At 41.4% G+C, this 144,179-nt stretch overlaps 1 protein-coding gene across 1 annotated transcript; it reads right to left on the bottom strand.

Annotated features, from left to right (window-relative positions):
• Positions 1–50,565: 50,565 nt before the first annotated feature.
• Positions 50,566–106,876, bottom strand: LOC126346048 (uncharacterized). The gene is made up of 5 exons (XM_050002157.1): positions 106,712–106,876; positions 101,802–101,948; positions 82,778–82,927; positions 55,566–55,697; positions 50,566–50,715 (listed from the first exon to the last, which is right to left on the bottom strand). The coding sequence occupies exons 1-5, from the start codon at positions 106,874–106,876 to the stop codon at positions 50,566–50,568; spliced, it is 744 nt and encodes a 247-aa protein (XP_049858114.1).
• Positions 106,877–144,179: the final 37,303 nt, after the last annotated feature.

Here is a 144,179-nt window from a genome sequence, read left to right as displayed (position 1 = left end):
GATATGAATGAGTCATTCCATATGGCTACGATAATTCCGTTTTGGGGCTAGGAGTTCAGATTTTCCAGGAACAGCAGGTCAGAGATTAAGAAATTCAAACAGAATTATTCAGCATCAGCAAAGGAGGCATAAGCTACTGTCCGGTGATGTAGAAAATTTAAAGGCTATTGGTGGTGGCTAACTTTCAGTTCAATAGTGAGATCTTTCAACAAAAAGACGGGTTAGCCATGGGATGTTGCTTATCAGGGACACTATCTAACATATTTTTGAATCATATTGAAAGTGTGGCCTTTACGCAGCACCCAGAGCTAACTGAATTAATCCTTTACTAGTTTCGATACGTAGACGACACTATCATATTATACAACGAAACGAATAGTGGGTTAGATAAACTCTTAAGTATTTTCAATAACCTCCAACATAAAATAGCCTTCACATATGAGCAACAAACTGAGGACAGAATAGAATTTCTAGATATAACTCTAAAAAATATGAATGGCAGGCATTGTTTCGACATTTTTAGAAAATCTACAACTTCTGATGTTATTATACCCATCAGTCCTATGCATTTTAATAGGTACAAAACATCCTTCTTGTACAGCATGGTTAGCCGAATGAGCGAAATCTCGCTAGCACACGCCTAAATCGAAAAAGAAAAGAGCATACTAAAAGATATAGCGGTAAAAAATGGATAAAAATCTGAGATTATTGATAAGATTCATAGTAAAGTTCTCAAAAATAAATCCAATTTACTGCACGAAATTAGTCTATCCCGGAATAAAGCCAATAAAAAGATACGTTCTAGCATGGAAATCTTAGGTCCTATCTCTTACAGAGTTACGCAAACGTTCCGTAAAAAAATATAGAATTAGGCTTTACCAGTAAAAACACATTAGCAAACACACTCACTCATTCTATAGAAAAACACGACCCCCTTATGAGATCTGGAGTCTACAAAATTAAATGTAGTGACTGCGACCGAATATGTGTTGGTCAGACTGGAAGGACATTTAAAGAAAGGTTCCGTGAACACACAGCTTTGCATACTATTAAGCACTCCACCTAAAAAGAACATTTGCGAAAAACGAAACATACGATCACAAATATTCATGATAATTTAGAAATACTACGTATTGCCGATAAAGGAGGGACGATGGGTATGCTTAAAGAGTTAGAAATTTACATCCATGCAAAGCAAGAGGAATCTAAGAATTATTTCTTTTTAGAAATTTTTCATGACCTATTACCCTGATATTAAGAACATTTAACAGTCACTGGATACGTTAGCGTCCCCATATTTTGATTTGTAATGCATTTTCCTCACAAGAGTTCCACTAGAAACAACTGTAATGTTATCGATTCTTACCAGCAACGTTTCCCATGACCTTTGACTCTGTGGTTTCATCTTTGACCACAATCTATGTTTTACTTAGATGCTATTTCGATATTTGCCAATATAAGGCACTTATGGTCGATACTACATTTTTCCCCTCGTATGAAAGTTGTCCACTGCCATAATTTACAAATGTGTCCAACATCATTTTCTAACGCTTTGGTTACTGTACTGTTCAACTATCGTTGCGCTCTTGAGTTGCCACTTAAACAGTTTTATACTTGATGCAACATTGCATTTCCTGACACTCAACTAATGGGTATAAGTCCGTTATTGTCTGACTTTAACTAGTCAAATACTTTGACCAGTTTTTAGATACTGGACATTTGGCCCCATCCAGATAGTTTCTGACTCATTAAGGTCATTAGACAGAATATGATAACACGGGATGATGTACTTAGGATCCGGATAGTCGTCTCATACGCTACTACACCTGCCCTTAATACAACCTCAGAATAATTTGACATAGTTATACGTCACACCCTTAGTCTTAGAGATTGTATACATTTCAGTTTGAGATTTATCTTCATACATATAGGCAGCCTTCTATATTTCTCTTTTCCTTTTATTCAATCGATTCCACTTGGTATAATTCTGCATAAGTGTATAGGACTTATGTAGGGAGACAGACATTTCTTGATATACAGAGACTGAGAAACTTCTTTGTAACCATGACTACACGAGGCAGCTACCGGCATTGCATTAATCCACTCAGCACAATGTGGGGTTGTTCTACATAAGGGTTCTAATGAAGTGTCTACGATGACCAGGTGTTTGATGATTTTATAGTACGATTGCATTGGTTTACTTCAGGAATGCAAACTCTTTTATGCTTTTATCATTAATATTTTGGCAGCTGTTTGTCGTACCACACATAATACGACCTAGACCACGCATAAGTAACTATGTATTCGCACATGGTTGCCACATTTTCTTATATTTATTTTATTGTTATTTATATTAGTTAATTTTTATTGAAAATAAATTCTTCCACCGTTCCACTTGACATACGAATGTAAGCAGTACATCTGATGTGTTGCATGGCATATTACAACTGTCTGTTACTCTTTTATGAATAATGTTTATATATCATGCGTTATTTGAGTAAAACAGGGAAAACTATTAACAACAACATGACATAGGCAGAAGGATATGTGCCCTAATGTTACATATAGTTTTAATGATATACAATATATCTCTTTGAGTCACTTACATAGTTAACATGTTAACGCAAGTTCTATATTTTTTTAAATTTTTTTATATTAGTACATTTCTTATACTAATTGTCCAGGGGCCTGAAGATGGCATCAATATAATGCCGAAACTGATAACACGCAGAAGTTCATAAAATAAAATAAACTTCTACAAATCATACGGCTGTTGGTAAATTATTGCATCAAGAAGTTCATGCCAGCCGTCGTCCGACCATCCATAATGGATCAACGAAGATCAAACACACTCATGTTTCCACCAACGCAAATAGTGACAAAGGCAAGACATTCAGTTTTTTCAGTTAAGTAACTTTGTTAATGAATTATCAGTCACAACAGGCCAAAGGGAAAGGAGCTATAGTTTACGAGTAACAGTAATTATACTTTTATTCGGTTATTCCATCACTGTTTGAACCTCAGTACTTTGTCAATTATTACAGACAGTAGCTTGTGTGAAAATTACCATGTTTAGAATCGTAATAATATTTTGAAAGACTGTTTTATTTCTAATAATGATATTCATTATGCAATTCACCTAAAGTGCAATTTTAAGTAGATTGCCTTTTCTATTCCACTTGTTGATGTACATTTTGCTAGTGGGAGTTCAAAACCCAGTCGATAAATTTCAATAACTAGTTATGTAAAACTGTTCAAAGATGGCTACCTGATAATGGCACTAGGATCAGTTTTGATTGATTCCATCTTAAGATTTTCATTAGTAAGCATAGTTAACAACTGTACTTTTAAATTCACAGTAAATTTCAGAATTAATTAAAATGAAATTAGCTTCTTCGGAGCTTGATCACTTTAAGAATCTAAACTAATATTCCTTTCAGGGAGTTTAATAAGGTGAGACACGATAATCTGATATACTGCAACTGTAACTTAATCTCTTCAGTGGATGGATATATTTACACTATCAAAACGATCCTGAAGGTAGGCAGTGCTACGATTAAGGCAGTGCTCTTGTAGCAGGGAGAGAATTTTACCATCAAGACTTGCACCCATCAGTTATTCCAGAATCAGTAGTCAATCACCTTAATTACATCTTGGGTTGGCGGGTATTCTTACAGATATCAGCGTCGTACCTGCACGATATTTTGGTAATGCAGCTCGTAGCCTTCATCAGGTGTGTCCTCAGACTGCTCCTCGAGTGTATTTCTTTTCGTTTTTCTTTTGCGCTTTTCATTCCCATCCATGAAAGGGATGGGCGTGCTGTTTGAGGGCTTGCATTACTCTTTTCAGCATTTTGTTGTACAGGTTCATTTCATTTCTTTATTAGTTCAAATTTCTTGCAAAAGTGCAATTAATTATTTTGACAATACACAATTTTTAAGTCATATTGAAATACAGTATAGTTGCTATAAAATATATTACATCGCAATTATTCTATATATCATACTCGGATTCATGAAGGTACAATAAGGTAAATAGGATATAACAGGATAAAATGTGATATATTGTAATTTTTTTTACAAATATGTACTAGAATGGATTTTATAGGAGTAGGATTATTGATTACAGTTTGTGTGTTGCTATAATGATACAGTCAAAAGTTGGTTGTCACGCTTTTTTATTACAGTGACTTTACATAGTTAAGGTTATAGTTTACACTCTGAGGTGACAGTTGCGTGTACTTTGGCTCGGTTTTTGTGGTGTTGCTTCACTTTGTGTGTATGTGCGTGCTGATGGTGTTATTTTATGCTACTTCTTATACTGTTTATTTATTATATACTCATATGCACTCCTGGAAATTGAAATAAGAACACCGTGAATTCATTGTCCCAGGAAGGGGAAACTTTATTGACACATTCCTGGGGTCAGATACATCACATGATCACACTGACAGAACCACAGGCACATAGACACAGGCAACAGAGCATGCACAATGTCGGTACTAGTACAGTGTATATCCACCTTTCGCAGCAATGCAGGCTGCTATTCTCCCATGGAGACGATCGTAGAGATGCTGGATGTAGTCCTGTGGAACGGCTTGCCATGCCATTTCCACCTGGCGCCTCAGTTGGACCAGCGTTCGTGCTGGACGTACAGACCGCGTGAGACGACGCTTCATCCAGTCCCAAACATGCTCAATGGGGGACAGATCAGGAGATCTTTCTGGCCAGGGTAGTTGACTTACACCTTCTAGAGCACGTTGGGTGGCACGGGATACATGCGGACGTGCATTGTCCTGTTGGAATAGCAAGTTCCCTTGCCAGTCTAGGAATGGTAGAACGATGGGTTCGATGACGGTTTGGATGTACCGTGCACTATTCAGTGTCCCCTCGACGATCACCAGAGGTGTACGGCCAGTGTAGGAAATCGCTCCCCACACCATGATGCCGGGTGTTGGCCCTGTGTGCCTCGGTCGTATGCAGTCCTGATTGTGGCGCTCACCTGCACGGTGCCAAACACGCATACGACCATCATTGGCACCAAGGCAGAAGCGACTCTCATCGCTGAAGACGACACGTCTCCTTTCGTCCCTCCATTCACGCCTGTCGCGACACCATTGGAGGCGGGCTGCACGATGTTGGGGCGTGAGCGGGAGACGGCCTAACGGTGTGCGGGACCGTAGCCCAGCTTCATGGAGACGGTGTCGAATGGTCCTCGCCGATACCCCAGGAGCAACAGTGTCCCTAATTTGCTGGGAAGTGGCGGTGCGGTCCCCTGCGGCACTGCGTAGGATCCTACGGTCTTGGCGTGCATCCGTGCGTCGCTGCGGTGCGGTCCCAGGTCGACGGGCACGTGCACCTTCCGCCGACCACTGGCGACAACATCGATGTACTGTGGAGACCTCACGCCCCACGTGTTGAGCAATTCGGCGGTACGTCCACCCGGCCTCCTGCATGCCCACTATACGCCCTCGCTCAAAGTCCGTCAGCTGCACATACGGTTCACGTCCACGCTGTCGCGGCATGCTACCAGTGTTAAAGACTGCGATGGAGCTCCGTATGCCATGGCAAACTGGCTGACACTGACGGCGGCGGTGCACAAATGCTGCGCAGCTGGCGCCATTCGACGGCCAACACGGCGGTTCCTGGTGTGTTCGCTGTGCCGTGCGTGTGATCATTGCTTGTACAGCCCTCTCGCAGTGTCCGGAGCAAGTATGGTGGGTCTGACACACCGGTGTCAATGTATTCTTTTTTCCATTTCCAGGAGTGTATATTGATAGTGCTAGTCTTCTTTACAGTATCCGCTATTAGTGGCACCAGTGTCTTAATTATCACCTTCCGCAGTGGCAGAGCGGTTCCATGCGCTTCAGTCTGGAACCGCGCGTCCGCTACGGTCGCAGGTTCGAATCCTGCCTCGGGCATGGATGTATGCGATGTCCTTAGGTTAGTTAGGTTTAAGTAGTTCTAAGTTCTAGGGGACTGATGACCCATAGTGCTCAGAGCCATTTGAACCGTTAGTCTTAATTACCCAACTTTTCTGCACAGGGCGGTGACAGATGCTGACCTGCAGTTATAAATCAGTGAGTGTAGGTTTTCGATACACACTGTGGCCAGTTGATCCATCTGATTTTCTTTTGACTAGTACATCCAGAAATGGCAGCTGGCCATTCTTTTCTAGTTGTGTGGTGAACTTTATATTTGGATGGCATGAATTAAGATGTTCAAGTAACTCATTGAACCTTTCCCTCCGATGGATCCAGATCACGAAGGTGTCATCCACATACCCGAAGAAGCATGTTGGTTTATGTTTGGCTGTCTCTAATGCCCTCTTCTCATATCCCTCCATAAACGTATTAGTAACCACAGGAGACCGTGAGCTGCCCATAGCTACGCCTTCAGTTTCCTCGTAATATTGGTTTCCATACCGGAAGTATGTGGATGTCAGTGTGTGTCACCACAGGTCCAACAGAGCATCGTCAAATTTCCCTACAATCAATTCTAATGAGTCTTTCGGTGGTACCCTAGTGAACAGAGATACCACATCAAAAGCAACCATGATGTGATGAGTAGTTGCTTCAGGCGTTACAGGAAGTCTTCTGAGTTTAGATGTTTTAAACACATTTCCCCGTGTACAGAGACAGCAGATTTTTCTAATACTTGGCTGTTGGGTACGTAGGCGTCCCAATATTACTGAAAATTGAACGGAGGGGCACGCACTCCTTGTGTATTTTAGGCAGACCATATAGTCTAGGTAGCACTGGCACATCTGCCCATAGTTGTCTGATGATCTTATCAGGCATCCCTGTTTTCTTCAGGAGAGCCCTAGTCTTCTTGTCCACCTTGTCAGTGCGGTCACACTCCAAAGTTCTGTATGCAGGGTCCTTCAAAAGTTCTCGTAGTTTCTCAGCATAATCAACCCGTTGTAAAATGACTGTAGAGGTCCCTTTGTTTGCTAGCAGTACTGCAATACTGTTGTTCTTGAGTGCAAGCCTCTCATCACTTGTGATGTTCGGTTTTGGAGGCCTGGCGTTGGCGACTGAACTGCAAGTCTCTCGGCGGATTTCCTCTGCCACATTAGGCCTGATGAAGGTTACAAGCTTCGTTACCGAAATATCGCGCAAGGACGACGCTGATATCTTGCTGAACAACCGACAAATCAAGATGTCATTACTCGTCGGGAATGTCTGAAGAGTTAAATCGTCTTAATTATTTCGCAACAATCTATGTGGCATGCACATAGTCCGGATCATAAAGAAAGGTGGTAATAATATCGTTACTTGCCCAAATAAATACAATGAAATTAGTCCAGCGAGTAGTAGGGCGAATCTTTTGAGTACAATGGTAACTAAAATTACGATCTCTGGTACATCCACGGTCATGTACCCCGGTTATGCAGACGATGGTTAAGTGTCCTATTTCGTATGCACCAGCCTTTTATAAAACGGTACAAGAATTTTGACTATCGTTAGTGCATATAAACGCTAAGAACATGTGCCACAACCAGTTGCAAAATACCAGTTTTGTAATAGCTGTTAAATAAGAAACTCAAAGTAACTGTATGAAGTTTGTCGTCAAAATTCACATCAGGAAAGATGTGTGTGAGTTAGCATGTCCCCTGACTTCAAAAAACGAAAACAGTGTTTTTTCCAAAAGTAGTGATTCAATAGGTGAGTTTATTTCACGTTTAATCTGAATTATGGTGTGTGAATATCTAATGTCTTCAACTTCCTTCTTTGAAGGTTTATTAGTAAATAACGCCTCCAAAATTTATTTGCAGGGTGGCACGAAAAGCATTCGTCACACCACAGTTCATCAAGAACAACTGAAATCGTTATCTCTATAAATCAAAGCCACTGTATATTCAGAGTTACTAAATGAATGTCTTACAGGAAATGTCTTACAGGAATTGTACATCTAGTGAGAATCAAGTGACCTAAAAAAAGTCAAAACATTGGTCTTGCACATAATGCTAAATTACTCACAGGTCGGTGGTCGTCCAAATTCTTAATTGGATTTGTGTGGACATTTTGTAACATATCTGGGTGGGACTCTGAGAGTTTCGTGGCATGTAGTTCCTGAAAGAATGCATCAGTGTCAATAACATCTTAGTGAAATCTAATTACATTCAGTTTTGAGAAACATAATTTTTGTGTCTTTGCTTAAATTGCGGGTTGTTAATAAAAATTAACAACAATTCAGGAAATTTGTTTTCCGTTTACTTTTTATGGTGAGAATAAATACATTTTTCCTCGCCCCGCTTGGTAGTCCACACTGTGAAAAATGCGTTGGTATTGCTAAGGTTAATACTATATGGTAAGAGCACAAGACTGATAAGTAATACTCTAGAATAAACTGAATTAGTGCTTTGTGAGCAACTTATTTGGTGGACAAAATAGATAGAATTCTTTCACTGAATCTCAGTGACACATATGCTTTTCCAATAATTGGTTTGATGTAGCCGTTCCACTCTAAGACGTGCTACACGGATGATCATTGATATTTAAGGTTTGTTGTTGTAGCAAATATTTACTAACAAAATTTAACCAAACGAAAATGTATCCGTCCACGTAGGTAAGCCCAAACACTATTTTTATTTTTATGGACAGTTATCTGCCAATCCCTGCACCATGCGTCCATTCGATATACAGTTTCCATGAACATATCCGTGGAACTTTATACGTTAGTCAAGACTACTGGTCTTTCCAATGGAATGCAGCTTAGTTCGACACATACATGTCTATAGCATACTGTACAATATTTATAAATAGAATCTGTCGATATTACCCATTCCATCCTCAGACGTGACTATTTGATGTAAGGTACCCAGCAGATAACCTACACTAATCTTGTTTCACACTTCCTAATATAGGGTGCTTTAGCTCAAAGACTTTAGAAATGCCTTATATATTAGCGTACCCTGTGCAAATATCTTCATCGCTGCAAAACTTCGGCAACCTACATTCATTTGCACCTGCTTACTATAGTCATCCACTGGTCTACCTTGATTATTTTTAGTCCAACGCGTCTCCAAATTACAAAATTGGCGGGAAGAGACTGAAGACTCCATGTTATAGGTTGCGTGGGGTGCAGAACAATGACAGGACATCATTAGGGACAGCACTGCTCTATTGTAGCAATGGAACACGAAGGTTTCAGCGAAAGTTTTGCCACATGTCGGTGAGCGGCGCTGTGCAATCTTAGGACTTAACTTCGTAGATAAGTATCAGGTAAACGTTGACCTTTTGAGTCATACAATCTAGCCCAGAGGGACATCGTTTCCACTCAGCATGATTACTGTAAGCACTAAATCGCTGCAAGGTTCGCCAGTAATGATGGTGGTGCCAAATATACAACTGACATGTGCACTATGATCAACTTACATGAAGTACCGAGAGGTACATGGTACATCGTCGTGTGGGAACTGATTTGCCAAGCGGAATATTATGTGCTCTAGAGCCGATGGAATGGAACGACAAGCTAGATAAGTCACATTGTTTTGTATTTTGAAGTATCGTATGCATACAGGAAATAGACCGTGACTTTATGGTTATAGAGAGGAGAAATAATTTTGACAAGGGATGAGATATGTCTACCAAAGGGTTGCTACCTTGTATATCCTAGAAGAGGCCGATCAGGATAGATCAGGTTTATAGTAGTATACGGTAGGAAGGTGTTGGGACCATTTGACTTAGCAAAGGCTAAATTGTGAAAAATTGGATTCGGTTAAGCCATTGTGAAGATGCTGCATAATGTTTGGCAGAAACTGCCAAAAGTAAATATGAAAATACTCGAGTGACAAGAACTGATGAAACGACATGTCAATAAATTACATAAATGTGGGGTTTTACTGGTAAATCCATACACACCTAAGGACAAGACACAGAAATTCCTGAACTGGTATCAAGGACCTTAACAGTTCATAGCGATGATATCTCCTGCCAATTTCAAGCTGCAGCTACCAACGAAAACCTTTCTTGTGCATGTCGGACATACCAAGACAGTGAAAAGAGCTTAAATGTTCTACCACAATTACCAGTGCCATCATCAGTGCAGATTGTTAAGTTCTAGAAGAAATGAAAGAGACTGATAGTCATTGACCACGGAACGCAAAACATGGTGTATGCGCTTAGATCACATCAACAACAGCTGAATGACATAGGTCTGCGAAATGTTTTGTTCATAATATGTGAAGTAATTTATTTTGCGTGACACTGTTCTGATCTATTCAGGTTACTCCATGTTTCTTTATTATTATGTAATGTTATGTGTTGGGAACGTTTTCTTTTTTTTCTTTCTTAATTTTGCTATAAGTTATAACGATAAAATGTAGGATTTTGTCAAGCTCTATGACTGTATTATTATTAGAACTGGCACACTTGCAAATACCTGCCTCTCGTTTGGATTACACTATCAACGCTTTACGGTATATTCTCATCCAGCGAAATGGAAAGCTATGGGAAAATGACCGCAGGTAAAGACACAAGAAGTACTGTTGGTATCAGAACACAAATGAACTTATATGATAAACTCAGTGGAGGAATTACAGGGTTGCTAAAGAGAGAGTCTTATGGTCTATCTGACTGGAATGTTTCAGACTAAAGTGCAGGTGTTTGAAGTAAAACTGCTTCAAAGTAAGGCAGAAGCAGCCAAGTTTCAGCGGTAAGTGTCGTCACCATACTCGACTTCACAGTGTGGCCATGCATTTGGTTTGTTTGCTATTTACTCCAGAATTGGTGACCATAAAGTGTTATGAACAAGGGAAGCCAGAGATATGACAACAATGAAATTACAAGTTAACAGACTGCTAATCAAGGGCATGATATATGACACAGCGATTACAGCAATCCGTCTTCCAACTATTGTCAATGGAACGGCTGTGGTGTCACCGCCAGACACCACACTTGCTAGGTGGTAGCCTTTAAATCGGCCGCGGTCCGGTAGTATACGTCGGACCCGCGTGTCGCCACTATCAGTGAATGCAGACCGAGCGCCGCCACACGGCAGGTCTAGAGAGACTTCCTAGCACTCGCCCCAGTTGTACAGCCGACTTTGCTAGCGATGGTTCACTGACAAAATACGCTCTCATTTGCCGAGACGATAGTTAGCATAGCCTTCAGCTACGTTATTGGCTACGACCTAAAAACAAGGCGCCATTATCAGTTATTATTGATATTGAGAATCATATACCGTCCAGACCGACGTTCGTCATGAATGGATTAAAGTTAAGTATTCCATCAGCTACGTCCGTTTTTCTAAATTCTAATTTCCTTGTCCTGTTCCAGACCTCACGCCAGCCTGCGTGAGCTAAAACGCGTGCCTTTTGGCCTCCTCTAGTAACACGGTGTTGACTCTCCTGCCAACCACAACAACGACTTCCTGCAAATCTGACAAAACCTATGTTGTATTGGCTGAAGCAGTTGCTAAATGTGTTGTCAGCCCGGAACCCAATCTTTCTAAACGAGTTCTTAAAACTAGACAGCCTAGATTCCATAGACGGCTTCACATCACCGTTTAATGGACGGATCACTTCAGAGCAGATGATTCTACAATAAAACAGTATCGTGGGAAGCACAGCTTCTAGCGCTGCGCTGGTTCTGGTGATGCTTTGGAGGGCGAAACACGCACTTGACATACTCCGAATATATAATGTCAAGTGCGTGTTTCGCCCTCCATCTAAAAAGGAAACATTATTACGATCAATCAAGGACGACTTACGACTCCGGAAACCGGGAGTTTACAGCATCCCTTGCCAGTGCGGGAAAATGTATATAGGCCAGACCATCCGTACGGTACAAGAGAGATGTAGTGAACATAAACGCCACACAGACAACGCACAGCCGACCAAATCCGCCGTGGCAGAGCACTGCGTCTCACATGGACATGACATGAACTACGATGGCACAAAGGTGTTACAGCAATCGAAGGTCTTCTGGGATTGTCTCCTCAAAGAGGTAGTGGAGATCCGGTTGCATGAGGAACTAATAAATAAATATAGCGGTTTCCAGTTAAGCAAAGCCTGGGATCCAGCTTTAACCATGATTAAAACACAACGACAGTCTACACGGAAATCCGCTCCTGTCAGAACACCTGAAGAAGAAGAAGCAATGTCTCCACGACGACAGTGTTTCGCAAGCGGCTGTAGTCGCGGAAGGATTGCGGGGTCCCGGCGGAGGTTCGAGTCCTCCCTCGGCCATGGGTGTGTCTGTTTGTCCTTAGGATAATTTAGATTAAGTAATGTGTAAGCTTAGGGACTGATGACCTTAGCAGCTAAGTCCCATAAGATTTCACACACATTTGAAGAGTTTTTGAAGGAGTGCGGCCCATGATCTGTCGCGGGGCGACGCGCTTCCCCGACCACCCAGCGCCGCCCTTCCCCCGCCATCGGCCGAGGACCGCTCGGAAGCGCCCAGACGGTGGCTGCGGTAGAGGGGTGGAAAAAATATAAAGTCGGCATCCACCAGAGATCAATCAGACACCAAAAACGCCTGAAGATGGCAAGTTGTCTGCTTGCCGAAATATCGCGCCTTTTGGACGACGCTACCTGGCCGAATACCCGAGAAATTTCCAAGATTTCTGCACGCCGGGAAACCTCAGATTACAAACCATTGTACTGACATTTGGCGCAAATGTGGTTCAGGAGGGGGTACAGTTTTTCCCTTGTGACTTATATAGACAACACGAAGCATAACGAGAACCAGCTCAGGGTACTGTTTTATATATATAACACGGAAACAAATTCACGTACGAATAACCAACCAACTTATTAGCATTAACGTCCTGAGTATGGGGTGCATGATTTCCAAGCGTCACAGTGCCACTTTCCAGTTCCAATATGGTCATCAAGTGCCGTTATCTCTCATCGTGATTCATAATGCTCCAGCTGCACTTGGAGAAAATCGCCGGCTAAAGGATTGCGGAAGGGTCCTCTTTCGCCAGCTGCTGTGCGGAGCATGATGAAGAAGGTAGAATTAACTGGAGAACAGGGCGTCGCTCCGGGAAGTGGTGGAGGACCACAGGTGGTTCATGAAATCGCTGTTGCTGTGGCAGACAGCGCTGCGTGCAATTCCCGATCGTGAGGCAGTACAAGTGCTGTGTCAGGACAGTTGAGCACTGCATGGTTTACTGTATAGAAGGTACTTCGAATCTTTCTCAGATGGTATCCACACAAGACTCATATCGTATAGCAGCTTACGCCACTGGACGCACAAGGACGTGTTGACTTCGCTCTCCACTTTCTTGCAAGGACTGAAGTTGACGATAGCTGGCCTTGGACCGTCCTATGGACAGACAAAGTTCATTTTCTCTGATGGGTGAGGTGAACACACAGAACTGGCGAGTGTGGGGATGTTTACCTCCAGTCAATGTACATGAAGTCCCTCTGTAGGGTGAATATGTGGCTTCACAGCTACGTTCATCACTGGCCCATTCTTTTTTGGACACTTTGGCGCTCAAGGACCAAAGACGTCCAGTGTGACTGACCAGCGTTACAGCGATACGCTTCGTCAGCGCGTCATACCCGCCCTACGGGACATAGACATATTGAACTCAACAGTTTACATCCAAGATGGGGCCCCACTGCACATGGCTGGTGAAGTTCACCTGCTTCTCCGAAACACATCTGGAAACTATCGAATTATCAGCCGATCGTTCCCAAATGCTTGGCTGGCACGATCATCTGATCTCACTCCCTACAATTTCTGGTTGTGGTGTACCCGAAGGATGGGGCTTACAGGGGAACATTCACACATTTGCTGATCTAAAGCGCAGCTTATCTAGAGAGGTAGCCAGCATAGCTACACAAACGCTTCGTTCTGCTGTGGAGAATGTTAACCCTGCACTTTCAGACGCTGTTGGGCTCCACACGGAGCCCATTTTGTAGCAGTAATGGTACCGATATGTAAAGGTATGACGTACTGTAGCAGCGCTTTAAAATTATTTCAATCGAACTGATACTGCATTATTTCTCATCCCATGTCCTTGGCATTAATGCTACCAAGTTTGGTCCTCATATGGTGATTATTTTTCCGTATTATAACGTGTTAAATATGGAAGAGTTTAATTATAACCATCCGGTACAAAATATAGGTGAATGTTAATGAAACTGACAAACTGCAGGGGCGGGTTCCTGACTGACAATGCTAAAAATAGAGGAAAAAGGTACTATGAAACTCCACATTGTCACGGTAGATGGTTCTGACGAATGAAAGTTCCTAAGACCACGTGCCGAGCATTCCTTGTGCCTTACAGGCTGTGTGATTAACGCAGCGTATTTAAATAGCAGAATGGTCCGTTATCCGTGTTGGGAACAAGCCGAGATGGTTTTTGTGTACAGCTTGAAGATAGAAACGGTTGATATGCAGCTCGGCTTTACCAAAACAAATATCTTCACAGACACTAACCACAATACACAATATTTCAAGCCCTTTTTCTGCGTTTGTGCGATCATGGGTCCTCTTAGACAGATGAACTTGCAGGGAGGCGGCATACTATGCGTACACCAGATTTGAAGGACCTGGTTCTGTGGGATATTGAGATGAACCCTAGTACAAGCTCCAGGCAACTGGCCCACCAACTTGGTGTAAACCGCAGTACGATTTAGTGTATCCTGCGTGACAGCGAGTGCAAGGATTACACTAGTCGGCATTTTAATTTTTGTAAGATGATTTGTTGAAAGTAGGTGTTCTTCAATAAATTTTTTATGCTGTTTCTAGAAATAACTTCCGTTTTTGTCTATCACGTCAGGTTTTTATAGAAAATAAGAAGTAACTTTTGGACGATTTCAACTTCTGAACCCACAACATATATTCAAACACCATTTCACTCATGGTGAGTTTGTAATCAAAACACATCTCAAAAATAATATATACAGGGTGCATCAAAAAAATGTATACACATCTTGAACTGTCATAGACAATTTATTTCCCGTTCTACAAGGTTAAATATCTGTGAGAAAGTAATGTTACGTTCCTTCAACAGGTGGCAGCAGTGGCAAGGAAATAACTGCAACATGGCGGAAGTGCGCTTGAGCTTTGAAACGCGGAAGTAGATAATTAAGTGGTACTGGAAGTCTGAGAATGTAGCTGCGGTTCGAAGATAGTGGAGAAGTGAGTATGGTACAGAACCACCTTCAAGGTTAACAATTACACGTCTACGAGACAAATTCTAAATCCGTGAAACAGTGTGTGATGCGCATAAAGGTCGATCAGGGCGATCTCGTACAGCTACAAGTGATGATTCCAAAACTGCGGTTCTGGAACTCTTTCAGCGTTCGCCTCAAAAATCGTCCAAGTAAGCGGCACTTGAGCTTAATGTAAGTGCTAGTAGTGTGCTACGCATTCTGCAGAAAGCCAAGTTTCGTGTGTACATTCCAAGGCTGGAGCAACAGCTAAGTGACGACGATCCAGATCGAAGGTTAGAATTTTGTGAATGGGTTCAGGACATGGTGAGATGTGAACCGGCATGTATGGGTAGCACACAATTGTGTGTACTGGGCTGAAGATAATCCTCACGTTACAGTTGAAAAGGCTGTGAATTTGCCCAGTGTAAATGTGTGGCGTGGTTTGTGTGCTAGGGGACTCATTGGGTCTTTCCACTTTGAAGGTACTGTCACTGGAGAAACGTACCTAACAATGCTTGCTGACTCCATATTCCCTGGCATTCGTGCATTATACGGTAATGATGAGTTTTATTTCCAACAAGATGGCGCCCCGCCGCACTATCATAGGGACGTACGAGCGTACCTGGATCACAATGTGCCAGGCCAGTGGATAGGACGCAGGGGACCAATCGAGTTTCCTGCACGCTTTCCAGACATCACCGCACTGGGTTTCTTCTTATGGGGCACAGTAAAAGATGAGGTGCACAGACGTAAACCACGTAACCAGGACACACTTTGGAATGAGATTCAGGCGGTGTGCACAGAAATCTCATTGGACACTTTCGTATGATGTACAAAATCAGTGGTGACTCATATTCAGAAATGTATTGATGCTGAAGGCCACCAGTTTGAACATTAATCACATTTGAAAATTACATTTATTTTTCCATTTGGACTTTAAGCTTTCCATTTCCAGAAATTTAACATTGTAGAACGGGAAATAAATTTTCTATGACGCTTCAAAGTCTGTATACATTTTTTGAAGCATCCTGTTTTTAGTAAAATACTCTACGAGGCTCCCCTAATTTATTTCATGCCTTTCTTGTGTAAAAACAAGATGTCATCATTGCAGCATTAATTTATAAATTTAGTCTTCTTCGACTTCCTTGCAGATCCTTGTATATGATGACTGTCCCTCTTCAGCATATAAAAGTATGTTGCTACTCTCCACATCCTTAGTATCTTGACGAAAACGTTCACCCTGTTCTTGACTGTAATGTCCCAAAACTTCACGAAAGTGGCCGATATTTAAACGCAGGGAGTGGACTTTCACATTCATGTTACAACCCATCTTCTTGAAATTTTGCAACAGTTTTTCAACGATGTCTTGTAATTAGGATCTTTGTTATTCCCTTGAAAGTTCTCTGTAACTGATCGCAAAAGGTCTTGTGTCATTTTTGTCTTTTTCATAGTCTTATCAGAATCTTCATCCTTCATCAATTTATTTATTTGAGGACCAACAAAAATTACCTCTTTCAGTTTGTCAAATTTCTTGGAAAGGCACTTGAAGCAAGGTCGACCGTGTTGTAGAGCATTTACAGATTGATTCATCGAGCGCAATTTTATGTGTAGTGCTGGGAGCAAGATTTCTTGTTCTACAAGCGGTCCATACAGAAAAATTCCTCCACTCTGGCCAAACTTCTACACTCCAACGTCTTTGCCTTGCCCGACTGTCCCATTCTCATAGAAGAGAAGCATTTTCGTGAACTCATCTTGTTGTCCTAATAGTATTCCGATAACCGTGAAGTTACTGCAGATAAGCCATTTGTGTTTCTCATATTGAATACTTGTTAAGAGTATCTTCATTTTCACATAAGCCTCTTTCATTCGAACTGAATGGGGCACTGGATTGAATCCATAGACTTTCTCATAATGTAGTAACACGTCTTTCGGGCCCCTTGTTTATGAGTCTAGATAAAGTCTCTATTGAATCGGAATATGTTTAATGTCATAGAAGTGCGTTAAATTGTTTTCTCTATTGCAGTAAGGTAAGAATTCGTTCGTGAATAATGTGTTATTAGATTCAGAAGATTCTTACTTCTTAACCGGATGCCAAGTAGTTCCGCCGATTCCACAGGCAAATTCAAATCTCGTACGAGATCATTAATTTCACTCTGAGAGGACGGTTGTGGAGTGAAGTCGTATTCGGGCTCTTACACATCACTATAGTCTTCGGTAATTACATCAGCTTCATTTTCATCATCGCCTTCTTCCATACTCTGTAAATCAACTGAAGGAAGAGGAGCAATCAAATGGTTGAATCAATACGTGGATACACATTTTGTTTCTTATTTTTCGAATTGTACCCCTGAACATTAACTAAGCAGAGGACAGTAATGAAGGTGATTTTTGGACTCCTCCACACCATCGCAAACGGCATGGATGATTTTTTCCCTTTTGTCCACAATCTTAACCTTCCAACTTAACAGCGGCAAACTGTCTTTGGCACCCCTCCCTTGTCCTCGTAACCAAGTTTCATTTTAAAACAAGCATGGTAAGCTTTTTTACAGTCTGCTATTTCTGCTACAGCACTGTATAATTTCTACAAATATAACAGAAAACATTTTAGCTGTTCAGACGCTTGCGTGAAGACATTGTAGTTAACTACAAAAATTTGGTGAAATGTTTTACTAACTTTGTCTTAAATATATAGCATTATAACAATATAGCACTGGTAATGCAAGCCTGTGTGATAAACAACACTTTCCAGGTCACAGTAACAAGAAGTAACAGCCTGAAAATATACAGAGCCGTATCGAGAAATTTCCCTCCACCAATAGGCATAACCTACAGGCACTGCAACATACAATTGAACTGAAACTGTTGCAAAGTTGTATGTGAGAGGAAAAAACTGAAAACAGATTTGTGATCAACATAAAAATTTGATGTAGTATCGCATTTTAATTTTCAGTCATCTGACACCATGTAGACTTGTGTTATCACCAGCGAATTTCCCTCTACGGGAAGGATTTTGTCGATGGTTTTTGCGCTAGACCATCACAAATAAGGGATATCTGTAATCAGTCCCCTTTACCGGCGAAGCAATCTTTACCAGAACTGGCATCATTAGCCTGCATATTCGACATCCGTGGGCTACAGACAAGCCACGTGGTCAGAGGAACTTGCATTCGTCAGGGCCATCTACCGTGGAAACGATGCATTTTCGGACGGACGTTCAAAGGACCTTTTTATCCTCCACTTTCAGTCAGGAGTCCGTCCCCGCAGGTTGTCGGTTTCATTAATGCTCACCCTATAACTAGAATTAAGTTTATGTTATTAAGAAAATATCTATCTGCATATTTTATCAACATCATAATCGATAGGTTACATTTAGTTTGTAGCTATGCTCTGAGAAATCCACAGCTGTGTCATAACCAAACCTGTGCTTTCATCCTCTCACTCCATTCACCCTCTGTATGTCAATCCTTTCATACGCACACACATACACACACACACACAGATGCTACCAATCTAATGTAGTTTATTAACAGAAAACAAAACGTTGTTTATTTACGAATTTTGCATTTGTTGGCAAAGTAATTATTACACTTAATGTTTCTCACGCGTCTTACTGTTTGCTTAAATGTGCATGAAGCGTTGAGTTATGTATGCTTGACAGAAATGAGTCTGTGACCAGTGGAGATATTTCATCTATACAGCCAAAAATTTCTACACGGCTTTGAGTATTGTTCCAGAGCAGTGTTTTGTTCTACTACACGTTCTTTGTACTTATAGGACTGTAGTCGCCATCTTTGCTTCCTTTAGCATTCAAAAAGTGTGATGGTGAATGTGTTGCATACTCGGTTCGCTAGACAAACAATCAAACAACTCCCATTAATGAGTTTTATCACAACAAGGCCAATATAAATACTTAACTTTGAACTGAGATTCTTGTAGTCCTTTACACATGATCATTCACAAGTGGAGTGACACAGACGTGTCGCAAGCAAAGGTCAACATACGACACAATCAAGCTTCTTCAGAATAGGCAAACACAAGTAATACTTCTGGTCGTAATCACTGCGACTAACATAACTCTGTCAACTGAACAGCAGTGACTGCTGATCTCTAACTGTGCTACGTGGAGATGGCTAATGACGAGGCTACGATGCGTCGGTTGACGAAGTGCCTGACGTTGAAGCTGCTATCGAAGTGCTCCCCCCTTCCCCCCCCCCCCCCCCACCCCAGTCGGGCGCCTCGCTTATGACGTCTTCACCTAGGGGCCGATGCTGTCGTGTTTCATCCTGGAGGGAGGTCGGTCATTGTGCGATAGGCTGACCCCTTCTAACAGCCATCTCTTCTCTCTAGGTCCCGACTGGCGTGCCGGACCTGATTTTATGCGTAACAAAATGCGATGTAACACGACAGGATTAGTAGCTTTTATTTCTCTCTTTCCTTTTACTTTATTATTATATTTGCGTTCATCCTTCTAGTCAAAGACCTCTACAAAACTGTGATCCATATTGCGGTATCGTCCATGGAGTAAGGTGCCATGCTTAAGTTAGTACCTCACAACAGAGCCACAAGCTTGAGGACAGCCTTGTCAAACACAACCACGAATGAGAGGTGTCGACCAAGACAAGCCCTCAACAAGTTCTATAAGCCCCCACTGAGGATGTCTGTTAACGGCAGAAGGCAGCAGCACTAATCCCATTTTGAAGCCAAATCTGATAAGCGACACTGGTATCGGCCTCATTATATTTCAGATCCGGAAACTCGTTAGTTTCAACAGTATACCAAAGTTCATATTTAAATGTAAAGTTATATTTGACTGTTATTCAGTACAATAACTAAAAACAGTTTTACAGTACTAATTTTCAGAGTAATAAACCGTTAGTGCCGGGGTCTGCTACTGATCATATGTATATTACCCCACATAGTGACATGGATATTATCCCAAGTTAAGTATTCTGTATTACAGTGTTTCACTGAAACTGAACTAACTGTTCATAATATGTTGTAGCATCGATTCGACTGCCTCCAGAAGTTAATCCCACTGACCTGCTGAGTAGGCCTGCTACAACATATGAAATGGCTAGGAGTCTGGTTCTCACATGTGTTCAAGAGCGTTCTTTCGTCTGCCATACATAAATATGGCGAAAAGTAAATTTTGACTTGATTTTCACCATTGCCTGCGTGTTTAATCCTGCTTGGTGTACCGCTTGTCAAGTGGTCATAATTTTTCTTTCTTACGTATCTAGTTTCAAGCGTTTGGCCACGTCGGAGGCCCCATGTGACCTGTCACTAAAGGGAATTATTCAGTGCCAGTCGCAGCAGACTGAATGATTGCAGCTCAGCGTTCAACAGATGAAAAACTCACTATCACAACAAGCAACACGACAGCCGGTTGCTGCACCCAAGTTTGTCCAATTAATTACAAAGGAAAGAACTGGTTGGAATATCGCAATCAAGTGGAAGTAAGGGAGATCGGGGCACGTTGGCCATGGTTCAGTCTAGTTAATTCATATAATAGACGCCAGATCGTGCTAGAAATTAATCAGCAGGTTGGTAGCACTGTCACCCTCTCTCTACACGACAAACATGGCCGGAGGAGCAGTTTCGGACAAGTTATGGTGATTAATTGCTATTGTGCGTGTTTCAGTAAAATTAGTCGGTTAAATGGGTACTATTTAACTTTTGCTTACATTAACCGCAACAGATGAGTAGTATCATTAAATTTCGTAGTTCAAGTATTATTTCTATACGGCGTATAATGTAAAATGCCTCGGTGGGTTTTGTAACGAACAGAATTTATGGTAAACATGGCGATGGAGCAGGTTGGCACAGAGACGACGGGACACGATAGCCATCCAGGCCAACCTGCTTCGTCCTATATGTGTTTTAAATTCGATGAAATGTTTGTTATTTTCAAAGATAGTAATATTTATAATTCGTCTAGTGTATTAGATTATTAACATAATTTTCCAAGTTAAACGTATTTTGATATGTTTAAGAGGTGAAAAGATCATCATACTCACGAGGTGAAAAGCGTTTTAAAAGAAAACACCAGCCTGTAAATTTTGTTATAATCTTAAAAAGCGATGTGAATAGTCGAAATCTGGTTAATTTCCTTATTTTTAGATCATATCACTCACGGCCTTGTTTTAGGCCATTCTTTTATTTGTAGGAACATAAAACATGGTCCGAAAATATAAAACAAAAAGTGAAAGAGGAATGATTTCTGAAGATACGATGCTAACAGCAGTTTTAGAAGTAAAAGGAAATATCTGTAAGGGCTGTTAGCGAGGAATTTAGGATTCCAAGAAAAACTTTGGGAAGCTACAGTGCTAAGTACAAACAGGCCTCATGTCAGCCTACACAGTCAATTGGATCTCAGGAGACTGAACCTCAACTCATGTCATTGGACCAAAACTCTCAGCCTGGAGGAGTCCTACAAATACTTAACGCCGAAAAGAGGCCTTGGGATAAATTTGGCTACGATAAAAGATTTTAGATACTAAATATTGTTAATCAAAATTATTTTTATTTGCAGAGCTATTTTTCAATTCCTAAGTTGGTTCTCTATCCCTGATATTGTCATTATGTGTATCTCTATGTCTTATTGTGCACTGTACTGATTCGTGTCTTTCTCTTTCTCTCTCTTTGTCTCTGTCTGTCTGTCTGTCTGTCTGTCTCTCTCTCTCTCTCTCTCACACACACACTCTCTCTCCTTCTAACTCTCCCTCTTCCTCTCTTTCTCAGACGGAAATGGCGGAAAGCGATTGGTCCACAGGATTCTTGAAGAGGCATCCTCAATTCTCCATTGGGACTCCTTAAGCAACTAGTTTGGCACCGTATACCAGTTTCAACAAGTATAATGAAGAACTGTTTTTTAACAATCTCGACTTTTTTTAAAAAAATATTAAAGGTGCCCTCTGCGGAAATCTGGAGCGTTGACAAAACTGGAGTAGCTACCGTTCAGCATCCTGATCGTGTAATCGCTCGAAGAAGTTTTCGTCAAATAGGGCGAGTGACTTCGGCTGAGAGAGGGTCACTTGTTACGATCACTTTTGTAGTTTTTGCGTTGGGTAATAGTGTGTCTCCATTATTTATCTACCCGAGGATCAAATTCAAGCCTCATTTTATCCGTGACGGCCCGATTGGGTATGATGGAGCAGCTTATCTTTCGGGACAGATGACGGAGAGAAACATTGCAAAATATATGAAACATTTTGTCCTACACGATTGCTCCTCAAAAGAATGCCATTACTTGGTTTTGACTGATAACCACAGTTCGCCTCTGGACTCGGAAGTTCTTGACTATTGTAAAGACAATGGGATTACGTTTCTAACTTTTCTGGCGCATTGGAGCTTTAAGCTACAACCCTTAGACATAAGTGTTTACGGAACTTTTAACAAGTTCGTGACCTCAGCATGTGATGCATGGTCTACTAATATAAACGGCCTGTGACTATTTACGACGTCCCGTCTATAGTGCGAATATCACTTCCAAATGCTGCAACTCCCGATAACAACCAGTGGATTCAAGGTCACTGGCATCAACTCCTTTACAAAAATATTTTTACTGACAGTTATTTTATGCCTTCTAAAACTTCGAACAGGCCAGATCCAAACGCTGAAAGCAGCCAATAAACTCGAGTTGAAATAAAAGCTATGCCCACCTCTTCACAGCATCTCCTGGCTTTTCCTTCAACGTCAAAAGAAGGGTTACCATCAGAGGAAATTTCACAAGCACCAGAAAACGAAAGATTATTTCCAACTCCAGAAGCGGTAAGATCTTTTGAGAAAGGAGAGCCCAGAGAAGGTTTGGGAGCAGGCAAAATTAGAAGAGTTTCTGCCGGAGTGACTGACACTCCAGTAAAATACCTTTGAGGAAGGACAAAAATGTGCAAAAGAAAAGAAGGCGAAAGTACTGGAAAGAAAAAATTAAATCACAGGCTAAAAAAAACTTTTTCAAAAAGTGTAGAACGCAATTAACTGAATCAACTGCGGTAGGCCTACAACGCTAGAGAAAACCAAGGCAAGACGACGATGATGAGGTTGATGACGATGAAGACGATGAGGAAGATGATGATTCACTGTGCCTAACGCGGCTCAAGCCTTTTTCAGACAGTCAACCTGGAGCGCAATGGATTTAGTTCACAAATTGCCAGCGTTGGGCTCATCAAACATGCGTGAAGAATGAAATCCGAGGATTATTTTGTGAATTTCATAACTGTGCTGATCTTTTGGATTTGCACAGTGATTAAAGTTCGCTGGTTTCTACTAAGACACTATAAATCCTAATAAATCCAAGCTCTCCGGTTGTCATAATAAAATGTTAAGCATTTAACTCAGTATTTATTTAATGTACATTAAAGTACGTTTCTTGATAACTATCAGCTTTATTTTCATTTCCTAAAGTTATACTAGTTTAACTTATCAAAAGATCACATGATCCTCTGTGCCAACTAATCCCGAGGTAAGGGCAGATTGAACCTCTTGACATATGTCCAGTAATTAATTTATCTTTTAATTTTTGAACTCATATTTTCAAGTTTAATGATTGCCATCCAGATTCAGTAAGAATGCTCTAAAATTTAACAATAGATTCATAAATTTAATTATGTAAAAAATTAATACAAAAAATATGGCCAACTTGCTCTGTTCCACCTACCTTTCCCAGCCTACAGCATTAAAGGCATAGCCCACGCTGCATCCTTTGTGTCCACTTGAGGCATAGCGCCTTGTATCGCGGCTGTGTAAGTTGGACAGTAGCAGTCTGATAGATATGGATATGATTCATGGTTCCAGCAAAACAGATGAGAGATCTGATCCAGCAGTAGTTTCAAGTAGATACAGCTGTGGCCGAAATGTGTCAGCCTCTTACGGAGTATGAAATCCAATAGTCAAAACAATTTATTTTGGAAATAACACATTATCTTTTATGAGTGTTATGTCTTCTATTGATCACTGATGATTTAGTATGTTTAGTTATTTGTGTGAATGAATATACGTATTCGAAAGAATATAATAAGTGAATATTACCATGTCTGATAACTGTGTCTGTGTTAGTGTAAGAACTGTGGATGTACAGAGAGAGTGAACCATACCCTCAGGGGAAATTTGTAAAGTGTACCTAGCAAGTTTACGGTCCTGGTAACTCAAGAAATAATTTACGATAGTTAAGTTCCTTAAAGAGGAAGTTATTTTGATATTTGTGGATTACCTAAACTTGTTCATTTAATAAAGTCCTTATAAAGGCTCCTAGGTTGTCATTGGTCAAATCTAAAAGACTTGAAATCGTGCAGTTCAGTACTAACATCGGGTTGGCTATGATGTGTATCAGCCAATCAGAGGACAGTATGTTTATGCATACGTTGTGGACTAAGATAATTGCTTTCTAATGTTTAGGTAAAGTTCGGATCTCAGCCTTGATCATGTTCGGACGCGGTTGTAAGTAGCTCTGAATAGATGTGATGATTTTGTGGAATAATGAGTTAAAATTGACTGTGGTGTACCACAAAATGATTGCAAACGAATTTGAAATACGAAAAAGCGAAATTACGTTTTTTATAAGTAAACTGTGACTTTTAAATCAACCAAAATCCGCCTAGTGTACCGCGCAAGCCGAAACATGAACTGAATGTTCAAAGGGATCGAGTTGTGGAGTATTTACACAAGCATTCTGTCACAGACAATAAGTTTTAATATTGTTTTGATTACAGTTTCAGTTACTTACCGTAAGCTTGCTATTAGCAATGACTGTGATTGCGTGTGAGTGTCTACACTATAACTACAAGTTAGCACGGGCTTTGCAGTGTTTGCATCAAACGAAAGAGAATATATTGACATTTTTCACTCACAAATTACCTTTCAACAAACCGTTCAGTTAACCTGATACTAAGAAAACGTTTGATACAACTTATAGAGATGTGTAGTACGGGAAATTTCCGCAACAGCTTTCTCTAGCCAACGGGCATTACTCGTTTTCTAATAGTTTTTCTAACTGTCTGTATGTCAGTCCTACATGAAAGTACATTGTGTTTTGAGATTCTTTTTTCAGAACATAGCAAAATTATGTGCTGCATTCCTTATGGAAGCTGTGATTGGTATATTTACGAATTGTGAATTTATCTCAGCCATACGATCGTTGTGTCACAGCAGGACATATTGCAGGAATTTTTGCCAAATTTGACCATGGTGTAGTTTTTATCTGTTCTGCATTAGGATATCGAAAGAACGTTTGGGCAAACATAGGCACAACTTATAGTGACTTGGTTGTGCCACCATTGCCACAGTTGCCTGGTCTCGTTATTTCTTGTAATTTTTGTCAGATTTATGGTCATAATTACCATTCTATTCTCCAAATGATGTTTTTAATTTTGAAAATGACGACAAAGTTCGTTGAAACCGGTAATGTAATCCTTTTTTTGACTTCGGCCATTTATATACCTTAGTTCAAAATTTGAACCGATTCGTACAGTTGCAGGGTGGAAGTGACGAGCTTCAAAAACCTCGTATTTTTTGCTACTAAGTGCGCGTAAAATCGGAACGTGCACATACAAAAGGCTCCAATAAACTAAACTCCTCCCTAAGAGACCATGAAGGTACAATGGTACCGATCAGCCACCATCTCGTCGTCAGCCCATATGCGTCACTGGATGCGGATATGAAGAGGGATGTGGCCAGCACACCACTCTCCCAGCCGTATGTCGGTTTCCGAGACCGAAGCCTCTACGTCTCAATCAAGTAGCTCCCCAGTTTGCCTCACAAGGGCTGAGTGCACCCCGCTTGCCAGCAGTGCTCGGCCGACCGGATGGTCACCCATTTAAGTGCGAGCCCAGTCCGACAGCGCTTAACTTCGGTGATCTGACGGTAAGCGGTGTTACCACTGCGGCAAGGCCATTGACAAAGTCGCCGTTATCTGAGCATTAATTTTAGACCAATTACCATTGTTATGCAAAATGAATTAATCGATTTGCTCAATTTGTCTCGGCTCCATTTCGTCGTTCAATTCTTGCTCAGTACGCATTGTGTTGTATGAGGGCCCGATATCTGTTCGTGGGAGGAGGTCCAAGTCTGTTGCACTTGGTCGGTCAATGATGTACGTGGATATCTCTGGAGTTGCTGTCCGATGATGTCGCATATGCGGTCGATTGGAGACAGATCTGGTGATTGAACAGGCCAAGCCAACATGTTGCCACTGTAAAGCACGTTGAATTACAAAAGCGGTATGCGGGCGAGCGTTATCCTGTTGAAAAACACACCATGGAATGACGTTCATGAATTGCAGCGCAGCACATCGAATCACCAGATTGGCGTACAGATTTGCAGTCTGGGTGCGTGAGATAACGACGAGAGCACTCCTGCTGTCATCCAAGACTCATACTAGACCATAGCCCCCACGTTTAGGTCCAGTGTATCTAACTAGCAGACAGATTCGTTGCAGGCCCTTAATTGGCCTCCTCCTAACCGACACAAGGTCGTCATTGGCACCGACGCAGTACCAGCCTTCATTACAAACTACAGGTCTACCTCCTGCCCTTCAACGAGCTCTCGCTTGACACCAGTGAAGTCGCAAATGGTGGTGGTTTCGTGTCACTAGAATGGCCGTTGCAGGTAGTATGGCTCGGAGCTGTCCTTGAGGTAGCGGATTTGTAACAGTTCGTTGTCTCACTGTGGTGCCAATTGCTGCTAAAATTGCTACTGCAGACGCAGTACGAGTCATATGCCGAACGCAATGTTCTTCCCCCTCGATAACGCCACGTGGCCGTCCGGAGACCGGTCTTCTTGCGACGGTACATTCTCGTGATCGCAGCGGCCAGCAGTTATGTTTCTACATCCCTGCCAAGTCTTTCTGCAATATCGCACAAGGAACATGCAGCTTCTCGTAGCCCTATTACACGAACTTGTTCAAACTCAGGAAGATGTTGACAACGGCATCTTCGTCGTTTTAAAGGTGGTCTTATTTAACATCAGCTCACCAAGTCCAATCACAAAGGTAATTAATGATCATCACCGTTAAAGCTTGCACTTAAAGCGAACTCATAGTGGTGCCACTAGGGCCTCTCTTTTGCCCCTGGCGCGAAATTTGAATAAACACCATGTCTGAGATGTAGAAACGTTTCTACCAACTTTCGTTTATGTCGCACAACTCCTTCTTGGTGTTGAAATTTTTTTCCGTCAGTGTGTCTGTTACTGCGCTTCTGCGCTGTAACGACTAAATTGAGATTTCAGCTTAACAGCTATCGACTGGGGGACTCAAGCAATTACGGGGTAGCAGGTACTGGGAATCGTAGGAAATGGTTCTGAATACCTTACCAGAAAATTGCTTTGAACCACTAATCAGGTCCCGACTCATGAAATCAACTTATTAGATCTCTTGGTCACCCTAACTTTCGACTCATCGTAGAAAAGCGATTAAGTGATCATAAAGATATTACAGAATCACTGAATAGTGCTGTACGTAGAAATATAAACAAATATAGGAAGATATGTGTGCATAGCACGTGCGGCGAGCAAGAGATTTCACATGGTCTCAGGGGTCAACATGAAAACTTCAGTCTCCAGCGCAGGCAGTGTTGGGCACCAATCAAAAAGTTAAAGAGTGTTGTACAATATGCTTAATACAGGTACGTGCCAAGGAAGGTTGGAAGGGTTGCAAAGACCACTGTCGATGGACAGCCATGTTGTAAAGCTGTTAGGAAAGCAAAAAGAGCTTCATTGTAAATTTAATTGGAGTACATACACCCTAAGCATACGGTGTTAAATTTGCAATATTGTTGACCCATTATCTCAGAGAAATACAGCTCTGAAATTTTTAAGAACTATAGTTTCACTCCTTTCTTTGGTTACTGAACCAGGATCAGAATATACCACCATACTATGAGTTAGTTATGATTTTTCAAAAATTTTGTTCAATTTAAAAAAATAACATCCTCTGTTCCTTCTCTAAGTAAAAATCGTTACAAGCAGAGAAGTTTCGGTGTTTCAGCAGGTGCAGTAGTAGAGGTAACAAAGTGTAATATAAGACATTGTATCTTTTATAGTTCCTGAGATAATGGGTCAAATATTTAAAAAACGTAATTTCCGGGAAATCAAGTTTAAACATGTTATCTGATATTAACCCACATATGGAGCCATGCCACTTCCTACAAACAGTCAGGCTCATAATCAGCAATATGTGGATCGTATACTTGATCATCCTGCAAACCTAGAAGCTTCCTTCTTTTCCTGCATTTAGCTTCTTTAGTCATTTCCTCTGCTGCACGCTGCGCTTTCATGATCCATTCGCTGGAAGGCTTGAAGTGTGTTGACTCCTGCAGTGATACCAAGTTGCTCTAGTGCGGTAATTCTTCCCTTATTCCCATCATTAAACGTTGTCAGAGCATCAAAAACACCCAAGCATTGAGTTTTCATGCCTAGAAAGACATTTTTTGGTATGCGGATCCAAATGACATTACTGAAAGAAACATTCGGGCTTTGCGTTCGACCATAGAGACATTTGGAAATAAGATCACGATGAGCTAATTCTTTATATATTGGTTTAGTTACCTCCATCACTACAGATGGTATGCTGTTTTTGTGACTAAATTGTTCCTCTGTACCCGCTTCCTGAGCCTTGTAGTACTTGCACGATGAATCAGCACCAGGTGGCAAAGACCATGTATGGGTGTATCATCAGTGGATAATTTGTGGAAGAACTTAGCCCACATTGCTCTTTTCATTTCATATAGGTCATGTGTGTGTTGTTTATTATTTCCATTCCATAATATTGCTCTAGTTAATCATTGTCTTTGCCTGTAAGTCTTCCTTTTCCATTTAGTCTTTCCATCCGATAACTTCTCTTTTCATTTTGTCTGCTTCAATTTTTAAGGCTTGTTCCCATCCGTTTTTGAACGTGACCCACAATTCAATCTTCAAAATATGGTTTTCTGCAGAGGTTGGCTTTCCACAACTGATTTGAAGGCCTTCGAAGCACCATCCTCCAAGCACTCAGTGTAACACACACCTTTTTCCTGCTGTGAGCGTCTCAACATAGAAAAAACCGTAACAGCATCCATACCCCCATTAGTTTCCTCATAATTTTTGGCACAGTTTGTTTTATGACTTTCACTTGTTTCATTGTCGGCTGATTTACACTGATGGCAGTCTTTAGTTAGCTCTTCGATGTCTAAAATTTTACCTGTGTCTACACTAGTGACAGTTGCAATTGCATCCTTTCTGCCATGTACCATCAAATGCTACAGATGAGCCTGTTGTGTTATTTAATTGCACTGCTTCTCTAGCAGCGGCTTTCATAAAAGCAACAGCCACAGACTTGACACATTCACCAATTACTTCTGTGTACTTACTTGATCTGGTTGGTGGATTTGACAAGTTCAGTACCGCACATAATACTTGAGCTGCAGTCAGTCCTTTACGAATGCACCTCATTCCATACAAGGATCTAAAATTGCTCTCAAACAAGTCATTCATGCCACTTTCAGAAGTCCAAAATGACACAGAGAGCCTGCAAACTTTGCTCTGAACAACAAGTTTGTTAGCTAGTCCAGTTCTAGCAGACGTCTCCTCAAGGATGCGGTTCCGGAATGAAGCGCCTAGAACCGCTGGGCCACCACGGCCGGCGTCAACTGCCCAGAGCACTCTCTGACCATAATGCCATCGAAACAGAGAATGAGACAGAGAAGACCGAATTGCTAAATATCTTTCTCCATAACAGTTTCACCGAGGAACGTCAAACTGTAGTTCTTCTTTTGAATCGTTGCACGAACGTCAAGATGACACATATCGAAATAAGTGACCATCGGATAGAAAAGCAAATCAGATGGTTCAACAGATAAAGGCCACTAGACCTGACTAGATACAGGTAGTATTCTAAAGAAAAAATGCAAAAGAACTTGTTCCTCTTCTGGCAGGAGTGTGTCGTGGGTCGTTGAAGGACCCAATCGTTCCTAATGATTGGAGAAAGTATACATCTATATCTATGATGTCGGTCTGTTACAGAATTATGGATTACGTTTTATGCTCCGTATTATAGCATTTACATACTTATATGGATATGGTGTCTGCTCTTTCGGACACCATAGAACAGACACCATATCCATTTAAGTATATAGTTCTGGCAACATCAGCCATGACCTTCTTCTTCTGTCCGGATGCACACAAATTCCCCGAACTCTTACGGGACTTGGAAAGAATGTCTTCCACGAGTAATGAGTGTGTTGTGGGGGGTGGGGTGGGGGGGGGGGGACATTGCGAAAGTAGTGTGTGGACATACAAGGTGAGAATGTGGGTCTCGCGGGAGGCGTGCGCGAGATGGTCCCTGCAGTCGCTCTATTCTCTGTGTCCTCGGTGGCTCAGATGACTAGAGCATCTGCCATGTAAGCAGGAGATCCCGGTTTCAAGTGCCGGTCGGAGCCCACATTTTCACCTGTCCCCGTTGATGTATAGCAACGCCCGTTAGCAACTGAGGGTATTAATATTTCTAATTTCGTTATAGCAATTATGGGACCAGAAATTTCCAGTGTAGAAATCAACAAGGGTTCCGGAAACAACGATAGTGCGAAACCCAGTTCGCTCTGTTTGTCTATGAGACCCAGATCGCAGTAGATACTGGCGGCCAGGTTGATGCCTTGTTGTTTGACTTCCGCAGTGCCTTAGCTACCTAAAAAATACTAGCTCATAAATGTCAGACCAGCTTTGTGACTGATCTGAAGACTTTCTTGGAAACATTACACACCACATCATTCTGAAAGGAGACAAATCTTCAGACTTCGGACATACCCAAAAAAGTGGTGTTGGACTATATAACCTAACTGCTAAACACACTTTATGTGGCCTGGTGGACAACGTCGGAAGTCGTACAAGGCTTTTCGCAGGTGATCCTGTTGTTTATAGAGAGGTTGCAATGAAATAAAATGGTAGCGACGTGCAGGAAGACCTGCCGATCAAAGCGTGGTCCAGGCGGTAACAACTGATCCTCAGCAAAAACAAACGTTATGCACGTAAGCAGACAGAAAGACGCTTTATTAGGTGATATCACGATTGGAGAAAAATCATCTGAGAAGTCATATCCATAAGATATCTAGAGGTATCCGTATACACCGATTTAAAGTGGAACTACCACATAAAACTAATAGCAGGTAAAACAGATGGGGGATTAATATTCACTGGAAGAATCCTCAGGAAGTGTGGCCCACTCTCAAAGGAAGTAGATTATAAAACCCTCGTTCGACCAATAACTGAATATTGCTGTACGAGGTAGGACTGACAGAGGAAATAGAGAATACCCCAAGAAGAGTAGCGCGTTTCCTCACAGCTTCATATAGTGAACGGGAAAGCTTCACGGAGACGCTCAGCCAAATTCCGTAGCAGACGCTGCAAGAGAGGCGTGCTGTATCACGTTACTGTTCACTGTTAAAGTTGGTTGGTTGGTTGATTGATTCGCGGGAATGGGACCAAACAGCGAGATCATCGGTCCCATCGGATTAGGGAAGGATGGGGAAAGATGTCGGTTGTGCCCTTTCGAAAAAACCATCTCGGCATTTGCCTGAAGCAATTTAGGGAAATAAACTTAAGTAAGGATGGCTGGATGAGGATTTGAACCGTCCTCCTTCCGATACGAGTCCAGTGTGATAACCACTGCGCCATCTCGTTCTGTCCGTTAAAGTTCCGAGAGCTTCCTCCTACATATATCTCACGAAAAGACAATGAAGGTAAAGTAAGAGAGACTTGAGCCCACACAGAGTCGTATTAGCGAACCATTCCTGAATGGAACGGCAGAAGTGGGAAGTGACAGTGAAAATGAATTATACCACGCCACGCACCCTAAGACGGTTTGTGGAGTACAGTTGTAAAGGTAATGTAGATATTACCTGACGTCTTAGGATGAGGGCAGATAAAACAAGATGATCTGTGTTTATTTCTGTCTTATTTTTCCGATGGAATATGAAATAATTTATAAATTGTGCTAGGAGTTTTAAATGTTCTATGGTTAAAATTATTAAATATCTCGAAGAGAACGGTCTATTGACACACAGTTAACACGTATTTAAAAAACATTGCTATTGTGAAACACAACCAGGTCTGAACTCAGACGAAGTGTTGAGTGCTACTGATATGGGATTTACAATTGATTCCGTATTTCTAGACTTCCAGGAAGCTTTTGACATTGTACTACACCAGCGACTTGTAGTGAAATTGCGTGCTTATGGAATATCGTCTCAGTTTTTTGAATGGATTCGTGATTTCCTTTCAAGGAGGTCACAGTTCGTAGTAACTGCCGGATCGTCATCGAGTAGAAAAGAAGTGTTTTCTGGCGTTCCGCAAGGGGCTGTTAGAGGCCCTTTGTTATTCGTTACCTATGTAAACGTTTCAGGTGAAAATCTGAGCAGCTGTCTTACGTTGTCTGCAGGTGATGCTGTCGTTTATCGTCTAGAAAAGTCACCAGAAATACAAAACAAATTGAAAAACCATTTAGAAATGATATTTGTATGGTGCGAAAATTGGTAATTGACCATAAATAATGAAACGTGTGACGTAATTCACGTGAGTGCTAAAAGAAATCCGTTAATCTCTGGTTACACGATAAATCAGTCAAACCTGAAGGCCTTGCATTCAACAAAATACCTAGGAATTACCATTACGAACGACTTAAATTGGAAAGAATACGTACAAAACGTTGTGGAGCAGGCGAACCAACGACCGCGTTTCATTGCAGAATATTTGGAAGATGCAACAGATCTACTAAAGAGACTGCCTACATTGCACTTGTCCGTCCTCTTTTGGAGTACTGCTGGGCGGTGTAGGATCATTAGCACATAGGATTAACTGAGTGCGCCGAGAAAGTTTAAAGAAGTACAGCACATTCTGTATTATTGAGAAATTGGGGAGAGAATGTCACGGACAAGATATAGGATTTGGGGTGGAAATCACTAAAACGAAGGCGTTCTTCGTTTGCTGGGGATCTTCTCGCGAAATTTTAATCTCTTACTTTCTCCTCCGATTGCAAAAATATTTGGCTGAGGCCGACCTAAATAGGAAGAAATGTTCGTGGTAATAAAATAAGGGAAATCAGAGGCCAGACGCAAAGATACAGTTGTTCGTTTTTTCCGCGCGCTGTGTAGAATAATAGAGAATTAGTGTGAAGGTGATTCGAAGAACCCTCTGCCACGCGCGTTAGTGTGATTGCAGAGTAGCCTTGTAGATGCAGATGTAAGTATTGGACTTAAACTTTCTTCATTGAGTTTGTACTTTAATTCTGGGTTTCAAATGGGACTTTGACGTTTGTTAGTGTGTTTTAAGAAACTTACACTCAGTGACAATCTAAATGGCTTTCAGCCGCCAGAAGTATTATCGTTCCTGTTCTAGAAGTGACTTATTTTATATTTTGTTTCAACCCACGTCGTAGCAGAGGTGCCATTAATCTTTGATAAATAAACTGGTTCCATCATTTCTACCTGGATATTCTTTGTTCCGTCGGCGGAGGACGTGTCAGCAATGCTTCCACTCTGCCGTAATCCTGACATGTCCGTCCATCAAGGGGGTCCAGCAGCAGCCTGATGGGCTGAGGGTCAATTTAAGTACTCACACCTAACGAGTAACTGGGACATTTTCCAGGAGTAATCATCACCAGCCAAGTGCCAGTCCAGCGTTCCCTCTCCGAACGTCTGCGCGAGAAACGTGTTTCTCCCCGCGTAATAAAAGAAGAATGGGATAGAGACAGAAAGAGAAAGACAGAGCGAGAGGATAAAGTGCCGACATAGCTTTCTGACTCGACAAGTTCTTAACAGATCGCTGATCATCTTTTCAGGGTGTATTTGTGTATATGAGGCCTAAATAAGTATAAGGCAGTATACTCCGTCCACGGCCACCTGTAGTAGAGGCGGTCGTGGGCTGCTTAATCGACTTGTTGCTCAGCCCCAAGAAGTATTGGAAATCATTCAAAATGGTTAAAATGGCTCTGAGCACTATGGGATCTTACTTCTGAGATCATCAGTCCCCTATAACTTAGAACTAGTTAAACCTAACGAACCTAAGGACATCAGACACACCTATGCCCGAGACAGGATTCGAACCTGCGACCGTAGCGGTCGCGCGGTTCCAGACTGTAGCGCCTAGAACGGCTCGGCCATCCCGGCCGGCTTGGAAATCACTATAAAGGCAAATACACACTATTCGTGACAGCGGATGTTGTATCATTAACCACGATAGTGACAATGCCACGCGGAAAACAAAATCGGTGGGTAGTTTCGTTAGGCTGGACGCACGATTTGCACAACAGGTAAAACATGGGCTAAGCAGAAAATTATTTGAGACATGGAAATTTCCTTTTGTGCAAAGCAAGGGCCACAAACCGCTGATTTACAGTTGTTAGTAAGTGCCAGGCACGTAAGGCAGATTTTGTCACATGACAGATATCTTGCATTCAAGAAACGAGTATAGAAGCTTGCTCTAACAACCAAACACAAAAAGGCTAGATTGGAGTTTGCTAAAGCAACATTTCTGATGGACTTCAGAATGGGATAAAACAACCTTGAGTGATTAGAAGAAGTTTAATTTAGATGAGCCAGATGATTTCAGTATTACTGGAATGATCTTAGAACAGAGCAGCAGCTAAGAAAGAGAAAAAATTCTGGTGATGGAAGTGTTACAATTAGAGCAGCCTTCTACACTAAAGGTAAATCAAGCATTACTTGACTGAACAATACAATAAACTCTGATATGTACACTGAGATGCTATATAAAGAATTGATTAGAATGTATGAGTACGAAGGGAAAGAAAGTCTAATGTTGCAAGAAGACAATGCATATGTGCATGTTTCTGCTACAACCAAAAAGTAGTCTGAAAGTAAAGAAATCATCGGTGTCCACACGAAAAATTGATATGAACCCCATGGAAAACATTTGGGGACTACATGCAAATTGTGCTTATTGTAATGGAAGGCAATTTGTGGCCATATGTGGTCTGGAAAGTGGGGTATGAGAAGAGTGGTTTACAATTTCATTGCAACTACAAACCCTAACAAAATCAATGTCGAAGGGAATTTCTGAAGTTAGATAAAGCACTGACAACGCTATAACACAACAGGATAGGTATACCAATTCTACTCTGGAATTGCAAGCACCTTATCCTGTTACTCGTGTTATGAAAGAAACTATGTAATTTCATCATAATCGTATATGTCTTATACATTTCAACTACTTACATAATACACTCGATATAGTTTGATACATATATTGTACTACTACTTTCGTACGAACCCTGTCTTTATACTGATTTCCACTACTGTAGTTCACCTCGATAGATATCGGTAAAAGTTGACAGTTTTTGAGATGTGGAATGCTCCCAACCGCAGAAATCTAACGTTTATTGCGTTCACCAGCCTAAATATGTTTGATGTATTGTGCCAAATTACGACTTCTTCTAAGCACGGTGTTAAGTGCTTCAACCACGATTTTTTTACTTTCGAATACCACTGTACATTTTTATTTACAAGTCCATAGATTTCGGGTCAGCTGCAGCTACTTCTAATGTAAGCAACCAAATGAGTTACCAGTATCACAGCAGGCCCAAGTTAACTCCATTGCTGTAAATAAACATCACATTTGAAAACGAACTTTTTATATTGTGCTTAATGCCTATAATGGAAGCTAAATGATAAGTGGCGCCTTAGCTGGCAGCGATGCACGAGTGACAAGCTAACACTAAAACTCACGCGGCGGCCATGTCAGAACGCTTAAATTTTGCCTTTATTCTTCTGCTCATCGAATGTGCTTCGTTATCCTTTGTGATTCTTACCGGAAGGTGAATAAAGCGTGTACAATTATGATATTTTGCAGGTTTTGTTAGTTGACTGTTCTTTCTTTCAGTAGTTTTTCTCTGAAACTTCGATTCCTTATTGTAGAGCACTTGTGCAAACTGTAAATAAAAGTGACGGTTTTGACCGTGTACATTTCGCTTTCATTATAAAAATATTCTGAATTGCCACACTAAATAATATGCTACAGTTCTATACAGGGTGTTACAAAAAGGTAGGGCCAAACTTTCGGAAACATTCCTCGCACACAAAGAAAGAAAATATGTTATGTGGACGTGTGTCCGGAAACGCTTAGTTTCCATGTTAGAGCTCATTTTATTACTTCTCTTCAAATCACATTTATCATGCAATGGAAATACACAGCAACAGAACGTACCAGCGTGACTTCAAACACTTTGTTACAGGAAATGTTCAAAATGTCCTCCGTTAGCGAGGATACATGCATCCACCCTCCGTCGTATGAAATCCCTAATGCGCTGATGCAGCCCTGGAGAATGGCGTATTGTATCACAGCCGTCCACAATACGAGCACGAAGAGTCTCTTCATTTGGTACCGGGGTTGCATAGACAAGAGCTTTCAAATGCCCCCATAAATGAAAGTCAAGAGGGTTGAGGTCAGGAGAGCGTGGAGGCCATGGAATTGGTCCGCCTCTACCAATCCATCGGTCACCGAATCTGTTGTTGAGAAGCGAACGAATATTTCGACTGAAATGTGCAGGAGCTCCATCGTGCATGAACCACATGTTGTGTCGTAGTTGTAAAGGCACATGTTCTTGCAGCATAGGTAGAGTATCCCGTATAAAATTATGATAACGTGCTCCATTGAGCGTAGGTGGAAGAACATGGGGCTCAATCAAGACACCACCAACAATGCCTACCAAAACGTTCAAGGAAAATCTAAGTTGATGACGTGATTGCACAATTGCGTGCGGATTCTCGTCAGCCCACACATTTTGATTGTGAAAATTTACAATTTGATCACATACTGACGAAACTAAAATGAGCTGTGACATGGAAATTAAGCGTTTCCGGACACATGTCCACATAACATCTTTTCTTTATTTGTGTGTGAGGAATGTTTCCTGAAAGTTTGGCCGTACCTTTTTGTAACACCCTTTGTAATTTGTATTACATTTGTGTACATAATAAATATTTGGTGAAATTCTATTTAACGTCTAGAAGTGGCGTTCAGGTGGTAGATCCTTCGTGTACATACAACTCAGGCATTGATACGTTCATGAAAATTATATTTACGATCTGAAATGTTGTTCGTTAACGTTTGTTTAAGCAGAAGTGCCTTACAAAGAAAAAATATCATAATATGGGCAGCAGTTGGCAATGAACGGATCGGAAACAAACTGAAAATGGCAGAACCAGTGGAAGCACTGCTTTAAAATTAGCAGCTTCTCTTACGAAATATGCGTCAACTTGACAAGAAGAATGACGGGTTGGTAAGAGATGTTCTGAGGCATGAAGGGATTACAAATTTAGCATTGGAGGGCAGCGTGGAGGGTAAAAATCGTAGAGGGAGACCAAGAGATGAATACACCAAGCAGATTCAGGAGGATGTAGGTTGCCGTAACTACTGGGAGATGAAGAAGCTTGCACAGGATAGAGTAGCATGGAGAACTGCATCAAACCAGTCTCAGGACTGAAGACGACAACAACAACAACAATATCAATGGCTGGCCTGCTATGCAATAGTTTGAATTTTAAAAACGCTAATTTCTTACAGAACATCCAAACCCCTTCATAACGTCTATTAGAAAGTATACAGATCAGTATTTTAAATGTTCTAATATTTTGAGCGGCCGCCGCTTGTTCCTCGCCCTGGGAAAAGAACAGGTTATGGGCGTGTAGTGTTCATAAGTTTTATATGTTCAAAAAATTAATGGTTGTTGGGTTGGGGTTGTTTTGGGGGAGGAGACCAGACAGCGTCGTCATCGATCTCATCGGCTTAGGAAAGGAGGGGAAGAAAGACGGCCGGGCTCTTTCAAAGAAACCATCCCGGCATGTGCCTGGAGCGATTTAAGGAAATCACGGACAACCTAAGGCCGGATGGCTTGGCGTAGGACTGAACAGTCCTCCTACCGAATGCAAGTCCAGTGCGCTAACCACTGCGCCACCTCACTCGGTTAATGGTTGTGACTGAATATCGAGACCGAGACTCTCTTCGAAAACTATAGGTGGGAATTACAGTGCAAAACACTTGTTTTTGTGTTATTATTTTCCTTACGCTAGTGTTTGCACTGTGTTTTTTTTTACCCAATTAGCGTGATCGATTTTTTTTAATAGTGAGTCCAACCAAGTCCAAGTAGAGGACGTATACGATAACATATACCACCTATTGGAAAATATTAGTAACAGAATATTTCAGTGAAAATAGCAGTAGTTCAAGAAGTTACAACGATGTTCTTGCTGACATTTATGTAATACAGAAGTCTGTAATGTACTTTCAAGATATTATATTTATTACTCTCTAAAAATGAACAATAATTACATTTTTGGATGTTAGTTTACTCATAAATCTACGTACATTTTACAGAAATTTGTAAACCTTCTTGAAATTAAGTATAGTGTCAGGAATAAGTAATAAATCAAATTCATATTTTTTAGGATAAACTTTTTATCTGTTGTAACATAAACAGTTTAATGTGAATAATTATAAGGGCCGTTGTTTACCATAATGGACTACATACTTTTGAGGATGAGCTGTATTTTTTCAGTGTTTTAATCTGTATACAGCGTGATACAGAGCAGTGTAAAGAGATAGCTGCATACCAGTATAAAAGTATATGAATTTCAGCAGTCACCACTATAAAGTGACAGACAGCAAAAGAGTTAAGGAAACACCTTTGTTGAATCAAATGTGTCTCTATGACAGAATATTTTTAAACTACAGCTTCCCTCCTCCCCGCCCTCCCGACCAGAAGTCTGGAATCACACCTGCCCACCATTAATTACAAACTGAAACGCTTATGCTGCCGTTCCAACTCGTCTGATAAATAACTGAGAAAAAAAACAACTTATGTCTATAATGTGTCAGATCAGAAACACCCCACTGTACTATAATATGGTTCAAATGACTCTGAGCACTATGGGACTTAACATCTGAGGTCATCAGTCCCCTAATACTTAGAACTACTTAAACCTAAGTAACCTAAGGTCATCACACACAGGGTTCGACCCTGCGACCTAGTGGTCGGGCGGTTCCAGACTGAAGCGCCTAGAACCGCTCAGCCACACCGACCGGCGCAGTAGGATAAAAAATACATGCACATAGATGGTTTTTATGTGTATGGATAATGGATTTTATGTATTTTTCGATTCCAGACAGCACTACTGAACATGTAACAGGTGTACACTTTTCTCCGCGTACTCGTTCCAAATATAGAAACATTTCAGGTGAAAAGTACTGTAGTTGCAACTTATTGGTCTCTTTTACTCTTCTACCTATTGCGCCGCACATCGAATGGTGAGTAGTATTTTATCGGTGGGAAACCACTGCACATAATCGTTGTGCAGTCCTGCTGTTGCAATCAGCTTTGCGGTACCGAAGAAGCCTAACGGTCATTTCGTTACTTTTGCCTAGGTACGTGTCAGAAATGCGCTTAATAACTTTATTGCACTGGTACCCAACACAGCCATACATTTATGATGAGAACAAAGGAGTGAGTGAAGGTGCAGCTCATGGGGAATAGGGCAGTTAGGTTTAGTCCGTGTATCCATTTTACACCGACGGCTAACATGTTACGTAATCAGTATGAATACGAAATCGGGGAATCTTTGACGCCACCACATTCTAATTTTGATGCCCCGCAGCGTCATAACTACGCAGTTCTGGACAGAGCTTCCTCTGGAAAAATGACCTTCTAGTCGTTCCACAAAATATACTAAGCGTTCTTGGCGCACTATAGGCACACCTTTTATATATTAAAAGGTGGCAAAACTATGGGGCTGGACAGTTCGGGCACTTGGTCGGAGAGATTTGACACGGAGGTTCACTGTCAGCGATATTTTTGTGAGCAGGTTCAAATGCTTCAAATGGCTCTGAGCACTATGGGACTCAACTGCTGTGGTCATCAGTCCCCTAGAACTTAGAACTACTCAAACCTAACTAACCTAAGCACATCACACACATCCATGCCCGAGGCAGGATTCGAACCTGCGACCGTAGCAGTCTCACTGTTCCGGACTGCGCGCCTAGAACCACGAGACCACCGCGGCCGGCTGTGAGTAGGAAATGCCAGAAAAAACACTGTCAATTAACGCTTGTTGGAAATGATCTCTGAAATGTTAGAATCTATCGAAAGGCATGATTTTCAAATATTGTAGAGGATTTCCGTTGTAGTTCAGTTATCGAAAGTGACATAATGACTCATCGAGGGTACAGACATCAACGTTGATGATACCCCGAGATCACTGATTACAAATGTATGACGCAACAGAGAAAAAAAAGTGAGTGAGGATACAAAAAATTACGCTGAAAAATATTTTTATGAATAGTAAGATTAATCAGCGAAACAGATCAAGAGCTAAAAATTTCCATGTACCGTACTTACCATCTCCCCAGCAGTCAACAGTGCCTCTTTAGACGGTTTACTCTCTTCCGCTCTGTTATTAGTTTTGGGCAATTGCTCGTCACTAATGTCACCACTCGAAATGAATGGTGGGGCTCCTGACTGCAGCGTCTCGCGTTTCCTTAAGTCCTATAAATGACAAGAGAGTCAGTGGAGTCCATCACGATATGTTTTATCACAAGGCTACTCAAAATAGAAGGTTTTATGGGGTGAGCTCTCAAAGTACTGATGAAAGACCCGAAATAGATTGGACGAAAGGTTTTGCCTCAGTACTGGCATATTTTTTATAGAGATAGTATGATAGTCTGTATGGTTGTTGTAGTTTAAGAGTGGAACATTGATTTTGGCAAATAATGAAACAAACACAGATGTTTATCAAAAAACTTTGTGCAATAGCATACTTCCCTCCTTAGTGCAACAGTTTCCATTAGAATTAGTTGCATGTTTACTCAAAGCAAGGACTACTGTACCACAGTTTGAATAAGAAAAGTTGATTTTACTATACCAGACTGCCACATTTTCCTTTCTATAACTCCACAGAATACACTCTTCTACTCACAAAATTTTATTGAAATGAAATGAGCTAAGCTTTGTTCATACGGTGCCACTGAATTCGAAACTAACATTGAAATACTCGTGAGTATCGGGAAAACTGTTTCTGGCCCAAAGTACCGTTATCCAAGATGGCGGCAATGATGTCATCCAAGATGACGGCCGTGACGTCATCTGATGATGTCGTCCAAGATGGCGGATTTTGTTGGGAAGTTTGCATTTTGGCGGGAAGATAGGTCAACTAACCCCCTCCCAGAGAAAATGGCGGAAAGTTCAAATTCAATAAGGACAATTCAACGCACCTCTACTAACCTAAGAAAATGATGGGAAAGAAAGGGCAGTTGCGCTACTTCCACTAACCCAAGTCATCTGACTGCCACCTCTTACTAGGGATTTGCGCGAAGTTTGAATTTTGGTGGTAAAGAAAGTTCACTTGGGCTATCTCTACTAACCTAAGAAAATGGTGAGAAAGAAAGGGCACTTAGGCTACCTCCTCTAACCTAAGTTATCCGACTGCCACCTCTTCATAGGGATGGTGAGAAAAGGACCCAGCCTTCACTGCGCTGATGGAGAGAGGAAGGAACTCGTAACAGGAAATTCAAGGATATACTGTTTATTTATAAAAAAAAGTCAGTTTGTTTGCTTGGATTTCTCTTGCTCATCATTCTCTGCTGTTTGGAAGCATGTGGGTCTTGTAAGAAGCAATTATATGGATCAAACATGTTGCATAACCTAATGTTCAGCACTGTACTCTGGGTGTCTTAACCTAATGTTTGGACCTTTGAGAGCACTTAACATATAGTTCTGTTAAATGGTTTTCCATGCCACTCCCATTTCCTTAAACTACTGTACCGCCTTTGATACCAAATTAAGTAATTAGTTACGTCCTCCCACCATTTTCTGGTACACTTCATGAACTGTACATGCTTTTGAACGCCATTTGTGTAGCATTCTTCTCTGTCAACCACTACCTTAAATTATTTTACTGTAGTTTACATAAAAATTATGCAAATTAAGCCAGTGTTCTGCACATAACTTGCTGTTCTGTTCCATGTCACCCACTCACGCACACCGCTCGCCCCTTAATTAATGTACCACTAACACCATATTGATATAAAAAATTATGCAAATTAGTGAAATCGATATTTTCCACATGTATGGGGGTAATTTTTTTTTAATTCGCAACATCCTATTGGTCGATGAATCGATGGAATACAGTTGAAACAAAAGATCACTAATAAAAAACACGTCCCACCACTCGACGTCCAACTCCGCCGCCGCCCCCTCGCTACCCCCATCGCAGTCGCCGCCGCCGCTGCTGCCCCCAGCCCCTTCCCTACCCTGGCTGCAGTCATCACAGCATCGCTTTGACGTCCCTCCACCATACTAGTGGGTTAGGGCAGCAGCAACCGGGCTACTATCAGTGGCCCGATTCCGCAGTGTCCCCTCTTCCGCCGTCACATTCTCCGCCAGTCACGTGAGGTGCAGCACACACCCCTGCCCACCTCGCCACAGAACTCCAAGGTGCACTGCACTCACACTGATCCCATATGTGTTCACACTGATCCCATATGTGAAACACCTCTGGGGAGCACACCTGTGTTTACCGTTGCTGATGCTATGCCTGTGGATGCTGACGTCACAGATCACACTATAGAAATCTGCTCCAGAAATGAACAGGTTGCTTACTCCCTAGCGATCCTAAGCGGACTATGAGCTGAGTCCAGCCATGCTTACCTACCCCAGCATGACTGACACCAAGCCGCAAAACGCCCACGTGACAACTCCCGATCTAAAATGTTCTCAATGTTTTACTGACTTCACATGGCTGTGTAAAATAAGACCCAGGTCGACCCCTTCGAAATTGTATAGTGTCCCAGAAATAGTTAACAGTCGCTTTTGTAGGAGCCTTTATGATGTCTCAGCTTGTCTGCATGTAAATTCTTGTCCTAACAGAACGTTTCTTTACGAAAAAAGTCCGGAATAACGCCGAATGCATTCCTCTTGATAGTCCTAACATGGCACCCCACCTATCACGTCTTACCCTTCCTGCATTCAACACACACAAACGTTCTTACCGCTATGTAGAGACTCCTATATCTCTGCACAAAGACTGTCTTGTGAATGAATGGGGGATTATGATTGGCTGTTATCGAATTTACCCACCGAATTACTGATGGCGCCGGAGAGAAGCACCATCCACTTTTTTTTTCTTTTTACAGATGAGAATTTCATCCAGAGAAAACCACTTTATATAGATAGCCATGCTGCACCCACAATTAAGCCTTGAAAAGTACCCCATACATCGTCAGATACGGAAAGACTATCACTCAATTACACTGCTATCCGACTGAGGACAAGAACTTGAATATCAGAGCACAAAAGCGATCTCCAAGCCAGTAATATATCACCCTACATATTGTCAAATAGGGGAAGACTCCTATTCTAATACACTGCTCTCCCCCCGAGGACAGGAGCTTAAATATTAGAACGTGAAACCGATCTCCGACCCATCAATATATAGCATTGCGTACCATGTCGAGCTAGTAAACATACAATTCGTATCCTGCGCCATACAAAATCAGTCCTTTAACATCATTCATATGTATACCGCGAAGACAGAGAGCACTGTAGGTATACTCGTGGCAACAGATATTTTCCTATGAGGTCAGTGGTCATCCACCTCAAGCAGGTGACCAGAATGCCCTCAGTGGACCGAATTCACTCTCAGAACTGTTCTACAAATCCGGACTCGTCCCCCCAAGGCACAAACGCGTTACTATTTCTGGTCTTGACCCGCTTGCTTGCTTGCTCTTTTACACTCATCTCCAGACTCTAGGATTAGAAGAACACATCTATTTTCGCGTGGTTTGCCATAATATTATACAATTTTCGCGGTACTTCTCGATATCAAGCACACAGCAGTATCCTACCAATCGCTCGTGAAGCATAATTCGGAAGACATAGACTTGAAATCATTTCTCTACAAGCGCAAAACTTAAGCTAGGTGGGGCGAGCTGTAAACCACTAAGTAGAAACGTGTCACGTCTGTGAACACATTTACGTGGAAACTCAAAAAAAAATAGAGAAAACTCACTAATGCCAATGTTGATGATGTAGCAGATTCCAAATCATCCATACAATTTACGAGTCAACTAAGGTGTTCCTCTTGTCTAGAGAATCAGCAAACCTGTCTTCCACATGCTAGATGCACACACCAAAATCGATCTTCTGTCTACTAAATAAAGGTATGAAATGTACAGAAGCAATCAACCAAACAATGTACATGGGAAGGAATAACAGTCCACCCCAAACACACCTCCATGTTCAATCTTCTCAGATTTCCACTCGTTCATGAAAGCTATCCAACACATAGTAAGTATTAGTTCGCTATTCTGCTGTCTCCATTGGGATGGTCTCTGTTGTTAGCTGGAAACATTAATAATTTTCCCTACACGCCATGCATAGATGAAATCATCCAGTGATATCGGTCACATATATATTTGATTGCTATACTTACAATTAAATTTTACGATTGTGATTTCAGTTGAATGAGATTTGACAATTAGCAAAGTATGAGAAATACATCCTGCTGATGGCTTTGGCTCTGGAAAAAAATCTGTACCATTCTTATGACTTGACATACTCTTCCATCTGCTATCACAGTATCCCACAGTCATCTCCTTTGCACATGTCAGAACACAAACACATACTTTATACACTTGATGCTCAAGGTGAACCTATCATGCAGCCCCTACAACTACTACTAAGTATAATACTTCGTCAATAACTGATTGAATAAGATATAAAATAATACTGAGAGAAAACCAGCGATTTATGGACATGTCTAATATGTTTTTGTGAGTGATACCAATGTGACTTAGAAAGATCGACGGTGGCCAAATTTCTACTGCGTGTTTCGTAGTTGGTCAAGATAAATGGGAGACCAAATTATCTACTCCACGACAGTGGAGAAAATGGCGTATCTCAAACTTAACAGACCAAAACCTGTCTACACTTAAGGAACAAGTTTTTTACATATGTCCCAGGAATTATATAAATTGCGTACATTTACAGCAGGATGTCATTCCGCAGTGGAAAAGAGAGGCTGACATTAGTGTTCATAAGGGCTGAAAGTGATAATATTTTTTATCAAATGAAATGACTAACGAAAACCACACGACATTATCATGCATAAATGGATTTTAAAAATTTTGTAATTGTAGCAAGTATACCGAGAAAAGTTTCGCTGAAGCAATGACTGCTATATCAGATTTTAACCACACACCTGTAATAACTGTTAATATTCTGTAAATGTACTGTAATAGATATCAATAGCATACTAACAACTATAAATGTGATAGCAATCGCTGGTAAGGAATTGTGCGAAACAGGGAATGAGTCAATGTAATTTTTTGCCTCGACTTCTATTAAACAACTGCCTGACCCCAATTTCTACGATTACTAGCACCATGATAACGAGAAATAAATTATTCATGTCTTTAATATGATTTGAAGCTATTCTTCATAAATGAAGAAACCTTTAATAAAAATTATTTATTCTTCAGGCTTTCACTGAAGACATTTGAATCCAGCTTAGTTGTAACAAACATATGAAAGTTACTCCAGTTAGACCTAAGTTTTAAAGTCTGCACACCTTCACTTGAATGAGAAGACATTGATCAGAATACTGCTGCTCCTCAGTCTGGCACAAAGGACAACGTGACTCCATTGTGTTATCCTCTGCCTTCCATGGTAATTTAGGACCACTTTGGAGGGCCATGGGAGCAGCACACCGTTATTACAGTCGTTGTCAGTTCCTTATTCAAATGGCTTCAAGAGGCTCACTAAGGAAAAATCCCTGTCAGTAGAGAAAATTGAATTTATGGCTATGGTATAAGAGGCAAACGTGCTGACCGCTCAAATATGGAGGCAGGCACTGATTAGAAAGAAGACGCCATTTTTGTACACAGACTGCGATACTTACTAAGACCCCTTCTTAGCCCGACAAATAGTTCCCTTTTATTCAGGATGAGCTGCCTGAGACGGAAGACCCCTTTTATTTCGTGAATGGTTTGGCATATTGAAATGAGATTTTCGGCAAATGATAGTTCTTAGAGGGGTATGTAATTTTCTTTGCTTAATCCTCTCAACTGTTGCATCAACTGAGGGACTGAAGCAAGTATTTTTAATGGAAAATTGTTCTTTTTGAAGGCATTAGAAAGTTCTATTAAAGAGGAGTACATGAAACGTCTTGCAGAAGTATCAGAAAAATGTGCTAAAAAGTGAGAGGCAAGGCAACTGTAATTAGTTAATGTGCTATAAACACCTCCAAGAGGGGCTTTCATGCCAAGCTACCTCGTCATGTCAAACTTTCGACTGTTTGCATGTTTCCACAAGAGCTGTCCACTTAAACATGACCACATACACACATCTGAAATGCTTTTAGTAAGCTCCTTCTGATACGCTAGGAGCTACCGTATCGTTCCATTCACATGTTGTATACAGGGTGTTACAAAAAGGTCTCCCTCTACGATTTTTACCCTCCACGCTGCCCTCGAATGCTAAATTTGTGATCCCTTCATGCCTCAGAACATGTCTTACCAACCGGTCCCTTCTTCTTGTCAAGTTGGCGCATATTTCGTAAGAGGAGCTGCTAATTTTAAAGCAGTGCTTCCATTGGTCCTGACATTTTCAGTTTGTTTCCGATCCGTTCATTTCCAACTGCTGCCCATACCACCTGAACGCCACTTCTAGACGTTAAATAGAATTTCACCAAATATTTATTATGTACACAAGTTTTTATACAGGGTGTTACAAAAAGGTACGGCCAAACTTTCAGGAAACATTCCTCACACACAAAGAAAGAAAATATGTTATATGGACGTGTGTCCGGAAACGCTTAGTTTCCATGTTAGGGCTCATTTTATTACTTCTCTTCAAATCACATTAATCATGGAATGGAAACACACAGCAACAGAACGTACCAGCGTGACTTCAAACACTTTGTTACAGGAAATGTTCAAAATGTCCTCCGTTAGCGAGGATACATGCTTCCACCCTCCGTCGCATGGAATGCCTGATGCGCTGATGCAGCCCCGGAGAATGGCGTATTGTATCACAGCCGTCCACAATACGAGCACGAAGAGTCTCTACATTTGGTACCGGAGTTGCGTAGATAAGAGCTTTCAAATGCCTCCATAAATGAAAGTCAAGAGGGTTGAGGCGAGGAGAGGGTGGAGGCCATGAAATTGGTCCGCCTCTACCAAACCATCGGTCACCGAATCTGTTGTTAAGAAGCGTACGAACACTTCGACTGAAATGTGCAGGAGCTCCATCGTGCATGAACCACATGTTGTGTCGTACTTGTAAAGGCACATGTTCTTGCAGCACAGGTAGAGTATCCCGTATGAAATCATGATAACGTGCTCCATTCAGCGTAGGTGGAAGAACATGGGGCCCAATCAAGACATCACCAACAATGCCTACCCAAACGTTCAAGGAAAATCTAAGTTGATGACGTGATTGCACAATTGCGAGCGGATTCTCGTCAGCCCACACAAGTTGATTGTGAAAATTTACAATTTGATCACTTTGGAATGAAGCCTCATCCGTGAAGAGAACATTTGCACTGAAATTAGGATTTACGCACTGTTGGATGAACCATTCGCAGAAGTCTACCCGTGAAGGCCAGTCAGCTGCTGATATTGCCTGCACACGCTGTACATGGTACGGAAACAACTGGTTCTCCCGTAGCAGTCTCCATACAGTCACATGGTCAACGTAACCTTATACAGCAGCAACTTCTCTGACGCTGACATTAGGGTTATCGTCAACTGCACGAAGAATTGCCTCGTCCATTGCAGGTGTCCTCGTCGTTCTAGGTCTTCCCCAGTCGCGAGTCATGGGCTGGAATGTTCCGTGCTCCCTAAGACGCCGAATAATTGCTTCGAACGTCTTCCTGTCGGGACACCTTCGTTCTGGAGATCTGTCTCGATACAAACGTACCGCGCCACGGCTTTGGCCCTGTGCTAATCCATACATCAAATGGGCATCTGCCAACTCCGCATTTGTAAACATTGCACTGACTGTAAAACCACGTTCGTGATGGACACTAACCTGTTGATGGTACGTACTGATGTGCTTGATGCTGTTACTGTAGAGCAATGGGTCGCATGTCAACGCAAGCACCGAAGTCAACATTACCTTTCTTCAATTGGGCCAACTGGCGGTGAATCGAGGAAGTACAGTACATACTGACGAAACTAAAATGAGCTCTAACATAGAAATTAAGCGTTTCCCGACACATGTCCCATAGCATCTTTTCTTTATTTGTGTGTGAGGAATGTTTCCTGAAAGTGTTGCCGCACCATTTTGTAACACCCTGTATAGTACTGTCAAAAGTAAACAAGTTTTACCTTACAAGGGAAGTGTACGAACTTCCTCTCATTAATTTGATTGGTATTGATAGGGTGTGTATGGCGGACCATCACTTCGCCAATGTAAAAAGGAAGAGGCGGAAATTTCATGAAACAGCAGCCGACCGATTAGACGATTATCTTCATAAACGTGAGACTGCCTACTGTTTTTCTTTCCCCTTTCATATTTCTAATTACAGATATATGTTATTATGTGAAGGCCAAGAACTGTCCGTGAATGTAAATCAAGTTTACGATGAAATGAGGAATCTATGCACATACAAAAATCCGGCTTATATCACTATTACTTTGTGTCACGATTATAAATGTTCTCCATGTTTCTATGATCGGAGTCATCATGATTTCTACAAAGGTTACACATTATACAAAGGTTACACATTATACTTCTCACAAATGAAGACACAATAATTTAAGCAAAATGAGTGATAGTTCTTTTGTATCATTTTTCACTTCCGATGTCCATGCGTTAAAAGTTTTTTTCCTTTTTTTCAGTATAAACGTTATGTAAATAATAAATGAATGATTAAATACTGATAAATCTCTTGTCATTATTACGTGGGAATAAGGAAAAAAATCAAGTGTCGGCAGCCAGATTCGATCCAACAACCTTGCACGTTTCACATTGAGCGTTTACTCGCTGGTCTGTGGCCTCGTTGTACGGAAGTAAATGTGAAATGTATAGAGGTATGTATAAAATTTTCAAGCTAGGTTCCGCTCGGGACTTACGTCGTCCTGTTCACATATGTTAGACTCCTAGTCGTGCTCTACGCGCCATTTCAATATGAATGAATTTGATGAGGGGAAATTCGTACGATCCTCTTGTTAGTGGCTTAGGCCTATCATCTTGCTTCAAATAAATGACGGATCTTGAAATGAGAGGCCCGTTTGCCGTTGTTTGCACATCAGTAATAAATTCTGGTCGTCCTGCCTTTTAATTTTGTCATCTTTGTTAGGTACTTACTTCAAAAGTAACGCTTTACAACGCAGTAATGAAACCATAAAGCCTCTTCGCAAGAGGTCGCATTGAATTATAAGTTACCTAAAGTAAAAGTACTACAGACAAGAAGCACGAGGAAACGTTTAGGTCCAGTAAGAAGAAACAGAAGCCTGAAAATTAAGAAGTCCTGATGAAATATATCACAATATAGAAAGAAAACAACAGAAATAATATAAAAAACGAGACTGATACACTTGAACACTTACACAGAATGAAATGACTGTAGGCTTACAAAAATTATTTTCAGTAAAAACATTAACTATAAACCAGACACAAGAAATGAAGAAGATTTAGAAATACACAAGGCAAAAGCAGAAGAAACACAAAATGAGATATTTTCAGAAGTAAACGTTAAATTTAGAAGAATTCCAAGGCAAAATTAGTTAGCTAACAGGTAAGAAGTGGCCACAAGAAGAAAACGACACATCATGAAAAGACGAAATGATATGATAGAGACAAAAAGAGCAAATGGGAAGAAACTGAAATTGTTACGTGGTCACTAGCAAGGCAGAAAAAAAGGAGAAAAATCTTACAAATCCCAAATACTGAACCAATTTACAAAAGCTATAGTCAGAGAACAAATAACATTTAACATTGTTAAAAAAATACCAATAGATGGTGGCATGAATGGGCATAAACAATTATGGATTAATATTTTTAAAAAAAGGATGATACCTGTAAAGCAGTTGCAAACAATTCCAACCATTACCTTTTCAAATCGCGATATTTAAATACAACAGAAAACAGAAAATTATAAGGCTGTATACTTACAAACTCATCAGCAGCCAGCCGTGTATCATTGGACCATTTATTCTTTTGTTCTTTGTTATTAGTTTCTGACGACTGTTCCTTATTAGTGTCACATCTCGCATAGTACAAAGGGATTTCAATAAGCAGCGTCTGCTGATTCTGAGGGACCTGTAGTGGGCTTAATAATGAGGTTTAACAGATCATGATACAATTTCTAGGATAAAGGTATAAGTTGTCCTACGCTAAAACAAGTACAACCAATTTCAAACGTTATCTCTAAAATAGATAATAGCAACAAAAATCAAAATATGACAATGACAGCGTACTTAAAACTTATTAGGACTTAACTGAATTTCATTGGCCCATTTGCTCTCATCTTCCACGTAACTACTTTCTGACAGTAGCCCCACACTTTTGTCAGATATCTCGCCGAACGAAGACATGTCAGACAGCGTCATCTGTGAATTCTGAGAGACCTGGAGGATCCAGGAGACAAGCTTTCAGTACATCATGTTTTAATTTAAGTATTGTAAATTACCTAGGCCTGAGGTTATAACTGAATGTGTCTATCAAACACCAAAAAGTGTTTGAGATTGTGGCATATCATTCTGCACTATTTTTGTTCACGTCGGCTGTAATTGGGTGTTTCCATTAGCTAATCAGTCACTGAATTATAGTTTTGGGAACCCAACTTAGAGAGATGACATTATTCTAAAAGTGATGTCAGTACTTGAATGCCTGAGCCGACCCCTTTAAAAAGCATTATATTTTTACACCTATTTCACAATATGTTTATCCAGTAACGTCTTTTGTTGCTATAACGTTTCCTCTTTCCTCAAAACATAGTATAATACGGGGTCATCAAACTAAAAGTAATCTCTGTCAGTATATCGAAGAATTAAAATTAGTGCTCTAGTAAATAAATGTGGAAATAGAACGGTATGGCCCCACACTAGGCGCCAAAAATGTAGTTAATTCTCTATGCAAATACAATAACCCTACAGCCAAAAGCTGTTAAAACGGATAAAAGGTATAAATATAAATACATTTATCACATACCTTCAAGGCCCAGATTATACATAAAAATTCCTCAGGGGCCATCTGATTGGCATTGAGATGACTCAGTAGGTGATTAACCATTTTATTTTACCACATGGTGAAATCATCAGTGCAAGAAGGTATAGGTTGCTGGAGTGGTGTCGGCTCATTATGTTGATCTGCAGGCAGGATAATGTGGTGCAAATTGGTCGCTGACTGACAACAATAGGCTTTTATCAACGAATCTCCTTGTACGTTAATTACGTTCGTTATTGGCTTTTAATGGTCTCAGGGACAGTTTGATTGGGCATGAATCCACTCAGTAACTGTACAAGTAACGGAGGAGGGAGGGTTAACTATTTCGTACCTTACAACATGATGGAATCGGTGACGTATGTAGGAGTAGGTTGTTGGTGTTCCGTCGATACGACATTTCTAGCTGCAGGTAGGCTGTTGAATGTCCATGAACCCATGGCTTTAAAGATGAAGCTGAGAATAGCTTAACCATATCCTGACCAATGCTTTCTCACCGGCCGGGGTTTCTGGGCGGTTCTAAGCGCTACAGTCTGGAACCACGCGACCGCTACGGTCGCAGGTTCAAATCCTGCCCCGGGCATAGCTGTGTGTGATGTCCTTAGGTTAGTTAGGTTTAAGAATTTCTAAGTTCTAGGGGACTGATGACCTCAAAAGTTAAGTCCCATAGAGCCATTTGAACCAATGCTTCCTTCATAATCTCTCTCCAGGTAAAATAGTTACGTTGCGGTTGTAAGAGAACTATTGACCTATTCGATCAATGTGGTGTCTTTTGTCGTCACTAATTAGAATGCTCCAAGCTGCATTTAAATGTGTAGGGGAAACAGCAGAGACACAGGCGAATATTCACGGATACGAATAACGGACTCAAACTGAAACAGTCCAACATAGAAGGGGAACTGAGTGTGCCATAAAATGACAATAGACATAATAATAAATATAGGAATGCAGAGTAAAAAACAGATTGAGAGGTCTTCAGAAAGAAAAATCAGAGTACTCTATGCAAAACACTGTGTGAATCATTTAGCGTGACCTCAAATGGGTGTCTACGAAGAGAATCTCTGAATGACGGCGCATGGTCATGAGTTGTTACAGTACAGCAAGGACTAAGGTAAAGAGGTGCACATGTTTCATCAGCAGAGCAGAGAGTTCTACTATCATGTCAAAAATATTATAAAACTAATTTCCAGTATAAAAGGTCAAGTTCATAATTATGACAGTCGAAACAGGAATAATTCCACAGACAAGTCAATATAAGGCCCCTATATAAAAGGGGTGAGCTATGTCTCTATATTTCTGGTAATAAAAAATGTGTTGTTGTTGTCTTCAGTCAAAAGCCTGGTTTGATGTAGCTCTCCATGCTACTCTAACCCGTGCAAGCCTCTTCATCTCCGAGCAACGACTGCAGCCTACAAACTTCTGAACCTGCTTACTGGATTCATCTCTTGGTCTCACTCTACTATTTTTACCCACCATGCTTCCCTTCAGTACTAAATTGGTGATCCCTTGATGCCTCAGAACGTGTCCTACCAACCGATCTCTTCTTCTGGTCAAGTTGTGCCACAAATTCCTCTGTCTCCAATTCTGCTCAGTACCTCTCATTAGTTACGCAGTCTACCCGTCTAATCTTTAGCATTTCTTGTAGCACCACATTTCAAAAGCTTCTATTCTCTTCTTGTCTAAACTGTTTATTGTTCATGTTTCACTTCCACACATGACTACACTCCACACAAATACTTTCAGAAAAGACTTCCTGACACTTAAATCTTTACTCGACGTTAACAAATTTCTCTTCTTCAGAAACGGTTTCCTTACCATCGCCAGTCTACATTTTATATCCTCTCTACTTCGACCATCATCAGTTACTTTGCTTCCCAAATAGTAAAACTCATCTACTACTTTAAGTGTCTCATTTCCTAATCTATCCCTCACAATCGCGTGCTTTAATTTGACTGCACTTCTTTAACAGCGTTTTGCTTTTGTTGATGTTAATCTTATATCCTCTTTTAACACACTGTCCATTCCGTTGAATTGCTCTTCTAAGTCCTTTGCTGTCCTTGACGTAATTACGAAGTCATCGGCAAACCTCAACGCTTTTATTTCTTCTCCCTGGATTTTAATTCCTACTCCAAAATTTCCTGTTGTTTCGTTTACTGCTTGCTCAGTATACAGATCGAATAACATCGAGGCCTGGTTACAAACCTGTCTTACTCCCTTCTCCGCCACTACTTACCTTTCGTGTTCCTCGACTCTTATAACTGCTATCTGGTTTCTGCACAAATTGTACATAACCTTTCACTCCCTATAATTTATCTCGTCAACCTTCATAATTTGAAAGAGAGTGTTACAGCCAACATTGTCAAAAGCTTTCTCTAAGTCTACAAATGCAATAAAGGTAGGTTTGCCTTTCCTTAACCTATCTTCTAAAAAAAGTTGTAGAATCAGTATTACATCGCGTGTTCCTACATTTATATGGAATCCAAACTGATATTCTCTCAGGTCAGCTTCTACCAGTTTTTCCATTCGTCTGTAAAAATTTTTATTATTTTGCAGCCATGCACTATTAAAATGATAGTTCGATGATTTTCACACCTGTCAGCACCTGCTTTCTTTGGCATTGGAATTATTATATTCTTCTTGAAGTCTGAGGGTATTTCGGCTGTCTCACGCATCTTGCTCGCCAGAGAGAATAGTTTTGTCGTAGCTGGCTCTCCCAAGGCAGTCAGTAGTTCTAACGGAATGTTGTCTACTCCCGGAGCCTTGTTACGACTTAGGTCTTTCAGTGCTTTGTCAAATCCTTAACGCAGTATCATATCTTCCATTTCATCTTCATTTCCGCCTTCTTCCATTTCCGTAATATTGCCTTCAAGTTCATCGCCCTTGTATAGATCCTCTATATACTCCGCCCACCTTTCTGCTTTCCCTTCTTTGCTTAGGGCTGGTTTTACATCTGACCTCTTGATATTCATAGAGGTGGTTCTCTTTTCTTCAAAGGTCCTTTTAATTTTCCTGCAGGCGGTGTCTGTCTTACATCTAGTGATATATGGTTCTACTTCGTCACTTTTGTCCTCTAGCCATTTCTGCTGAGCCATTTTGCACTTCCTATCGATCTCATTTTTGAGATGTTTCTATTCCTTTTCACCTGCTCCATTTACGGCATTTTGTAAGACATATACAAAAATTAATTGTGATAAATGAAGGACTTAATAAATGTTAACACCTTATATTTACAATCCCACTGACCGTGAGCAATAGATTTGCTATTCATTTTACTTAGGTACATATTGTACATAATTTGTTAAGTATTACTGGTACTCCTCCTTTCGCTATTTCTTAGTATACAAAACTGTGTGTGCTTCTATTCTTGTGTTTCTTTATAATGTAATGTGTTCCATTACACTATATATAATGATTCGATCACAAGTGAATATGTCAATGACAATAATGGTAACAACGTTGGCAATGTGTGGACAAAACACACAACAACATATCCTCACACCCAAGAACAACTGTGGGTTATAAGCAAACACCTTTTAAAATAACACTCAAAACAAGTTTGGCACTGATAATGTTAAAACTGCATAAACATTTATAGACAAAGGTAGAAATAGATGTGCTTCATTTTGAACATTATTTCTAGTACTGGGGTTCTGAAAGGGTAATACAAATCAGAACAGAGTAATGACCATATACTTACAGTCTCACCACTAATGTTCCATTCATTATTTTCTTTTTCGAAAGCAAAATTTGGCCGGTGTTTCCCACTTGTGCCAGCTCTTGTAGAGAACGAAAACATCTCTGGCGAGTTTTTCTGTGGCTTCTCAGACGCCTGAAATTGGTAGCAATGTCTGGATTAGTGCCTAATCATTCATTTGCAGTGCGGAATCTTTGAATTTGCTAAAACGGGCATAGGTTTCCTTAAAATGTTTGGGCAACATAGCGATAAACAAAAAAACAATAATCTCTTTTAAGTTGTATAACAAATTTTAACAATTCGCAGCTTTTACTGCAATCAATACTGTGTGTGGACAAAACACACAACAACATATCCTGACACCCAAGAACAACTGTGAGTTATAAGCAAACACTTTTTAAAATAACACTCGAAACAATTTTGGCACTGATAATGTTAAAACTGCATAAACATTTATAGACAAAGGTAGAAATAGATGTGCTTCATTTGGAACATTATTTCTAGTACTGGGGTTCTGAAAGGGTAATACAAATCATAACAGAGTAATGACCATATACTTACAGTCTCACCATTAATGTTCCATTCGTTATTTTCTTTTTCGAAAGCAAAATTTGGCCGGTGTTTCCCACTTGTGCCAGCTCTTGTAGAGAACGAAAACATCTCTGGCGAGTTTTTCTGTGGCTTCTCAAACGCCTGAAAGTGGTAGCAATGTCTGGATTAGTGCCTAATCATTCATTTGCAGTGCGGAATCTTTGAATTTGCTAAAACGGGCATAGATGTCCTTAAAATTTTTGGTCAACATAGCGATAAACAGAAAACAGTAATTACTTTTAAGTTGTATAATACATTTTAACAATTCACAGTTTTTACTGCAATCAATACTGCCAATAAATATTCTGAATACATGTATTCCCTTTGTAGATTGTAAAAGTATAACAACACTCTGACATTAAATACAGGTAATGTAGGAGAAATCTGAACTAAAATGTATTGCAGTTGCTGGAATACTACAAATACAGTACGTGACGAAAAGTGACCGGATGTAGCACTGACAAACGAGTGCGTTAAGTGGTTGATGTCAGGGTATTCACCCGAGTGGTCATTCGACGTGTACAGTGATTCAACACAGTAAGACTTTCTCTATTAAAATTCCCAAACGCAGAAAATCTGTGAGGTTGTGCAGCACATCAGAGATTTCTTACAGTAGACGCAAGTGGCCAGATTCAATATTTCGTTATGTGTAGAAGAAATTAATTAACTGAGTTGAAATTTACCTAACGTTCCACATGTTAGTCAGCTATTGCAGAGAACTTCAGGTACAGCTCAGGTAGAAAAATTATTAACAGAAACACGATTGGACGTGTCATTCACGATTGTGCTATTACCCGCAGTTCCCTAATTATAAGAACTCAGAAAGTTGTAGTTGAACATATAATCTGTGAGCAGTGGAAGTACACTTTTGAGCCGCTCCGTGGTATATGACGTGACGCTAATAGCGGGATGGGAGCAGAAATGTATTTTCTAGAATGTGCTGTAGAAACAGTGCAAGCCAGACGAAATGATGTCATTGTAAGGGTTTGTTTTCACTGGTATAATTCAGTTATAATACCATTCGTATTGACGTTTCAATGAGTCATGTGGGTAGGGTTGGAACCAGCCAATCGCATGAACTTCTCAGACTTTACGTGCTAGCCGTGTTGCCTTTACAGCAGCTACTTGCAGGACCATGCCTGCCAAAGGGTGAGAAGGGTGGCACGCGAGTCTGTCCACATGCGCTTGGAGGGACGTGGAACGTGTAGTAGAGACAAATACGCAGCAGCTATGGCCACCATCACTACTCGTTCCACCACCAACGACGACTTTTACAACAGACGGTAATTGCTTTTTTTTCTTTTGGTGTGCACAAATCTGTGAAATGCATGAGCATGTGGCAAGTTGTCTACAAGTCGGAAATTCCGATACTCAGCACTGCCATATCTCACTTACAGAATTATTTTTACCGAAAAATAGTTTTGTATATTTCCTTCTACTTCCTCCTTTAGTTCTTTTCATCTCATGTGTTGACATTTCCCCTAGGCGTTCGCTTTTTTCGTGCTTCTGTTGTTTGTGATTAGTTACTTTTAGATCTCTTTACCTCTTTTTCTTGTTCTATCTATCGATGAAAAGTTGATTGATATGTGTATCAAAAGTTTTAAACAGTCCCATGTTCCTTGCATATAATTTGATGTTTTCTTGTGTATGCATGTTACAGCCCAGAGTATGAAAAACAAGGGCTCTATGGTTCAAATGGCTCTGAGCACTATGGGACTTAACTTGTAAGGTCATCAGTCCCCTAGAACTTAGAACTACTTAAACCTAACTAACCTAAGGACATCACACACATCCACGCCCGAGCCAGGATTCGAATCTGCGATAGTAGCGGTCGCGCGGTTCCGGACTGAAGCTCATAGAACCGCTCGGCCACCGAGCCGGCACAGGAGCTCTATGACAATGCTGCAGTGCTCTGGGGGGGGGGGGGGGGGGGGGAAATCTAAAAGGAAAAATAAGAAACTGCTGGTTTTCTTGGACACGTTCAAAGCTATGACATGTCTATCAGCTAAACTATTTCGAATAAATCAATGTCTCTCATCTTTGTTTGGGTACCTGGAATGCCTATTCTCTATTCATAGGACGAATGGAAACAGATTTCACTATTAGGGCACCAGAACACAATGGCAAAATTCCTTTGAAAGTTGAACAGTATTAGAGTATCGCTTAACAAAACCGAAACAGAGTGAACAATGGGTTGTATTGTGAACAATGGAATTCGCCAGTATGTTGTCAAAGTTGCTTCTGTTACATTGTAGACGTTTCACTGGGAAGTCGTTACACCTCCTCCATATAGTCCCGATCTCTCTCCATGCAATTTCCATATTTTTTTGAGAGACTCGAAGAGTGACATTCGTGGCCGTCGATTTGCTTCAGATGAAGGGGCTCGTACCTGGGTTCAATCACAGCTCTAGAGATCATGAAGATTTTGACAGTTCTTTCTCACAGTGGTATAAATGTATTAATAGTTACGGCGATTAATTTTGAAATAATAAACAGTTTACTTGAGTTTTTTGCATTTGCGTCGTTTTGCACTCATGGAAGCGAGCATGGAAACGCATATGGTTCAGAAAGATCCTTATTTCTGTGTACCACACACACAAGTCTTCCCTTGGGAAGATGCGTCTAGATGCTTTCAACATGCAGCTCGGTGCAGTGCTCATAACTGATGTAGTGAGTGGAGAAAAAAATAGTGTCGTAATCAGTAGATTACGAGGAACCATGCCCTCAAGGGGTTGAAGGCAGAAAAAAGGCCACTCACTGTAAGAAATCGACAAGAAGTTATTCGAAACCTTTTGGTCTGCCTGCACACACAAAGTTCGCCAGGAATATCAACAAGAGTTTGAAAGACTTCTTTAATAAGGGGTTCCTGTACGGTTAAAAAATCATGAAATGTTCAATTTTTACTTTTTTACATTTTAAAAATCTACACACTTCCACCTTTCAATTAATATATAATTTGTTCAGTTCAGAATACTACAGCTATTTTTAAAATATTATAATATAATAATTATATTATAATGTAATGAAATTACAATATTATGTTCTGCAGGGGCTTGACTCACTGTGGCCCTGAAAAACTGTTGTCAAATGATGTACTCATGAATCTACATGGTCTTATATACATTCAGTGACGTGAAAGGTAATAAGTGTTACAAAAGAAGGGGTGTGGCTGACCTATGATAACTCGATAGATATCGCTCGCTCGATTGTCGTGTGTTTCATGTTTATTTACTCTTATGTAATCCTGAAAATATTTGTAGTGAATTCTGTTCACTGAAATCTCTGTTTTATTGAAGGACAACCATAGGTAAACGTAAAGCGACTAGAAATCCTCTGAAGGTTTTTAAGAAAAGGAGATACGTTGGAAAGCGGAAGGTAGGTATTATTACCGTAAACAATAAAGAAGATAACCAGGTGTGTGGACCTAACCTTGCTGGTACACCCACCCATTGCAATGAAAATGAAAAATAAAGTACTTCGCAGAGGAAACTTCGTTCAGCTAATGGAAAGTGTGAATGTTTTATGGGAGAACCGGATGTTAATGAAATATTTCATACGTCAGTCCTCAACGGAATAATTGCGAATTGTGTAAGATGTATTCAGTGTAGTTAACTCTGGAATTCTCTATAAAAAAACCACATAGTAGGGCCTACTTGCCAGTGAATTGGAACTGACATGTGGTAAGTGTTCAAACACAACTACCTTTTGGAACAGCGTTGCAGTAACTCCAAATGCGGAAAATGGTAGCAAAATCTAAGAACACGACATTAGGTTTGTTTATGCCTTGCGTACAGTTGGTAAGGTTGCTACTGCAGGTGCACTTTTCTGTGGCATCATGAATCTTACAAATCCACCGCCACCCAGTCACCAATCAAGTTCACGCACTATAATAGATTCATAGGGCCTAAAGTAGATGACGTCTGTATAGAATTTATGAAGAAAGCTGTGGAAGAGACATTCGATGGTACCTGGCATAAGCGGGGACACACATCTCTTCATGTTACAGTATCTGCCACCGGTATGTAAACAGACAAAGTTTTGGATGTAGCAGTAGAATATAAATATTGTAGATATCCTCAAAAAAGTAATGGTACACATGAAAATAATTGCACAGCTAACCATGGAGGCAGTAGTGGAGGAACGGATGTGGCTGTGTTGCTAATAGATTTCAACATTCTGTTGCGTGTGATAAAGTGCGATATGCGAAATACCTTGGTGAAAGTGATACAGCTTCAAACATATTCAAGAACTGAATCCCTGTGGTGATGATGCTGTAGTGCATAAATAGAACGTATTGGACACACACAGAAAAACAAAAACTCAGTGATGGGAACGGCTGGGATAGGAGGGGAAGATTAACTGACAGTGTAATTGACAAAATACAGAACTATTATGGAACGACTATTAGGCGAAACACAAATGAACAAGGCTGGTTGAGCTTTTTTTATCTTTTTTTATTTTCACTTTATTTTTTGTTTTTACGTTTCCAACCAGTGAAGGTCCCCATCATTACTTGTGACCCAAAGGAGAAAACAGTTGGTGTAAGTTCAACAAAGGATTGCTAGTGCCGGCCGCGGTGGTCGTGCGGCTCTAGCTCTGCAGTCCGGAACCGCGGGACTCCTGCGGTCGCAGATTCGAATTCTGCCTCGGGTATGGATGTGTGTGATGTCCTTAGGTTAGTTAGGTTTAAGTAGTTCTAAGTTCCAGGGGACTGATGACCTAGGATGTTAAGTCCCATAGTGGTCAGAGCCATTTGAACCATTTGATTGCTAGTGGTGAAGTGTACACTCATAAACATAGAGTGCCTGATGGTGTAATGGAGGTGACAAAACCTATTTTCAGAGAGTTTGAAGCACCTGATTGTTGAGAAGGTGTGTTCATGGAAAAACTCAAAACCTTAATGAAACTGTAAATAGTGTTATATGGTCAAGAACCCAGAAGAGTCGACTTGTTGGAATAGAAACACTTCACTTTGATGTGTATAATGCTGGTGCTGGTTTTAGTGATAGTACCGTTGTAAGGTGCAAAGTATTTCGAAATATGGGAATGAAGATGTGTTCAACATGGCATGAACGATGCTTGCTTTACACAAGGAATATCCTCAGGCTGCTCACAGGGCTTAAATAGCCTAGAGATACAGGTCAGAGTAAACAGGAGGAGGATAAAGAGGAATGGAGGAGGAGTTTGCAAATAATGAAGATAATCCATCCTATGGACCTGTAGTGCACTAAATAGGTAATTCAAACTTTGTCGCTCGATTCCCAAAAGTTTTATTTTTTCATACAACTAGCAGGTTTCCTCATGGTCTACCAAACCAATCTGTTTCAAATTTTCAGGAAATGTTACACAGTTCCTTTTTTCAAAAGACTGTATATTGTTGAATTTATAAGCAAAAAAATGGCACAAAAATAATGAATTTTCACAATAAAAATTTTAATATTTTAAAAACCGCTATGTTAATTTGTAGCCAGTACTCCAATAAATAATCTATGAGAATTTCAACTGCCTAGCTCAAATGCTTTCAGAGAAAACACGTAATTTACAAGCGCTCTTTCAACTTTGGAAAGACAGGGCTATCTGGAGCCCCTTAAATGTTTGCAAATGAATCAGTGTCTCAACGAACTGTTTGAAGCTGAAGATCCAGCTAGAAACCGGACGAGGTTAGGGAACGGCTTCTAACTACACCAAAAGCAGGTAAAAAATTACCTATCAGTGGGTACAGTAACAGGCAATGGAGGAAAAACAGCCATCCGAGGTGCAAGATTAGTTCAAATGGTTCAAATGGCTCTAAGCGCCATAGGACTTCACATCTGAGGTCATCAGTCCCCTAACCTTAGAACTGCTTAAAACTAACTAACTTAAGGACATCACATATATTCATGCCCCAGGCAGGATTCGAACCTGGGACCGTAGCAGGAGCTCGGTTCCAAACTAAAGCGCCTAGAACCGCTCGGCCACAGGGTCAGCTGCAAGAGTGGCAGGAGCAAGGTTCAATGAATGGCGAATTGATTAAGTGGTAAAGTCTCCGCACGTGGAGGACAAACGTGAGACAGCCGGCCTGGGTGGCCGAGCTGTTCTAGGCGCTTCAGTCTGGAACCGAGCGACCGCTACGGTCTCAGGTTCGAATCCTGCCTCGGGCATGGTTGTGTGTGATGTCTTTAGGTTAGTTAGGTTTAAGTAGTTCTAAGTTCTAGGGGACTGATGACCTCAGATGTTAAGTCCCATAGTGCTCAGAGCCGTTTGAACCATTTTTTTCATGACAGGATAGTACCATATGATCTGCAACCAAGCTCTGTTAGACTTAATAAAGGACGTGACTCTACTAAGGTGGCTGTAGCTTTACAAGATTCAGCAGGGCATGACGAAGATCAAGAGCCCTGGTGTCCCATATTCAAGCACTGTGCAATTTCGAAGGCAAGAATGCGTAAAATGCGGTGATAACTAAGAGATTAAAATTCAGCCGTCTGAGTAACTGAACGACGCTAATATGAGCAAAGCAATAGAAGCTAAGACTGCTGAGACAGCAGAAATTCCTGAAGATGACCGGCATAAATAATTCCTCTCACTAAGCACGAAGCTATATTTTCACTTCACCCTGGCAGGAAAAGCGATATATCTTTGAGTGCCAGGTAAGGGTCCATACACCCTGTGACACAAAACACTACCGAATCCCGCTAGCTCAGCGAGACAAGGTGGAAAGAGAACTTCACAGGATATTGCAAGATGATGTGGTCAAACCAGCAGTTAGCCCCTATAATGGCTCTATATTTACTGTACCTAAGAAAGACGAATCAGTCAGTCTGGTACTGCATGCTAGAAAATTAAATACAATTCCAGTAGTGGAGAGATCAGCCAAACCAATGGATGAGTTGCAGCAAAGTTTGATGAGGTGCTAAATATGATTATTGTGGGCCCTATGACTGAATACTAGTAGATCAGGCTAGTACCAAACTGCCGACAATATACACTCCTGGAAATGGAAAAAAGAACACATTGACACCGGTGTGTCAGACCAACCATACTTGCTCCGGACACTGCGAGAGGGCTGTACAAGCAATGATCACACGCACGGCACAGCAGACAAACCAGGAACCGCGGTGTTGGCCGTCGAATGGCGCTAGCTGCACAGCATTTGTACACCGCCGCCGTCAGTGTCAGCCAGTTTGCCGTGGCATACGGAGCTCCATCGCAGTCTTGAACACTGGTAGCATGCCGCGACAGCGTGGACGTGAACCGTATGTGCAGTTGACGGACTTTGAGCGAGGGCGTATAGTGTGCATGCGGGAGGCCGGGTGGACGTACCGCCGAATTGCTCAACACGTGGGGCGTGAGGTCTCCACAGTACATCGATGTTGTCGCCAGTGGTCGGCGGAAGGTGCACGTGCCCGTCGACCTGGGACCGGACCGCAGCGACGCACGGATGCACGCCAAGACCGTAGGATCCTACGCACTGCCGTAGGGGACCGCACCGCGACTTCCCAGCAAATTAGGGACACTGTTGCTCCTGGGGTATCGGCGAGGACCATTCGCAACCGTCTCCATGAAGCTGGGCTACGGTCCCGCACACCGTTAGGCCGTCTTCCGCTCACGCCCCAACATCGTGCAGCCCGCCTCCAGTGGTGTCGCGACAGGCGTGAATGGAGGGACGAATGGAGACGTGTCGTCTTCAGCGATGAGAGTCGCTTCTGCCTTGGTGCCAATGATGGTCGTATGCGTGTTTGGCGCCGTGCAGGTGAGCGCCACAATCAGGACTGCATACGACCGAGGCACACAGGGCCAACACCCGGCATCATGGTGTGGGGAGCGATCTCCTACACTGGCCGTACACCTCTGGTGATCGTCGAGGGGACACTGAATAGTGCACGGTACATCCAAACCGTCATCGAACCCATCGTTCTACCTTTCCTAGACCGGCAAGGGAACTTGCTGTTCCAACAGGACAATGCACGTCCGCATGTATCCCGTGCCACCCAACGTGCTCTAGAAAGTGTATGTTAACTACCCGGGCCAGCAAGATCTCCGGATCTGTCCCCCATTGAGCATGTTTGGAACTGGATGAAGCGTCGTCTCACGCGGTCTGCACGTCCAGCACGAAAGCTGGTCCAACTGAGGCGCCAGGTGGAAATGGCATTGCAAGCCGTTCCACAGGACTACATCCAGCATCTCTACGACCGTCTCCATGGGAGAATAGCAGCGTGCATTGCTGCGAAAGGTGGATATACACTGTACTAGTGCCGACATTGTGCATGCTCTGTTGCCTGTGTCTATGTGCCTGTGGTTCTGTCATGTGATGTATCTGACCCCAGGAATGTGTCAATAAAGTTTCCCCTTCCTGGGACAATGAATTCACGGTGTTCTTATTGCAAATTCCAGGAGTGTATTACGTTTCGGTATGATGGAAAGATGTAATAGTTGATCTGACTCATTTGACTTGGGCATACCAAAGACAGTCTTTGTGAGATTCCTGGGTCAAGTTCTGGGACGTGTTATCAAAACCGGTGATTGTCTACACTGACAATTTGCTAATAGCTGTGAAATTCTGGATCACACTAAGATATAAGTGAGAGTACTGAAGAACTTTTACTTAAGTGGAGTTACCATAAGACTGAGAAAGTATGTGTCTGGACATTTGGAACGCCCAATTTTTACATATAATGGACAATATCGGGATATTGCCTTACCCAGAAAAACTCGAGAGTATTCGGGAAGTTCCAAAACCAAAGCACATGACATTGGGAATGGCCTGTTTCTAAAGAAAATATTGATAAACAATTGTTTTAATGCTATTGTCTTCATTTACCACTGTATTGAGTAGTATATTGGTTATTCATTTTGATACAGATGTGCAAAGTTTGTAAAAAACGTGTGAGCAATCTTTATATTATTCCTTATTTTGACAGATAAATGTGCTTTGATTCTTGTATTCTGTTATGCTGCGATATTTCTCATCCTAATAAATGTAATAATTTCATCTTAAATGAATATTATTATGAAAATAATAATAATACACTGACGAAAAAAAATTCGCAACAGCAAGAGGAAGTTGTACGATTTAGTTGAAGTTGGTAGGCGTGTTTCTACGTCTGAAAAATGATGTCTATTCAAATTGTTTCGCGCCAATCGCATAACGTTACAGTACGAGGATGCAAATCAGGGTTGCTTGAAATACGCGAAATAATGGTCTTGGGCGTCAGTTACCTTTGAAATTGTACTTCGTGGGTTGATGTTACTAAAAAATGGTTCAAATGGCTCTGAGCACTATGGGACTCAACTGCTGTGGTCATCAGTCCCCTAGAACTTAGAACTACTTAAACCTAACTAACCTAAGGACATCACACACATCCATGCCCGAGGCAGGATTCGAACCTGCGACCGTAGCAGTCGCACGGTTCCGGACTGCGCGCCTAGAACCGCGAGACCACCGCGGCCGGCTGATGTTACTAAAGAATGCATTTAAAGCGAGAAAGACGTCGTTATCAACACCTCACTGTGATTTAACGAGTTCGAGTGATAGGGCTACGGGAATCTGGATGTTCCTTTTGCGAAACTGTAGAGAGACTGGGCAGTAATGTAGCCACTCTATATGATTAAAGCAGCGATGGTCACGAGAATGTATGCTCGCAAGAAGACAGCCACGTGGCACTACCGAGTGGGAATACCATCGTGTACGGCGTACGGATATGGCGCAAGCATCTGCAGCGGAAAACTGAGCGGCAGTTGGCATCACACTGACACAACGAACTGTTACAAATCGGTTTATTCAAGGACAGCTCCGCAAAAAACGCCCTGTAACGCGCGTTTCTCTGACCCCAAACTACCACTTTGTCTGACTTCATTGGTTTTAAGCAAGAGTTCATCAGAGATCAGTTGTGTCTTCTGATGAAACCTGGTTCTGTCTCGGTGTCAGTGACAGCCCTGTGCTGGTTAGTAGGAAACCAACCTGTCTGCGAGCTAGACACACTGGGCCTAAATCAGTAGTCATTGTTTGAGGTGGAGTTTCATATGACGGCAGAAAAACTCCACTCTCCCTGACTACAAATTTGTACGTAAATCTGGTGATTCGACTTGTTGTGTTGCCATTCACGAACAGCTTTCCGGAAGTATAACGCTCGACAATGTATGACAAAGTGTGCACGTTTACACGCTTGCATTCAACATTCTGATGGTTACACCGGTTATTAATGTACCAGCATTTCACATTTTTAATGGCTTATCCCGCACTTACATTAACCAGTGATCTGGCAATCACTCAAATTTGTTATCAGTCTAATGTATTCTCTAAATGTCATTACTCTACATTAATCATTTTTTGGTGTTGCGATTTTTTTTTTCGGTCTTTGTTGTTGGAGCAGTAGGTTCATGATCAAGAAACCTGATAAAAACAGATAGAACTGTAGTAGTAGGGCAAGCTATGTAAGGCCCCATGTCGCACTGTTGCAAGATTTATTCCAGGTAATGGATCATAGGTGGTGGCGATAGATATGGCAATGATGCAATGACATCTTAGCGGGAAGTTCAAATTTTGGCAGGAAAATAGGTCAATTGGGCTACCTCCACTAACCTAACCCCTTAGCCTCTATCCTTACCACACCCTCTCCCCTCCCCAGAAAATGGTGGGAAATTCAAATTTTGACAGAAGTAAGGTCACTGGTGCTACCTCCTTTAATCTAAGTCATCCAGCAGGAAAAATACTCAGCCTGTGCTGGGCTTCTGGATAGGTGGACGTAAGTCTTTATTTTGCAGGCAGTCTTTATTTAAACAATTTGAGGCAGTAGCTCCATCCAGTGTGTCCACCATGAGGTCTGGATTCCATCTGACCTAGTACACAGTACTGCCACCAGAGGGCGCTGTCATCCCTCCCATGATATAATCCAATATGGCGGCCTGGGGGCAAAAATGGCAGATAAAGGACTCAACCTGTGCTGGGCTGCTGGATAGAGGAAGGAGTATACTTACTTTATTTGGAACAATTTATTTAGAGATGGATTTCATGTAGTTCATTTATTGCACTGATACAAAACACTCGCCCTGACTTGCTTGTGGTCATGCTACATAGCCTACAGAGCTGCAAACTACTCGTAAATTATCGAAATAAAGCAGTACACTGATGTACAAACACACAAACAACTTGTAAATTGTCAAAGAGTGATGCATCTAAAATGCTCTGCAAACTCACTCACAACACTTTTGAACGTAAAAAACACTTTTGAACTATCATCAGCTGCAGTGTATCAGAGGGTCCAAATCAAGCACATGCCCATGCCCCCGCAAGCCACCACTGGAGAGACGAATGCAACGTCTCAAGCCATTGCTCTCAGGTCACTACCGCATACAGACCATAAGTGAAAGCTGCATCTAATTTCGAGTATACAGTTAGAATTCTTCAAATCTTATACTGACGTCACATGTCTATGTAAATAAGAGCCAAGAAACCCTCTGGACGTGCATTTGTTTATCATCGCTGGCATGATGCCTCTCTACCTGAAGCCCAGCAAAGACCTAATTGTCAAGCTACTGACCCTCGCAGATGCAGCTTAAAGGTTCTCAATGCTATACTGAGGTCACCGTTCGCGCTATAGATATCTGTAACAATGCTTCCCAGAATAGTACAGGGCGCATTGTTCCTAGTGATCCTAATAGGACATGTAAGATGCCTCCAGGCACACACATGTTTACTGGGAGTGACGTCTACCTGCAATTCCAGCATCAAGCAATAGTCATCTGCAAGGCGGCTCACCTGCGATGGTGCAACTAAAAGGTTCTGAATGTTATACTGACAACACATGTCTATGTAAATAAAAGCCAAGTCTACCTGGTTCAAAATGGTGCAAATGGCTCTGAGCACTATGGGACTTAACATCTATGGTCATCAGTCCCCTAGAACTTAGAACTATTTAAACCTAACTAACCTAAGGACATCACAGAACACCCAACCATCACGAGACAGAGAAAATACCTGACCCCCAGGAATCGAACCCGGGAACCCGGGCGTGGGCAGCGAAAACGCTACCGCAAGACCAACAGATGCGGGCCAAGTCTACCTTTCAGCAATAGTAAATTGGTGCAGAAATAGGTTACAGTCGCTTTTGTAGGAGCTTTCATGTTGTCTCAGATTGTCTGTATGGAAATTCTTCTCCTAACAGGAGCTGTTTACGAAAAAAGGCCAGAATAACACCGATTCATTCTTCCTGATAGTCTTAACGAGGCACCCTGTCCATCACATGTTACCTTTCCCAGAAATCGTGATGTTCTGCTTTCAACATATGGCTCAGAAACGGTAAACGTTGTCTCTGCTATGTAGAGGCTCCTACATCCCAGCACAAAGGATGTCTTGAGCATGAATGCAGCAGTCTGATCGGCTCTTACTGCATTTACCTTCCAATTACTGATACTGCCTCCCTTGGAAACACTGTCCACTTTCTTCTTTCTTTCTGTTGGCAAGACTCTCAGTGGCCAAACTGTTTTGGACAGATCGTCCAAGACGGAAAGACAGTTGCTCAGTTACGGTGCTCTGCCACTGAGAATGGAAGCCTGAATATTATAGCTTGAAACCGTTCTCCAACCCGCCAATATATCACCGCTTGCCGTGTCGAGGTAGTAAATATACAATTCATATCCTCCGCAATTGAAAATCGCCCCTTTTGCATCATGCATATAGCTATCGACCACCAGACACTCTTATAAATACTGCAAAGACACACCGTAGGTATACTCCTCATTGCACTAGATATTTTCCGTGAGGTCGGGCGCCCATCCACTTCAGCCAATGGTCACAAGTCATCTGGTCCCGACACATGACCAGTGCGCCCCCAGTGGACTGAAGTCACTCTCAGAACTGTTGTACGAAGTCAGGGTCCATTCCTTTTGGCACAAATACGTTACTGTTTATGACCCCAACCTCCTTGCTTGCTTGCTTTCTACACCCATCTCCAGACTCTGGGATTACAAGAACATATGTAATTTCACATGGTTTTCCAGAATATCATGCCATTATCGTGACACACTCGTACATATACCCAGAGACTATTGTACAAAGGCTGGGTCAGTTTCCCTCGGCATGAAGGCTTCGCCGTTTCTGGTCCCGACCTGCTTGCTTGCTTGTTTTCTATACCGATCTACAGACTTCGGGATTACAAGAACACATGTTTACCTGAATATTATACCATTTACGCGATATTTCTCGATATCAAGCACATAACAATATTGCTTGCATAGCTGTATTGTTCGTGCAACGTAATTCCAAAGATATAGACTGGAAATCATTGCTCTAGAAACCCAAAACTTAAGAAAGATGGAGCATGCTGTAAACCGCTGAGTAACTAGAAACTCCAAAGACCTTTACGTGAAAACTCAAAAAATGAAGGAACTTGATATTTTCTCTCACGAATACCAATGTCGGTGATGTAACAGCTTCCAAATCATTCTTATAGTTTTCAAAGTCAACTAAGGTGTTTTTCGTGTCTAGAGAACCAGCAAATCTGTCTTCCATCGTCTTACACCTGCTAGATGCACACACCATAGTCGATGTTCCCTCAACTAGATAAAGGCGAGAAATGTGTAGAAGCAGTGTACCGGAAAATTTACATGGGAGGGAATAATGGTCCAGAGAAACTCATGTCCATATTGCACCTTCTCAACCATCCACGCCATCACGAAAGCAATCCAACACATACTAAGTATTAGTTCGCTATTCGGCTGTCTAGAGGATGACACGGTTAAGTCAGCTACATTCCTTCATCCCAACAGGCCTCTCTATGCGGACGGCTCCTACTGTTAGTGGTAAACTTGAATCATTCCCACCGCAGGCCACCGCCGCCGCCGTGCGCCATGCACCCCTAGACAGAATCGTCCTAGAAAACCAGCCACATACATATTTGATCGCCATACTCACAATTAATATTACGATCGAGGTCTCAACTGGACGACATTCAACAATGAGCAGAGTATCGGAAGTATACGCTGCTGGCGGCTGTGGCTCTGGAAATAGAAATATCTGTGTCATTCTTACGACTTGACATACTTACCCCTTTGCTATAACAGTATTCCACATCAGATCGATACCTTTCTTACGACTGGATGAAGTCAGTTCCTTTGCACGCGTCGGAACACACACATATACTTTATAAGCCTGATTCTTAAAGCAAATCTATCCCGCATCACCTACTACTAAGTACAATACTCCGCCAATAACTGATTGCTGGCGAGACGAAATAATACTGACCGAAAATCAGCAATTGGTGCATATGGCCCATAAGGTTTTCTTGCGAGCAAAACAATACTGAGAGGATATAAGTGATGGGTGGACTTGTCTCATAAGTTTTTCCTGCGAGTGCTGCTTCTGTGTCTTAGAAGGAGAGGCGTAATCGTCTTACAAACCGCTATAAGCTAAAAAAAAAAAAAAAAAAAAAAAAAAAAAAAACAAAGATCGCAACGACCATATTAGCGTCACAAGCAGTCTTGGTTCTACAGATACAGACAAGTATCCGTGTTAAAAGATACATCGGCTTTATAAATCGAGGTATGGCATTACATCAGAATGAAGTGGTTTTTCCAGACAAATACCGCAGCACTGCATATAGATTGTGATCGACGGAGTGTATATTAGCAGACCAACACTGCAGTTACGCATCGCCGACGGTGCAGCCTCGTAATAAAATTACCGAATTTAGAAAGTGATTCAGCTATGGAATGTGGTATGAAACTAGTGTACGCTACTCCCTCATGATGCTGCCAGATATTTCTCCAGTATTTGTAACGTATTCTCTCTCGATGTCATGTTAGAGGTTCTGCGCAAAGAAGGGAAAGCAGAAAGGTGGAAGGAGTATATAGAGGGTCTATACAAGGGCGATGTAGATGAAGATGAAATGGGAGATACGATACTGCGCGAAGAGTTTGACAGAGCACCCCGGAGTAGACAACATTCCATTGGAACTACTGACGGCCTTGGGAGAGCCAGTCCTAACAAAACTCTACCATCTGGTAAGCAAGATGTATGAAACAGGCGAAATACCCTCAGACTTCAAGAAGAATATAATAATTCCAATCCCAAAGAAAGCAGGTGTTGACAGATGTGAAAATTACCGAACTATCAGTTTAATAAGCCACAGCTGCAAAATACTTACACGAATTCTTTACAGACGAATGGAAAAACTAGTAGAAGCCAACCTCGGGGATGATCAATTTGGATTCCTTAGAAATACTGGAACACGTGAGGCAATACTGACCCTACGACTTATCTTAGAAGAAAGATTAAGGAAAGGCAAACCTACGTTTCTAGCATTTGTAGACTTAAAGAAAGCTTTTGACAATGTTGACTGGAATACTCTCATTCAAATTCTAAAGGTGGCAGGGGTAAAATACAGGGAGCGAAAGGCTATTTACAACTTGTACAGAAACCAGATGGCAGTTATAAGAGTCGAGGGGCATGAAAGGGAAGCAGTGGTTGGGAGGGGAGTGAGACAGGGTTGTAGCCTCTCACCGATGTTATTCAATCTGTATATTGAGCAAGCAGTAAAGGAAACAAAAGAAAAATTTGGAGTAGGTATTAAAATCCATGGAGAAGAAATAAAAACTTTGAGGTTCGCCGATGACATTTTAATTCTTTCAGAGACAGCAAAGGACTTGGAAGAGCAGTTGAATGGAATGGACAGTGTCTTGAGAGGAGTATATAAGATGAAAATCAACAAAAGCAAAACGAGGATAATGGAATGTAGTCGAATTTAGTCGGGTGATGCTGAGGGAATTAGATTAGGCAATGAGACACTTAAAGTGGTAAAGGAGTTTTGCTATTTGGGGAGCAAAATAACTGATGATGGTCGAAGTAGAGAGGATATAAAATGTAGATTGGCAATGGCAAGGAAAGCGTTTCTGAAGAAGAGAAATTTGTTAACATCGAGTATAGATTTAAGTGTCAGGAAGTCATTTCTGAAAGTATTTGTATGGAGTGTAGCCATGTATGGAGGTGAAACATGGACAATAAATAGTTTGGACAAGAAGAGAATAGAAGCTTTCGAAATGTGGTGCTACACAAGAATGCTGAAGATTAGATGGGTAGATAGCATAACTAATGAGGAAGTATTGAACAGAATTGGGGAGAAGAGAAGTTTGTGGCACAACTTGACCAGAAGAAGGAATCGGTTGGTACGACATGTTCTGAGGCATCAAGGGATCAGCAATTAAGTATTGGAGGGCAGCGTGGAGGGTAAAAATCGTAGAGGGAGACCAAGAGACGAATACACCAAGAAGATTCAAATGGATGTAGGTTGCAGTAGGTACTGGGATATGAAGAAGCGTGCACAGGATAGAGTAGCATGGAGAGCTGCATCAAACCAGTCGCAGGACTGAAGACCACAACAACAACAACAACATACGTGAGGAGAGAGATGCGGTAAAATCTTATGGAGTTCTCTATTGGATGAAGTTAGTGGTGCTTTCAAAGTTCGTAATTTTCTCTGTCGGATGGTACAGAATAACGATAATAGCTTTTTGCGGTGATAGATGTGATTGAGCCCTGTGGGACGCGAATCTGTAGTACCTGTATGTAGTTCAGAGAAGCACCACAATGCATCAGGAGAGCCCTCGTTCTTCTTCCAGTTCCTGTGCTGTAATTATACTACCTTGTGTTGCAGGAGCTGGCTTCGTTTGGTGCTGACCTAACACGCAGTGCATAGTTGGCGGAGATATGGCAACGTGTTCCGGTTTTCATCGGATGCTCAAAACACAGTTCTGTCATGCTAAAACGGCGTAGTCTGCTTCTACATGGGTTGCAGAAGGTGGTAGATATAGCTTTCTCTGACTTCTGCTCAGATCCGACTTAAATTGGAACGATAAAATGCGAAAAGCTGCAGGGATGGTAGCGCAGATTCTGAGGGGCAGTTGCAAGATGCATAGAGACAGTAGGAGCTGTCCGAATGGAGAGGCCTGTTGGATTCAGGAATGTAGCTGACTTAACCACTGCGTCATCTAGACGGCCGAATAGCGGACTAACAGTATGTGTTCGATAGCTTTCATGATAGCGTGGAAATTTGAGAAGATTCAATATGGACGTGTGTTTATTCTGGACCATTATTCCCTCCCACGTTAACTGTTGGGTTAAGTGCTTCTGCACATTTCACGCCTTTATTTAGTTGAGGGGATGTCGATTTTGGTGTGTGTATCTAGCAGGTGAAAGATTGGTGGAGGCACATTTGCTGGTTCTCTAGATTGGAGAAACGCCTTAGTTGACTTTTTAATTTATAAGAATGATTTAGAAGCTGTTACATCAGCCACATCAGTATTCGCAAGTGGAAACACTGTCGCAGAATAAGCTGAGCAGCACATTCACTGTAATGTAGCAGATACTAGGCTGTTGCATGTTCGGTCATGAGTTTAAAACTCACCAGAACCGTAAAATTTTAATTTCTATATACGGTTCGAGTACATTCTAGAAGTATCCACAAATATCAAGAATCATTGTACTGGGGTGTTCTGTAAGTGTATATATACCGTATGTGTTCTGGTCGGAGGCAGTTCCCTCCATGCTCTTGTATGTACAATTATACCTTCTTCTACGTAACAATATCAGTTACCTCTATTTTTTCGAGTTTTCACGTAAAGGTCTTCGCAGACGAAATAAGTTTCTAGTTACTCAGCGGTTTACAGTATGCTTCACCTCATTAAGGTTTTGGGTTTCTAGAGAAATAATTTCCAGTCTGTATCTTCAGGATTGTGTTCCACGAGCGATACTGCTATGCAAGCGGTGGACAGTGCTTCCACTCTGGCAGCATCAGTACTCTGGCTGGTAAACTCAGTAAGAGACGATCAGAATACTCCGTTCGCTCGCTGCAGGTTGAGAGTCATCACGCCAGCAACGGTAAACACGTGCACATCCATCTACATCTACATCTACATGATTACTCTGCAATTCACATTTAAGTGCTTGGCAGAGGGTTCATCGAACCACAATAATGCTATCTATCTACCATTCCACTCCCGAACAGCGCGCGGGAAAAACCAACACCTAAACCTTTCTGTTCGAGTTCTGATTTCACTTATTTTATTTTTATGATCATTCCTACCTATGTGGGTTGGGCTCAACAAAATATTTTCCCATTCGGAAGAGAAAGTTGGTGATTGAAATTTCGTAAATAGATCTCGCCGCGACGAAAAACGTCTATGCTGTAATGACTTCCATCCCAACTCGCATATCATATCTGCCACACACTCTCCCCTATTACGTGATAATACAAAACGAGCTGCCCTTTTTGCACCCTTTCAATGTCCTCCGTCAATCCCACCTGGTAAGGATCCCACACCGCGCAGCAATATTCTAACAGAGAACGAACGATTATAGTGTAAGCTGTCTCTTTAGTGCACTTGTTGCATCTTCTAAGTGTCCTGCCAATCAAACGCAACCTTTGTCTCGCCTTCCCCACAATATTATCCACGTGGTCTTTCCAACTGAAGTTGTTCGTAATTTGAACACCCAGGTACTTAGTTGAATTGACAGCCTTGAGAATTGTACTATTTATCGAGTAATCGAATTCCAACAGGTTTCTTTTGGAACTCATGTGGATCACCTCACACTTTTCGTTATTTAGCGTCAACTGCCACCTGCCACACCATACAGCAATCATTTCTAAATCGCTTTTCAACTGATACTGGTCTTCGGATGACCTTACTGGACGGTAAATTACAGCATCATCTGTGAACAACCTAAGAGAACTGCTCAGATGGTCACCCAGGTCATTTATATAGACCAGGAACAGCAGAGGCCCCAGGACGCTACCCTGGGGAACATCTGATATCACTTCAGTTTTACTCGATGATTTGCCGTCTATTACTACGAACTGCGACATTCCTGACAGGAAATCACGAATCCAGTGGCACAACTGAGGCGATACCCCATAGGCCCGCAGCTTGATTAGAAGTCGCTTGTGAGGAACGGTGTCAAAAGCTTTCCAGAAATCTAGAAATACGGAATGAACTTGAGATCCCCTGTCGATAGCAGCCATTACTTCGTGCGAAGAAAGAGCTAGCCGCGTTGCACAAGAACGATGTTTTCTGAAACCGTGCTGATTACGTATCAATAGATCGTCCCCTTCGAGGTGATTCATAATGTCTGAATACAGTATATGCTCGAAAACCCTACTGCAAACCGACGTCAATGATATAGGTCTGTAGTTCGATGGATTACTCCAACTACCCTTCTTAAACACTGCGCAATTTTCCAATCTGTAGGTACAGATCTATCGGTGAGCGAGCGGTTGTATATGATTGCTAAGTAGGGAGCTATTATATCAGAGTAATCTGAAAGGAACCTAATCGGTATGCAATCTGGACCTGAAGACTTGTCCGTACCAAGCGATTTGCATTCAATGACTCCGCTTTAGCGGCACAGTCGTCGGTAACAGTACCATCGGCACTGCGCAGTAAGGATATTGACTGCGTCTTGCCGCTTGTGTACTTTACATACGACCAGAATTTCTTCGGATTTTCTACCAAGTTTCGAGGAACCTATTAAAGGCATCTCGCATTGAAGTCCGTGCCAAATTTCGCGCGTCTGCAAATTTTAGCCAATTTTCGGGATTTCGCGTTCTTCTGAACTTCGCGTGCTTTTTCCGTTGCCTCTGTAACAGCGTTCGGACCTGCTTTGTGTACCATGGGGGATCAGTTCCATCTCTTACCAATTTATAAGGTATGAATCTCTCAATTGCTGTTGCTACTATAGCTTTGAATTTGAGCCACATCTCGTCTACATTTGCATAGTCAGTTCGGAAGGGAATGGAGATTGTCTCTTAGGAAGGCTTCTAGTGACACTTTATCCGCTTTTTTAAATAAAATTATTTTGCGTTTGTTTCTGGTGGATTTGTAAGAAACGGTATTGAGCCTAGCTACAACGACCTCGTGATCACTAATTCCTGTATCAGTCATGATGCTCTCTATTAGCTCTGGATTGTTTGTGCCTAAGAGTGTCTTTTCACAACTCGACTTCGACGTCTGGGTCTGTTTGAGATGGTAATCAACATTAACACGTTTTGATCCATCACAGAAACCTGGGCATCACATGCTGTGCGCTATGCTGCTCCTATAACACACAGAAGGGCTGATATAAGAGGCAAAGTGGGTGTCTCTTATCGGAAAAAAAGTGGAGGACATCTCAACATATGGAAAATGAAAGAGTTGGTGCCATTTTGGAGCCTTTCCAAACACCTGTCTGAAGGTGATGACCGCTACATTTAATCTTACCCTCCACAGTGATGGCACAGCAGACGTCTATGTGTCCCGTTTTGAAGAGACGTAGAAAACTGATTTTTCGTATTGCAAGCAAGGCTCCCCATTTCAAACAAGTGATGTCAGTCAATCAAGAGTATATCAGTGGACACATGGGATGGAAAAAGACACCAGTGATATGATGTGATGTACTGTAATGAGCACCACCGTTAATAGTGTGATCAATTGTAGCTAGCAATTTTACCAGTTTTCCGTAAGTTCAACACTGCCCAATGACACGGCAGCATGTTTCCCAGTTTCGGTATCGTCGCTCAACCAGTCTTCTACCAGTTTGCAAGACCTATATTCTAGATTGTGAATGTAGAAATGTAGAGAATTTCCACCAGAAGGCATAACACTATAGATCAGAAAATCTGAAATATTTGTCGTAGGATTTTGTACATTTCTTATGACTTCAAACTATCATTGCATTTTTTAAAGTAGTTCCTAACATAACAAACCATCTACTGTATGTGATTATTCTGTCAACCATCATCTTCCCTCGCCTATAACCCTGTGGATATAATGCAGAGCCTCAGTTACATCATCTATGCAGTATCGGGATAGAACGCTTTACAAATACTATTTGTTAATTTGGGAAATAGCTAGCAGAGGCATGAGGTAGTTGCAAATATTGGTTTAATATCACGTTCCTTAAACGAATCACCTTGTAAATTCGTTGAGAAGGGTGATTTTATTACGAGCAAACATTGTTGGCTATGTGCACCCACACTTTTTATGTGTTAATACACACCGCGGAATCACTGTCCATATTCAGTGCCACAGTATTCGGAAGCAATACCATACCTCGATTCATAAAGCTTGTATAATTATTAACATGGATATCGTTAGGGAGACTTTGTGTGCCTGTAGAGCCAAGACCGCTATTTGTGGAGGGCAAGATTGATGTGGTCGTTTCGGTCGTGCTTTTAATAGCTGGTTGCTTATAATTCGATTAAGTCCCTCTTCCTAAGACACACTGGTACCACTCAAAAGAGAAACAAATGGAGCATGTCCAACGATCACGGATTTTCGCTCAATATTGTTTGGTGTTACCAGCATTCTGTTATTGTCAAAGTTTTGTAATCAATAGGGGATGTGTGAAAGAGTTGCTGTGATTATAAGGCTCATAATGTATGTAATGTGGCTTTTGTCAGTGTTCCGGCATCTACAAGCAAAATGACTGTGTCTTATTATGAATTTGATGAGGAAAATTCCGATTTCAGCGCATCGATAGCCACAAGGTGGACGAAAGATTTTGCCTGAAAAAATATCTACTGTCATAAGGAGGATATAGATACTGAAATTTCCAGAGCCACAGCCATCAGGAGGAGGTATTTCAAATAGTTCGTTCATTCTCAAAAGTCACCAGTTTGGGTCTGGAATCGTAAAATTTAACTGTACTTACAATGACAAATAGGTGGCTGGTTTCCTAGGACAACATCGTTTGGAGTGCAGGGAACACGGCAGAGGTAGGCGGTGGCTGGAATGAATTGACGATTCTGGCTGATAGCAGGTCTCATTACTAAGACTCAGAACTGTCAGGCAGGGAATGGGGATGTAGTTGACCTGACCATGTCACCCTCTGGTTGGTGAATGGCGAACTAATACTCAGCGTATGTTGGGCAGACTTAATGATCACTTGTGTTACGAATGTTCTCCGAATTTTATGTGGAAATTTGAGAAGGTTGAGTATGGTTAGTGTTGGCACTGGATTTCTTAATAAAATTCGAATTCGAACCACTCCAGTCATCCTGGACGCCCTCTGTGACTGGCCATCCTCTCTGCCAGGTCGAGTCTGGCTACAAACCATGCACCGTTTCTGAGATGTGCATCCATGTTGACAAGTAGTGGTGTGTGACATCTGGCATGTGGACATTGGGACATGTCATGCAAGATGTGTGAGTTTTTCAGCAACCTCTAACATCTACCCATGACATCTACTATGGACTGGATGATGGTACAAGTTTACCACATTTAGTGCTTCTCAATACATTGCAGTGGACTCTATCTTTCAGTAGTATTTATTGTTGTCTCTGCACCATCACACAGTAGGCCCTTCCCCTCTTTCTGAATGTAGTGGAGAGAGCCAAATTAGGAATTGTAAAGCGCTTTAAAAACCTAGCTGCTACATCAAATTCATAATTGATCAATTTATTGTTTCTGATAGCGATATTGTTAGTGTGTATCTGTCCAGCCCCTCCCACAAATTGTTTAAGCAACTGAGCTCAAATTTGAAATTTTCAGCTACCTCCAACGTAGTTCACTTCCTACAAAATAGACCTAAATGTGACAATATCCACTGATAGTAGGCAAGGAAATAATAATCTGGAAAGGAGAGGAGTGGAAAACAGACAACTGTAGTATCGAATCGTGCCAAATATACCACTCCTAGTACCCACGAATATAATACAAGGAAAAAGTGGCTGCACTCAAAGGGTACCAGTTTAATTAAATAGTCCATCAACCTGACAGAGTGAGGGAATATTTCCAAGACTTATACAGGTGGGTGGTAACCATGTATCTACTACTTTGTTCAGGAAAAAGATGGGGTCAGTGTGGCACATGATAGATGCTGCCTACTTCTTCTCAAATGTCTTTCTCCATCCGCTACAGGTCACCATAGCAATGGAAGTGTGGGAACACTGGGGTATATTTACTAGCAGCGTCAGGTCTACATGAGTGGTGACGGGTACAGGGGACGATGAGGGAAGGGAGGAATAGTGGATGGACATCTTGCTCTGTGTGTGTTTGAATACGTTGATTCACGCAAACAATAAGCAACCACTTGAGGCAGAGAGAGGGAAGGAGAGAGAGAGAGAGGGAGGGAGAGAACGAGGCAGGAAGACAGTTTGGCTTCAAATATTAAAGGGATGCCACTACTGGATGCTTTGTTTGCAGAGGATTAGCGCTGTCCTGCAATATGCAAATACCGTGAGATGGCTGACAGTGAAGTGGGTGACAGGATTCACAGTGCCTGAGTGGGCATCGAATGGCCTCTTGGACACCAGTCTGGGAGAGCTGTTGTGTCATGGACGTGTCAATTCCTAGCTGGAACATCTGCCCTGCAGTTATTGCAGAAACACTATAGATTACTGGTGGTGAACTATGTTGATGTTGATTTCATGATGGTATTCCTTGTACAATCAGAAAATAAGTGCCACACTGTTTAAATATTCCACACAGCCTTGTCACCCACATGAAGTTTAAATAAACAGCTTTCCATTCACTGCAGTTAATTTCACTTCAAACAGCCAATCGATAGAGCTTTCTCACGCCATTTTCCTGGTGGGGTTGGGGATGGGACTAGGCGATTGATCTGAAGAGGACAGATTACTTAATTAATTGTTGTTGTTGTTGTGGTCTTCAGTCCTGAGACTGGTTTGATGCAGCTTTCCATGCTACTCTATCCTGTGCATGCTTCTTCATCTCCCAGTACCTACTGCAACCTACATCCTTCTGAATCTGCTTAGTGTATTCGTTTCTTGGTCTCTCTCTACGATTTTTACCCACCACGCTGCCCTCCAATACTAAACTGGTGATCCCTCGATGTCTCAGAACATGTCCTACCAAACGATCCCTTCTTTTAGTCAAGTTGTGCCACAAGCTCCTCTTCTCCCCTATTCTATTCAATACGTCCTCATTAGTTATGTGATCTACCCATCTAATCTTCAACATTCTTCTGTAGCACCACATTTCGAAAGCTTCTATTCTCTTCTTGTCTAAACTATTTATCGTCCACGTTTCACTTCCATACATGGCTACACTCCATACAAATACTTTCAGACACGAATTCCTGACATTTAAATCTATACTCGATGTTAACAAATTTTTCTTCTTCAGTAACGCTTTCATTGCCATTGCCAGTCTACATTTTATATCCTCTCTACTTCGACCATCATCAGTTATTTTGCTCCCCAAATAGCAAAATTCCTTTACTACTTTAAGTGACTAATTTCCTAATCTAATTCCCTCAGCATCACCCAACTTAATTCGACTACTTTCCATTATCCTCGTTTTGCTTTTGTTGATGTTCATCTTATACCCTCCTTTCAAGACACTGTCCATTCCATTCAACTGCTCTTCCAAGTCCTTTGTTGTCTCTGACAGAATTACAATGTCATCGGTGAACCTCAAAGTTTTTATTTCTTCTCCATGGATTTTAAAACCAACTCCGAACTTTTCTTTTGTTTCCTTTATTGCTTGCTCGATATACAGATTGAATAACATCAAGGATAGGCTACAACCCTGTCTCACTCCCTCCCCAACCACTGTTTCCTTTTCATACCCCTCGACTCTTATAACTACCATCTGTCGTAGGGTCAGTATTGCCTCAAGTGTTCCAACATTCCTATGGAATCCTAACTTATCTTCCCTGAGGTCGGCTTCTACCAGTTTTTCTATTCGTCTGTAAAGAATTCGCGTTTGTATTTTGCAGCTGTGGCTTATTAAACTGATAGTTCGGTAATTTTCACATTTGTCAACACCTGCTTTCTTTGGGGTTGGAATTATTATATTCTTCTTGAAGTCTGAGGGTATTTCGCCTGTCTCATACATCTTGCTCACCTGATAGTAGATTTTTGTCAGGGCTGGCTTTCCCAAGACTATCAGTAGTTGTAATGGAATATTGTCTACTCCAGGGGCCTTGTTTCGACTCAGGTCTTTCTGTGCTCCGTCAAACTCTTCACGCAGTATCATATCTCCCATTTCATCTTCATCTACATCCTCTTCCGTTTTTTTATAATATTGTCCTCAAGTACATCGCCATTGTATAGACCCTCTATATACTCCTTCCATCTTTCTGCTTTCCCTTCTTTGCTTAGAACTGGGTTTCCATGTGAGCTCTCGATATTCATGCAAGTGGTTCTCCTTTCTCCAAGGGTCTCTTTAATTTTCTTGTAGACAGTATCTAGCGGAATAAGTCTCTACATCCTTACATTTGTCCTCTAGCCTTCCATGATTAGCCATTTTGCACTTCCTGACGATCTCATTTTTGAGACGTTTGTATTACTTTTTGCCTACTTCATTAACTGCATTTTTATATTTTCTCCTTTCATCAATTAAATTCAATATTTCTTCTGTTACCCAAGGGTTTCTATTAGCCCTCGTCTTTTTACCTATTTGATCCTCTGCTGCCTTCACTATTTCATCCCTCAAAGCTACCCATTCTTCTTTTACTGTATTTCTTTCCCTCATACCTGTCAATTGTTCCCTTATGCTCTCCCTAAAACTCTCTACAACCTCTGGTTTATTCAGTTTATCAAGGTTCCATCTCCTTAAATTCCCACTTTTTTTTTGCAGTTTCTTCAGTTTTAATCTACAATTCATAACCAATAGATTGTGGTCAGAGTCCACATCTGCCGCTGGAAATGTCTTACAATTTAAAACCTAGTTCCTAAATCTCTGTCTTACCATTATATATTCCATCTGATACCTTTTAGTATCTCCAGGGTTCTTCCATGTATACAATCTTCTTTCATGATTCTTAGACGAAGTGTTAGCTTTGGTTAAGTTATGCTCTGTGCAAAATTCTACCAAGCGGCTTGCTCTTTCATTTCTTAGCCCCAATCCATATTCACCTACTATGTATCCTTCTCCCCCTTTTCCTACTCTCGAATTCCTGTCACCCATGACTATTAAATTTTTTTCTCTCTTCACTATCTGAATAATTTCTTTTATCTCATCATACATTTCATCAATTTCTTCGTCATCTGCAGAACTAGCGGCATATAAACTTGTACTACTGTAGTAGGCGTGGGCTTCATGTCTATCTTGGCCACAATAATACGTTCACTATACCGTTTGTAGTAGCTTACCCGTACTCCTATTTTTTTATTCATTATTAAACCTACTCCTGCATTACCCCTATTTGATTTTGTATTTATAACCCTGTATTCACCTGACCAGAAGTCTTGTTCCTTCTGCCACCGAACTTCACTAATTCCCACTCTATCTAACTTTAACCTATCCATTTCCCTTTTTAAATTTTCTAACCTACCTGCCCGATTAAGTGATCTGACATTCCACGCTCCGATCCGTAGCATACAAGTTTTCTTTCTCTTGATAACAACGTCTTCCTGAGTAGTCCCCGCCCAGAGATCCGAATGGGGGACTATTTTACCTTCGGAATATTTTACCCAAGAGGATGCCACCATCATTTAATCATACAGTATAGTTGCATGCCCTTGGGAAAAATTGCGGTTGTAGTTTCCCTTGCCTTCAGCCATTCACAGTACCAGAACAGCAAGGCCATTTTGGTTAGTGTTACAAGGACATATCAGTCAATCATCCAGACTGTTGCCCCTGCAACTACTGAAAAGGCCGCTGCCCATCTTCAGGAACTACACATTTGTCTTGTCTCTCAACAGATACCCCTCCGTTGTGGTTGCACCTATGGTATGGCTATCTGTATCGTTGAAACGCAAGCCTCCCCACCATCGACAAGGTCCATGGTTCATTAATTGATTGATTTAATTAAGCAGTCTACCAAATTGACAGAGTGGGAGGGGGCTATTCGAATAACTCAGGGCTCCAAATGTGCTTGTGTCAGCAATGGGGAGGGTGTGGTATGTGAAGGGGATGGGGTGGAGGTTTTTCATGTGGACAGATTATCCTTATGGGGTTATAAATCAACCTCTGGGAGGTCATAAACCATTTATCAGAAAAATAGGTTACGGTCATAAATCAATCAAGTATGCTCCTGAATGTTTGCTTGCCTCTGATGTAGGACACCCTTACTAACATAATGCTCCAGAACCGTCTGCACCCTACTATTATCTTCTACTTACCTTCTGTTCAAGGGACTGTAGAATAGGTTACGCTCATAAATCAATAAAATATGCTCCTGAATGTTTGCTTGGCCCTGATGTAGGCAACCCTCACTAACATAATACTCCAGAACCATTTGCACCCTACTATTATCTTCTACTTACCTTCTGTTCAAGGGGCTGCAGTATATTAATATTATAGTTCCATTTTTTGTCTTTCCTAACAGCAACATTTGGGTAATATTTACAACTGGTCCCAGCTCTTGCAGAAGATGAAGGCATCTCAGACTGGTTTGCTGGTGGCTTTTCAGGCACCTGGAAAGGGTAGGAATGATAAGATCAGTGCTACATCGTTCGTTTACAGAGTTGGGATGTGGACTGTGTTGGAAAAAGTTTTCTTAAATTTCTTGTGGCAACATAGTGATAAAGAATGAAACAGTAAATTATTGTTCAGTTGCATACCAAACTGCAATCAGGACTACCAATAAATAGTCTAGACACAGATGCGACTTCTGCTGAATGTTAAAGTTGCCATAATACAATTACATTAAATATAAGTATTTTAGTTATCATGTGATTTAATGGAATGTTGCAGTAACAGTGCACAAAAAATATGAATGAAAATGTATCACAGTCGTTGAAATGCAATGACCATACTATGTGGTCAAAAGTCGGAAGGTGTAGCACTGAAAAGTGAGTGTATTATCCAACTCATGTCACGGTATTCATCTGAGGGTACATAAGAGCAGGTACAACGATTTATAACAATAGGCTTGCTCAGTTTCTATTTGCAAACAAAGGAAAATGAGTGTGTTCTAACATAAAAAATTTGCAGGAGTGTACAAGGTTGTGTAAGATGTCATAGTTATCTGACAATAGTCACAAGTGTCCAAATCCAGTGTTTTGCTCTGCTGCTGTGAAATGAATGAGTCTGACAGGAAAATGCCAAATCTAATACCCCCTCAAATATCTCGAAAAGATTTTAACTGATTGTGTTCAAATGAATTGCTTGTCCTGCATGACTGTCAGGCAATGGAGACGACTCTAGGTACAGGTCAGGTACAATAATTATTAATAGAAAGGCGATTGGAAGAGTTATTCACAATCAGAGTGCACTGATCATAATTGCAAATGTGGTTCATTGTTGTAGTTGAACAAACGACAGTGTGTGGAGCAGTGCACATATGTTTCTAAGTCACTGTGCAGAATGTCATGTGACATTAAAAGTGATGTAAGATATTTTCTGTATGTGCTACTGATGTAGTGCAAAGCAATTCGAAATGATGTCATCACTGGCCTTGTTATCACTGGTATACTGCTTACTGCTGCGGAGGAAGGGGCACCAGGCGAATCCACCTACATGGGCAGTATGACCGGGGGGAAGAGGGGGGCAGCAAAGTACGCAGTTGCTGTGGCCACCATCACTGCCTTCCACCACTGATGAAGACGGCTACAATAGTAAAAAACCACCTGTCCTTTTTCTGTATCCATGCACCAATCAGCTGTAGGAGCTAATGCAATGGAAGGTGGACGTTTGGAGAAATTTGTACAGTAGGGAGCAAGGCTATAAAATTTTATAGCTTCTGATTCGGTAGGTTTGGAAATATATCATGCCCCATCAAGTAAATTTGGCTAGAAATAAACAAATCTTTTTGTATCTCAAACTGTTATTATCATTTTAGTATTTTTAAGGTACATTACTCTGACACATAAAAAATTGCCATTCCCAGCACTGTATACGAAGTACATGTTTTTACAAGATTAATATGGATGTGATGCACCCTTGTTTCCTTGCTGATGTGTGTTGTGTTGAGTCACAATATGTACACAGTAACAGAGAATTTTTACTATTTTCTTTGGGTTTCATGGGACGATAGGATCCAGCTGCTTGGTCAGCATGTGTCAGTACAGCTCATAGGACCAAGTGAAAACTGAAGAAAGTCTTCTAAAAAGAAAAAAATCACAAGAAAGCACAAAAACTTCTACAATATCAGTACACATTCACAGTTAACAAATCTGCTCCTGAACAGATACCAAACAATAGTGGGAAACTGTAAATTTACTGCAAAATGTTTTATATAGATTTTAGAAGTAAACCATATTCACTGCTTTCATTAGTATCTACGCTACCAATGATAATTTAGTGCCTAACGAAGATGTAGTTAGGCAACTCGTTAGTGTTTGGGTGCCCATACACAGGAATTTAAATTTTAAGGGTTATCTGGAGCTCTTTAACAACACATCAAGTCATTCTTACACTTGATGCTGTTGAATAATTAGAAGAGGGATCTAAAATTGCAAGGCAACATGCTTTGTTTATTTTTAGTCAGCAGTGTAGAAATACTGTAGATATGTGCCATCTATTATGAAGCTGTGCAAATTTATCAAAATAAGAAGACATATTCAACTTTTTCTGCATTCATTTTATTAGTTCACAACTAGTTCCAGTTCTCTAGGTCACCCTCAAGTGGTTTTTGTGGTTCTGCACAAAATAAAATATTTTACCTTCACGAATTAACTTTTAGATTGAGGCACTATTTGTTAAATCGGATGCTTCCAACAGTCTTCAACAGTTTCTTGTGTGTTGATGCCGCTGGATTTGGCTCAAGCTAAAAATTAATTTGTGAAGTAATATAACATATTATGTTCCATACAGAATCACAGAATCACTTGAGAATGGCCTAGAAGCCTAAAGTAGTTATGAAAACATAAAAGTAATATAATGAAAGTTGAAAATGCCACCTTCTTATCAAATTCGTTGGTGTGGTACCGGCTATGAAGAAAATGTTTAAATTAATTTTGTAAGCAGCCGAGTTTATGTTGTTTTCGATCTATTTACTGGTGTGGGAGAAGCTAAGTATTTTCCCATTCACGTACTTAAAAGTACCTGAAAACCATACTCTGTCAGCAGAATTTACCAGCCAAATAGTCATTAGCTTCACATACCAGTTATAAGTGATCTGATTCATCTCCTGGCCTCCACTCTTGCGTACAGGTATACTCACAACTGAAATAGTAGTATCAGTCTTAAGGGGATTCAATATGGGGCATGAGACACAGATGAAATCTGAATGAGGCAAGGTTAGAGAACTTGACCGACCGCGTAATTTTTGATAAAACTATTTAAAATTAGGACGTTAGGGTTCGTATTTGAATCACACTTCTGCTGAATTCGTGCCCAGTTCTTAGCCACAACACCTCCTCACTCGACTTTTACAGTCATTATTTAGAATCTCAAGTTACCACATAGTTGTTCTACTCAGTTATCCCTCACCTGAGAATAACGCACTGAACGCTCATATGAGAAACTATCAGAAAATCCCTTCTTAGGAATTTTGTAACTGGTGTGTCACATTCACACTTTCGTCGGTTTTCTGCACTTTCTTGTTTTTCAATAGGTTCGTACCGATAAAGCCAAGTCTCGTCAGACGTGATGTTTTTCCAAAAAAAAAAAAAAAAACTGTCCACGTTTTTCACTTTGTTCAAGCTGCTGCAGACATCCACCTGTCATTCTTTTTGTTCGAGAATCAAGCCGTGTAGGGAAAACTGCGCACACACATTTCTCTTCTTCGGAACAGTCTGCAAAGTGTCTTGGTTACTTGATTTGGAGGTGTTCACCTCATTGTTTTATTGTGATTTATGACACAACAATGTTGATACACTACAGCTGCATGTGCACAGCTTAACATTGCCTTCTCACATCTCAGTGGTCAAACGCACATCTGTTCCTTACAGTTCTTAGTTCAAGTTCTGCCAAAGCAACTACGCTGACGTCTCTTAAATGTCAGGAGTAAATCAGTCTCTTAACTTTTGGATCGACTGTCTATGATTTACAGAATGCATCACACGAAAACAAATAAAATAGTATATTACAACAAAATTTACCTGAGTCGTATGTGGTGCAAAAACCTCACAAGAGCGAAACTTTTAGAAACAGAGGCGAAAATAAATCTTTGGCTTTCTGACCTTAGATAATCAAGATCAAAAATTGATAACGAACATCACTTATAATGATGATCTCTTCTGTTGAGTGGACTACACGTCGCACTACTAGCCACACGATAAACATTCGACACCAGTCACTGTCCAATATTTTCCCTTGGTGACTGAATAGGTGTGGACCCACTCAGTCTTAGGATATCAGTTGATCAGAAACTGCCAATATGTAACGTTTAAGCAACTAAATGCTGGCACTGATATTTGGGATGTTACTGTCTTGATCATGTATCACTGGAGTACTGCCGTTCGTGGCACATAATGCAAACAAAGAAGCAAGAATCTAGTAGCAGACCTCATCACTACTTTCATACATATAAATCTATCACAAAAATGAAGCATCAGTACCTGTCACTCCTTTGCAGCGCTGCATGTAATGCTTACAAGAAAGCAACAAGCCACTGAAGTGTTGCCACACAACAGTTCTTCGTGTCAATAGAGAAGCGGTAGAGAACTAGCAGAAAACTGGATTACTGATGTCCATTGCCATCTGTTACTGACGAAGAAGCAAGTCAACTGCTATGTAACTTCAGTACTTCTGTCCAATGACAGTTAATACCAACAAATGTATCGGCAGTTCATCTGCAGGCCACTGCAGTGTTGCCCTCAGTGGCATAAATGCTAACGATCAAACAGCAGCTTTTTAGTGGGCCACTGCTGCACTGTAGTCTAATTGCATTTAAAACCAACGTTGAAACGGTTGGTTGTTGACAGGCCGCTGCGGTACATCAGCCAATGGCATTTAATGCAGTTAATGAAGTAGGAATTGATTAGCACCCATATGGTTCTGACGTCTAATAACCTTTAAACCTACAATGAAATAACAACCTGTCGGCAGACCATGTGAGGTGTCAGTTAAGTTATTTAGTTTATGTCTAAAATGCTGCAGATCGGATCCCTGATGACTTACAGTGATGGAAAGCTCCTCATAAAATCATGCAGATTTAAAGGAAACGAAGCCACACAACGTTTAACATCTTATTCGTGTAAATTACTAGGCGTGGCCCAATGAAATATGGATGTAGGGGTACGACATCTCACAAAGATATGCTGATGCAAGAATCCAAATGGCTCTGAGCACTATGGGACTTAACATCTGAGGTCATCAGTCCCCTAGAACTTAGAACAGCTTAAATCTAACTAACCTAAGAACATCACACACATCCATGCCCGAGGCAGGATTCGAACCTGCAACCGTAGCGCTCGGCCAGCCTGCAGGGATCCTCCAAACTATGAAATGAACCAGTGGTCTCTATACGAGTAATAATCTGCTTTATTGCCAAAAGGCATTAAAAACGTGATTTACCCTCTGAATCACGGTTTAAATGTTTAATAAGTGGACAGGGGATTGCAGCTATGAACTATAGCCTTGGCACCAGTTTTGTGCACACATAAAAATTCAGTATGAAGCTGCATCATGTGTACTGCCAGTGATTGTGGAAAGGTTTGTGATATAAAGAGAAGTTCCTGGAAAAAGTAGAATGAACACCGGTACTCTTGTCTAACCACTTTATGAGTTCAACTAACTGGCTGTGGAAATTACACCTGCAAAATGTTACACTGAGGCATATTAATAACTTTGTGCTTCCCTCGTCTTGGTGACGGCAACAATGGCAGATGCTTACCACTCTGAAAGCCAAAGATGGCTGCAGTAGGGGCTAAAATTCTAAGTTTTGGTCTACCTCTTTACTTTACTGTAACGCGCAGGTATCTCATTATGCAGTGGTCAGCCCCAGAACAAGTGTTATCTGTCGCAATCTCGAAGCAAGCGTGTCCTCGGTGGCAACGGAAGTCGAAATTTCCTCTTCCAAAAGAAAGTAAAAAAAGAAGAAACAGGTGTGGTCTTGACAGCGTCCTGAGGCATAGTGTTCTCTAACCTTCCTCTTCAAAACTTAGCTGGCTCCACCAGCATTGAACTAAAATGTGGTCAGCCAACTACACCAGACCTTGAAAAATTCCTACCAGTAACAATAATATAATAAACGAGTTTAAAAATTTCCTGTTCTCGAGGGTATGCCATGGCTCACCAATAAGGTGTGACATGGAGAGCAAGGCCAACCAAAAGCCTTGCGTGCACGCATATGCAGGAACTCAATCCTTCTACTGCAATAATTATTATTTACCAACTAGGGAACCCCTTACTAGAATTCGAACAAATATTCCAGCAGGCCACACCACGGCCTAACAGGTGCTGCCACATTACGCGGACTTCTCATCACCTCCTAAATCATTGGACCAATTACAGCCAAACGCGATACACATATCATTTACTGTCTGGAAAGAATCATTGATAGGGCTAGAAGCATCCACCTATCAAACGGATGGAGCTGGAGATGAAAAGGCACTGTATCACATCACTCTAGAATACTTATAATTTAGTTACACAGCATTTGAGAATTAGAACACTTAAAGACTTGCAACAAACTTTGCACATAAGTTCATACCTTTACAAAACTTATTGTCTTGCTACCTCCAAAAAAAGGAGAAAAGAAAAAGGTTTGTTACTTGATACATTTTCGCTGTTCATGCAGTAAAACTGCCACATGCAGTTATGTAAACTGAAGGGGGAGCTGGGAGATAGGAATGGAAAGGTTAAGAACGTACTGATATCAGCTGCAATGAAATTAAGTGCGGAGTCAGCGGCTATGAGTGCCACTCTGACACGGTGTTATCGCTGATTCTGGGCTATCTCGGCACGCCTACAGCCAACCCACATTCCTACCTAGTGCCACCTAGCCGCAGTCCCCATTCACGTCTTCTATGACCACTACTTCGAGACACCCGCAGGAGTCTGAACATAACTGTGCATCTACGCTGAAGGTAGTGGAGTCAACTGCCAACTGGGTGAATCAATTATGTGAATGAGTATGTTCCTTCAGAAGGAGAGGGGGTTGAGGGGTTGGACTAATAGAAGACTGGAATGACTAAATATCCTGACAACATCGGGTTTGTTAGCTAATTACACCTTTTGTAGGCTGTGGGATTTACACATCCCAGTTTAAATATAACGAAAAGGCCTCTGTGTGGTGCGGATTTCGCTTGATCGTCATGTGCTGCCGTCTGTGGGATTCCCTTGTGGACTTATTTCCGCCTGCCGTTCTCCTTTTCTCGCTAATGCTTTCGATTGTTGCGGCGTTGTGTAAAGTAGAATGTGTTATGGCTACTGTATGTGGCAATGTTTTGTCAGAAAAGTCCATTTTTTCACTATATTTCATGTTAAAGGTAAGTTTTAACAATATATTCATTATGTAAACGCTTAAATACAGGGTGGTCCATCGATCGTGACCGGACCAAATATCTCACGAAACAAACGTCAAACGGAAAAACTACACAGAATGAAACTTGTCTAGTTAGAAGGGGGAAGCCAGATGGCGCTATGGTTAGCCCGCTAGATGGCGCTGCCATAGGTTAAACAGATATCAATGGCTTTAAAAAAAATAGGAACCCCCATTTTTTATTATATATTCGTGTAGTACGTACAGAAATATGAATGTTTTAGTTGGACCACTTTTTATGCTTTGTGATAGATAGTTCTGTAATAGTCACAAACAGATGGCTCTCCCTTTTAGACAAACAGTTGGTAGCAGGTAGGTTATTCAAATTAAAGTACTGAACGTAGGTACATTATAACATTTTATTTTGGTTGTTCCAATGTGATACATGTACCTTTGTGAACTTATCATTTCTGAGAACGCATGCTGTTACAGCGTGATTACCAGTAAACAGCACATTAATGCAATAAATGCCTTCCGTAATGTTCGCACATGCATTGACAATGCGCTGACGCATGTTGTCAGGCGTTGTCGGTGGATCACGACAGCAAATATCCTTCAACTTTCCCCACAGAAAGAAATCCGGGGACGTCAGATTCGGTGAACGTGCGGGCCATGGTATGGCGGTTCGACGACCAATCCACCTGTCGTGAAATATGCTATTCAATACTGCTTCAACCACACGCGAGCTGGCGCGGTGGTCTAGCGGTTCTAGGCGCTTAGCCCGGAACCGCGCGACTGCTACGGTCGCAGGTTCGAATCCTGTCTCGGGCATGGATGTGTGTGATGTCCTTAGGTTAGTTAGGTTTAAGTAGTTCTAAGTTCTAGGGGACTGATGACCACAGATATTAAGTCTCATAGTGCTCAGAGCCATTTGAACCACACACGAGCTATGTGACGGACATCCATCATGTTGGAAGTACATCGCCATTCTGTCATGGAGTGAAACATCTTGTAGTAACATCGGTAGAACATGAAGTAGGAAATCAGCATGCATTGCACCATTTAGATTGCCATCGATAAAATGGGGGGCAATTATCCTTCCTTTCATAATACCGCACCATACATTAACCTCCCAAGGTCACTGATGTTCCACTTGTCGCAGCCATCGTGGATTTTCCGTTGCCCAATAGTACATATTATGCCGGTATACGTTACCGCTTTTGGTGAATGACGCTTCCTCGCTAAATAGAACACGTGCAAAAAATCTGTCATTGTCCCGTAATTTCTCTTGTGCCCAGTGGCAGAACTGTACAAGACGTTCAAAGTCGTCGCCATACAATTCCTGGTGCATAGACATATGGTACGGGTGCAATCGATGTTGATGTATCATTATCAACACCAACGTTTATGAAATTTCCGATTCTCACGCAGTTTTCCTGCTACTGATGTGCGGATTAGCCGCGACAGCAGCTAAAACACCTACTTGGGTATCATCATTTGTTGCAGGTCGTGGTTGACGGTTCACATGTGGCTGAACACTTCTTGTTTCCTTAAATAACGTAACTATCCGGCGAACGGTCCAGACACTTGGAAGATGTCGTCCAGGATACCGAGAAGCGTACATAGCACACGCATTTGGATCACTATAGCCATACATCAACACGATATCGACCTTTTCTACAATTGGTAAACGGTCCATTTTAACACGAGAAATATATCACGAAGCAAATACCGTCCGCACCTCCAGAGTGTTAAGTGATACCACGTACTTAATACGTTTGTGACTATTACAGCGCCATCTATCACAAAACGAAGATAGTGGTCCAACTTAAACATACGTATTTGTTTACGTACTACACAAATATGTAATAAAAATGAGGGTTTCTATTTTTGAAAACGCAATTAATATTGGTTTGACCTATGGCAGCGCCATCTAGAGGGCCAACCATAGCGACATCTGGTTTCGTGCGATATTTGGCTCAGTCACTGTGAATGGACCATCCTGCATATTTCTTTGACGTTTATAAATGCTTACTATAGTTCAGTTTTTTTATCTCGTCGGATCGCGCACACCTGCCCAGACGCGGGAGATTGCTGCATTGCCAGTTGCAAACGACGCACGCGCCAAGAGAAGCTGGAGGTTGAACTAAAACTTAGCTTATGGAACATAAGCACATTTTCATGTTCGCTCTTTTATCTTCTGTCATTAGCTGTAGACATTTTACCGAAAACTGTTATTTAATGTCGTAACTACAGTGTGTTCACCTCATGTCTCTTCCTGTTTCATTTGTTTATCTATATGTTTCCAATCCAACGATTTACATACTGAAAACTAACGTTTGTTTATTTCTGTTCTCCTTATATCTGTATGTGTGTATGGATAGTCAGTAAGAGTTAAAGAAAGTTGAAAGTGAATGCAGTAGTTGTCAGAGAGTGGTTGAAAGATTTGGTGATCAGCTGATTTCAGTTTTGGTTTAAATGTTTTATGGAGGAGTTCATGGACGAGTAAAGTCACTGTTTACATTAAAAGATAAAGTAGTAGAATAACATTTCAACAGGTGATTATTATCAGAATACTAGCACCTAACTCCTTTGTCCTCACTCTTACATGAACCCCTCCACAAAATATCTAAATCAAAACTCGAATCAGCTGAACAAGCTCTGACAGATATTACATTCACATTCAACTCTGCACAACTCACCCCGACTAACTACACACACACATAAATATAAACACATATAAAGGGAACGGAATGAACAGGCTTTAGTTTTCGGCACTTACTTCATTAGCTTGGCAACGTGTACATAACCAAACAACATAAGAAGAGACATAAATTGAACACACAGTAGTTACTATTCTACAACAGATTTTGGTAAAATATTCGCAGCTAGTGACAGAAGAATAATTGTGCTCCACACCAATTAGCGCAAAGAACGTGAAAATTCTGAAGAAAAAAGTTTGTAATGTGAAAATCTGCTTATGTCTCGTAAGCGATTTTATGGAGCGATCTACAGCCTCCGCCTAAATAAGAGGAAACGTAGACGCCAGCCAAAAATTCGATTAACTGTAAGTAATCACTTATTCACGTAAAAAATAAGACCTGAACTGTTTCATAATCTACAAATATCACAAAGATTCCATTGGGAGCGCCTTAAAGTAAAAGGCGAAAAGCATCTAGAACAAATAAAATACATAAAAGTAAGAAAATGGCGTTTGTTATTTACAAAACGGATATTTCTGTGCTTGCTACAGGTGATGGCCACGTAAACAAATTTATTATTTACTATTTCGTTTTGCCTTCAGACATTTTGTTTATATGAAGCGTTTAGAACACTTTCTAATTACATGTAATAACACCTGATTTCCAATTACTCTTTCCAGCATCGCTAAAACAGTCTTTAGAGTCAGGATGTATAACCTTTGATAAGTTGATTTCTTTTACTGAAAGATTTTACATACCTGATAGAATCTTTATGTCAAACATCTTGGCATAAAGTACCAAATATAATATTTTGTGAATTATTTTCAATACCCATAAAGTCTCACAGATCACAGTCCTGCAAGTAGTTATGAGAGATCAGTCATAATATTTGGTTTCACAATTACCACTTTAGGCGTTAAAATCCAACTGCCGTTTCCATATTTGGTTGCCAATATACCGTATTTATTTTTTTAATTAACCTGCTTTCCCCGACAAAAGCGGTAATAAAAAATTGTCTCAGACAACGTTCGCACATACTTTAATATGACTGAGAATGGTCACATGATACCTGAACTCAGCGGAAAAGCCTCAATGGCACAAAAAACGTATGGCAGTATATGTGAAAGTGCATTACGATACATTTGCCACCGATGACTTGTACACAGTCTGAGAACTGTCACTGCATTCGAAAATAATGGATAATACGTAATCAGTCATTGGTTGTTATTTCATGAAGGAATACATATCTTATGGAAAATGCTACATATGGCAGAATGACTATAACAGTAATTAAACTTTATCATACGAAAACTGCATTCAAATTGTTACTTTCCCTAACATAAGGCTGTTTGCAGAGACTAACAGAGATGTATACACAAATACATCACAGGTATATGTGCTAGAGGCAGCATTAAACAAATATTCTGGCAATAAATACGTAACTACTGCATCCTACATCCATTCAAATCTGCTCACCATTGGCAAGCTTTGGTCTCACTCAACAGTTTAGTATTCGTTACCAAACTGATGATTCCTTGATGCCTCATAATATGTGCTGTCAGCTAACCCCTCTTGTAGACAAGTTGTGCCATAATTTCCTCTTCCTCCTCTATTTAACTCAGTACCTCTTCTTTAGTCACACGATCTTCGTATCTAATCTTAAGCATTGTTATTTATCACCACATTTTGAAAGCGTCCATTGCCTTCTTGACAGAACTGTTCATCGTCCACATTTCACTTACATAAATGGCTACACTCCACACAAATACTTTTATAAAATAGTACCCAACCATTAAAATTTATATTAAATGGGAACAATTTTCTTTTTTTTTTTCAGAAGAGCTTTTATTGCTATTCACAGTCTGCATTTTATGTCCTGTCTGCTTCTGCCTTCTCAGTTACTGCTTCCCTTTCAATTCATTGAAGTTTTAGAACCTGATTTCTGTACAAGTTGTAGATAATCTTGCGTTTTATCGCTGATACCTCCGGAGCTTCAAAGAGTGTCTTTCAGTTAAGATTGTCAAAACCTATCTCTAAATATGCAAATGCTAGAAACACAGGTTTGCCTTTCTTCAGTTTGTCTACTTAGTTAAGTGGTAGAATCAGTATTGCCTCTCGTGTTCAGACGTTTCACAGGAAACTAACATTGTGCTCATGTTAGTTTGTGTAACCCATCCTCCTCCCCTCTCTACGTATTCTATTCGTTTAACCTTCTAACCTTCTCTTGTTTGCTTAGTTCTGGGTTGCCAAATGAGTTCTTGACAGCTGCTTCTCCTTTGAGCAAAGTTTTCTTTCTTCTTTCTTATTTAATGTCGGCACCTGAGTTTTCCAACTGCAAAATAACTGTTGCGATTTCGGACACTCTGTCAACGTCGATTTATACAACTCTCTTCTCCATGGTCTATTTTATTTGCTGCATTTTTATATTTTCCCCTGTCAATTAAGTTCGACAAATAAAGTTTTATCCAAAGATTTGTATTGTGCCTTTTTCCCATTTACATTCTCCGTTTACATTCTGCCAATACGAAATATTCGGGACACAGAAGCGATTGTTAATCGCAAAACTGCAGGAGAAAGGTGAATCTCACACTTTATCCGCAATTTTTGTGCAGCTGCTCACAAAGTATGTTAATAAAAATGTAGAAGTATACGTTAATAAGATAATGTGGTATGTGTTTACTTGTAACAAGAATAATTTATATATATTCCATGCAATTATTCGCGGATTTAAGTTGACTGAGGAACATGAGACAGCAGCTGTTACGTTTCCCACTCGGCTCTCCATTCGCCTCCCCACGCTCCGCGCTCACGCCGTGCTGCTCACAGGTTGCTACGCAACACGTTTCTTGTGACGCTCTGGTCTTGACGGGCCACTGACATAGAGGAAGGATGACTTCCAATACGTCCACGCACGTGAGGTGCCTAAATTTAAGGAGCATCTGCGACGGAACACGAGATTTGCCCCCTCTCTCCTACTGGACCCTGTGCCTACACAAATTCATGTGCCGAAGCTGTTTGATCTTTCTCGTGAGTGCCTGTGCAAGCTGAAGTTACAGTGTCACGAACGCCGGTGTTAATTATGTTAGATGGAGACAGACTGTTCTACTCCACAGTTAATCATACACTCATGCTCATAAATTAAGGATAATTGCAGAATGTGGCGTCACACAACGTGGCATTACACAAAACTCGCGCCAATAGCATAGGCACGTAGGGCACACACACGACACAGATATGTAAGTCCACGGCATTGGTGATAAGTTGAGAAAACGGTCCCGAAACACATGTGCTACCAAATGCCACTGTTTCCTATGCATGTATCCCGACATCAACATGGGATATGATCACCATGCACACGTACACAGGCCGCACAACGGGTTGGCATACTCTGGATCAGGAGGTCGAACAACTGCTGGGGTACAGCCATCCATTCTTGCACTAGTGCCTGTCGGAGCTCCTGAAGTGTCGTAGGGGTTTGAAGACGTGCAGCGATACGTCGACCGAGAGCATCCCGGACGTGCTCGATGGGGTTCAGGTCTGGAGAACAGGCAGGCCACTCCATTCGCCTAATATCTTCTGTTTCAAGGTACTCCTCCACGATGGTAGCTCGGTGGGGCCCTGCGTTATCATCCATCGGGAGGAAGGTGACCCACTGCACCCCTGAAAAGGTCGACTTACTGGAGCAAAATGACGTCACGATACACCTGACCTGTTACAGTTCCTCTGTCAAAGACATGAAGGGGTGTACGTGCACCAATCATAATCCCACCCCACACCATCAAACCAAGACCTCCACACAGGTCCCTTTCAAGGGCATTAAGGGGTTGGTGTCTGGTTCCTGGTTCACGCCGGATGAAAACCCAACGAGAATCACTCTTCAGACTACACCTGGACTCGTCCGTGAACATAACCTGGGACCACTGTTCCAATGACCATGTACTGTGTTCTTGACACCAGGTTTTACAGGCTCTCCTGTGACCAGGGATCAGTGGCTGCAGCTTGCAGGCCTCCAGGTGAATAAACCATGTCTGTTCAGTCGTCTGTAGATTGCATGTCTGGTGACAACTGTTCCAGTGGCTGAGGTAAGGTCCCGAGCAAGGCTACCTGCACTACTCTGTGGCCGTCTGCGGGCACTGATGGTGAGATATCGGTCTTCTTGTGGTGTTGTACACTGTTGACGTCCCATACTGTAGCGCCTGGACACGATTCCTGTCTGCTGGAATCGTTGCCATAATCTTGAGATCACACTTTGTGGCACACGGGGGGCCCGTGCTACGACCTGCTGTGTTTGACCAGCGTCCAGTCACCGTAGTATTCTACCCCTCATAACGTCATCAATATGTGTTCTTTGAGCCATTTTCAACACACAGTCACCATTAGCACGTCTGAAAACGTCTGCACACTTACCCGCTGCACCGTACTCTGACATGCACCAACACACCTCTGTGTATGTGGACTGCTGCCAGTGCCACGGTGCGTCGACCGCAAGGTCAGATGCACCGCATGGTCACACCCCGAGATGATTTAAGTCCGCAAACCGCCCACCAGAGCGTTGTTTCACCCTGTATCAGCATTATCCGTAATTTATGAGCATGAGTGATATTTGTGTTGTTTCTTCTTCTTTTTCAGTGGTCTTACGTCTTATTAGACGCACCTTATATTTGTAAGAGTGCGAACGTGCTAATGAAACTCATTAATCTGCCCACTGATATTAGTAACCTGTACTGTTTATTGTTTTCCTTGTCCACGTAACACAAACACATATTATGGCACCCATGCAGATTTGCTTCATACGGATACATGAAGTGAAGTTTTGAATAGGATAACATAAGATAATATATGGATGGTAATCGCACACCGAGTCCTTTTGTATGTCAGTAGCCAGGCGATACCCTATACCCCGACTAGAACGATGTTACATCATCTGGGGAATTATTACTTAACAGGTACACATCTTTAGAAAAAACAAAATGGAAACTTCTCAAAGTCGCAACCAATCTCTCACATTACAACGTAACTAGATGTTGGGCTAAACAACTAATCAGGATGAAACCACAGCCCGTGTGGCTGTGTATTACTTGCCAAAATTTTCTTATCCCAGCAAGAGCCCGAGGCTCTGCAGGAATGACTCTCCGTGTAATTCACACTCCACTGCTAGACCTGATGCTGCCGGGGCTTGAACTTGCGCCATCCAGTTGGGGCCGCCTTCCGAGTGACTACAAACAGCCCGTGCACGTCTCCAGGGGGTCTTGGGTTTGGGTCTAGTGCAACGCGCCCCTGACCGTTCACATCACGCCTTCCAGTGCTGCCATCAGCCATTGTAGAGAGGCACAGTGAATCAAGATTTAATCTGATAACGGGGAATTTCTGAGTTCACGTCCACAAGGACACTGGTAGTACGTATCCTGCGTCCTGCACTGGTTCATGAACAAACTTTCCTGGCATGTAATAGCGTCCACAACCTCATTACAATTGCTATAAAATGTAAACTTAAGAGACTTAGCTTTCCTTATTCCAGAAGAACTCAGTGATGACCTTAGCGGTTTCTTACCTCATGCCGGTTGCAATTACTACTTAAAGTGTTTTGAGTATATCCAACGAACGAGAGGGCACAGAGGTGTAAGATAGGTTGGCCACAGACGTGCTTCTAAATTCCAAAAGCAGATTTAGGTTCGCAGGATTCCACAGGCTACATAATCTGCACGCACAAACACGAAACAGTAACCGCATTTCAATTCCTAAGTGCTACAAGAAACTCATACCAGCAATCGCTTCGGCAGATGTCCGTAAAGGAATGGAGGAAAACTACAGTCAGATGTGACATGCAACACAGTGAATCGAAGAATTGATGTCACAGGAGTAGGGCTAGGGCACTTGTATAAAGGTTACGGAATGAGGAAGATGTGCGCATTAACTGGGAAGATGATGTTTAAAATTAACTGACAATTCAGTCAGTTTTTATAAAAGTTCTAGCGCATCCAGTTATCTGTGTGTGTTTGATTTACGTGTTTGGGACTTCTGGAGAGGAAATCATGTATGTGTGAATATTTTTAGTAGGGTACTTTTGTGCCAATTTATTGTGTAGTAGGAATAATTTCTTAGTATTTACGTCTCTGTACCTTTTTGAGAGGAAACCGTGTAAAGATAATCGGAAATAGAGGATATCTTAGCATTTAAATTGGGATTTTGGATATCTGTCTCTTAAATTACGGCTAAAAACACCATTACCATGGCCGGCTGGAGTGGCCGTGCGGTTCTAGGCGCTACAGTCTGGAACCAAGCGACCGCTTCCCTCAGGAAAATGTACCCAGATGCTTTTATCAGACAATTTGATGCACTGGTACCAAACGAATGGAGTGAATGGAGATTACAAGAAGCCATGTTCTCACGGTGCCCAGAAAACGGAAGATTTATGCCACTCGCTGACAGAATTCGAGGAGAAATTATTGGAAAATTTTTAGACCGCCTCCTCACATAACGGCATCCGCATTAAGACTGTCTTGGGGCAGGAGTTCACCAGGAGCATCAACAAGAATTTGAATACCTTTTTTCTTAAATATTTGTAAATGAATCGGGGTCTCAACGAACTGTTAGGACCTGATGATCTAGCTAGCAACCTGTGGAAATTAGCAAACGGCTTATAACTATCCCCAAAACAGGTAAAGCATTCCCTATCAGCGAATTATTACAGTTAGATTTCCTTAGTGCGGTTCATCACATATGACAAAACTCACAGAACAAGTGGTGTTCAAGGGCAGCACTAGCAAAATAATGGGTACTCTAATAGGCAATGAAGAGAAAACAGCCATCCGAGCTGCAAGAGTGGCAGGAGCAAGGTACAATGAATGGCGAACTGATTAAATGGCAATGTGAGATAGAAAGATTGCAGAAACGATCACGTGTAATAGACACCCGAGGTGCAGGTGTGCATTTTCAGGTGCTCGTGTGGGAAAACTGTTAGACTACTCTGTTGACGCCTTATCAGAGATTAAAGGAACCTGTCGCATGAGATTAATGTGACATAGACATTATGTGAGAGAATCACTTGTGGGGGAAAATATAACAGAACAGAAGACCAACTTTTAATCCTTCACTGTAGCAGAAATTTGTAGAAAAAGGTTTTTTGGAAATTTTGACTCGGGTAGGCGGTTTTCAACTAATGCGAAAGGAACAATGGAAGAACTACAACGACGAGGTTCGATACAGGTATTACGGCTACAAGGTGTTTGGGTTCTGGGTGCCACAAGAGAGAGGAGCAAGCTTGGATTTAATCTCAATAGGGGAGCACGTGTTTGAGCAATGTACGCTGGTAATCCTTCATTTACGTATTAATGGAATATCTGTGGGAATTGCAAGTTTGTATAGGAAGTGTTGATCAGTAATTTAATAAGTTCTATCGTCTGACAATTACCACTGCATTGAGCAGTAAACCGGTTATTAATTTTAATATAGGTACGAAATTTGTTAAAAATTCTGGGTACTGTTTCAACTACACTCCTGGAAATGGAAAAAAGAACACATTGACACCGGTGTGTCAGACCCACCATACTTGCTCCGGACACTGCGAGAGGGCTGTACAAACAATGATCACACGCACGGTACAGCGGACACACCAGGAACCGCGGTGTTGGCCGTCGAATGGCGCTAGCTGCGCAGCATTTGTACACCGCCGCCGTCAGTGTCAGCCAGTTTGCCGTGGCATACGGAGCTCCATCGCAGTCTTGAACACTGGTAGCATGCCGCGACAGCGTGGACGTGAACCGTATGTGCAGTTGACGGACTTTGAGCGAGGGCGTATAGTGGGCATGCGGGAGGCCGGGTGGACGTACCGCCGAATTGCTCAACACGTGGGGCGTGAGGTCTCCACAGTACATCGATGTTGTCGCCAGTGGTCGGCGAAAGGTGCACGTGCCCGTCGACCTGGGACCGGACCGCAGCGACGCACGGATGCACGCCAAGACCGTAGGATCCAACGCAGTGCCGTAGGGGACCGCACCGCTACTTCCCAGCAAATTAGGGACACTGTTGCTCCTGGGGTATCGGCGAGGACCATTCGCAACCATCTCCATGAAGCTGGGCTACGGTCCCGCACACCGTTAGGCCGTGTTCCGCTCACGCCCAAACATCATGCAGCCCGCCTCTAGTGGTGTCGTGACAGGCGTGAATGGAGGGACGAATGGAGACGTGTCGTCTTCAGCGATGAGAGTCGCTTCTGCCTTGGTGCCAATGATGGTCGTATGCGTGTTTGGCGCCGTGCAGGTGAGCGCCACAATCAGGACTTCATACGACCGAGGCACACAGGGCCAACACCCAGCATCATGGTGTGGGGAGCGATCTCCTACACTGGCCGTACACCTCTGGTGATCGTCGAGGGGACACTGAATAGTGCACGGTACATCCAAACCGTCATCGAACCCATCGTTCTACCATTCCTAGACCGGCAAGGGAAGTTGCTGTTCCAACAGGACAATGCACGTCCGCATGTATGCCGTGCCACCCAACGAGCTCTAGAAGGTGTAAGTCAACTACCCTGGCCAGCAAGATCTCCGGATCTGTCCCCCATTGAGCATGTTTGGGACTGGATGAAGCGTCGTCTCACGCGGTCTGCACGTCCAGCACGAACGCTGGTCCAACTGAGGCGCCAGGTGGAAATGGCATGGCAAGCCGTTCCACAGGACTACATCCAGCATCTCTACGATCGTCTCCATGGGAGAATAGCAGCCTGCATTGCTGCGAAAGGTGGATATACACTGTACTAGTGCCGACATTGTGCATGCTCTGTTGCCTGTGTCTATGTGCCTGTGGTTCTGTCAGTGTGATCATGTGATGTATCTGACCCCAGGAATGTGTCAGTAAAGTTTCCCCTTCCTGGGACAATGAATTCACGGTGTTCTTATTTCAATTTCCAGGAGTGTATTTCATATGTAAAAGAACGTTTGTGCTTTTATTCCAGTATATCTTTAATGTTTCCCATTTACTGAATATATCGAATTGAGTTCAAATAAATTTTGTGATGATAATTATAACAGGAACACTATGTTAAATCTACGCACAAAACAAAACCTGACAGCCGAAAACTGTTGTATGATCTAAAGAAATGTAATTGGAAGCTAGGTGTCCTCAGAATATTGCAAACAACATAAATATCTACAGATAGACGAATATAGAACAAATGTAGTTTGCAAAAAGCATTTGTAGCTCTGTAGAACATTATTTCTCGCAATGGGTTAATAAAGAGCAGTACAGTTCACAAGATTATAGTAATCATATACTTACATTCTCATCATGTGCCTGCAGTGTATGAAAATTACATTGACTCTTTTCTTTTCCGAAATCAGCGTTTGACCAGTACTTTCCACTGGCGTCAGCTTTAGTAGGGAATGACGAAGCACCAGACTGATGTATCTGCGGGTTCTCAGACACCTGGAAGAGTTAAGAATGACTGGATCAGTGCTTCGTCTGTCGTTTCCCGAGCAGGTTCATTCAATGAAGTAAAAGCGGTTAAGCTTTTTCGTACTTTTCTTGCCACAACAAAGTGATAAAGAGAAAAACAACAATTACTTTTTTTTTTGAGTCATCAGTCTTCTGACTGTTTTGATGCGGCCCACCACGAATTTCGCACCCAAGGACAAGAGAGTGCCCTGAACCTCCTCCCTGTATGACAAGGCCTTTGGCAGAGTGAAGGCGACTTCTTATATCGGAAACATTCGGCCGCCAGTGCTGATTATTAAACAAGATTTAAACGGTGGTGGGTTTCAAACGCGGGAACGAGGACGTTTTGATCATGAATCAAAGACACTACCCCTCCCCCTTTTCATTTTGTCCGTTATTTTTGGTTGAATTTGGTCGCAGCAGACATCACATGAGATCCATTGAAGTTCTTTGTTGATCTTTTCATTCAGTTTTTTTTTTTTAAATTACAGAGACTAGTCAGCTCTCTGACCGAACACACTGAGCTACCATGCCAACATCCCTAGCCCATGGCTGCTAACATTTGTATGTGAAATTGGAATCGAGACTGCCACTAAATTCTTGACGCAGATGCTAAAGTTGCAATAATATTCTGACATTAAATACAGATATTTTGATTATTATATTAATTCCATGTCACGGTTAACATCGCGAGAGAAATCAGAATGTAAATATATTGCGATCACTGGAACACAACAAGCACACTATGTGGTCAAAAGGCGCCAGATATAGCATTGACAAGTGAGTGCATTATGTGACTGAGTCCAGGCTATTTATCTGGAGGGTCATAACAGCAGGTACGATGATTCAACATGGTAAGACTTCCTCTGTCAATATTTACAGACACTAGAACTGAGTATGACCTAACGTAATGCGTTTGTAGGAATCTGCGAGCATCCAGTATGCCAGAGATACTTCACAATAGTTATAAGTGCTCAGATCCAATATTATGCTGTGCAGCTGTGAACGGAATATGGCATCTTTTTAAAACAACCGGTATACACCGATATTCTGCTGGGAAGGCAGTGGGACAAGGCGAGTCCATCTACAAGGGCTATGAGGCTTGGAATGTGTGTGTGTGTGTGTGTGTGTGTGTGTGTGTGTGTGTGTGTGTGTGTGTTTGTGGGTGTGGAACGGTGGGTGGGTGAGTGTGTACGCAGTTGCATAACTCATGAAATAGGCGCACGGAGAAAACTTCCCATTGGGGGCAAGATTCTAAAAAATCTGGTTGTGGTGGTACTGATTTGGTAAGTGTGCAAACCTGTCATGCCCGCTCAACTAAATCTGATGAAAGTTACAAGAAACTTTTTGTATCTTAAACGATTAATATCCATGTCGTATTTATAGAGATAGACTACTTTGTCACATAAATAATCACTCAACACTGTACAAAACATATCTGTTTACACTATTAAAGTATGTGAGGATGTCCCCCTTTTCAGTCAACAATCTGAAATCATATCCTTTTATGGCTAAACTCATGGCGTCCAACAAATTATAAAATGAAGCTAATAAATGTTTACAAAAGATATTAAGTCGTTTTCCCATGGCGTTAGGGTGAAAATAAACATTAAAAACCTGAAATAAAAATAATATCTGAATGACCGAAAATTCTATTGGATATCAGCAAAAAAAGGGGAATAAACATGAATAATTTATTTTCACAAAACTTCACATTTGAGAACGCTTCTGGATTCAGTGCGCTGTTTTCACACTTTCTTTTTATTTGTTGAAGAAAAAGGAGTACTGATGATAGGCATGTTTACTGCTGGCTCATTTATATTGTGCTGGGAATCTGCACATCAAGAAGTTCGATCGGTGCCTTTCTGCATCTCAATAAAAGATTTACAAGGAACTACCAAAGAACAGACTGTGGTCAATACTTCAGCACTTTTCTACAAAGCTTTGCATTTATCTGGGATACAGAACAGCGTCTAAACCGACGCCCACCAAGTAATCAGCATAACTTCTCGTGAACAGAGTGAGAAGTAGAAGAGTCTAAGATTTATAACGACAGCTTAAGTCCAGTATTTCATGTAGTGACCAGTAATGTTAAGATTGCAGCTTAGGAGAGTCATAGACAGTTATTGCTTCACAGTAGCTAGGGTCTATAATCAATAAAAATCCTGCACCAATATTCTAGGAGATTGGTAGTACATACTCTTTACACCTCCCACCACGACCACGGCCATATGCGCATGTCATTTTGTGTGCAATGTAGCAACAATGCTCTCCAACACTGCATCCATAAAAAATAAAGTTATTTTAAGGGAAGTATAGTTTTGTCTTCTTCTTTTTCCTTCAAGTAGTAGGCAATTTTCTGCTGCATCCTCTTGTCTGTATTGTTTGATGTTTTTTCTTTTTGATTTCCTCACCTCTTACTTGGTCTACCTATTGAACATTTCCCTATTGGCTCATAACTTACTATGATTTTAGGAATTATATTTTTATTTATGGATCTGGTCGATCTTAAAGCTGAAATAATGTAGATGAAAGTATTTCCTGTGCATAGATTGCGATATTTTCTGTACACGAATGTGACAGCTCGAGTACACAAAGCAATGGCTCTCATCTGGTGACATGTTGGAGATACAACTATAGATCCACTTAGAAACATAAGCACGTTTTCATGTAATGAACTTTTTTCTTCGTAATTTTCATATTCTTTGACCTATTTGCTGTAGAGTACTATTAGTCTTCTGTCACTAGTTGCAGATATTTTATCGAAAACGTGCTGTAGAGTCGTAGCTACTGTGGTCACTTTCTCTCTTTCAGATTGATTTTTTTACTTACATGTTGTCACCCTAACGAACTACATGCTGAAAACTAACATCTATTTATTACTGTTCTGTCTGTCGCTCTCTCTCTCTCTCTCTCTCTCTCTCTCTCTCTCTCTCTCTCTCTCTCTCTCTCTCTCCGTGTGTGTGTGTGTGTGTGTGTATGTGTGTGTGTGTGTGTGTGTGTGTGTGTGTGTGTGTGTGTGTACATGACAGAGAGAGAAAGAGTGTGTATAAGTATGGATTAGTATTTTGTCTCTCTCTGTGTGTAAGAAAGATAAAGAGGGTATATATACGTTTTCTCTTGTGCGAGTGTGTGTTTGTCGGTATTCTGCAGGCGGTGTCAACACGGGATGAACTAGATAACTAATAAAAAAAGAAATATAATAACAAACATGAAAATAGAGCAATACACACAGAATCTGTAACATTCAGAAAACATATGAAAAACTTAGGAATGAAAAACCCCAGAACAACCACCTCTGGCCGTAATAACGGCCTTGATACGGCTGGACATTGAGTCAAACAGAGATTGGATGGCGTGTACAGTTACAGCTGCCCATCCAGCTTCAACACGATACCACAGTTCATAAAGAGTAGTGGCTGGCGTATTGTGACGAACCAGTTCCTCGGCCACCATTGACAGACGTTTTCAGTTGGTGAGAGATGTGGAGAATGTGCTGGCCAGGGCAGCAGTCGAACATTTTCTGTATCCAGAAAGGCCCGTACAGGACATACAACATGCGCTCGTGCATTATCCTGCTGAAATGTAGGGTTTCGCAGGGATCGAATGAAGGGTAGAGCTACGGGTCATAACACATCTGAAATGTAACGTCCACTGTTCAAAGTGCCGTCAACCAATGGCATCCCATACCATCACGCCGGGTGATACGACAGTATGGCGATGACGAATACCCGCTTCCAATGTGCGTTCACCACGATGTCGCCAAATACGAATGCGACCATCATGATGCTGTAAAAAGAACCAGGATTCATCCGAAAAAATGACGTTTTGCCATTCGTGCACCCAGGTTCGTCGTTGAGTATACCATCGCAGGCGCTATTGTCTGTGGTGCAGCGTCAATGGTAACCGCAGCCATGGTCTCCGAGCTGATAGTCCATGCTCCTGCAAATGTCGTCGAACTGTTCGTGCAGATGGTTGTTGTCTTGCAAACGTCCCCATCTCTTGACTCAGGGATCGAGACGTGGCAGCACGATCCGTTAAAGCCATGCGGGTAAGATGCCTGTCATCTCGACTGCTAGTGATTCGAGGCCGTTGGGATCCAGCACGGCATTCCGTATTACCCTCCTGAACCCACCGATTCGATATTCTGCTAACAGTCATTGGATCCCGACCAACTTGAGCACCAATGTCGCGATACGATAAAAAACTGCAATCCGACCTTTGTCAAAGTCGGAAACGTGATGGTACGCATTTCTCCTCTTTACACGAGGCATCACAACAACGTTTCACCAGGCAACGCCGGTCAACTGCTGTTTATGTATGAGAAATCGGTTGGAAACTTTCCTCATGTCAGCACGTTGTAGGTGTCACCACCGGAGCCAACCTTGTGTGAATGCTCTGAAAAGTTAATCATTTGCATATCACACCATCTTCTTCCTGTCGGCTAAATTTCGCTTCTGTAGCATCTTATCTTCGTGATGTAGCAGTTTTAATGGCCAGTAGTGTACTTAAACGTAGCTAACCTAAGGACATCACACACATTCATGCCCGAGGCAGGATTGAATCTGCGACCGTAGCCGTCGCGCGGTTCCAAACGGTTGCGCCTAAAACCATTCGGCCACCAAGACTGGCGGAAGTGGAGACAGAAATTGACTAGTATCCTACACTTCATAGCAGATCAGTAACTTCTCAAACATGGTAGGGTATTCCGAGAGTAAATTTACCCCGACAGTGATATCAGGGAACCCACTCACCGCTACACCGCTCGGAAAGAGTCCGAAGAGACTGGCGCAGATCGGCGGCAGCTCTCGGGGCGGCGGCGCGTTGAACGGCGGGCAGAGCTGGCCCTCGGCCATGGCGAGCGCCAGCTGCGACAGGTACACGTTGCGGTCGCGCCTCTGCTTCCGCGTCTTCCGCATACCCTCCAGCCGCTGCAACCACTCCTGCACAGGGTGTCTACCTCATCTGAATGTCAGGAGGCGAAGCGCGTCAGCTCCACGTCAGCCACACAAGATACGGCACACAGAATTACAGGCAATCTAACGCGGTACACGACAATATTCTGTTTTTGGTTTCTCTGTTGTTCGTGTTACGCATAAACGCAGCTTCAGAAGACGTAAATGTATCCTCTCTGCAGATAATGCACGTACAGAAACAAACGGTAGACTAAGTTCCATTAGTTAAAAGACACCTAACGAAATATTTGAAAACACCAATGGATGGTTCGAGGCAAATGGATTAGCCCTGAGTTTTGATAAGACTCAACAGATAGACTACAGCCTAAAAGGTATGTGCTAAGGTCTGGTCGGGGTAGCTCCAGAAAATAGTCGGTAGTTGCCAGCCGCAAGGCTGAATGAGCATAATATCTTTGAGTAGGAGGTTCTTTGATGGTTAAGAGAGCCAGGCGCGGGCAGTAAAAAACTGAAGGGTCGCAGGTAGGTGCCCAGAGAAAGCACATGTGTGCAGACAGCTTTAAGGCGTCCTTTTATCCTGTGAAAGTATCAGTGATAAGGTTGCTCTAAATTAATTATTCAGCAAACCTGCATCTGACTGCGTCTGTGAACTTGTTTCTTGTACTCCTCCATTTTGCCAGCAATGCAACATGTATTTGACTCGGCAATAAAATTTAAGAGAATAATGCCGTTTGTGGAATGGCATTAAGATGGTACTGGAAAATTAACTTTTGGCCCTGATGTTTACTTGGTTCTTTCATTGGTGGATAACTTTATTACTCATTTCCATATTCAATTTAGGCAAAGGATTTGGATTATGATTCGGGCTGTTAGAACCACGATGTTGGTCTCAATACATATATTGTAAAATTTTAAGTCATACATCAAACCTACCGTAGCACGAAACACTCTAACAAAAATTTTACCAAACGCTTACTGTGTCAAACCTTGGACATACAAATCCTAACTCTGAATACTATCTAACAAAACCAATTTGAAATCATTATATATGTTCTCTCATTTACGCGCTAAGGTTTGGTCTGGGGCAGCGAGCGCGACCTACCTTACAGCTGTCACCACACGTCTGCTTTCTCTGGACACCTACCTGCGACCCCTCGGTTTTTTACTGCCAGCGCCTGGCTCTCTTAAACATCAAAGAACCTCCTACTCAAAGATATTATACTCGTTCGACCTGGCGGCTGGCAACTACCGACTATTTTCTGGAGCTACCCTGATCAGACCTTAGCACATACCTTTCAAGCCTTAATTTCAAAACCCACTGCTGCGATCATCAAAAAGTCTTAGCTAATCTACATTTTCAATGTTTGTGATTGCTGTTGTTGTCTGTTGTTGTGATCTTCTGTCCGAAGCCTCGTTTGATACAGTTCTCCATACCACTTCACCATGTGCAAGCCTCTTCAACCCGAATAAATACTGCAACTTGCATGCTTTTGAATCTGTTTAGTGTATTCATCTCTTGATTCCCCTCCACAATTTCTACCTCCCACACTTCCCTCCAGTACTAAACAGGTCATACTTGATGTCTCAGAATGTGTCCTATCAAACGATCCCTTCTTTTAGGCTATTTGTACCAAAAATTCTTCTCTCCCCAATTCTACTCAATATTTACTCATTACCTACATTACTCTCGGATTTGTCGAGCCCTGTCATAGGCAGCAGATGTGTTGGAAAGGCATTTGAATGGAATAGACATTGTCTTGAAAGAAGGAGATAAGACGAATCTCACAAAAAAGCCAAAAGAAGAGTAATGGAATGTAATCGAATTGAATCAGACGATGCTGAGGGTACTGAGTCGGGAAACGAGACACTAGAAATAGTAGACGAGTTTGAAGACTAAATACTGTTTTAGGTGTTTTAAAAATAAAGACACAGCCGTTTATAAGCATTTTATTATCATTACCTCGAAACAATACGTTTAGGACATGAGATTATCCTGCTGGTTTACGAAGTTCTATACCGTTATTGGGCCCAAATCCCAGTTTATCGTGTAACAGGATTTAGTCTCCACAAAACTGTGTTGCTTGATAATATTACTCGGGGATATCTGTCAGTACGCCAAATTTTATTGTTCAGTCCCAAGTAGTTTCTTATTTACCATTTAATAACACGTTTCAAGTCACAAGCCTCTGGCGCCTAGCTCCCTCAAAAAACATTTTAAATCACGTATTGTCCCTGTTTATTTGTCCGAACAAATCTAGCCACGGCGGGTAAGCATATAATAATGAAGCAGGCTTTATGGTCGTATTTCTGTAAGTTTGGAACACACGCACGTCTTTTAACAGTTTTAAAATTTCTAATGGTGCGGCGGTGCGCTATCGGAATGGGCTGTGACATTACCAGAGTAATAAATGCTGAACAGAGGTATAGAGCGACAGTCTTTGGTCTTGGTATACAGCATTCTTAACATTGCGCTCTCCTTTTTCTCAGAACTTGGCCTTTCACCTGCTGTTTCTTTTATCTGATTATCTGCCCTTTCACTACATCAATGCATCTTGCAGATAAGAATCTGGCAAAAAGCATACATGGCATAGGCATTTCGGCAGTCAAGCTATTGTCTGCGCCACTGAAAGCCAAGATAAAACGGGAGATTACATTGTCGAGAAGAGGGCGGAGTAGTGAAACGACAGCCGACCTAATATTATGCATTACCACACAACATTAAGACATAAATGGATCAGTTTTATGATCACATATTCATGAATTAATATTTCGTAATTAGCTCCAAATACTTCCATGTCTGAGTTTTTTCTGTCAGTCTGAGTGGTTCTTGTTGGAGGCACTGAAAACCTCATACGATGAGCCTTGAGGCCGTACTGAAGGGTAACTGTGTACTGCATGACCATCAGATATTATCAGCTGGTTATTGCCTCCACTTCTGTCAGCCGGTCCGGCTTGAATCCTGTCTATATTCATTTAACACGGGCAGTTATCAACCATGTCACACGTGAAACTGCTTTCTAAATACGTAGATGTACCAGCTGTGCAAGCCGTCATGAACTTTTATTAAAATTGTTTACTTCGTCGATTCTCATTATTTTCAGGAAGTAAGAGTTAACTGGCGACCGATGACAAGGACAAAGGAGACGGAGCACTAGCTCATATACGACAAGGACTGCCTTTTGCAAAGAAACCATCCAGCCATTCACCTTCATCTATTTAGGGCAACAACCGCAAATCTAAATCTGTATATCTGAACGAGGATTTGAAACCCATCCCTCTTGAATACGAATACTACTGGTTCGCTTAGGTGAGACATTATGCTGTGAAATACTGCTTTCTTTAATACTTCTGCGCTTCAAAGTTGTACAAACTCTTTACGAATAACTTCTGGACAATCACACAGATAATGTTACAATTTAAGGAGATGGTCGTAATTACTTATTCAGTTTCCTAAGATACGAATTCGAAGATGAAGCTTTCTTTTTATTTAAAATAATAAATTTCAGCTAGATTAAATACATATTACGCAGTAAAAATAGAAAATCATGAAAAAGATGAAAGTTTACTAACTTATGGGTATTCCCTCACTTTCAAATGGAAGTTACATGTTGATTCTAACAGAAGGAAAAGAGTAGAATAAAGAAGTTCCATTTTTGGGGAAGAACGTCGAGGTACAGAACAAGAGAACGCTAAAGAAATTCAGGAATAGGATACCCTTAAAATGTTTGGAAGAACTCAGTTATAATGATTTTCTCTAAAAAATCAGTCCTTTCCCTATGCTTTTTAAGTGAAGAGGTATTTGTATGGCAGTCAAGAAGAAGAAAGTAATTCAGCTGACCAAGGATACTAAGTAAAACACAAGATGGTGAATATGAAGTTAGTTATTTGCTTATGCTGTGGGTTATATATGCATTAACTCGTTAGGAAAGACAAGGTGTCACTAGGTACATAAAAATATGTTTTTCCTTGTTGAAAGCATGACAACATGCTGCCAATTTAAATAAATAGCCTCTTCATTTAATTTTAATCTACATTAAATTTAATAAATGTAGCTCAGTCACAAATATAAATTACCTGTTTAGAAATGAGGAGCAGAAAGAGCTGCAAGCGTATGCGATTGTTATATGTTTTGTCTGACACGGTCTATAATTCACGATGGAGGTTGTCAAATGGTTTAATGGCTGCACATTTTCTCTGCAAGAGTAAGATTCAGTTGTAGACAGAATTTCCGAATGATACTTTACAAACTTCTGCCGATTCTCACAATACATTTCACAAAAGAGGAAATGTATTGTTAGTTTGTTGGTACTACGTCCAAGTTTTTACCACCTGCCTTCATTAAGTTCGAGGATACACACCATATATTATACTTGCATGTTTCTGCCCAATAAATACTTTATATATATCTGCGAAATTTCCCAGAAAATAATTCCGTATGATATTAATGAATGGCAGTATCATAACAAGACAAGTTATAGAGGTACTTATCACGCAAATCAGAAGTTGAATGAGGAACAATGTGTTGCTGAACTCAGCGTTTGAGGAAACCTGTAAGCTGTGAGCGATTCAAGTACTGATCCCCACACACACCTATAGCGATCCTTATTATTATTCACTCTTATGTATTTCCTGTTTGCCAAGATCTGTAATTATTGATGATGATGCTTTCGGCCTTGTACAGAACTGCAAGAACTGCTTTTTTCTTAGTGATAGGACATTTACCAAGTGCCAATAAGTAACTTTTGTGAATATCTCATTAGTGATTCCTCTATTGTTTGATGTCTGTTGTCTTTGGCTACCCAGAAGAAGATGAATACAAGGTGGGCTTAAATGTGTTTTTGACGCAGTGCACTACTTGGTCGCAACAGTATGTGATCCTATCACAGACAGATTCAGCATGCCTAATTAACGGCACTTTGTATAGTATGACGACCAGGCTGAATACTTTGGGTGGTTATCGACATTACTGAAGTAATTTAGTTGCTTTTTTTGGGCTCCACAATTCTGCACACAAGTACAATGTTTACAGACATGACATTCCACTTTTTAGATTAAGGAAAGTCATCAGAAAGTGCATATGGTCAAAGAAACGAATTACAACAGCATGATGAGCTTCGACTGATCAGTGGAGACCTACCAACAGAAAAACAATGTCCAGAAAAGAAAACAGGCTTAGTAATCATTACTCTGTGATAGTTACTCTCGGGAATTGTCTCCAAAATGAAATGAAAACTTTCGTCAACAATTTCTTAGCTTACCAAGCCTAATTTCTGTAACATTGTTCGATGCTTTCACTGTTTTCATTTTCTAACAAATATTTATCTTACTGTGCAAAGAAACCATCCAGCCATTTACCTTCATCGATTTAGGTGAACAACCGCAAATCTAAATCTGTATATCTGGACGAGGATTTGAAACCCATCTCTCTTGAAGTATTCTCATAATACAATCCTGGCAAAAAACTTTATTCTAAAATCCTGTATCTGAATCATATCGATTAGATTCACAAGCAAAATAATCACTGCTAGCACCGTGTCACCTTCTAAGATTCACATCTTTCAGTCGTTAATTAATCACCGTTGATAGCTTAAATTTAAACATTTTAGTATACACCAATCAGTAACAGTATTGCTTGGTCGAATGTGAGACTAATCAGTACCAAACATTTAAAGTTTTTTTATTTAGTTTGCTCTGAAATGTTACTGTCGATTATATCTATAGGCTGAAGACGTCATATTGTGCACTGTTATCAACAATAAAAATAACATAAAGAATCCATGATGACTTACATTTACTACAGCAAAACTCATGGAAAAGAAGAGAATGGAGTTGTAGAAATTATAACTTTTGTACCTGGCATAATCCTTTGTCCTTTTCATTCTGAAGTTCCTTCAAGTTTTTTTCAAAGAAATAAAGATAAAACTTAAAATCTTCTTCTAACCTGTCACTCGGACCCATCTGACTTTCCTGTTGTTGTTTGCACACATACTGCATTTCCTAACTTTATTACGTTTCATTCCCAAAACGGACACTTCAGATTCTTCAATGAAATGCTATAGTGCTCGAAGCACACAATCATCATTGCGACATTGTACACACTATAAAACAGAAATAAATGTTGGGTAATGTTTACGTTACAGAGAAACACAAACAGAAAATTTAAAGATGCTAGCACCGCTGAACAAATACTGTAAAATCTCTGCTAGCGTCAGTGTCAATTTATTTCACAGCAGATTATTATCTTTGGTTGTTAAACATGAACGATAACACTAATGTAATGGAATTACATTTCAATTGCCTTTTCCATAGGAAAGAACATCAGTACCTCACTAAACATTAAAGCAACTCGAGTACTCCTGATGAGTACTGAATTACATTAACTTTATATAGCTCTCTAAATGTAAAATACTTTACCTCGTATCGCTGAAGTGCAAGAAAATCTTTGCTTTGCGTCCCATAACATCAGACTCAGAAATGTGAAACGCGCCCCACACAAAATATGCCTGTAAATGCAGCAGAGAAATATTTTTAATCCTATATTTCTTCTTCAGATCAACGCACCATTGAATACGGTTGCTGTTATTAACAGTAACATCTAATACGAGGTTTTCGACTTCATTGTGTTGCTGTAAAGAATCACTTTGTTTATCCTGGTTGACATAATAGGCCTAATATTACGAAGCTGCGTTCTTGACTGACATGAGTTTCGAGCTTTTCATTGAAGAATTAACGAGTACAAGAGATTTGGCTTAAGCAGAAAATGGTAAAATGTAAGAACATCAAAACCTTCATTACGCGTAGCATCTTAAGTGTTGATTATTTCATATACCAGATGTTTTTAACAAATTCTATCTATTCAGGAACGTAATTCGAAGACAGCTTTCACAGATCGATAATTATAATTAGTTGTGTTAAACATGCTATACATTCTGAACACGAAACAGAACACGGGAAACGTTTCCCTTTACGTAAAATTTTCGTACTTATATTTTCGTTGATTACTGACGACCGTGAGACATCATTATAGTTGATAGTTTCTTTGGCATATAAGTGTAAGGAATCAGACTGTCCGTTGTGGATACGTTGCTGGATCAGTTTTGAACATACAATAATGAATTTAGCGAACTGACAGAGGAATGCAGAAAATCTACAACCGGTAAAACCACATTAAGTGAAGAGTGCACTAAAACGGTATCAGTTGGAATTCCTAATAGTAGTTAGTTATCCTCTACTGCAGAGTATCTCTACCAGACAGACTTAACAAAACGATCAGGATTACTTATTATCCAATGAGCCACTTCTGTCGGGCACGTTCAGTGGATTCTGTGAGCACACTTTTACATTGGAGCCAGATTTCCTTGGGCGAGGATATCCTTTACCACACACGCTTCCAACACCCATCATATGAGTCTTGTGATGATTCTTTAGATAAATGTTTGTCACAGCCACCTTTTTCGAAGACTGCTCAACGCTGTCAAACGAGGTACAAGCCTTGTAGGAACTGAACTAAGGTCTGATTTTTCTACTAATATATCATGCTAAGAAGTAGGCTGAGTTTTTAATACTTTATGTAAGCTCCCTAACAGTTATATGACGTTCGGCGCACAAAAGATCCTCGAAGTTTTGAATATTAGGGGAGATGTACCTGAATACCAACACTTTTCACTACTGATATCATTTTTAGCATTATATCCATCTTCATCAACTGTAACTATACATATCAAAATAGTCATCAACCACCGATTGCCGGTTACTTCGTGGCGACATTTTCCAAAATTTATGATGTATACTAGAACTGCAACCCACGTGAACAAACAACAATATCCTCAGCAAATCACAGTTTGGATTTCAGAAGAAGTGTTCAACTGAGAATGCCGTTTACACATCCGCTCTCCAAACTTTACAAATATTAAATAAGAAAATAGCACCAGATAATATTTTCTGCAGCCTTTCGAAGTCATTTGACAGTTTGAATAGTAATATTCTCCTGGATAAACTGAAGTATTATGGAGCTAATGGCACAGCAAACCAATGGATGCTATATCTGACTACAAGAACGCTGAATGCTGCACTTAATAATTCAACCTATGTAAGCAGGGGAGAAATCACTTATGGGGTACCCCAGGGCTCAGTCTTAGATCCACTATTGCCGCTCATGTATATTGATGAAAAGGAAATCACAACACAAAAAAAATTATGTTGAGTGATGAAATTTCGAGAATATATTTGTTTAGATAGCACTTTTGTGTGGTTGACGCCGCAGGGTCCCAGGGTAACGTGAGCGTGACATAAACCGTTGAAGACGTGCAGTGATGCTAAATTAATAACTAGTGTAACCGCCAATATCTTGTATGCAAGCATGCAAACATACATGCATTTAAAAATGGCTCTGAGCACTATGGGACTTAACTTCTCAGGTCATCAGTCACTTAGAACTACTTAAACCTAGCAAACCTAAGAACATCACAAACATCCATGCCCAAGGCAGGATTCGAACCTGCGACCGTAGCGGTCGCGCGGTTCCAAACTGTAGCTCCTAGAACCGCTAAGCCACTCCGGCCGTCCGTACATGCATTGTTTTACACAAGTGCCGGATGTCAGTTTGTGGGATGAAGTTCCTCGCCTGTAGCACTTGGTCGGTCAGTACATGGACGGTTAACGCTGTTTGGGGATGATGCTTGAGTTGTTCGATGATGTCCCATATGTACGTGATTGGAGCAGATCTGGTGATCGAGCAGACCAAGCCATCGTGTCGACACTCTGTAGAGCATGTTATATTACAACAAGGGTACGTGTTTCAAAGAACCACCTGGAATGCTGTTCATGAATGCCATCACAACAGGTTGAATCACCAGACTGAAATACAAATTTGTAGTCAGTCGCCTAGGATAAACACGAGAGTGCTCCTGCTCTCAAATGAAATCGACACCAGACCATGATTCAAGTTATAGGTCCAGAGTATCTAGCACGCAAACCGTGTTGGATCCAGATCCTCAACTAGCCTCCTTCGAACGAACATACGGCTGTCACTGGCACTGAGGCGCAACTAGCTGTCATCATAAAGCACAAGTGACCTACACACTGCTCTCTAGTGAGCTTTCGCTTGATGACACGGAAGTCGCAAATGGCGGTAGTTTAGGGTCAGTGCAATGCACGCTGCAGGTTGTCTGGTTCGGAGCTGTCCATCAAGCAACCGATTTGTAAGAGTTCGATGTGGGACTGTGGCGCCAGTTGCTGCTCAAACTGATGCTGCAGATGCCGTGCCAGAACCATATGTCGAACATGGGGTTCGCTCTCGGTTATTCCACGTGTCCGTCCGGAGCCAGGTCATTCTCGTGACGTGGCAGCAATCATGTACAGTGGTTACATTAATGCAGCGTCTTTGTGCAGTATTGCAGAAAGAACCACCAGCTTCATGTAGCCCTATTACATGGCCTCGACCAAACTCAGTGAGGTGCTGATAATGACGTCTTTGTCACCTAAAGTCATTCTTGGCTATCATGACCTCACCATCTGCAATCTCAAAGGCAACTAATCTCTCATGACCCTCACAAACCTGATCTGAAACTTCAGAGTGATGCTACTAATGCCAATCTCACGCAGCTGTTGCGAAATCTGAATGAACCTCATCTTCCAGATGTAGAAAGACGCCTACCTACTTTCGTTTAGGTCGCACAACTCCTTCTTGGTGTTGCGATTGTGTTTCGTTCCTGGATATAAACGACCTGGCATCTAATACACAACAAGCGGAATTAGTTTTTGTGGATGAAAATAGCATTTTAATCGGTCGAAGCATACATGCAGCTAAGGAAGAAATGGTAAACAATGCTCTCCAAAGCATCACTGACTGGTTTTCTGCGAATGGTGTTTCCCTCAATTTCAGACAAACATAATATATGCAGTTCTGCAAATGTAGAAGTACTACCTGGCATGGGTTTCGAAAAATACGATCGTGTGAATCCCAGCTCGCGCTATTCGTCAACGAGACTCAGAGGGCCATAGACACGGGTTCCCAGGTACATGCCGCGTTTCTTGACTTCCGCAAGACGTTCGATACACTTCTACACAGTCGTTTAATGAACAAAGTAAGAGCATATCGACTATCAGACTAATTGTGTGATTGGATTGAAGAGTTTCTAGATAACAGAACGCAGAATGTCATTCTCAATGGAGAGAAGTCTTCCGAAATAAGAGCGATTTCAGGTGTGCCGCAGGGGAGTGTCGTAGGACCGTTGCTATTCACAATATACATAAATCATCGGAAGTTCACAGAGGCTTTTTGCGGATGATGCTGTGGTATATCGAGAGGTTGTAACAATGGAAAATTGTACTGAAATGCAGTAGGATCAGCAATGAATTGACGCATGGTGTAGGGAATGGCAAATGAATCTCAATGTAGAAAAGTGTAATGTACTGCGAATACATAGAAAGAAAGATACTTTATCATTTAGCTACAATATAACAGGTCAGCAACTGGAAGCAGTTAATTCCATAAATTATCTGGCACTAGGCATTAGGAGTGATTTAAAATGGGATGTTCATATAAAGTTGATAGTCGGTAAAGCAGATGCCAGACTGAGATTCTTCGGAAGAATCCCAAGGAAATGCAATCCGAAAACAAAGGAAGTAGGTTACAGTACACTTGCTCGCCCAAAGCTTGAATATTGCTCACCAGTGTGGGAACCGTACCAGATAGGGTTGATAGAAGAGATAGAGAAGATCCAACGGAGAGCAGCGCGCTTCGTTACAGGGTCATTTAGTAATCGCGGAAGCGTTAAGGAGATGATAGATAAACTCCAGTGGAAGACTCTGCAGGAGAGACGCTCAGTAGCTCGGTACGGGCTTTTGTTGAAGTTTCGAGAACATACCTTCACCGAGGAGTCAAGAAGTATATTGCTACCTCCTATGTATATCTCGCGAAGAGACCATGAGGATAAAATCAAAGAGATTAGAGCCCACACAGAGGAATACCGACAATCTTTCTTTCCACGAACAATGCGAGACTGGAATAGAAGGGAGAACCGATAGAGGTACTCAAAGTACCGTCCGCCACTCACTGTCAGGTGGCTTGCGGAGTATGGATATAGATGTAGATGTAGATGTAGATGTAGATGTAGATACACGAATGATGAGCGTAACACATTGTGAGGAAATAATAACATGGGCGGAAACGTCAAAAGTTTTAGGTTTCCATACTGATGGGAATTTAAATAGGAAAAAATCGCTTGGAACTCCTGAAACTACTTGGTTCATTAAAATCTGCACTTATAATCATTGCAAATCTTGTGGAGAGACAAATTAGTAAGACGACAGATTTTACATATTTTCATTCAATAATGTCATATACGATGAGGAGCCAAAACGTTAATACCACCTGCTTAATAGGGCGTTGGTCCACTTCTGGAACGCAATTCATCAGTTATTCTAATTGTAACAAGTAGTTGATATGTTTCCAGAGGTTTGTGACACCAGGTGCTTACGCACAGGCCACACAATTCCCGTAATTTATGGGTGATTGGTTTGTGGGCGTAGAGCTGGCGCCAGATAGTGCCCCAGTTGAGTTTCTTCGGATTCATGTAAGTCGAATATGATGGCCAAGAGATCAAAGTGAGCTCACTGCCATGTTCCTCAAACAACTGGAGCACGTTTATGGCCTTATGACAAGGACACTTATCCTGCTGGAAGATGTCATCGCTTGCGGAAAACGTCAAGCATAAGTGGTTGCAGGTGGTTCCGAATGATGGTTATCATGCCTTCGGTTGCTACCGCAGGTCCCATGGAACTCCAGGTGAATGTCACTACAACATAATATTGGTCCCACCGTCATATGGTCGTGGTGCAGCAAGTTTCGAGCAGCCGTTCGCCTGAACAGGGCGTATCTGGAAACGACTATCGACCTGGTTCAACAATAAACGGGTTTCTTCTTACCAGGCGACGCCATTCCACTGATCCAGCGTCCAATCTCGAAGATTTCCTGCCCAGTGTAACCATAACTGACTGTTCTGTTTGATCAACATGGGAACATGTAAGGGTTCTCTGCTGAAGAACACCACGTGCAACATTTAGCTCTGAACGATGTGCTCCAAAACACCTGTGCCTGCGCCAGCACAGTACAGTACACTGTCGTCAGGACTGCCACAGATCGCCGTCTATCCCGCTTTAGAGAGCGCGTAAGCCTCCGATCGCTATAGTCTGTGATGGACGTCCAATATCTTGTCGCTTACTCGTGGGTTCAGCACTCTTCGACCACTTTCCACAGATGCTCACGACATAATCACGCCAACAGGTGCCCAGCTTGGCGGTTACCGAGATTCTCGCTCCCATACACTGGCTCATACCAATCTGGCTTTTGTCAAAACAGCTTAAGTCTGCGGATTTCCACATTTGCGCCACTTATCGCAGCTAAATTATTTCCCCATTCGTCTCTGCTTTGCTCTGCTCATATACTTCTCTTACCGCGTCGAGTGTCCCCCAGCGCCACCAGGCTGTATGCAACGACTCGGTGGGCAATGGTCTTCATGTTTTGGATCATCAGTGTAGAATTATGGTCTGAGGTAGCTCATATTTGAGAAATAAAGTATTTATTGCTCAAATCGTGGCTTTACAATAATATATCAAGTTCAGCCGCGATCATCGGAGGACATCTGTCTAAGAAGTTGGGCATTCTGGCTACTGCTTCACACTATATATATTCCTCACGAAGTTCAAATGGCTCTGAGCACTACTGGCCTTAACTTCTGAGGTCATCAGTCTCCTAGAACTTAGAACTACTTAAACCTAACTAAATTAAGGACATCAGACACATCCATGCCCGAGGCAGGATTCGAACCTGCGACCGTAGCGGTCGCACGGTTCCAGACTGTAGCGCCTACAACCGCTCGGCCACTCCGGACGGCTCCTCACGAAGTTTCGTGTAAATAGTCCACTGAAGTTCATAAGGATTAATGATGTACATAATTACAATACCAGAAGAAAAAATACTTTTATTACTCCACATTAATTTGTCTTTAGCACAAAGAAGGTGCACGCTGTTTTCACCAAAATTTTTTATCGCTTATCCAGTAACATAAAATATGTGACAGGCATTAATGTCAAATGTGAAAGCAACCTGAAGAAATTTCTACTTGACAGCCACCTCTATTTCGTAGAATAATTCCTAATCTTGCATTGTGTAAAAGGCGATCGGTAGGTATTATTAACTCACAACAGTACTAAGAGAAAAAAAAGTAGACAGCCCGAATGTAACCATATTTACATATGAATGTGTAATGTGTGTGTAAAATGACTCGTTTCGTATCACTAGAGATTAATTGTAAAAATGAATCACGGACATGAAAACAACTAACTAACGACCAGTTGACATCGAAGGCCTGCCTGTTTGCGCGTCACCTTCAGTTGACTGACGGCCACTTTGAAATATGGAGACCTATGCTTAGCATGACGTTTGTACTGGAGTATCAATTTCACAGTTTCCCTGCAAAAGATGAAACACTTCCATAAAACCTTACACCCACTTTCGAGCAGAATTTCACGGTCCATAATTGTTCTCATACTTTAGCATTTGCACACATGGCTACGAAAATCGCAAAGTGCAGTTCGAAAACTAATTCAGATAAAAAAGAAAAAAATGAAATGGGCATGTGGTATTGATGGCCGGGAGGCCCTATCGGGGGAAGTGCATGTCTTATTTCAGGTGACTCCACTCTGGGCGAGTTGCGTGTCGGTGATGATGAAATGATGAGAATAACACAGCACTCAGTCAACGAGCGTAGGAAATTCCCAGTCCCCTACGGGAATCGTACCCGGGCCCACGATAAGGTAGCCAAATACGTTACCACTCCTCGGCGGAAGCGGACATTTCGGATGAGATTTTGTAGGATGTATCGGCGGATACAAAATAGCAGTACTACACTAGGGAGTTTCGTTGCTACGTTTATATCTAATTAATGAGGTGGTAGAATGAGTTCAATAAAATGTTCAAATGTGGGAGAAATCTTATGGGACTTAACTGCTAAGGTCATCTGTCCGTAAGCTTACACACTACTTAACCTAAATTATCCTAAGGACAAACACACACACGCATGCCCGATGGAGGACTCGAGCCTCCGCCGGGATCAGCCACACAGGCTGTGACTGCAGCGCCTCAGACCGCTCGGCTAACCCTGCGCGGCGTAAAATGAGTTCTGCAGCTGAAGAGAGTTATAGTTAACTATATCAGGCTTGTCAGCTCATCTGCCTACTGACATCCAACAAGGGTAAAAGACGAGTTTGGCGCAGTGCTGTTGGCTAAATGAAAGAAATTAAGACCTGTTTGTATCACTGAAATGTTTCGTTGACCTACTGCGTATATAATAATGATTGATTATCTGAAGCTAGTTGAGAACAGTGCTGTACAAAGATTGTATGTTAGAGTGGGAACTACAGTCACGAGTATGGAACTTACTTAATACATGAGTGTAGAAATACAATATTATAAATATTTTGACCTCCAAATTTTACTGGGATTTCAGAAACGGTGAAATTTATGACACATGTGATATCAATAAAATTAAATAGTTTAAATAAATTAAATAGTTTCATTCATCAGCAAGAAATTATATGGCTACACGCACAAGGACAATTACATTTTGATGTTCCACAGTTAAGACTATGTTTAAAGAGCAAATAAATTTGCCTATGTAAATTTACATTAATTTGAAATAATTATTGGTATACAGAAATCATACATTAACTAAGAACTTGGGAAAAAATTTGCATCAACTAAAGTAGAATCTCTCCGTCTGTCATTGTGGAGTAGACTGAGTAGAAAGGGTACGTATGAATATCGTAATCAATTTTTTGTTGTCATTTCTAGTTATTTGGCCCTTTGCCCCCAGTAGTGCCGCGTATACGACTTTCGTTTCTCAAATTGTAGAAAATTTTCACTAATATGAAGTGTTCGCCAGTGGTAATTAAGCTGTTCAGATACTTCAGTGGAAGATAGCTTATCGGAGTTTCACACTTACAGTCGTTGCGCTCTCTCGTTTATTACGGATTTACCGAGTACCGTTGTGAGAAGTGTAAAATCCTACGTTTGCTCCTCTCACAGAAACGTACCTTCCCCCCCCCCCTTCCCTTTCCCCCTACTACACACACCACACACACACACACACACACACACACACACACACAAACACACACTTTGCTCCTCTACATCGTTTCTCTCGCCGTCAAAATCGTTACAGATCTGTTGACACAGTCTGCAGAAAAGTGTAAATTCGTCCCGGAGCCCAGCTCAAGGTTGCCGCAAGCCAGTTGATGGACGGGGTAGATTAATGGAGGCGATGTTGGCAGCAGTAACGGCGTCTGAAGTAATGGCGGTCAAGCCGTGGGCAGTTCTGTGACGAGAGAGGACTTTCATTGCCTCGCTGACAGGGAGGGGAGATTAGGAAATGTGTGTGTGTGTGTGTGTGTGTGTGTGTGTGTGTGTCTGTAAGTATGTGTGTGAGTGTGTGTCCACATTGGTAGCGAGTGTCCTTGGCTGGCTCGGCAAGGCGTCTTGTCTTGTCAGCTCGTGAGCACAAATAAAGTTACACGGACGCTGGCTGGTTTCAGAGGCACTCAATATCAGAAATAGAATACTCAGTTGGACAGGTTACGCGACAGAAAGTATTTAATGTCGGGGAAGTGTAGAATGTCATCAGATGCTACCAACAGCGGGATTCAAGCCCCACTCCTCGCGAATTCGAGTCCAGTATGCCAATCACTGCTCCATCTCGGCCAGGATGAATAAGTCAGAACTGAAGAGGGGAGAGAATCAATCCTAATATTTAGCATCTGGGTATACTTTCGTTGAATGTATCGTCATAGATAATGCCTCTCACATTATATCTCTCTAACTAGTGCCAAGTAGTGCCATAACATGATAAACTTTACTTTGTGGCGAATCAAATAACATATTCCTTAAAAGTATCATGGTGTTCCCTCAATAGGTGGCAGTACTGTATTGTTAAAAATTTCCGACATGTGTATTTGATGGCAATATGGTTATGAAGCCACGATTATCACTCATAAAAATGTGGATGAGGATTGTCTGTGCTCTGCAAAAGACAACGTCACAGATACCCGCTGAGTTCTTTGCTGAACGGAAGTTGTGGGTCGAACGCAATTGGTTGATCGAGGTCTGACGTGCCATTGCACTCAATGCACCAAAGACCCTACATGTCGATTGTGTAATTCATGGCGATCACTGGGCAAGAACTATGATTTATCATCCTCTTTCTATCTTTAAAGATGATTAGCATTGTTAGCAGTTTCAGCCACTGGTTAGTGTCCCACTGGTAACGGGGATATTAAGTGAACAGAATAGTGATAACGGAAACAGTAGCCATCAAGTTATTGTATCATTTCAGAAAGAGCGGGAAGGATTTCGTAGCGCCATCGAGATGGGAAATAAGTCTTAAGGTTATGCTTTTGAACCTAAGTAAACAAAGCATTTGAGGGAACTGCATCACACCCCATAGGAAAAGAAGAAGAAAGTAAAAGTGTAAATTTTTAAAAGACGTGTTTTTCGCCGTAGAATGCGGAAAGAATTTGTTTTCACAGTTATGATTTAGACCACAGAGATATTATCAAGTGCGATGCTGAAAGACGCCTGACATATACATACGTCCCCGTCGTATCTGAGCCTGATGACAATGCCAACAACAAACAGTAACCCACTGATGTTGTGCACCGATTACATGAGAAAATAAATACTTTGTACTGTCAATGGTGAAAATGATAGCTTTTAAAAAGTTCTACGTGATTGTGAACCTCAGCTATGAGAAGCTAAAAGCGTGAAGTCACTTGGGCGGTGATGCGGTACGCACAAACCACCGTTATAATTGCAAGACTGATGTGAAGTATCGTTTCTTCTACCACACTTCCTCGATCTTGGACATGAAAAAAATGGGTTTTAGATCACTAGAGAAAACAAGGGCAGTGATTTAAAATGCATGTGATGATTTTCAGATGTAATAATAAATACCTAAAAGGCTAGTGGTTACTGTTGTTATGCTTTTATTATTATTCCAGTCATTGTTTTGTGGTGTTGAAAGTACACTTCGTCAGCCACATGTAACAAGAACTTCTGGCGAGTAGGTGCGTTTTACGCAGTCTAGAGTGTGTGTTATGGCCTCAACATTAACATTACACGTGGAAACATACTGTAAAATTTTGCACTATTCTTTATATCCAGTTTTAGGACATGATGTAGCATGTGCTATAAGCTATACGAGATAATAATTTGCTCATTCGCGAGTCTTGCGATGGTAAAAAAATAGAAACGTTGTTGAATCCAAATGTAAACTAACTCGCGTTGGCAGTAGAACATTGCGCCTGTACCCTGCGTAACGCTGAATGAGCTAGAGCGACTCTCGGCAGCAAGACTATATCTTTGATCTCCTGGCTAACATACGTGGATCTAAGAAGACCAGTAGGTCAAGGTCCTTATCAGGCCCAAGTGACAAAGAACCTCCGAACAGTTAAATGCTTAGGGACTTAGAAGAACCAAGAGTGAATACATATCGAAGTTCCTTCTAGAAGAAAATATTGACATGACCTTGATCCAGGAAACTCATATAGAAAACGACAACCAGCAACACTAAACACTACAGCGGTAAAATCCATGGATATGAACTACTAGGCGTAACCTATCATCAATCATATTGCGTCTCAACCTATGTCCGGAATAACATCGAAAACGCCCAACTCGTACAGTCAAGCACAGATGGCAATACCCACCACTTAACTGCCAAAATAGCTGATGTAACTGTTGTTAACATATATAAGCCACCGCAAATACAATGGCCCCAAAGGATGTTACATATCCATGCACACCCAGCTACATATGCGGGCGACTTTAATAGTTGAAATGGTTCAAATGGCTCTGAGCACTATGGGACTTAACATCAGAGGTTATCAGTTCCCTAGAACTTAGAACTACTTAAACCTAACTAATCTAAGGACATCACACACATCCATGCCCGGGGCAGGATTCGAACCTGCGACAGTAGCGGTCGCGCGGTTCCAGACTGAAGCCCCTAGAACCGTTCGGCCACAACGGCCGGCCTTTAATAGTCATCATACAATTTGGAAATATAGAACAACAGATAAAAACGGTGAACAACTTTTAAATTCGGCAGATGCCCATAATCTTAGCTTAATTTTCAGTGCAAAAGATAAGGGAAACTTTAGATCGGCTGCATGGAACACGAAAATGATCTCAGACCTATGCTTTGTTACACAGGTCACCCAAAACCATCCAGTCACAGTTTCAAGGAGGATATTGAAGGACTTCCCACATACAAATCATCGACCTATTATACTTGAGGTTGGCATAAAAATTCCAGTTATTCATTCCACTCCCAGACCCAGATGGAACCTGAAGAAAGCAGATTGGGGCAAATCTGTAGCGCAGTTAGATGGGATTGTCAGGTGGATATCTCCCAAAAGTACTAACTACGACCTGTGTAAAATAGCTGTCATCTCCACAGCAAAGAGATTTGCATCATGTGGCTTCAGTAAGCAATATACCCCTGGTTGGAACAGCGAATTTGAGGAGCTGTATCAGGAGGTCCAGAACGGTGGAGACTCTGAGGTAGCAGACGAGCTTCTCAACGGACTTGACATGGAACGATGCAAGAAGTGGGAAGAAACCGCCAGCAATACAGATTTTAAAAGATCGAGCAGGAAAGCTTGGAGCCTCTTGAGGAAACTAGGTAGCACTAATACCACCACCCGGTAAATACCATAGGTAACAGCCGACGAAATCGCCGCATGAATTGTAACGCTCTCCAGGGCTCCCAGCATGAAACAGCACACGAAAAGTATAAAAAAAGAAACAGATAAAAACTCTTCGTCGGTCAACAGAAGCTCATCCTGAATACTCGAGACCTTTCACCGTAAAAGAAATAAACAGAGTATCAGGTGACAACAAATCTGGCAAGGGCCCTGGCTTTGATGGGGTACACCCAGCATTCCTCAAAAACTCTGGCAAACATACAAAGATACGGCTGGCTCACTTTTACTCAAACATCAACAGGATATCTTCCGCAAAATCTAAAAAGAGCCAGTGTTAAAACCAAATAAACCGAAGAACCTGCCAGAGAGCTAACGACCTATTGCACTTATTAGCGCATTCTACAAATTACGAGAAAAGATTCTTCCAAATAGATTAGGCCCGTTATATTGGAAAGTGTCCCAGAGGAAGAGGCAAGTTTTAGACCACAGCGCTGCTCTGCTGACCAAGTATTAAGCCTCACAACGCACACAGAAGCTGGATTTGAACGTCAACTAAAAACCCCTGCTGCTTTGTCGACTTAACTGCGGCCGATGATACAGTTAGGAGAGAGGGCCTTCTTTACAAACTTCGGAGTAAAGTTCCATGCATCCAAATAGTATCCTTAATAAATAACATGCTTTGTGACTGGCCTTTTCAAATAGCCATGGCAGAAAGCAAGAACAAAACAAGGAAACTGAATAATGGCCTATCCCAAGGATTGGTGCTCGCACCTACTCTTTTCGATCTATATATCTCTGAACTGCCTCGAACAAGACCCAAGAAATACTGTTATACTGACGACCAAGCACTAGCTGCCTGCAGTAAAACCATAGAAGAAGCCAGAAGTATACTCAGAGAACCTAACTGTGGTGGGCAAATTCTTCGCTGAATGGAGACTTACTGAAGTGTCAGATTCCGCCTGAACAATGGGAAAGGAAATAAGCAGCCAGTAGCATATTTTAACGACCACCTCCTACGCTACAATCCATACTCGAAATACCTGGGCAACACACTGGATAGAACGTTGTATAAAAAGCACTTGGAGAACACCGCAGCCACAGTTAATACTATGAACAACATAATCCACAAATTAGGCGGCAAAACTTGGGATGCAAGGTCATCCGCACTTAGAACTTCAGCTGCTACCCGGGTGTATTCCGTTGCTCAATACTGCTTCCCGGCTTGGCTAAATAGTTGACATCAAGCTGAATGAAACTATGAGAATGATCAGTGGTAGCTTAAGAAGTACTCCAGTTCCCTGGCTTCCCGTCCTGTGGCATATTGCCCCCCCCCCTTCCCCTTCACCCCACAATCGCGGACAAAAACACCTGCTTAGAGAATACAAAACCATATTAGCAAATCACAGTCTACCTGTCCACGAAGACCTCCCTGGTATAGCTCTAAAAAGACATAAACCTAGGTCTCTTCCACTCCTTACTGCAGAACAACTACTAGAAGAAAATTTCAATACAAATGACAAATGGAGGCACTACTGGGAGTCCGCTATGCAAGTCAATGCCCCCCACACCATCGACCCTAGTGAGATCATGCAGGAATGGAACCTCATCGTCACATGTGGAAGACACTTAATAGAATAAAAACTTCACATGCTGTCTGTCAGGATGCACTTTACAAACGGGGATTTGGAGAATCATCGTCCTTCGACTGTGGTGAACGTCGCCAGACTATCCGACATAATTACAACCATCTGCCCATTAAGATCATATCCTGGAGACCCAGCCGATTTCTTCGAAGCTGCAGACACGGCGCTGGTCTGGATCAATGGGCTCGATATTGCAATACAGTTCTAATTGTCAGATATCATATTAAATTATAAGTATGTTTGTATTTAAACTGTAAAATTATAAATATGTATATGTATGTAGTAGTTTGTTTTGTAACTATTCATCATCATCATATTAACGCTGACTTATTATTTGACCCATGTAAGCCATACACTAAATAAATAAACCCAAGTTTTAAGCTTTATTATATTGCCTATGTACTGCATCTCATAAGAGAATGTGATTATGTACATTGTGTGCCGTGCCTAGTTTCAATTATTTGGATGTGACAAAATATACAGTGCTATCCATGTAAATATGAACTACTACAGTCAGTCATAGCACGTTAATTAATGATGGGACACATTTGCAATATTGGGAGATGATTATACACAATTGTGAGATAACATAAGTGCATACAAAGTCTTCACAGTAAATGTCGGAAGTGCCCTCCTACAGCATCAGTGCACAACTACACTTTTTTCACCGTATACCCGTGAGGTCCTATCAAGTGGAACCTTAATAATGTCGCGTATTTCGTGTGCGATGGTCTTACACCTGTAGTCCGTGGTCTGTTCTTGTACAATCGGCTTTTAAGATACCCCCCCCCCCCCCCCCTCCCATGAAAAATTCTAGGGGCTGGGTGATCGGGGGGAAGGAGGCATTAGGCCAGGTGATCGGGGTGGCCTCAAATTATTTGCGATTATTCTGTCACCAAAGAAACTGATTATAATTTACATGGGAGAGTCAGGCGTGTGACATGTTGCACTGTCTTGTTGGAAATAGCCTTCTGTAAAGTAGACTTCGCCCAGCCGCTCCACAAATGTATTGAAGATGCCTGTATAAAATGTAGTGTCTACGACCGTGTCAGTCCTGGAAGCTGACACAGCGCAACGCATTCCAACCTTCTCATCATGCAGGGGTGTTTCGTGGATGACACTGAGGTTTACACCTATCATCGGCTATTTTTTGTGTTGATGTAACCTGGCAGATGGAACACGTCTCATCCGTAAAACAAGTTATGGTGATAATGTCTGAATAAGAAACCTTAGAAACCACCGACAGTAACGCATTCTTTTCTCACGATCTGTGCAATGCATCATGTTCACTGTGTATGGTCACGATGCCGTTTCCTTCGCAGCTCTCTGTCATGTACCATGTGAAATGCCTGTCTCCTGGCTCAATTGACGCACCTATTTCCTCAGAGAGTCATCCAAGCGTCTACTAACACTATCAATAACCCCTGTGCTCAGTGATGTGCTGTGTTCACCACTGTCACTGTTTAGTAAACCAGTTGTCTCCCGCTTCCTTACAATCGATAAAATTATTTTTATTGGAACATCGCACGCACTGAACTCTATCCTGAATGCCCGTTGTGTTGTAACCAACGAGTCTGTCTTCCAATATGTTTTCACAATAAAAACACACTTTCAAAGTGTGTACTGTACGTTTCTGCCAGCTGAGGGCCGCGAACGAATCACTAATTTGCTGCTTATAGTCTCATGGCCCCAACTACATGCTCACAGACTTCACAAACCGCGACTGACGACGTTACGAACGAACGAAAGCGAGCTGAGCAAGGGCAGCATCATATCAGATACGGGACCTCATGCGGAAAAACATGTGTAACAAGTGTCAATTGCCAACAAAGGACGATATCTCTGAGTCACCCAGAGCTTCTGAGACCATTAAAACACATTTCCTGTATCTACAAGCTTTCGGGGGGAAATTATAAGCCACTGAAGCAGTTCAGGTTTAAATGGACTGTCCTGTACAATTGGCACGTAGTCTGTAGACTACCCTGTGATCGACAAGAGCTTAAACGATCAGTAAAATTTCTGGTGATAGCATGGCGATGTTCAACTGCAGATGAATCGGCCCTTGAGTTCACAGAATGAAGCAGTATCAACACAGGACACCTTCCGTTTAGTGACGTGCCTACTCTCACAAAAAATAGGTTAGATGGTCTCCTGTTCATCAGATGGCAGTCCCTAGATAACATCCAGCTTAAGATTTGAGGCCACCTGCGGCTAAACATTTCCCGTGCCTTTTATAACAGCGAACTGTTGCTACCTGCAGAGTCGACCCAGCCATTATCCACGGGGGTCGGCCTGTCGACCTAAACGCGCCACCAGAACACGTGGAATCTCTGCTAAGCCGACGTTACCTTGCGCTGTCTTTCACCTCAGAAAGCTGCGCCTTTCTTTACGTCCTTAGATATCGAGGGGAATTAATAAACTGCGGAAGAAAACTGTGTCCCTCGGCAGCAGAAAGGACAGATCCATACGAAATTCTTCGGTGCTTTTGATGTTTGTATTGTGTAGATTCACATTAGCAGTTTCTCCGAAGCTGGAAGTAATCTTGCGTTCTGGGAAGGGGGACGCTTGGCAGCATCCGGCTACCTGTGCTGAAACGTTTTTGTTGGCTTTCGTCCTCCCCCGTGGGACTGCCGAATTCCTCGGCGGACTCCCACTTTTCCCATTGTGTCATTGTGACGTGCGGCCGGCCACTGGTTGGTGCCGCGGAGAGCTCCGGAGGGCAGGAGAATGCGGCCCCTAAATCACTCACCCCTCAGCCTCTTGCAATCGACGGGCGGCAGCCAGAGTGGGCTGAACAGAAAAACTGATTGTGAGAACGAGAAAGAGAAGGCGCGCTGAGGACGGCTTTGTATTACGTCTCGTAGCTTGACCACCAACCTAACCGCTAACGTGACTGAGTCAGACAATTATTTGTAGCCTTCAGACCAGTGGTGTTTTGAGGACAAATACGAGAAAATGAAATTGGAAACACTTTAACTTATAGCAAAAGACAATATGTATAGATTTTTCCACCATTTTATTCCCAGTAATTTACTGGACATTTTTGTGTAGAACTGCTGAGGATGAGTCACAGATGAGAAACGATTCAACGAATTTTGCCTACATCTCTTAATTTCAGTTTCTCGGCCTTCTTCAAAAGACTGCGATAGACTGGATTTAATAAAAGAGGCTATAGTAGTCAACAGATACTGCTAATAAATGAATCACGTTTCAAATGGTTCAAATGACTCTGAGCACTATGCGACTTAACTTCTGACGTCATCATTCACCTAAAACTTAGAACTAATTAAACCTAACTAACCTAAGGACATCACACACATCCATGCCCAAGGCAGGATTCGAACCTGCGACCGTAGCGGTTGCTCGGATCCAGACTGTAGCGCCTAGAACAGCACGGCCACTCCGGCCGGCAATGGCGTTTCTATGGTAACCTGCAAATAATGACTTACTATGGATAGTAAAACTATCTACACTCCCTTGTTATTACTTTTATCTTCAACCAGGTGTATTTGTCGATTTTACCTATTTGCGACCGACTTCAAAGCGCAAAGGGCTTCATTTTGAAGAACATAGTGTCGTAATCATTGTACGAGTATTACATATACATTAGTACCCTCAACTGTGGCGTAACCATACCTGCTGGAGCTGCATTATGGTGCCGTGATACACTTGCGGCTGTGTAATACACTTATTACGATACTATATGCCAGAAGGTAAAGCCTTTCGTGTTTTAAAACCGATCGCAAGTACCAAACATCAACAAATATAGCTGGTTAAAGACAATAACAATAGTGAAAGAGTTTAAACAGTTTTCGTTCCCCGCAGTTAGACATGTAGCAAAAGAACCGGAGAGAATGAGTTAAGTTAAGCGCATCGACGCTTGGTAAAGTTACAAGACAAAAAAATTGCAGCTGGACCAGAGCAATATACCCGCTGAACGGCGAAATCATATCGTGAGATTTAGACGTAACAGAGCATGTGCACATTTTCCGAAAATTGTCTTGAGCTTTTGGCTGGATGAACAACTGGCGGTGAAAAGGTAGTACATCTACTGGCAATAAGCTTGCTAGATCTTTTAGATTCAGTGTATGTAAAAACGGAAACCAGTGACCACAAAACAGTTTTTGTATCTATGATCATTAGTGCTGAACGAAAAGTTAAGAATGGATGCAAAATATTGTAGTGTAACAAGGGGAACAAGAAATGGCTAGAAACTACCTGAGCTGCTATGGGCAGAACCTCAAGTATGGAGAGGAGATTTTGATAAATCCATGGTACCACTGAAGAAGCATTATTGGTTACATCTTTGATAATTTTGCGCCTTGGAAGATACTGAGGGATGGAAAATTATACCATATTTCAAAGACAATATTACAAAGCAGAGGAGAGTAAGAGCAATGCGGTAAATTCAAAAGAATCTCTTTAGTTGCCCGAGAAACAAAAGCATGAAAACTGAAACAAGCGTAATCACATACATGTGTGAAGTAATCAAAAAAATTGGGAGAGCGATCTGACCTGCTTGCTTGTCGAAAACACTAAAAAGTAGACCATGGTTACGCTGAAATGTGTAAGTTCAGATGATGAAAGCTGAAATACAAAGTTCTATTTTTGGAAATCGTTTCACCGACCAATCGCATCACAGTTCCAGCTCTGGTGGGCGTATACGGCAAAGACAGATAAAGAAGTGAGTGAACACGGAATTGACAAATGCCGAAAACGGTCGATAGAGGTAAGGTACCTGGACCTGGTAATGCACCCATCCGATTCTTTATGTGATATTAGAACGAGTGGACCCCTCTTCTGGTCATATTGATAAAACGGGTAGGCGATTCTAGTCTTTAAGGAGGGTCGTAGGTAGCTGAGTCCTGGTTGACTCCGTTTTCCTTGATACCCGAGAAGCTTTCGCACACCGTTTCTCACAGTCACCTATAAACAAAACAGTTGCTAGTCGTATATCAGAGCAGGTATGCTAAGGGACTGAAGTCTTCCTAGCAAACAGAATCCACAGGGGACAACGTTCGCTGTACATTACAGAAATATGATATGATTGTTATCATTTATAAGCACCCCACTTTAGAAAATACTTGCATTATGCAAGGATTTCCAGATGACCTATATCTAAATACTTAATTTCGACATGATAATGACTGACAGGATTTGGTGCATCAGCACCAACTCAAGCTTCACATGTTGTCTACTTACAGTTATAAGTTTTCTATACTGCATCTCTCTCACCTGAATTACTCTTCCTTGTAGGACACCGTTGTCTTTAATACTGCCATTATCTATTCTAAGGAAAGAGTGTTACAAAAATTGGTTCTGTTAAGAATATAAAATGAAAACATAAATAATCGAATAAAACAATATTTATTGTTGCTCACGGATTTCCGATTGCGCAAATGTTGAAAGTTACCCACTGACATGTATGACGCTGCTAATACAATGCACGGAAATTAGCATCCGTGGGCTGTCCGCTGAAAGTCGAGGGTAAAAGTATGGCCTTGGAAAGTCCGAAAGCATCTAGCGAGACGGCGTGGAAGGTCAGCCGGCGAAGGACAACGCACTCTCCTCTGTCACTGCCTACGTAACAGTCTGCGGTCGACTCTGCCATTCAGTTGCCACACTTATGTGAGGACCGAGTTCTCGTCGGAACGGAAACGTTTAGTCTCATTTGAGTAACCTAAGTCACTTACTTGTTGCCCAATTTGTGCATTAGTGGAAAATCTAATAACAAGTAGTCTACGGCAACCATTCTGTAAGAAATTCTGGGTGAAAATTTTATCAGGCAGAATTACGAAATGTTCTCTCGTATTTTAATCACACGGCTATTAAACAGTAGTTTTTAGCTTACTGATTATTGCTTTTTCTTTGGTTTTAGAAGTCATTTTGTCATTATTTGTTTCACTCTAGGAATGAAGAACCAATTATCGTGTAATTGATCAGATATTGTTATTATGGACATCACTTGTTCTGCGACAGAAAATGTGTACAACAACTAAAATGAGAACGAATGAAGCCAGTACGAAGAAGGATATACGGAAAGGAAAGACAAAGATATTATAAAAACTTTAAGAGGAGTTGTTTTTGCGCGGCTGATGGTATTCCCGTTCTCATTGTCCTTACGACACAGCAGTATTCATCAGACTACAGCGAAGGAACGCTTGTGCTGGAAGAGTGAAGTAAGCACCGCCCACCTAGTGCGAATATTTTGTTATAATAGATCGATACGATTCTTATTGAGCTACATTTTGAGAAGGAACTTGGATAGTGAATGACAGTGTCTCGAGCAACATCCCAACCGCGCGGCAACGCTCTTCGGGGGTACTGCACTAAACACATGGAAATTTTGTACTCCTCCGTGGAAGAGAGTCCATCGTACAGTCTAGTCCTGGCACCAAGAAACTTTCATCTGCTTCCAGAAGGATTACTGAATGGAAAAACAATTGGTCAAATCTTTGAGGAACAAGGCCATGCGTTAAAGTGATTAAGTCTTGTAGTGGAAAATTTAACATACGTGTCAATGTGGAATAGAACTAAAGGTATCTTCTCAGTATACAGCAGTTGGAAATGAACTCCAAATATATTAAAAGTGTAGTACTTACTATGTCAGACTGCGGCACAAGAATCTCTCTTGAGTATTTCACTTGCCCGTATGGTGCTTAACTCCTACACTTTTTATTTTTTTACGGACGGCCATTAGGCAGTGATTTTGGGACGTGATATTTCTATTGGTTTAAAGTTTGTCATCCATTACCGTTCAAATGATGAAATCTCAAAAACTGGCAGAGTAGTTTGCGTACAGCGAGAGTTTAAAAAAGCAGTGTTCTGAAAAAATGAAAATTTCAGTTGAAGGTTTCCTTTAGATATTTTTTTGCCATTTTCGTAAATTCAACAATGACTTGAATTTCCTAGATCCACATTTGATAGCAAATCGCCTTCAGAACAGACTCTTTACAATTGATTTGCTGTTCACCGTGGTGATGCTTTCGTTAGTGAGGCATTTCGTGATGGTCGACCAAAATCTGCTTTTGTACCACGAGGAGAAAAAGAAGTTCTAGATGCTGTGTGCAATATGACTGCAGACAATCGGCTTGTGATTTCGTGAGACAGAAGCATCGTTGAGTACATCGAACATTGAAGTACAGTCGATTTTGAGTGAACATTTAATTGTAAGAAAGATATGCTCCAGACGGATTCCATGCTGTGTGGCCGAAACACAAATCCAGGTTCCTGTCAACAGGCGTAGGGAAATGTTCAGAAAATTCTAGACAGAGAATGTAGAATTTGCGTACAAGATCGTAACAGGAGATGGAACTTCGGTATATTCGTAAGGGCCGGAAAACTAAACAGAAATCAACTGTTCGGTTGTTCCAAGATGAACCGAAACCAACAGAATGATTGATCCTTTCTTTTGTTACGTATATTGTAAATGTCGCTATTAGTGCTTTAAACTGTCGAAGAACACTTAATGCTGAATGGTACACTGACCTTCACCATGACAATGCCAGCTGTCACTCAGCAGGTAAAAAATGTGACGTAGAAAACAACGTAATTACGGTCCTAATGCTTACGAGTTCTTTTAATTCCCTTACCTCAAAGGAAAACGCGGAGACTGTGATTAGAATCACCTCAAGAAGCTGTTTCTTCCTTGCAATACCAAGGTTTTGAGGTACCAACATCTCGCTGGAGAAAATTTTTCTAGAATTCCTCCTTTCGCATGCAATAGTGTGTAAATGTCCTGAGAATCAATATAAACATTTGTACACGAACAAAATTTATTGCTTGCATAAAATCTGCATCTAATTTGGAAACTAAGATATGCATTATATGTCGTGAAAATTGGCTAAACATATTTCGACTTCTACTGAGAAAGATCAGGTTCCAAATGAGTTGCAGAGGCTGCTCTGGATGCAAGGAAAGATTGGCTTACCTTAACTTATTGCACGGAATGCACAGGAGGCATCATCCATACACAGCAAGTCGCTCATGGCAGAAATGCAGCAACTAATAAAATAAAAAAATGAGAGGTTCCATTACATTAGAGACCTGTTAAACAAGTTTTGTGAGATTTTTCTTTAGTTGGCAGATTTTGGTAGTTCTGAAAAGGGTGATGTCGTGCACCTGTTTAAACATCACGTAACAACTATGGCAGAGTAGTTAAGTACAACGAGTTCAAATTTCGTTCTTTGTTATTCTATCTGTATGATGAAACAGAATGATTTGTGCTTACCATAGCCTAGATTTACGAAGTGATTCATATGGGGAAAAAAGTCTAGAAACATTTAGAATATAATTTTAATAGTTCATTCTTAACTTCCATATCCCCCCCCCCCCCCAAGCCACCTATCTTTCCGTAAGAGGTATTACATATTGTAACAGGATGACTGTTTTCCTTCAGTTCCAGTTGCACCCTTTGGAGGTACCTGAGACAAAAGTTTGTCGATACCATTCGGTCTAGGCTCAGATTTCTCTAACATTTTTCTTGTGGTCATAAAACGACTCGTCCATAATGCCGGGTGTCGGTAGCCCGGCTGTAAGGCTCTGCGTGATGCAGTTTGCCTTTCATCCTTCATTGGAGTTCGTTGAACATTTCAGTGACTTTTTCGCATAGATTGGATATTGACCTGACAAATCGTATCGTCTTTGAACCGTAAATAAAAAAAAGCTGTCTGACCGGGGTGAATTTGATAACGGAGGAGATGCCAATATCAAACATAACTTGAATACAAGCGTACTTCAAATATCTTTCCTCGTGAATTAACAAGAAAGGGCTATATACATATCTCTAAGGTAATGCTACAGAGCAGCTCACATATGTCTGCAAACGAGAAAAAAAAGCTGTTGACATTACTGTTCTGTTATTGCAGTACAGAAATCGAATCAAGATGTGTCATTACTGTTTACGCTCTGTTCAAACATTTCATAGACGGCAACTGCTGCGGAGCACATACAGATACATCTGGCTTTGTAATATCTACTTCCGTTCAGTGGTTGCCCTTCTGTTCAGTGTTACTCCTCCGGGCATAAGAAAACTAGCACATAAACTGTATTCCTTAAGAATACCGAGTCCCATAAAAATACATTTCTGAATACACCAGCTATACTCCTCAAGTCACGCTGCCACCTTCGGTCGATCAACGGATCACATATGTTTTCGACGTCACCGAGAAGTGGAAAGAATTTCGAAATAGACATCTTTTCCAGAACGCCCACATAATTCAAAACCCAACGACGTAGGTTGCAGGGTTTGATGTTTGACTTCCTCCATCATGAATAGTCGAGATTCAATAATACCCAAACGGGACGAAGGAAACGAGGGCATATCTTGAAGGAGTGGGCTTATCGTGAAAATACTGCGTGAGACTGTGGCTCAGACAATAAGACACAATGTGGAGAGAACTGCATTCTCCATAATTTTAAAAGAGGCCTGAAAGACTTGTATGAAACAAGATATAGTTCTGCAATCTGGTTGTTAAATTTGAACATCAGCCTGCAAATTCCATTGCGTATATTAAGTAACACCATCCGATAATAATGTTAACTGAAATTAGAAGCCTAAATTTATCTCATATAACAGCGGATCGTGCAAGTGTTTGAAAAACTTATCAATGAAACCGTTTCATATCTTAAAAGCGTCATGAGCAGCATAATCCTATAAGCAAGTTGACAGTTGTAATGTTAGTAGTATTAGATGTACGAAGACGCAAAGAAGGAAGAGTGTAGTTCTTGAGGAGTGCCAGCATCAGAATAACGCAAAATCTTTACTCATTTCAGAACCAGTATGCTTCTAGAGACGAATAATTTATACTTTGTAAGATGGCAAGAACTATGACCCTTACATGAAGTCATTAAAGATCACCTAACTCACGTTGAGTGAACAATAGGGCTGAACAAAAATGACTGACAAGGGACAATGCATCTTGTAGAGGGTATAGTATGGACGTATTGGAATAATTATGTCGGGTGATGATTTTAAAGTAATTCACACGATAAGAAAACTTTGTGGAAATGCGTCGATTTACTGGAGGCTAGTTTATCCCAGGGAAGTATTCAGAGTTGACTGTGCCTGGCTGGGGAGCGGTGAAGAGAAGCGACAATAGGCAGCTTAGGGCGGATGAAGCTCTGAGAAAGTGGTAACGGGGTGCAGCCTCCAGCTCCCTTAAGATGAGTGTCAGTGAGTGGGTGGTTGACCCCATGCTGGTGTACCGGGAAGCACATGGAGAACTTGTATGCCTGTTGATAAATGTCCATCGTCCCGTTTTCAGTGAAACATGCGAGGAAGCCACACAAAGCTACAGTGGAGTGGTCAACAGAAGCCAAAATATGCATGTTCGTGACTAGCAACTTCACGCTGAATTCACGGTCTGAAGTAAATCAGGTGAAGAGCGACTGTTGAAATACACCGGCCTCTGATGGGAACGTAGGACCAAGGAATTTGAAGTACTCTCCTGGGAGTCAGAATTCCGGAAAAATTGGTATTTTGTGCAGACGCTAACCTTGATGGGTGGCCTGGGAGGAGCTAAATAGCAGAAGTTGAAAGGAAGGGAAATTTTGAGGGAATATGTTCACTTCCAGAGGCATTAGTCAGCGCTGGAAAGTGACGCATAATTAATGTGACTTGTGCTGCAATTGGCGTAAGTGATTTTGCTGGAGGGGAAACCGAGGCCAAGAGTGGACTGGGAGAAGTCTCCATAGTGGTCTTCCGTTCCCAGCGTGCCTAGAGTGCGGACGTGTCGTTCTTTACTCAGCTTGCCTGAGAAAGAGTGAGCATCTCTGCAGTTTAGGACTTACAAAATGGAACGATTGAGCTTGGAGATAAAAAGTTTTGGTTCAGCTACGTACTGAGCAAGATAGCTAGGAGTGAATAGACGAGTGCAGCCTTGCAGCACCACGAGGCTGGCTGGTGTCCTCACAACGACGACGCCCCTCCACGCTGAATTCGGTGATACTGCACCCGCTCTGGCTTGAATTAGGCCACTGATTAATTTCTTGAATCATGTCAGCAAAGTTTAAACGAGGATTTCATGGGTCGTGTATTGGAGAATTCTTCTCGCACTTCGCATTACGCCTGGGTATGTCGATAGGAATTAATTTTCATTTATCGTTCTTTACTCCACGTAAACGCAATTTATTACGACTGCCTGATAGGAGAGTCATGTACTGTGATGATTGAAGGTTGGGAGTTATAACAAATTTGTGCTAATCAACTGCATCTGTTTTCAATCAAGTACTTGAAATCCCAAGTCACTTTCTTAATTAATTTTATTTTCAATATTTGCATCAATGTGCAGCCTTTTTTAATTAAAAGGTATCAATTCTGAATCAATTAATGTCAACACTGCTACTGCAGTTCAATCAGGAATCATAGGACGTTATTACTTTCTTTGCATTATCCGATATTGTGGCAGTTTGGCACTCTCTGTTGATCTGTTAGTCAATTAGCTTGCGTGAGAACACGCCACAGCCAGATAAGTGACAGGTGGGGTGTTCCAACGTGAGATACTAGTATGAGCCATAAATACACATCATGAAAGTCAAGAAAGTATGCTTTTAATGCGAGAGAGCTAACAAGAAAAATTCTCTTTTTAAAGGATCTACTGTAGGTTTAGCGAGTTACCTTGGGCGTTGATGACATAACCACCTTCACGTTAAACTCCCAAGGCAGCTCCCACGGCTAGTTCACTAGAGTTTCGGATTTTCCCAGCTTACTTTAAATACATGATTACAGAAGTAGCAGACAGCTTTTAATGAGCGTGGAGTGTTGTCAATGCCAGTTCCAAATAAGAGCTGCGCTAAACAGCGCTGCATTTTCCTAAACGGCGTTTCTCTCCTGATGACACATTCTTTATGGGATGTTGGAGAATAGCAGAAGCAGCAAACTAAGATAAGAAAACATGTAAGCGAAAAAGATTAGGAATCACAAAAGCTGCCGATCTTCGTCGAAGATGGAAACCCCTGGGAAACAAGAAGAAAATAAGGTTTGCTGCGGAATTTATCCTTAAATTATACAGAGAGACGGGAAAATGCAAATCTGAATCATCGGAAGCAGATAAGGATTTACTCTATCCATGTGCAAGTTCTATGTCTGAATCACGAGACTACCACGCTCGGTAGCATGAGAGTAGGTAAGACGGTAATATTTAGGCGGGAAGGTGTTGAGAAAACTGCAACTCTACCACAGACTGAATACGCAATGAAGAGAGTGAGAATCTTGTCGACTCATTCACGAGTGATGCTGATTATTTGACGAGACAATTAACTACTTCAAAATGCAGTGTTACACCCTCATTTATCCACGCTTGACTGAACTTCATGTTATAATCCACAGTACTCAACACAAACCACAGCAAAATTATCCAGTGTTCGCAGTCTCGATAGCAAAAAAGTCCTACAAATTGCTGTAACAAACTGTTTCTCTTATTTTTGCGATGTGGGTTTCTTCATCCTGGAGACAAAATACGTCCACAGTTGATGTGATAGGTCGAGTGTGACACTATAGAATAGGGAGGCTCTTCCCAGAAATTAATAATGAATCTTATGTCTGACAGCCAGAGATGTATAATATAAGAAACTAAACATAATAAGCACCTTTCGTGCTTCTGGGAAATTGCTGTCTCAGAACGTTTCAACTGATTACTTTTCAAACTATCCTACACATTGCAGGTTCAATCGGGAGCTACCTCTTGCGAAACAAGTATCAGAACCTTTATACAGTCCTCACCATGTCGATAATTTACATCACATTTCACACTTTGGAAACGAAAATTTACCTGTATTGTAAGTTTTTAAATAGTCTTCTACAGAAAGTCATGATTAACAGCATTTATATGGGAAAGACCTACTATTCTTGTACAGGAGAGCTCAAAACCAGATAATTTTTGGAGCATTCTGAACGAGCCAGGATATCAACAGAGCACTGCATTTTGTTACATAATTAAGTGAATGAAACTCTTCAGTAAAGAGTCAGCGGATGTGAAGAACTCTGAACGATTCAGATGACAAGTTTTTACGCTTAAGGAAAGAGGATGCTGCGACAACCACGTATGGCTAGCTAATACTGTCTGCCATCTTTCGCAAGTTGCGTGCCATCAATTATGCCAATGAGCAGATCTTACGAACCGACTCACAGTTTCAACTTGATTCAGAACTTCCTAACTTCGTTAAGCATTAAAAGGACGTCGAATCAGTGACGTTCGTGACACTGCACTAGTCGCTGTCTCCGTTACATTCTTTCTGCTAACGATATTAATCTTTTTCCCAATGGAAACCTGAGGTGCACATTTGTGAACGTTCAACCTTTTCGTCATGCACAGTTGTTGGTTTATCACTATCATAATAACAGCAAGTCAGTGTAGCAGTGCGCAGCAGCTCATGACCACCAGAACGCACGGACGTGATTGGTTCGCTGTACTCCAATGTATAACTGAATAATGTTATTGTTATTTTCCTTGGTAATTATTGAATGACCATCTTACTATTTATTACAATAGATAATAATTCATAAATAGTTATTTTAATTCATAAAATAGAACCAAGTGTAAAGGTATTATATTCTTGTATAAACCTTGCGCACAAAATCATTAAAAAATCACCTAACAGCAATGCCACATAAAGAAAAATTTTCCCTCCTCCAGAACAAAATTCAGGTATGAAAGGGTTATTACTGCGCTTATGCCTTTGGTTAGATTAATGTATATTTTCACAGCAGAAAAATACACTTTGTTCACTGACAAGTTTTATTTAATCGAAGAGGAGTAACAAGAACGTATCTTTCTGTTTAATGGCGCTTTGTACCTAGCCCGATACAATGGTGGGCTTTTATTTGATATAATGAAACCGATATATGAACGACACATATATATGAGCCTTTTTCTCTGCAGTTATCATTGACTGGAAATAAATTTAGGTGTATGAATAAAACAAAAAAAATTCGTTTTGACGTAATTACTTGTAATAGTACACAACTTCTGGAATTAGGAGTTCAAGAGTAGCAAAAAAAGGGGAATATAGTAAATCGGTAACTGCTACCAGTAGCGCGATGTACTTCGCTAAAACGCACACGAAAATATGCAATTTTTATTCAGGTAGTTGTGTATTTCACCTATAGGTGTAGCTATATCACTCCCGAAGCTGCTGTCTGATGTTACTAAACTAAATAAAGAAAAGCTAAAGAGAAGGCTGTTTTATTAATGTCTCATCGACAGCAAGCTAAGTGAAAGTGAATTTGAAGATCAGACTGGACAAAGATGTAACGGGAAATTGATCACGGCTATCATGACATTCGCTTGATGTAGTTTTGAATAACCACAGAAACACCAAACCAGAATGGCTGAATGGAGATTTCAGTCTCGTTTCTCTCGAATGTCTTTTACCTGTATTCACCTTCGCTCCGTCATAAAGTTAATACGTACAGGCTTACAAAAGAGTTGTAGATTACCTAGTGTGTTGCCTTTAACTGTGTAGTTAAATTACGTGTTAATACGTTTTAAAACGCCTAATTGGATATAAGACAGAACAGGGAGATCCTATTGTGTGCAGAACCGATCGGAGAATAACTTGTTTCTCCCGATTACGTGTCAAGCATCATGAACGATACGTGTCTCCCATCGCTAGGTGTTCATTTCCTGGCCAATTCAAATGGAAATCAGTGAGGGCTACCTGTTAAATCCTGCGTCTTGTGGACACACGAAGCACACTGTTCACTAAATCAAATACCGTACACTTACTGGTAAAAACATAAAGTTATTCAGTCTTTCTTCCAGGTTTTTCTCATTTTGTCTATATATGGACCTCTTAATAAGGATCAGCTTCTTTTTATCTAGTCCTTATCGTTGTGCAGTAGCTCCCGTTTCTTATTTTACAATCCTCTCCGCAATTCTGACTACACTGTGGTTGACTAGGGTCTAATTTTGCCCTGGGAACTTCTGGCGGCTTTTATTTTACTGTATTTTAGACTACAAACTCACCCTGATGTAAGTCTCTGTTTCCCGTATTCGCATATCTTCTAGATTTACTTTAGCACGCGTACGCTATAAAGGTCCGGATGAAAATTATGATATTCTAATTTCTGAAAACGCTATCTTACACTATTTTTCACGCTGATTAACAATATGTATATATCTGTTGGGTCAAACTGTTCTACTCCATTCTAAGGATGTGTACGAAGAACATAGTCCCTCTCTCCCTTTTCGCTTTTCCGTTCCCTTTCTCTGTCTGTGGGTCCTTCTTTCAACTTTGATACTGAGCTTCTCTTCTCCTTCACAGTCCGAATGTCCTCCTGGGAATTCTTCGTTCCACAAGTCCTAGCCTCCTCGGTAGCCCTGTTCTTACAAGTTTCAGACTTTCCACTGTGTGTAACGCTTCAGTGCGAATCTCCGTCTAGCAGTCTGTTAATTTTGCACTGATCGAAAGATTCTTTTTGTTGAACATATTCGTAGAAAGTTTGTGCGGTAAATTCATCCTGTTTATTCATGCTACAAGAGTTGTCTTCTTCCGTTCAGGGCCGGTTTATATCTGTTCTACTAGGTTTTTGAAACCTTGTACCATCTGAATTTTTCCTCCTTCTAATGTCATCCATCTAGAGCCTGTCCGGATGTCCGCCATCCACTGTGTCTTTTCAATAGAGATCCATTAACGTGCTGAAAGTCTATTGTCCCTGGAGTAGCGTGGATTAATTATTCTCATCTTCCAGATAATTCGACAGCAACAAAATATATTCTGCCAGTACCAGATAATCTATTCGTATACCTTTTTTCTTGCATCACAATCGTATGTGAATCATTCGCCGAAATTCTTAGGTCTCCTTACCGAGGACAAAATTTTTGCGCATGCCGTGGAGTCCGGCTTCCTGCCTGACCCATGTTTTGATCTTCAAGGACTCTCAATGGTTTCCTATCTTATTAATTTTGCTTGTTAGTTTAGTTCAGAGCTGAATTTTATACCCAGACTTATCTCCTCCGAAATTTGGGGAGTGTAGGTCTGCCTATTGAAGCACAGACTTTATTGAAGTCTACGAATGCGACACGAAATAATTGCATCTTTGTTTTTGATAATATTCTAGCTGTGAACGATATATTTATTAAAATAGACTCTACATTTTTTTCTCAATTCTGTGAAATCAGAACTGATTTTTGCTAAGGTTTTTTGAACTACTTATTTAGCACATTTAGCGTTATTCAGGAGTCATCTGATGCGAATTCATCAAAAATGTATGTTCTTCTAGAAATGTTAAATTAAAGGCTGATGTGGTTTTACTGCCATACTAATCGCTGGAATGCCATTCAGTATTCTCCTTCACTGTGTTTGGAAATTCGATATGTGATCTTATTACACTCAGATTCATGAAATATACGAGAGAAAATTATAGGATTCTACCATACCACAGCAATCTTAGTATCAGTGAATTATGCGAATTCTAATCGTAGCTTTATTTACATGTTTCTAACATATGCATACTCCCTAGAGAACTACTGTGACATCAGCTACATACAGCTCACTAGCTGTCTAATTAATAAATCAGTAGCTGTCTACATAAGAATCTTTGCGCAGGAAAATCTTAATTTAAGACTAGTCGTAACGTTTTTAACGCAGTAAATATTGTTGTTTGCCAAGTGAAAAGGAAGTTGAAGAATAGTCTTAGTAATTCACTGTAACCGAAGATTCGGCAGCAAAGAGAATAAAGAACAATCTACAGAAGTCCGCACTCCGTGCGCGGAATCAAACTGTCTGCCGACGTTATTCCGTTATACTGGCAGCGTTTAACTGAGAACCAAAATACTTTGACGAGCAGCGTTCCCTCTCTTCTTATCCAATGTCTGTGTCTCTTTCTAAAGAGTAGTCAAAATAAAACATGAAAACTGTAGAGATTATACGCAGCCGATAACAGAAAAGTGCCTGCTATTTCA

This window comes from Schistocerca gregaria, chromosome 1, assembly GCF_023897955.1.
Source record: "Schistocerca gregaria isolate iqSchGreg1 chromosome 1, iqSchGreg1.2, whole genome shotgun sequence".
NCBI classification, from domain to species: Eukaryota; Metazoa; Arthropoda; class Insecta; order Orthoptera; family Acrididae; genus Schistocerca; species Schistocerca gregaria.
The sequence above is the reverse complement of the archived record's forward strand: the minus strand, read 5'-3'. Positions and strand labels throughout refer to the sequence as shown.

Bases quoted from the DNA above. Each gene is read 5' to 3' on its own strand.
- LOC126346048 (XM_050002157.1), bottom strand. From the start codon at position 106,876: ATGCGGAAGACGCGGAAGCAGAGGCGCGACCGCAACGTGTACCTGTCG. The intron at 101,949-106,711 runs GTGAGTGGGTTC...TAACTCTTCCAG, and splicing joins TCTTTCCGAGCGGTGTAGCG to GTGTCTGAGAACCCGCAGAT. The intron at 50,716-55,565 runs GTAAGTATATGG...TGGATCCTCCAG, and splicing joins GGAACATTAATGGTGAGACT to GTCTCTCAGAATTCACAGAT.